Source organism: Capricornis sumatraensis, chromosome 4 (assembly GCF_032405125.1).
Source record: "Capricornis sumatraensis isolate serow.1 chromosome 4, serow.2, whole genome shotgun sequence".
NCBI classification, from domain to species: domain Eukaryota; kingdom Metazoa; phylum Chordata; class Mammalia; order Artiodactyla; family Bovidae; genus Capricornis; species Capricornis sumatraensis.
Genome location: NC_091072.1, coordinates 65,186,995 through 65,331,173, shown reverse-complemented (window position 1 = coordinate 65,331,173; position 144,179 = coordinate 65,186,995).

Sequence of the window (144,179 nt, the reverse complement as noted above, 5' to 3'; positions counted from 1 at the left end):
TCAGCATCAGTCCTTCCAATGAATATTCAGGACTGATTACCTTTAGGATGGACTGGTTGGATCGCCTTGCTGTCCAAGGGACTCTCAAGAGTCTTCTCCAACACCACAGTTCGAAAGCACCAATTCTTCGACACTCAGCTTTCTTTATAGTCCAACTCTCATATCCATGACTTCCTTGGTGGCTCAGACGGTAAAGCGTCTGTCTACAATGCGGGAGACCTGGGTTCGATCCCTGGGTCAGGAAGATTCTCTGGAGAAGGAAATGGCAACTCTCTCCAGTATTCCTGCCTAGAAAATCCCATGGACAGAGGAGCTTGGTGTCCATGGGGTCGCAAGGAGTCAGACATGACTTCACTTACACTTTCAGTTTTCTCATATCCATACCTGACTACTGGAAAAACCATAGCTTTGACTAGATGCATCATTGTTGGTAAAGTAATGTCTGCTTTTAAATACGCTGTCTAGGTCAGTCATAACTTTCCTTCTAAGGAGCAAGCGTCTTTTCATTTCATGACTGCAATCACCATCTGCAGTGATTTTGGAGCCCCCCCAAAATAGTCAGTCAGTGCTTCCACTGTTTTCCCACCTATTTGCCATGAAGTGATGGGACCAGATGCCGTGATCTTAATTTTCTGAATGTTGATTTTTAAGCTCACTTTTTCACTCTCCTCTTTCACTTTCATCAAGAGGCTCTTTAGCTCTTTGTTTTCTGAAATAAAGTTGGTGTCATTTGCATATCTGAGATTGTTCATATTTCTCCTAGGAATCTTGATTCCAGTTTGTGCTTCATTCAGCCTGCATTTTTCATGATGTATTCTGCATATAAGTTAAATCAGCAGGGTGACAATATACAGCCTTGGTGTACTCCTTTCCCTTTTGGAACCAGTTTGTTGTTCCATGTCCATTTCTAACTGTTGCCTCCTGACCTGCAGACAGATTTCTCAAGAGGCAGATCAGGTGGTTTGGTATTCCCATCTCTCTCAGAATTTTCCACAGTCACTGATCTAGACAGTCAACATAGTCAAAGGCTTTGACATAGTCAATAAAGCAGAAGTAGATGTTTCTCTGGAACTCTCTTGCTTTTTTGATGATCCAACAGATGTTGGCAGTTTGACTTCTGGTTCCTCTGCCTTTTCTAAATCTAGCTTGAACATCTGGAAGTTACGGTTCACATACTGTTGAAGCCTGGCTTGGAGAATTTTGAGCATTACTTTGCTAGCATGTGAGATGAATGCAATTGTGTGGTAGTTTGAGCATTCTTTGGCATTGCCTTTATTTGAGATTGGAATGAAAACTAACCTTTTCCAGTCCTGTGGCCCACTCCTGGATTTTCCAGATTCGCTGTTATATTGAGTGCTGCACTTTCACAGCATCATCTTTTAGGATTTGAAATATCTCAACTGGAATTCCATCACCTCCACTAGCTTTGTTTGCAGTGATGCTTCTTAAGGCCCACTTGACTTCACATTCCAGGATGTCTGGCTCTAGGTGAGTGATTATACTATCATGATTATCTGGGTCGTGAAGATTCTTTTTTGTACAGTTCTTCTGTGTATTCTTGCCACCTCTTCTTAATATCTTCTGCTTCTGTTGGATCCACACCATTTCTGCCCTTTATCGAGCCCATCTTTGCATGAAATTTTCCCTTGGTATCTCTAATTTTCTTGAAGAGATCTCTAGTCTTTCCCATTCTGTTGTTTTCCTCTATTTCTTTACATTGATCACTGAGGAAGGCTTTCTTATCTCTCCTTGCTATTCTTTGGAGCTCTGTATTCAGATAGCCATATCTTTCATTTTCTCCTTTGCCTTTCACTTTTCTTTTTTTCACAGCTATTTGTAAGGCCTCCTCATTCAACCATTTTGCCTTTTTGCATTTCTTTTTCTTGGGGATGGTCTTGATCCCTGCCTCCTGTACAATGTCACGAACCTTCATTCATAGTTCTTCAGGCACTCGGTCTATCAGATCTAGTCCCTTGAATCTATTTTTCACTTCCACTGTATAACTGTAAGGGATTTGATTTAGGTCATACCTGAATGGTCTAGTGGTTTTCCCTACATTCTTCAAGTCTGAATGTGGCAATAAGTAGTTCATGATCTGAGCCACAGTCAGCTGCCAGTCTTGTGTTTGCCGACTGTATAGAGCTTCTCCATCTTTGGCTGCCAAAAATATAATCAATCTGATTTCGGTGTTGACCATCTGGTGAGGTCCACGTGCAGAGTCTTCTCTTGTGTTGTTGTTAGTTGCTTAGTCATGGCCAACTCTTTATGACCCTGTGAACTGTAGCCCATCAGGCTCTTCTGTCTATGGGATTCTCCAGGCAAGAATACTAGACTGAGTTGCCATTTCCTTTTGCAGTGGATCTTCCTGTCCCAGGGATAAACCCAGGTCTTCTGCATTTCACACGGCTTCTTTATCATCTAAGCCATCAGAGTTATTAATTAATAAATTTAAATTGTCTGAAATGGCTTAAACTAGGTTGACATTAGGACTTTTACTACACATTTCACTTAGAATAACTATCTTTATGATTTAAAGACAGTTTAACAATAGAAACGGGGATGGCAATGGCAACCCATTCCGGTACTTTTGCCTGGAAACTCCCATGGATGGAGGAGCCTGGTAGGCTGCAGTCCATGGGGTCACAAAGAATCGGATACAACTGAGCGACTTCACTTTCACTTTTCACTTCCATGCATTGGAGAAGGAAATGGCAACCCACTCCACTGTTCTTGCTTGGAGAATCCCAGGGACTGGGGGCCTGGTGTGCTGCCATCTATGGGGTCGCACAGAGTCAGACACAACTGATGTGATTTAGCAGCAACAATAGAAAATTGCTTACAAGTCGTGTTATAGTAGAGTTGCACTACAGAATTTCCTGGTATTATTTGGTAGCAAATTCAGATAAAATGGAAAACTCAATTACTAGGTCTACTTTATAGTAGCACAAGCTTTTTCAAGTTTTGGTAAATTATATATTTGATTTGAGCCTGAAAAGGGGATGGATTTAGATTAAATACAGCTTCTAAGAAGAATTTTATTTTGTTATATTTTCTTCACAGGAAAAAAAGAAATTTATTATAACTCTAAATGTGAAGTTTTTATATCATACAAGGGAAGACTCCTTCAGGAATGTTTCTGATTAATGTTACTTTATTTGCATCGTGCCTGTCTTTGTTTCTGTAGTCCAAATCTTGTTAGGAAATTCCTTTTGGGCATGCCTCATGTCCTGAAGCATTTAACATTCGTAACCTATTTTCTTAGAACTTGCTTTTCATTTCCTGTGCTGAGCAAGCCAGTGAGTTTGACCTTTGATATAAAAAGAATGTACTTCAAAAAAGATTGAGCAAGGAGAATTATGGTGCCTTGTCATCTTTTATACATTGAAAAAAGAAGTTTTTAGAAACATTGTGAGCATGCATACAATTGAACAAAATATATATTTAGGTTCATAGCACATCTTCCCAGCAGATTTATTATGGATTAGATTATAGTCGATGCCTTATGTACTTTTTAGATTATTACAAAGATAAATAGCATTATTTTGCATTGTTACTGTTTTTATATGTTCTTCTAGTCATCTTAGTTATTATTCAGAAGACAGACACAATTAAGTAACTTTGTTGGTACATACTTCTAATATATTTAGGTTATTCTTCAGGTTGAATATATAAGCATTGCATGTATGCATTTAAATCTCACAATTAAAAATATCTTCAAGTCATTTTTAATAATAAATGCTTTTTTTTGTCTGAAATATCGTAAGAAGCATTCACTTGATATACCGCAATGTAACAAAACTGGTTACTTAACTTTGCCACGTTTATTCAATATAAAGAACAAAAAACTGAAGGAAAGCACACTTAAGTGGCTTCCCTCATAGCTCATTCGTTAAAGAATCTGTAATGCAGGAGCTGCTGCTGCTGCTAAGTTGCTTCAGTTGTGTCCGACTCTGTGCGACCCCATAGATGGCAGCCCACCAGGCTCCCCCGTTCCTGGGATTCTCCAGGCAAGAACACTGGAGTGGGTCGCCATTTCCTTCTCCAATGCATGAAAGTGAAAAGTGAAAGTGAATTCACTCAGTTGTGTCCGACTCTTAGCGACCCCATGGAATGCAGGAGACCTGAGTTCAATTCCTGGGTCAGGAAGATCCTTTGGAGATGGAAATGTCAACCCATTCCAGTATTCTTCCCTGGAGAATCCCATGGACAGAGGAGCCTGGCAGGTTACAGTCCATGGAGTTGCAAGAGTCTGACACGACTTACTGACTAAACCACCACCATCATACTTAAATGGCAACATTTACTAGTTTCATTTTACTATACGATAGTAACATTCAAATTCTTGCATTTGGTACAAAATTATTCACTTTATTTGGATTGCACTCGGTACTTATTCTAAAACAGCACTTGTAAAAACTGCTTTAACAAATATATATGTTAATATTTCATTCATTCAACACATTTATTGTGCAATTATTAATGCTGAACATTATGCTAGATTTTGGAGACACAATATGAATAAGATCTGGTCCTATCTTCAAGACAATATATAAGTAAAACTTCCAATGGATGGTTGAGACCAATGGTTCCTGTGGTGGGATTAAGTACGGAAGGTTTTAGGAGTGCATAGGAGGCACACCAACCTCAGCTGGAAGTAATGGAGGAGGCAAAGGGGAGGATACAGAATTTTAGCTAAGACCTGGAGATTCAGAAAGAATTAGCTACTTAAGTGCAATTATCCTTATCCTTATAATTGAAAGTCACTCAGTCAGTTGTGTCTGACTCTTTGCAACCTGATGGACTATACAGTCCATGGAATTCTCCAGGCCAGAATACTAGAGTGGGTAGCCTTTCCCTTCTCCAGGGGATCTTTCCAACCCAGTGATCCAACCGAGGTCTCCTCCATTGCAGGTGGATTCTTTACCCACTGAGACACATGAGAAGTCCAAGTGGAATTATACTGGGTAGAAAAAGCACCCTAATATATTAAGAGTTTCTTCAGATATACAGCAATTTCTCATTCAGATCTCAGTTGATAAATGTCAATCTAGAATGTACCTTCAGTTCAGTTCAGTTCAGTTCAGTCACTGAGTCGTGTCCAGCTCTTTGTGACCCCATGAATCACAGCACGCCAGGCCTCCCTGTCTATCACCAACTCCTGGAGTTCACTCAGACTCACGTCCACCAAGTCAGTGATGCCATCCAGCCATCTCACCCTCTGTCATCCCCTTCTCCTCCTGCCCCTAATCCCTCCCAGCATCAGAGTCTTTTCCAATGAGTCAACTCTCAGCATGAGGTGGCCAAAGTACTGGAGTTTCAGCTTTAGCATCATTCCTTTCAAAGAAATCCCAGGGCTGATCTCCTTTAGAATGGACTGGTTGGATCTCCTTGCAGTCCAAGGGATTCTCAAGAGTCTTCTCCGACACCACAGTTCAAAAGCATCAATTCTTCAGCACTCAGCCTTCTTCACAGTCTATCTCTCACATCCATACATGACTACTGGAAAAACCATAGCCTTGACTAGACGGACCTTAGTTGGCAAAGTAATGTCTCTGCTTTTGAATATGCTATCTAGGTTGGTCATAGCTTTTCTTCCAAGGAGTAAGCATCTTTTAATTTCATGGCTGCAATCACCATCTGCAATGATTTTGGAGCCCCCCCCCCCAAAACATAAAATCTGACACTGTTTCCACTGTTTCCCCATCTATTTGCCATGAAGTGATGGGACCGGATGCCATGATCTTCGTTTTATGAATGTTGAGCTTTAAGCCAGCTTTTTCACTCTCCTCTTTTACTTTCATCAAGAGGCTTTTTAGTTCCTCTTCATTTTCTGCCATAAGGGTGGTGTCATCTGCATATCTGAGGTAATTGAGATTTCTCCCGGCAATCTTGATTCCAGCTTGTGTTTCTTCCAGTCCAGTGTTTCTCATGATGTACTCTGCATATAAGTTAAATAAGCAGGGTGACAATATACAGCCTTGACGCACTCCTTTTCCTGTTTGGAACCAGTCTGTTGTTCCATGTCCTTGTACCTTGGAGAGCATCAAATGCTCACTGTATGGTTGAGACTCAGTCTTGACATGATATGCCTCAAATGATAGAAGAAATCAGTGGCATAATCAGAGCTTTGACCCAAGACTGTTATGAACATTTATTCCCCTGAAATTTCCCAGTAAATTTGTACTGCATGACTCTATTGCAAGTCCTATGGAAACCTAATTTAGCAGTTTAGATGTTGAATAAGGCCAGCTTTTGAACTATGGTGTTGGAGAAGACTCTTGAGAGTCTGTTGGACTGCAAGGAGATCCAACCAGTCCATACTGAAGGAGATCAGTCCTGGAATTTCTTTGGAGGGAATGATGCTGATGTACTTTGGCCACCTCATGTGAAGAGTTGACTCATTGGAAAAGACTCTGATGCTGGGAGGGATTGGGGGCAGGAGGAGAAGGGGATGACAGAGGGTGAGATGGCTGGATGGCATCACTGACTCAATGGAAATGAATCTGAGTGAACTCTGGGAGTTGGTGATGGACAGGGAGGCCTGGTGTGCTGCGATTTATGGGGTCACAAAGATTTGGACACGAGTGAGCGACTGAATTGAACTGAACTGAAGGTCCTAAAATTTTATTTAAAATATGATATTTAAAGTAGCAATTAAAAAAAAAAAAACTGTCTCTAGTCACTGTTCTAGATTGCTGGAAAAAATAGTAATTAACTGATCTTGTGAATTATTTTCCCCATCTTAATAGCTAGACTTCATTGAGAAAAACCAAATGATTAGATGATGATCAGCCAGAATTATTGCCATTTTTACAATACAAAATGCTCAATTATTCACAGCTTAACTGGGACATGTCATAATGAAAGCCATGAAGTGAAAATCATTTTCAAAAATTAAAGGAGGCAGAAGATAATTTATTGGTTTAATTGCTTAAATTAAATTTTAGTAGGGAACATACATGAAGGGAACCAGGTTGAGGGAGTGAGGGTAATAAGCAATGAGTCTGAAAATGTGAATATTGTCTTAATATATTTTGAAGAGTTGTCTAGTTTGGGAATCAAATTTGTTCTTTTTACACAAGACAATATAAGATATGACTATGTTTATTTGTAATATTTTATAATACTGTAAGACCAATTTTTATCAATCTCAAAACATAATAATTCATTATCACTGTAAAAGAATGGCTTTTATTACTAACAAGATTGTTCAGTGCACATGAAAAAAATCATAACTGATAGTTGAGCCATTCAATTAGAAAACAATTATTTTTTGCCACATATCTATTTTACTATACACACTGTTAGATTAAGTAAGATGTCAACAGGTGGTTGGTTATACTGATCTGATCCCACAAGGCAAAGGTACTAGAGATATAGTCAGGGTGTTATATGTATAATTTCCTAAAGGAACATATATGTGTAAAATTGAACACCAAGTATTAAATCAGTGGAAAAGTTACCAGATCGAAGTAGAGACCAAAAATGATTGAATTATACATGAAAGCAGTCTGGTGAACCATTTACCAAGTGGTAAAGGATATTCATTTCTGTAAATTTTAATAGAATAAAACAAGATGGAGTCTATCATCCAATAGAAAAAAATATTATATATTCATCAGAATTCTAATTATCCTACCAACCATCTAGAATTTTTATCTGAATTGAAGATCAATTTACTTATGTGTCTTCATGGACTGATATTGGTCTTTTCAAGTATCTTTTATTTTCTTTCACTCTGATATTGAGCAGAACTGTGAAAGAGTAAAAAATTTGCAGCAATAGCTAAAAATGGGATTGATAGGGACCATTGGAATATATTTTATGTGTAAAACTTCTTATCAAGAAAATTTTGTGCTTTAAGAAATGATTACATGTATTCCCACATAAAAACTTTAAAGAGATCTTAACTTGACATTTAGTGTCCCAGGATCTCATGCACTTTAACATCTGTTCCAGAGTTTTTATTTTTTAATGTCAGGTATTATATTAAGATAAGAAACAAGAAAAGGTGTGTTGTATAGATCAATAACATGTGTCTGCAGCTTTGGTCATAGTCTGATTTAGCGGCATGAGACACATGTATGGTAAGCAGAGTTTTTATTGCAACTAGGTAAATCTGAGGGATCAGAGAAAAATTTCTAAGAGGAAGAAGTGAAGCAGTTAATATCTCACATGTAAGAACAGTGTTCAGGGTGTGAGCAGATAAAAGAAGTGCTCTCAAAATTAAGAAGCCAGATAAAACTAATTCCTTTAATCTAGGTTCAGTGCAGTTCAGTTGCTCAGTCGTGTCCGACTCTTTGAGACCCCATGAATTGCAGCACGCCAGGCCTCCCTGTCCATCACCATCTCCCGGAGTTCACTCAGACTCACGTCCATAGAGTCAGTGATGCCATCCAGCCATCTCATCCTCGGTTGTCCCCTTCTCCTCCTGCCCCCAATCCCTCCCAGCATCAGAGTCTTTTCCAATGAGTCAACTCTCCGCATGAGGTGGCCAAAGTACTGGAGCTTCAGCTTTAGCATCATTCCTTCCAAAGAAATCCCAGGGCTGATCTCCTTCAGATTGGACTGGTTGGATCTCTTTGCAGTCCAAGGGACTCTCAAGAGTCTTCTCCAACACCACAGTTCAAAAGCATCAATTCTTCGGCACTCAGCCTTCTTCACAGTCCAACTCTCACATCCATACATGACCACAGGAAAAATCATAGCCTTGACTAGACGGACCTTAGTCGGCAAAGTCATGTCTCTGCTTTTGAATATACTATCTAGGTTGGTCATAACTTTTCTTCCAAGGAGTAAGCGTCTTTTAATTTCATGGCTGCAGTCACCATCTGCAGTGATTTTGGAGCCCCAAAGAATAAAGTCTGACACTGTTTCCACTGTTTCCCTATCTATTTCCCATGAAGTGATGGGACTGGATGCCAAGATCTTCGTTTTCTGAATGTTGAGCTTTAAGCCAACTTGTTCACTCTCCTCTTTCACTTTAATCTATGTAGGATTAGGAATTCTTGGCTCTTTTACCCCTGCCATGTACCAACCAGTTTAGCCATGGCTTCTCTTGTACCCTATGAGATTCACTAAGTCACTTGGTCACCAGTCAGTGAAGCCAATGGGAAACGGGGGAAAATTATACTTTTGAACCATATATCAAATGTATCTGGAGATTAGACATTGCACGGTCCTGTCCTATAGTCTATAGAGAAAAAGCTTGATGCCTTTACTTCAGTGTTTTTCTCATTTTTTCTTAATTTATAAACATTTATTTTTTGGTTTGGGAACACCTATTTATTTTACAGTAAACTCTTTTGGCAACAATGAATGTGAAGTAAACAAAAGTCAATGTCTAATGAAATGTCTACTGACTTTAATTTCTCTAGAAATTTTCTAATAAACATGTAATTTTCATGAAATGTTTGCTGATGTTTACCATTTATTATGGAACCCACAGTGATACTGCTGAACATATGAAGACCAGAAACTGCTGCAAGGCCTCAGCATTCTACTTCAAAAGTTGGGAGTTATTTTAAGAAGCCAGAAATCTTCAGCAAGTATGTTTAAAATTTATTTTGTCAAGATTGATTTTGCATTGAGATCAAATTACTTGCTTTCAATTCCAAGTATTCTTGTGCACATATGGAAAGTCAAGCAATAGCTGTTATTATGCTAGTTTCATAACCAAAGAGTTTCACAATCACTCAAATAATATGAATTTTATGTGTCATCAGAAAGTTCAAATAAAATATCAAAAAAATAATTCAGATAAATGTGATATTGTTTCATCCAATTCCTGTAATCTAAGTAAAGTTTTGGGGTGTTCATTAACTCAAATGTGAAACATGGCACTATTTTGAATGCTAATATAATCTAAATTATTGCTCAGAACAGAAAAATTTTTTGAGGTGACAGTGTGGATAAAATTTTGGGTGGAGCATATTGTAAAGTAAAATCAGGTTTTTATTAAATAAGGAAATTTTTAAAACAAAAAATGTACTTAAAATTAATGGTGATGAGCATTTAATTTACAATTGTGTAGAGTTCAGTTTGGTTCAGTCGCTCAGTTGTGTTTGACACTTCCCGACCCCATGGACTGCAGTAGGCCAGCTTTCCTGCCCATCACCAACTCCCGGAGCTTATTCAAGCTCATATCCACTGAGTCAGTGATGTTTTCCAACCATCTCACTCTCTGTCGTCCCCTTCTCCTCCTGCATACTATTTTCCCTAGCATGAGGGTCTTTTTTTAACGAGTCGGTTCATTGCATCATGTGGCCAAAGTATTGGAACTTCAGCTTCAGCATCAGTCTTTCCAATGAATTCAGGACTGATTTCCCTTAGGATTGATGGCTTTGATCTTCTTGCAGTCCAATGGACTCTCAAGAGTCTTCTCCAACACCACAGTTCGAAAACATAAAATTTTTGGTGCTCAGCTTTCTTTATGGTTCAATTCACTCACATCCATACATGACTACTGGAAATCCCAGAGTTTAGACTAGATAGAGCTTTGTTGGCAAAGTAATGTCTCTGCTTTTCAATATGCTGTCTAGGTTGGTCATAACTTTCCTTCCAAGGAGTAAGCGTCTTTTAATTTCATGGCTGCAGTCACCATCTGCAGTGATTTTGGAGCCCAAAAAAATAAAGTCTGACACTGTTTCCACTGTTTCCCCATCTATTTCCCATGAAGTGGTGGGACCAGATGCCATGATCTTAGTTTCTTGAATGTTGAGTTTTAAGCCAGCTTTTTCACTCTTCTCTTTCACTTTCATAAGAAGCTCTTTAGTTCCTCTTCACTTTCTGCTATAAGGGTGGTGTCATCTGCATATCTGAGGTTACTGATATTTTTCCTGGCAATCTTGATTCCTGCTTGTGCTTCATCCAGCCTGACATTTAACATGATGTACTCTGCATATAAGTTAAATAAGCATGGAGACAATATACAGCCTTGACATACTCCTTTCCCAATTTGTAACCAGTCTATTGTTCCATGTCTGGTTCTAACTGTTTCTTCTTGACCTGCATACAGATTTCTCAGAAGGCAGGTAAGATGGTCTGGTATTTCCATCTCTTTAGGAATTTTTCACAGTTTGTTATGATCCACACAGTCAGAGGTTTTTGTGTAGTCAATGAAACAGAAGTAGATGTTCTTCTGGAATTCTCTTGCTTTTTCTATGATCCAATGGATGTTGGCAATTTGATCTCTGGTTCCTCTGTCTTTTCTAAATCCAGCTTGAACATCTGGAAGTTCATGGTTCACATACTGTTGAAGCCTAACTTGGAGAATTTTGAGCATTATTTGCAAGTATATGAGATGAGTGCTATTGTGCAACAGTTTGAACATTCTTTGGCATTGCCTTTCTTTGGGATTGGAGTGAAAACTGACCTTTTCCAGTTCTGTGGCCACTGCTGAGTTTTCCAGCTCTGCTGGCATATTGATTGCAGAACTTCACAGCATCATCTTTTAGGATTTGAAATAGCTCAGCGGGAATTCCATGACCTCCACTAGCTGTGTTCATAGTGATGCTTCTTAAGGCCCACTTGACTTTCCATTCTAGGATGTCTGGCTCAAGGTGAATAATCACACCATCATGTTTATCTGGGTCATTAAGATCTTTTTTGTACAGTTCTTGTGTGTCTTCTTGCCATCTCTTCTTAATATCTTCTGCTTCTGTTAGGTCCATACCATTTCTGTCCTTTATTGTGCTCATCTGTGCATGAAATGTTCCCTTGGTATCTCTAATTTTCCTGAAGAGATCTCTACTCTTTCCCATTCTATTGTTTTCCTCTATTTCTTTGCATAAGTGATCAATTGTGTATAAACTAGCTGTACATACCAATCCAAAACGAAATTGTAGTGTCAAAATATACTATTTTTATATGTACATAGTGAAAATAATAAACACAAGTGGATAATTCAGCTTCATGGTGTATACTTTCTGACTGAAGTTCTTTATCCTTTCATCAGGTTGCTTCTAAACATATATGAGCTTTTGAAATCAACCTACAGATACTACAATACGTTTTAATTTTTTGGTATATTAGGCATCTACATTGTGTTTAAAATTTATTTGAAATCTTAATCAAAATACTTAACAAATAGAGTGCTAAAGAACTTTGGCATTGAAAGTTTTTACTAAATCAAAGCTTTATTTAAAATATAATTGGCGAACATTAAAACTTATCCCCACAAACTCATGGGAAGAACTGAATAAATTAGATGCTGAGAGTGTACATGGTTTTTAGGATTTAATTTCATAATTATACTTTATCAGAGTTACATTATAGAACTATTTTGATTACATTCTTATTTTTAATTTGATAAATTTATATATGGTAAAAGGAAGAACTGAAATTAAGAAACCTTACAATTTCACAGCACCCAGGTTTGGCAAACCAATTAAAATAAACATAGAGATATTATCTGATGAATTATATCTTGCTAAAATATTTGTATAAGAAAGGCATTCAGTGAGTCAAAAATACAGTATGTATGAAAACTTGTGGGCTAAAATGTTTACTTATTCAATTGAAAAGAAAATGACTAAGAACTTAAAATCACTTTTATTTCACAGTTTGCTCTGACCTTGTTAGATATCTGAACACCTACGGAGGAAGTGATTTTGTCAATCAAAACATCATGTTTGGAAAAGTCAACTGAAGATGTCAATGTTGTTTAAGAAGTCAACCTGTCCTACTTTAGATGATCTGGTCATCCTACTCTCAGCAGGCTAGATACATAAAAGTCTAGAATCCTTCAGCTTTTCCACAGGCAATAATGCATATTACACTGGTGGGTGTTTCAGTGGGAGGCATTAATAATCCTATACTCCCTTTTATATGTTGAAGTACTTTTTATCACCCAATGCTCAGTTTAAAAGTGTAACAATGTGCATGTTTACAAAGCAGATTCATCCATGTGACCCATATCATAAATAAAACATAAGCAACATCCTGGAAGCCCTGCCTGTCCCCTTGTCAGTTACTATACTTTCACTCTCAGGGCAACCTATAGTGTAACTTTTTAATAAGAGTACAGATTTTCAAAATGCATGTTTTCATGTGCAGGTTTTTGAGCTTTATTTAAATCACACATTATGCTTTTTGCATCATATTTTCTTAAATTTTATTTTCATGACATTGTTTCACATTGTTTTGATTATTAGTAATTTTTTATATTCTCAGTTCTGTATGGTATTCCGCTGTAAACTTCCTTGTTTGGTTTGGGGGGAGAAAAGAAGCTGCTTTTCAAAGGACTTAATTTATTTAAATAAATTTTTAAATTAAAATGAGGTTTTGAAAGTCTATAGTAGGAAAATGCATAAATTCCTAAAAGACAGATAAAAATATTTTCATAATCTTATATACAATGCAAACTAAAATAGACTGATGTCATCAAGAGTAGTATTTTTAAATCTACAACAATTAAAAAAAAGAATAGATAAGTGAATTGTAGTATATTTTTACAATTGAATACCATGCAGAATAAACTATAATTCACCTATATCTATACTACTGTTTTTTAAATTGTTGTAGATTTCAAAATCCCATTTCTTAAAAATACTACTCTTGATGACGTTAGGCTGTTCTACTTTGGGGTCATTGTATACAAGATTATGAAAATATTTGTACCTGTGTTTCTAATGTGGACTTTCAAAACCCAATTTCATGTAAAAAAATTATTTAAATAAATTAAGTCCTTTGAAAGGCAACTTCTTTCTCCCCACTAAACAGTGACTTTAATGCCCTGAGTATACAAATAAACATTTCATACTTTTTATTGTATTGTCTTCTGCCATGAATTTTCCCCCCACATCCATGTATTCATTTACTTTATTTTCTGGCCCTACGTACACGGTATCCAGATCAATCTTTTAATTTATTGCTTTCATAATTTTGTAGAAAAAAATCCATGTATCACTATAAATCTCAATGACAGTATTTTGGTTGCTCCTGATTATAGGCTTTGCTCTTTTGGAACAAGGTGAGTTATAAATAAATAAATTAGTCATACAAATAGGCTTCCTGAAAAATATTGAGTGTACTTTTTTTCTGTAAATGCCAAGAATAGTTCAGGTGGAACAAGTAAGTTGTAGTTTCTAACCTTTTATAGAGCATCTTCAGGAAAAAAAAAAAGTAGTTACTCTTACATAAAAATATATAACAATATAGAATGGATATTGAACACCTGGGATTAATTCATGATTCAGAGTTTTTTCTTTCACCTTCTGAGCAGCAGGGAGTTTTAATTTGAATGGAATCAGCTGTTTTGATATTATACTTTACCATTATTTTAGCATACTTAAAATGAGAAATTACTTGTTTGAAATTACACAAACTTTTTGGAAAATCAAGTCCTAGAAATGAAGTCTGTTTCCTCAAGAAACAGTGTATTTAAGAGTTATGTTAAAATACAATGGAGATTAGGAAGAAACTACAAGTAATTGATTAAATATAGGGAAAGTTCAACCAATTTAATATTGTTTAACTACCATTTTACAGGGGCTTCCCTTGTGGCTCAGTTGGTAAAGAATCCACCCGCAATGCAGGAGACCTGGGTTCAATCCCTGGGTTGGGAAGACCCCCTGGAAAAGGAAAAGGCTACCCACTCCAGTATTCTGGCCTGGAGAATTCTATGGACTGTATAGTCCATGGGGTTGCAAAGAGTCAGACACAACTGAGTGACTTTCACTTTCATCATTTTACATATTGGTAGAATCACTGTAATATTCACTGTAACATTCTGTTTCTACATTTTTAACAAATTATAGACAATTTCAACCTTTGTATTATTGAATTTCAGGTAAACAGAAACATATTTAGCCATTCTGATGTAAATGCAAGTTATGAAGTAAAATAGCACTATATAAAATATTAGTTTCCTGATATTTGAACAAAAAATGATGGAGTTTCTACAAATAATTTTAGAATAAAATGCAAAAACTCTACCAAATCAAATCAAATCGATTTGGATCTGACACACAATAATAATAACAGTGCCAACAACAATAAAAAAATAATTCCCAATGTTTATTGGGGGATTATTATCTATGTGCTGAGCCTGATGCTAACCCTGCTTGCTTTTTACTTTAGTAGCTCAGATGATAAAGAATCTGCATGGAATGCAGGAGACCAGGGTTCTGTCTATCCCTGGGTCAGGAATATCCCCTGGAGAAGGGAATGGCAACCCTCTCCTATATTCTTGCCTGGAGAATTTCATGAACAGAGGAGCCTGGCAGGCTGTCGTACATGGGGTTACAAAGAGTCAGATATGACTAAGCAAATAACACAAACATTTCATTCCAGTAAAACCTGAGATTCAGGGAAGTTAAGTATTGATAACTGCAGGATGGTAGATAGCTGGTAAATAGGACACCTAGAACTGGAGCCACTGTTATCTAATTTCAGTCTTTTTAAAAAAAATTTAATTTAATTTTATATTGAAGAATAGTTGATTTACAATGTTGTTTTAGTTTCAGGTATACAGCAAAGTGATTCAGTCCTACAAATATATATATATATATCCATTCTTTTCAGATTATTTTCCCATATAGGTGAATGTCTATTCTTTTAACCACTCTAATCATCCTCATTAGAATCAAGAGTGATCTTTAATAAGAAACAAAAAAAGATAGCTTTTCTATAGCACTGATATTTTGGCCAGCTGATGCAAAGAGCTGACTGTTCAGAAAAGACCCTGATGCTGGGAAAGACTGAGGGCAAGAGGAGAAGGGGGAAACAGAGGATGAGATGGTTGGATGGCATCATCAGCTGAATAAAATGGATATGAGTCTGAGCAAACTCTGGGAGATAATGGACAGGAAAGCCTGGCACGCTGCAGTCCATGGGGTCACAAAGAGTTGGACACAACTTAGCAACCGAACAACAACAATGGTTTTTTAGTCTTCATCAAGTAATTCTACGTTTCATAAAGTGTCCATCATGGAAGGAGAGGTCCATGAACTCACTGCTCTAAATTACAGTGGCAGACAAATCCTTCATGCCTGCTCTGAGGTGAACAGGTGTGCAGCACCTCACATGGAGCTGGGAGCAAGGCCGAGTGCTGTTTCCATGTACATCTGACATTTCTGGGTCTTTTAGAACTCAGTTTTCTTCCAAGTACCTCTTATTTTTAATTCCCACAACACATCTTACTGCCTACTCCTCACCACCCACATCAAGGTAGAATATCTCTCTTTCCTACTGCTCTGCTTTTGCTCTTTCCTGCGTCACTTCACTCATTCCTCCTACCTGCTTTTCTAATGTCTTCCTTTATTTTAAATAAGTACATCTTCCACCTACCTCCATGAAGATTGGAAGATTCCCTTAGAGAATTCTAACAACTAGTACATTAATAGATATATTTTCCCCAGGCCAACTTGCTCTGAAAAATGGTAAGTTTCCTTTTCCAGACAAGGATAAGTTCAACATTCTTCATATATTCTTCCAAATGCTAGTAATAAATGAATATGCTTCCCATCAATCCTGACTATTCACCAGAAGGACTGATGCTGAAACTCCAGTATTTTGGCCACCTGATGAGAAGAGATGACTCATTATAAAAGCCCCTAATGCTGCAAAAGATTGAAGGCAGAAGGAGAAGGGGATGACAGAAGACGAGATAGTTGGATGGCATCACCGACTCAATGGACATGAGTTGAAGCAAGCTCCAGGAGATGGTGAAGGACAGGGAGGCCTGGTGTGCTGCAGGCCATGAGGTCACAAAGAGTTGGACACAACTGAGCAACTGAACAACAGCAACAATGAATTGTCTTAACAATAAATTATGAAACTTCTTATCATATCATATAATCAGTATTTGTTAGTTTGTTCTTCATCCTTTATCGTTAAGAATTTTACTACCTTATTTTTGAATTGGTAGTTTTATGATAGTTCATGATTTTTGTATTACCCCCTTATTAAGTAGCAATGACAAAACCTTGAATTTTACTTATTAATATTTCATTATATATTATTTCTGAATTTCTAAAAAAGCTTTAATGCAAATAAAAGGACTTTTTTTTATAAAATGGATTTTACAGTCTGATCAATTCAATCATTAATGTATTCAACAAGTAGCTTTTGGCACCTACTAAATGCTAGGCAACATTGTGCAAGAAATACATTGGTAAGAGAGACTGAAAGTCCTTGCTTTAATGAAGCCTATAGTCTAAAAGGGTAGACAGTAAAAACAGTTAACGAAAACATGAAGTAAGATATTTAGTATATTAGAGATAATAATTTTTTTTTTTTTTTTCAGTTAGGATAAGAGGCCCAAGGGGATTAGTGGTGGGATCAGGTAAGAGTACTCTGATGATTAATTTAATAGGTTGCTGCTGCTGCTACTGCTGCTAACTTGCTTCAGTCGTGTCCAACTCTGTGTGACCCCGTAGACAGGAGCCCACCAGGCTCCCCCGTCCCTGGGATTCTCCAGGCAAGAACACTGGAGTGGGTTGCCAATTCCTTTTCCAATGCATGAAAGTGAAAAGTGAAAGTGAAGTTGCTCAGTCAAGTCCGACTCTTAGCGACCCCATGGACTGCAGCCTACCAGGCTCCTCCATCCATTGGATTTTCCAGGCAAGAGTACTGGTAATTAATAGGTAATATTTGCAAATTCTAGCAATGGCACCCCACTCCAGTACTCTTGCCTGGAAAACCCCATGGACGGAAGGGCCTGGTGAGCTGCAGTCCATGTGGTCACTAGGATTCAGACACGACTGAGAGACTTCACTTTCACTTTTCACTTTCATGCATTGGAGAAGGAATTGGCAACCCACTCCAGTGTTCTTGCCTGGAGAATCCCAGGGCCGGGGGAGCCTGGTGGGCTGCCGTCTATGGGGTCGTATAGAGTCGGACACGACTGAAGCGACTTAGCAGCAGCAGCACTGGTATATGTGATGTTGTCCAACAGTATTTTAATGTATAGCCCCTTATGTACCTACTGTGTGACTTTCTTCACAGATTGTGTTTGGCCTTTGAGCACTGGCATAAGGCAGGGGGTGGCGTTGAGTAGGCTCCCTTCCCACCTAACATACATAGATAAATCCATAGGATGTAAAGTGTTTCTATCCACAAAATGAGGGATTTGGACTAGTCAGAGTTTAGAACCAGGGCACCATGTAATCCTACAGTCTTCAGGTAAAATTCATGGACCCCATGAAATTAAATGAGAAAAATTGTTTTTATTTTCAAAAACCACTAACTGAATTCTAGCACATCCTTCAATTGTGATAAACTGATAATAATATTAGCACTACCTTTGAGTTTTTCACTAATAGAAATCTGAGGTATTTTTGTATTATATAGGAGTTGTGACGGATATTTCAAGCTGTCATTTACTCCCATTGCTATTAATAAATTATGATAATTATTAGATCTATTCCACTAAATGCAGTAATAAAGAATCACATATATAACTCCACCAACATTTCTTTCAAATACTGTAATAAAAGCATTTTGATATATTGTTTCCTTTATAATCCCATGTATTTCACTTTTGTGAAATAAAAGAACAAGATGAGAAAGAATGATTATATGAAATAAAATATATCAATATAAATATAAAATAGAATATATATGTATATCACTTTAAAGTGTCAGTCAGAGAGGGGCTGAGAGGAAAGTAGATATTTGAACTGAGTGGTGTCAAATGAGGAGCAGTAAGTAGTAAAACAGGAAGAGATATGATGAAAGTTCTGTGTGGCAGGGAAAGACACTGAGTGTGGCAAGGGCGAGCATTGTGTGTTTGCCTCTGGCCATGCTCATCTGCATGGGTGCACCAGCAGAATTGTGAATACATGAATTTTAACCAAGGTTGTGACTTGGCCAACAGCTTGGCAAATCAAAAGAAGAGATATGCTTTGAGGCGACAACAGTGATCACCATGGAAATTAAGCAAACTAAGAACTATGAATATTGAGACTGTTGAAGGAAATATGTAGGAAGCATACTTCAGTACTATCAGTGAGAGATGACAACTGCTATTGTCTTTATCAGCTTGGGCTGCTATAACAAATAAGACTGGGTGACTTAACAAATGTATTTTCCACTGTTCTGATGCCTAGGATCCCAACATCAGGGTGCCAGCAAGGTTCAGTTTTGGTAAGAGCCATTTTCCGGGGCTTCCTGGTGACTCAGAAGGTAAAGAATATGCCCGCAATGTGGGAGACCCGGGTTTGATCCCTAGGTTGGGAAGATCACCTGGAAAAGGGCATGGCAACCCACTCCAGTATTCTTGCTTGGAGAATTCCATGGACAGAGCACCCTATGGGGTCTCAAGGAGTCAGTCACAACTGAGCCACTAATACTTCTACTTACTATTACCATGACTTTTCCTGGTTGGTAGATGGATTGCTTTTTTGCTTTTTATTCATGAGTCAATAAGAGATCATGTCTGTCTGTCTCTTTATAAGAAGGATAAAGATTTTTTTTAAAAAGTTCCCATATGAATTTGGGGAGGGAGAGGCACAAACATTAAACCCATGGCAGCTATAGAGATGCCAAGAAGTACATAACTCAAGATACTTTTGTGTTATTAGTGATGAAATACTAAAAAGTAAGCTCAGGTGATGCAAGGAGCTTTTCCTTTACACTCTATTCCCAGCTCTTAGATTGTTCCTGACACACAAAAAGTGCTTAATCATTGTTAACAAATCAAATGAACTAACATATGAGTCAATAAGATGTAGGATAATCACTAGGTTTCTGAGGGGATGCAAATTTAAAAATAGGGAGGAGTGGATGGGGAAAAGGTTTGTGGTTATTTCTTAAACCCTGATAAAAAGTCATAAGTATTATTATCATCTTTTTTATCAATAACAGTTCTTTTGGAGCACCTATTCCAACACAAATAGGCAACATAAGAAAAAAAAAAACGTATGAGCTATATTTTAGGCAGGAATAAAACAAATTCTGGATTATAGACTTACTGAAGCCTAGAAGTCTTCCTAATATTGTTCTTTTTAATAAATATATTAAAAAGCAATGGGTCAACTTAGTGATTTGTTGAGGATAATTACTTCTTATTCTATAAAATATTAGGAAACAAAAGAAAACCAAGGGGAATAAAAAGTTCCAGAAAAACACACACACACACACACACACACTCACAACTACTTTAATCCAAATAAGAAATAAAAATTGTATTATATTTTTAGCAAATTGATTAAATATAGGAAAATATATTTGGTTTCAATGGCAAAAGTGCCTAATTTAAGTGAGACAGATACACGAAGGCAGATTTTTTTAACTTCAAATCCACTCCCACTACTTATACAAACTTTCAACATTTAGTTCAGTTCAGTCGCTCAGTCGTGTTCGACTCTTTGTGACCCCATGAATTGCAGCACGCCAGGCTTCCCTGTCCATCACCAACTCCCGGAGTTCACACAGACTCACGTCCATCGAGTCCGTGATGCCATCCAGCCATCTCATCCTCTGTCGTCCTCTTCTCTTCCTGCCCCCAATCCCTCCCAGCATCAAAGTCTTTTCCAATGAGTCAACTCTCCACGTGAGGTGGCCAAAGTACTGGAGTTTCAGCTTTAGCATCATTCCTTCCAAAGAAATCCCAGGGCTGATCTCCTTCAGAATAGATTGGTTGGACCTCCTTGCAGTCCAAGGGATTCTCAAGAGTCTTCTCCAATACCACAGTTCAAAAGCATCAATTCTTCAGCGCTCAGCTTTCTTTGTAGTCCAACTCTCACATCCATACATGACTACTGGAAAAACCATAGCCTTGACTAGACAGACCTTAGTCGGCAAAGTCATGTCTCTGCTTTTGAATATACTATCTAGGTTGGTCATAACTTTTCTTTCAAGAAGTAAGTGTCTTTTAATTTCATGGCTGCAGTCACCATCTGCAGTGATTTTGGAGCCCCCAAAAATAAAGTCTGACACTGTTTCCACTGTTTCCCCATCTATTTCCCATGAAGTGATGGGACTAGATGCCATGATCTTAGTTTTCTGAATACTGAGCTTTAAGCCAACTTTTTCACTCTCTTCTTTCACTTTCATCAAGAGGCTTTTTAGTTCCTCTTCACTTTCTGCCATAAGGGTGGTGTCATCTGCATATCTGAGGTTATTGATATTTCTCCTGGCAACCTTGATTCCAGCTTGTGTTTCTTCCAGTCCAGCATTGCTCATGATTATATATACTTAATATTGCGAAAACTATTTAGTTTCACATTTAATAATTAACCTATCCTCAAGTGAGGAAGACTTAAATTGGAGGTTCTTGGAGAATGGAGATTCTTGTTCACTGCAATCTCAGTATCACCAAGAGCAATGCCTGCCCTGATTGATAATAGGCACTCAATAAATATTTCTTGATCTAATTATAGGACAGAATGTCTGTTTTATTATTTGCTTTGACAGAAGTTCAAGGCACAGTAGATGTAGAAAAGTGGAGGGAAATAATTTGTTGCAAGCATTCCTTGGTTAAAATTATAAATATAACAAGAATATCTATTTTAAAAATTAAACAGGATGTAGCCCTATCCTTAGGGAACTCACAGCCCGAGATGAGATTATATATTAACAGCTGACAAAATAAAACATGACAAGTTCTATGATATTGGCACTAACAAATTAACAAAAAATGGAAAGATTAGTTTACTTGAGAGAGGCTGAGCTGGCTAAGGAAGAGTAGGGATCCTCAAGGAGGTTGAGGATGGAATGTAGTAAAAATTTTCTTAAAAAAAAAAAAAACAAGAGCATCAAGAGGAACATTTGATGTAGAGGAAGGGCTGGATATAAGATTGGGGAGGTAAATGAGGACTAGACAAGCATACAGAAGAAGCTTAAATTTTATGTATTATCCCTCTGCACAAATGTGTTTATTTTTCTAAAAACTTTTAAATTTAATTTAATTTAATTTTTTTTAATTTTTATTTTTACTTTATTTTACTTTACAATACTGTATTGGTTTTGCCATACATTGACATGAATCCACTACAGGTCTACATAAGTTTCCAATCCCCCTCCCACCTCCCACCCCATATCATCTCTCTGGATCATCCCCGTGCACCAGCCCCAAGCATCCTGTATCCTGTATCAAACATAGACTGGTAATTCATTTCTTACATGATAGTATACATGTTTCAATGCCATTCTCTCAAATCATCCCACCCTCTCCCTCTCCCTCAGAGTCCAAAAGTCCGTTCTATACATCTGTGTCTCTTTTGCTGTCTTGCATACAGGGTCATCATTACCATCTTTCTAAATTGCATATATATGTGTTAGCACACTGTATTGGTGTTTTTCTTTCTGGCTTACTTCACTCTGTATAATCGGCTCCAGTTTCATCCATCTCATTAGAACTGATTCAAATGTATTCTTTTTAATGGCTGAGTAATACTCCATTGTGTGTATGTACCACAGCTTTCTTATCCATTCATCCGCTGATGGACATCTAGGTTGTTTCCACATCCTGGCTATTATAAACAGTGCTGCGGTGAACATTGAGGTACATGTGTCTCTTTCAATTCTGGTTTCCTCGGTGTGTATGCCCAGCAGTGGGATCATTAAAAAAGAGAAATGAAGAATGTATTCCCAAAGAAAGGCAACTTAGCAAGTGAAATTAAAGCTCTCATTGAAATAAGAATAAGAATGAAAGAAAGACTCTTAGACAAAAGATCATGATAAGAGGGATCACCTTCCTCAATACAGTGATTCTAAATGATCCTTCTTGGAGTCATGCTCATATACAAAAAACAGCTTTTCTTCTTCCACCAAAACATAAGCAAAACACCACACACATATAACAAGTACAAATTCTTTGAGAAAGTTACTCCTGGGCTCAAGGGTTCCTGAAACTCAATGTATTATATGTGTTTTTCTTAAATTCTCTGTGAATGTATGATTGTATACATCCATGTCTAATATCTATCCCCTTTAACTGCCCTTGTGTTACAAAGGTATAAGTTATCACTAAAGCAAAGAAGCAAACAAGGAAGAAAGAGAGAGAAAAAATAAGAAAGAATAAAAGACACAATGAAAGAAGGAAGAAGAGAAATCAAATTGATGAATACCAGGAATTCCTGCACATTGCTATACTTAAGCATTTATTGGCAGAAAGGCAAATATGAATCTTTCTTGCTTTCATTTCCCCAAAGCACAACTTAATTAACGCTATCATATAGCTCCTGGTAACAGACTCATACTGTTAACAGACCTCCCATGCCACAAGATCAATGGAACCCTGGAAGCTACAACAGAAAGAAATTAGAATGTGCATCAAATTTGTGAAGCTCATAAAGAAAACACATTTGCCCTTCATGTATTTTTAAAGAGATTCTTGCTTCATTATATCTTGTAAATGGTTTCTCTGTTCAGTACAGCAGACAGAATTGAACTTTGGTGGTATCCTATTTTTCAGAAGAACAGAATGCCATTCAATTTTAATAAAGATTTTAGTGGTGATGTTATTATGTTTAGGTGCCCAGTTATTCTATAGGGGTGTCTGAGAAAGAACTTGGCATATGAGCTCATTATTGTGCCTCATTTTCTTCTTTCCTTACTCTTTAGGACTCTAGAATTAAGTCATTTCTAACTTTAAGATTAACTTTATGATCAACTATACTTCATGCTTTGTTTTCAGTAGCATATTGATTTGTATAACAGGGAAAATAAGGCTGATAATTTAGAACAGTAATTAGGAATGTGCATTCACTAAAATCAGTTTGCTTTTATTTTTTTATTTAAATTTTTATTTTTACTTTATTTTGCTTTACAATACTGTATTGGTTTTGCCATACATTGACATGAATCCACTACGGGTGTACATGAGTTCCCAAACATGAACCCCCCTCCCACTTCCCACCCCATATCATCTCTCTGGATCATCCCCGTGCACCAGCCCCAAGCATCCTGTATCCTACATCGAACATAGACTGGTAATTCGTTTCTTACATGATAGTATACATGTTTCAATGCCATTCTCTCAAATCATCCCACCCTCTCCCTCTCCCACAGAGTCCAAAAGTCCGTTCTATACATCTGTGTCTCTTTTGCTGTCTCGCATACAGGGTCATCATTACCATCTTTCTGAATTCCATATATATGTGTTAGTATACTGTATTGGTGTTTTTCTTTCTGGCTTACTTCACTCTGTGTAGTCGGCTCCAGTTTCATCCATCTCATTAGAACTGATTCAAATGTATTCTTTTTAATGGCTGAGTAACACTCCATTGTGTATATGTACCACAGCTTTCTTATCCATTCATCTGCTGATGGACATCTAGGTTGTTTCCATGTCCTGGCTATTATAAACAGTGCTGCGATGAACATTGGGGTACATGTGTCTCTTTCACTTCTGGTTTCCTCGGTGTGTATGCCCCACAGTGGGATTGCTGGGTCATAATGCAGTTCTATTTGCAATTTTTTAAGGAATCTCCACACTGTTCTCCATAGTGGCTCTACTAGTTTGCATTCCCACCAACAGTGCAAGAGAGTTCCCTTTTCTCCACACCCTCTCCAGCATTTATTGCTTGCAGACTTTTAGATCACAGCCATTCTGACTGGCATGAAATGGTACCTCACTGTGGCTTTGATTTGCATTTCTCTGATAATGAGTGATATTGAGGATCTTTTCATGTGTTTGTTAGCCATCTGTATGTCTTCTTTGGAGAAATGTCTATTTAGTTCTTTGGCCCATTTTTTGATTGGGTCGTTTATTTTTCTGGAATTGAGCTGCATAAGTTGCTTGTGTATTTTTGAGATTAGTTGTTTGTCAGTTGCTTCATTTGCTATTATTTTCTCCCATTCAGAAGGCTGTCTTTTCACCTTGCTTGTATTATCCTTTGTGTGCAGAAGCTTTTAATTTTAATTAGATCCTATTTGTTTATTTTTGCTTTTATTTCCAGTATTCTGAGAGGTGGATCATAGAGGATCCTGCTGTGATTTATGTCTGAGAGTGTTTTGCCTATGTTCTCCTCTAGGAGTTTTATAGTTTCTAGTCTTACATTTAGATCTGTAATCCATTTTGAGTTTATTTTTGTGTGTGGTGTTAGAAAGTGATCTAGTTTCATTCTTTTACAGGTGGTTGACCAGTTTTCCCAGCACCATTTGTTAAAGAGATTGTCTTTACTCCCTTGTATATTCTTGCCTCCTTTGTCAAAGATAAGGTGTCCATGGGTGTGTGGATTTATTTCTGGGCTTTCTATTTTGTTCCATTGATCTATATTTCTGTCTTTGTGCCAGTACCATACTGTTTTGATGACTGTGGCTTTGTAGTAGAGCCTGAAGTCAGGCAGGTTGATTTCTCCAGTTCCATTCTTCTTTCTCAAGATTGCTTTGGCTATTCAGGGTTTTTTGTATTTCTATACAACCTGTGAAATTATTTATTCTAGCTCTGTGAAAAATACCACTGGTAGCTTGATAGGGATTGCATTGAATGTGTAGATTGCTTTGGGTAGTATATTCATTTTCACTATATTGAATCTTCCAATCCATGAACATGGTATATTTCTCCATCTATTAGTGTCCTCTTTGATTTCTTTCAGCAGTGTTTTATAGTTTTCTATATATAGGTCTTTAATTTCTTTAGGTAGATATATTCCTAAGTATTTCATTCTTTTCATTGCAATGGTGAATGGAATTGTTTCCTTAATTTCTTTTTCTACTTTCTCATTATTAGTGTTTAGGAATGCAAGGGATTTCTGTTAGATTACATAACTTTTAGATGAAAGTACTAGTTTTGGAGCAGTGACGTCTAAATAATTAGTTTAACCCAAAAACCAAATTCTCAGTACTGATGGATTATATCATAAGTTAAAATACTGTTTCATGCAAACAAACACAAAAATTACATCTTCCTTTTTCCATATGTAGTTTATTTATTGCTTTGACACATTCCTTTTTCCACATGAGGTATTTAACATATGCTTTTGCTACAGAGTCTTTCCAAATCATTAGTTGAAAACCAAATAATTAGTTGTAAAATTCTATTTTTAATTAGGTTATTTAATATTTTATGTTATTGTCAGGAAATGTTATGTGAGAAAAACAGATTTAATTTTTGTTTATATTTTCAAACTTGTTAAAAAATCAATATTCTTAGATTTATTTTAAAAGTTTTTCTTATTTAAATATTTAAAAGTTTATGCTTTGTGATATATAAAAACTGTTTATAGTGGCAATAGCTATTCTAAAGAGATATGATATGCCTACTTCATCAGAATTGATTGGATGGTGTAGCATCCACACATATTTTATTTATTTTGGAGTAATAATAACAATTGCATTATATGCTCATCTTTGTTGTTGTTGACCACTGCCAGATTTGTAAATTTCTTGTTTCCTTGAATGACTAATTTTAGTGAGACATAGGATTTTTATTAATAGATTTGATGACTTTGTATCTCCATATTCTTACAGACTATTAAACTAATTTCAAGTTATCAGTATAATTTAGAAAAGAGGTCCATTAACTTTCTTACTACCAAGTTAAGATTAGGCTGCCTTATTTCCCTTCTGTTCTACATAATAATGCACAGCTTCAAGAAATATAGTCTGCTCAACCAGTCTATTCTGAAGGAGATCAGCCCTGGAATTTCTTTGGAAGGAATGATGCTAAAACTGAAGCTCCAGTACTTTGGCCACCTCATGAGAAGAGTTGACTCATTGGAAAAGACTTTGATGCTGGGAGGGATTGGGGGCAGGAAGAGAAGGGGATGACCGAGGATGAGATGGCTGGGTGGCATCACAGACTCGATGGACGTGAGTCTGAGTGAACTCCGGGAGTTGGAGATGGACAGGGGAGCCTGGCGCACTGTGATTCATGGGGTCACAAAGAGTCGGACACGACTGAGTGACTGAAATGAACTGAACTGAAACTATTTCAGCTATGTCAGAGCAACAAGTTAAGAATTTTAAGTCATTCATTTATAATAGCTCTTACATTTCTACAACATTGCTGAAAATATTGACTTTTTTTTCTGTAGTTAAAAGACTCACCATTAAAAATGATCAGAAAATGTATGTGCTCTTGATTAATATCAGCTACTGCTAATATAATATTTGAAATCAACGTTCTTTTAGAGCAATGAAATTCAAGTTTTTAGGGTCCATTGCAACTAAGAAAAATGATACCAAAAATGTAATGAAAAATTACATTGAGTTAAGACATAGCACAGTTGCATTGTTGTATTACTTCATTACTGTATGCAATTAAAAATTAATACTCAAATATCCTAATGGCTGCATTGCTCTCTTTTCTGAAACTGTGTGAATACAACAGAGAAAATTTTCATTTTCTCTGAGAAATTAATAAGGCACACGAGAAGATAGTTTTTTTTCAGTTATGTCTTTTCACAATCTTTGTGTATAGATATTATATGCATAATACACATATATACATTTATTAAAATATATATAATTTTACACAGAAAGAACATTATTTAATAGTTACACTTAAGAAATATATAATGTCAAAAAACTAACAAATTGCCCATTTTATATTTTCCACCAATCTTTTCATTTACTCTCCTAACATTTGACTAAGAAATGAGCCAGTTTTATGGGTGGCCTAGAAGAACTAGATATATAGCATATAGCTGAAGTTGTGTAGTGAGAACTGGATTGTATGGGAGGGATATTGGTAGGCTATCCAAAATCTTAGCTCTAGGTTAAAATTTTAGCAGGCAAACTTTTTATCTTTTACCAGTATAATTTAGGTGGAGTACACCTGGGCTCTCTGCTGTTATTTTCTGTCAATTTAATTTAGTTTTGTTAAAACTGCTTCCCAAACAAGTAGGTGTATGTGTGTACATGTAGGTGATTTACCTATACATGTCAAGAATTTAGTTTTTAGATATTCCCAAGTATTTCATGTATTCCAAAATATGTTGCCATAACTTAGACTTTTCATGGCAGATACAGTTAAAAAGGAAGTTCCATAAAATAGAGGAGAGTGTTTTACAATGCCACATAAATGACATTTATAACTGATTCATATCTGGTCTTAACTGGAAATTCAGAAAAAAATTTTCCTATGAAAGTTCAAATAAACATGATGAGAAAGCTAAAGATGGTAATGAAGCAAATTGGGAACTGATGAACCTGATGGTCTCTATTTATTTTACTAACGGAGGCAGCACTTGCTAATACCACTCAATAAGTTAACACAACTACATACCAGATATTTTAATAAACTCTTCACATGTAGGTTGTAGTTTTATATTGCATATTCAATATTATGTTCTCATAGTTCCAAAGATGAAGTATGTGAATTAAAACTTGACTACCCTCTACACCAGTTTCAACAGGAAAACCTATTCCAGTAATTATCGATAAAAATAAACATATATCCCACAGAAGAATTATCAGACTCTGGGAGAGGAATCACATTTTCAAATTTATAAAAAGAAGATATAGCTTATAGTACATGGAATCGTTGTTCTAATTGATTTTTAAGGAACTTTTAAAGTTTCATAATTTTGTTATTGATGATCAGGATCAATATCAAAATGCAGTTGGTGATGGAGTTGGAAAGTTCTTGATTTCAAGCTCAAAGTTCCTTTCTCTGTCTACTATATTTATGCATTTAATTATAATAATATAAGCAATTTTTACAGTTGCATTCTGGACATAATGTGAAAATCTGGAAATAATTCCTTGAAAATTTAGATAAGTAATTTGTCTAATTCTCACTGCTTTTTAACTTTTATAGAGATGGAGTAGTATATTTTTGCTTCAGAACCTAGAACTGCTGCTGCTAAGTAGCTTCAGTCAACTAGATGAGTATAAATTTTGAGACCTGGATTCTTTATAGCCATGACTTTACATTTCTCTATGAAAGTGCTTCTTTACGTGTTTTTCAATGTACTCTCAAATTTTTACAGCCCAATCTAACAATTGTCACAGCAAGTCTAGAGGAGATATGGAGATATCTAACGAGGAATCTGGAATAGTGGCTTTGATTTCAGATGAGCTTCAAAAACTCTTCTGTTCCTGTGTTAACATTATGTGGTAGATGATGTACCTTCTCTAAACCTCACAATAAATATTCATGAAATTATACAAAGAGACTAAAATGTCAAGAATGAAAATAAAAGAGTAAACTAAATACAAAAGAAAACAAATTGAAAAGTCTAGGGATCTATTCTTATTTAGTGCATATCAATGGTTATGTGTTGAGCAATATATCCTTGGAATAATCACCACACCTTCACTCTATAAATTAGAACAAAGCAGAGAACCACCTCTCTTCTCACCTCATTGACATCCCCAAACTTAAAAGAGAGATTGAAAAATTTATTGATCTCTCAGCACAGTTTAAAGACATTTGATGTTGACCTCTCTAGTTCTATGACACACAAGATTGTCACTCATACTCCCAAATGGGAGGGGACAAACTGTCAACTTAAAGAAAAATACACTACTTAAGAGCTGTGAGTTTATTTTATTCAACGTCTTACTGAGGACTACAGTCAGGGAGCCAACTTTGAGAAACTGCACTGAAGAGGCTATATATTGCCTCTTAAGTGCAGTTCCACAGAGCCTGAAGAACTATGGATGGAGGATCATGACATTGTATAGGAAGCAGTGATCAAGAACATCATCAAGTAAAAGAAATGAAAAAAGGCAGAATGGTTGTCTGAGGAGGCCTTACAAATAGCTGTGAAAAGAAGAGAAGCTAAAGGCAAAGGAGAAAAGGAAAGATAAACACATTTGAATGCAGAGTTCCAAAGAATAGCAAGGGGAGATAAGAAAGCCTTCCTCAGTGATCAGTGCAAAGAAATAGAGGAAAATAATATAATGGGAAAGACTAGAGATCTCTTCAAGAAAATTAGAGATACAAAGGGAATATTTCATGCAAAGATAAGCCCAATAAAGGACAGAAATGGTATGGACCCAACAGAAGCAGAAGATATTAAGAAGAGGTGGTAAGAATACACAGAAGAATTATACAAAAAAGATCTTTACAACTCAGATAATCACGATGGTGTGATCACCAACCTAGAGCCAGACATCTTGAAATATGAAGTCATGTGGGCCTTAGGAAGCATCACTACGAACAAAGCTAGTGGAGGTGATGAAATTCCAGTTGAGTTATTTTAAACCCTAAAAGATGATACTGTGAAAATGCTGCATTCATTTGGAAAACTTACCAGTGGCCACAGGACTGGAGAAGGTCAGTTTTCATTCCAATCTCAAAGAAAGGAAATGCCAAAGAATGCTCAAGCTATGAAACAATTGCACTCATCTCACACGCTAGCAAAGTAATTCTCAAAATTCTCCAAACCAGGCTTCAACAGAACATGAACTGTGAACTTCCAGATGTTCAAGCTGGATTTAGAAAAGGCAGAGGAACCAGAGATCAAATTGCCAACATCTGTTGGATCATTGAAAAAGCAAGCAAGTTCCCCCAAAACATAAACTTCTGTTTTACTTACTATGCCAAAGCCCTCGACTGTGTGGATCACAGTCAACAGTGACTGTGGAAAATTCTGAAAGAGGTGGGAATACCAGACCACCTGACCTGCCTCCTGATAAATTGTATGCAGATCAAGAAGCAACAGTTAGAACTGGATATAGAACAACAGACTGGTTTCAAATAGGAAAAGGAGTACGTCAAGGCTGTATAATGTCACCCTGTTTATGTAACTTACATGCAGAGTATATCATGAGAAATGCTGGGCTGGATGAAGCACAAGCTAGAATCAAGATTGCCAGGAGAAATATCAATAACCTCAGACATGCAGAAGACAGCACCCTATGGCAGAAAGTGAAGAAGAACTGAAGAGCCTCTTGATGAAAGTGAAAGAGGAAAGTGACAAAGATGGCTTAAAACTCAACATTCAGAAAACAAAGATCATGGCATCTGGTCCCATCACTTCATGGAAATAGATGGGGAAACAGTGGAAACGGTGACAGACTTTATTTTGGGGGGCTCCAAAATCACTGCAGATGGTAACTGCAGCCATGAAATTAAAATACCCTTGCTCCTTGGGAAGAAAAGTTATGACCAACCTAGACAGCATATTAAAAAGCAGAGACCTTACTTTGCCAACAAAGATCCGCCTAATCAAAGCTATGTTTTTCCAGTAGTCATGTATGGATGTGAAAGTTGGACTATAAAGAAAGCTGAGCACTGAAGAATTGATGCTTTTGAACTGTGGTGTTGGAGGAGACTCTTGAGAGTTCCTTGGACAGCAAGGAGATCCAACCAGTCCATCCTAAAGGAAATCAGTTCTGAATATTCATAGGAAGGACTGATGCTGAAGCTAAAGCCCCAAAACTTTGTCCACCTGATGTGAAGAAGTGACTCATTTGAAAAGACCCTGATTCTGGGAAAGATTGAAAGCAGGAGGAGAAGGGGACAACAGAGGATCTTATGATTGGATGGCATCATAAAGTCAGTGGACATGAATTTGAGTAAATTCCGGGAGTTGGCAATGGACAGGGAGGCCTGGAGTGCTGCAGTTCATGGGGTTGCAAAGAGTGAGGCCTGACTGAGGAATTGAATAGACTGAACTGATTATATATATATATGAATTTGGGGGGCTAGGAAATATATGTAGTCAAGTATACATTTTGTTAAAGAATTACGGCTAAACACAGAGAACAGATACTTTAAGATAATGATTTTATTGCTTCTCTATGGATGGAAAGATGTAAGAATCTGAGATTACCAAAATTCTTCCTGAGAAATGCATCTAACTTATCTAAGAAGGCTTTATCAAGAGCATGGAGTACCTTTTTGTTTTTTTCCTCCTGAATTCTCCTTTAGGTACATTGTCATTGGCAATTGCAGTGGGTTGCAACTTAACCCTTGTAGAACTAAATGATGAGCAACCCTCTTTGTTTCTCTTTTGTTCACATATCTTTGCAGACAGTGCCAGTCACCTTCATCCACTTTGCTCCCCTGTTTTCTGCCTAGATTATTTCAATGACATAACACCCAGTAGATGACATGGCAGGAACTAGGATATAAGCCAGAAACACATTGTAATATGTGATGCTAAATTGTCAAAGAAGAAACTGTTGTCAGGAAAGAAAGATAGGAATAGCATCAGAAGCACTGCATGGTTTGAGCTGTAGAGTTTCATATCCTTATTCTTATAGTGTAAGCCCTAACAATTGTTTTTCTTTTATTTTCATAAAAGTGCCTGACAAATTTTGATTGCTGTGGTATCCACTTCCAAGAGACCTCCACTTCAGAAATGTCAATCTTGAATAAATATATTATCAGTTGCATGTCTAGATAGAGTCAGCCACAAATCCACCACCACCCCCTGCAGGCTCCTCTATTTCAGAGATTTTAGTTGATTTAAATAGCTGACCATTTGAACCACTTGCTTTTTGCTCTTCTTGTGCTCTAAATTTCCACTTTCATGTCTTAAATTCATCAATAAAGAGTATGCCTGTGAAAGTCTAGGCCCTCATCCTTGACCTTAATAAAAGCAGAACACCAGGCCCATAGGTATGCTTTCTCTTGCCCCACAATCTCACTATGTGACCCTGGGTGTACCATTTACTTTTCAGGATGTGTGAGTAATAAAACTTGGCTCTCAAAGTTTTCTAATGGTTACTGCTGAGAGTATCGTACAGTCAGAACCACAAGGGCAAGCGCAGGTACAACACTAGCCTATTCAGCTGAGACCAGCATAGAATAATTCAGTAGAAAAGAACAGGAAATCTTCCAGATCAAAAATCAGCGTACAATTGAACCCCAGTCCACTGTGGATAAATCTATACTGGATATCACAAAGTGAGTTAGGATTCTTGTGCATCAACTTGGCCTCCTAGTTTAGGCCTAAGCAGGGACATTTGTAGTACCTAGAATTCAGGAATACATGACCGTGAACTTCCAGATGTTCAAGCAGGTTTTAGAAAAGGCAGAGGAACCAGAGATCAAATTGCCAACATCCGCTGGATCGTTGAAAAGGCTAGAGAGTTCCAGAAAAACATCTACTGCTTGACTGACTATGCCAAAGCCTTTGACTGTGTGGATTACAAAAAACTGTGTAAAATTCTGAAAGAGATGGAATATCAGACCACCTGACCTGCCTCTTGAGAAACCAATATGTAGGTCAGGAAGCAACAGTTAGAACTGGACATGGAACAACAGACTGGTTCCAAATAGGAAAAGGAGTATGTCAAGGCTGTATATTGTCACCCTGCTTATTTAACTTCTATGCAGAGTACATCATGAGAAACACTGGGCTGGAGGAAGCACAAGCTGGAATCAAGATTGCCGGGAGAAATATCAATAACCTCAGATATGAAGATGACACCACCCTTATGACAGAAAGTGAACAGGAACTAAAGAGCCTCTTGATGAAAGTGAAAGCGAAGAGTGAAAAAGTTGGCTTAAAGCTCGACATTCAGAAAACGAAGATCATGGCATCTGGTCCCATCACTTCATGGGAAATAGATGGGGAAACAGTGGAAATGGTGTCAGACTTTATTTTTTTGGCTCCAAAATCACTGCAGATGTTGATTGCAGCCATGAAATTAAAACACGTTTACTCCTTGGAAGGAAAGTTATGACCAACCTAGACAGCATATTCAAAAGCAGAGACATTACTTTGTCAACAAAAGTCTGTCTAGTCAAGGCTATGGTTTTTCCAGTAGTCATATATGGATGTGAGAGTTGGACTGTGAAGAAGGCTGAGCACCGAAGAATTGATGCTTTTGAACTGTGGTGTTGGAGAAGACTCTTGAGAGTCCCTTGGACTGCAAGGAGATCCAACCAGATATGGCAAAACCAATACAATATTCTAAAGTAATTAACCTCCAATTAAAATAAATAAATTTATATTTTAAAAAAAGGAGATCAGTCCTGGGTGTTCATTGGAAGGAGTGATGTTGAAGCTGAAACTCCAGTACTTTGGCCACCTCATGCAAAGAGTTGACTCATTGGAAAAGACCCTGATGCTGGGAAAGATTGGGGGCAGGAGGAGAAGGGGATGACAGAGGATGAGATGGTTGGATGGCATCACCGACTCAATGGACATGGGTTTGGATGGACCCCGGGAGTTGGTGATGGACAGGGAGGCCTGGCATGCTGTGGTTCATCGGGTCGCAAAGAGTCAGACAGGACTGAGCGACTGAACTGAATTGAACTGACAGGAGACTAAGTACACAGTGAATGTGCTGAAAGTTTCAGCTCCACCAAATTCTAGATCCAGACTCATCACAACCCATGCAAAGTATCTGAATATTCAATGAATAAGCAAAGCAAACAAGTAAACCAATGAAATGAGGCCACAGAAAAGGTAAGAACTTTCATGAAGAATCAGAGTGAGAATTTAATTTTGCAATTTTTTTTCTGAAAGAAAGAGGACATTAAGAATGATGATTTAGAACATCAATTGCATATTCTCCTCAAGGTTCAGTAAAGATCAGTATTTGCAGGGAAGAAACACAAATCAGCAAGTAAAGACGGGGCTGGATGTTGGTTATTCAACAAATATTTGTTGCATGTAGGAGATACACACAAACACACAATTTAACTCCATAATTTCAGCCTTATTTCCAAAAATAATGTAAGAAATTAAGATTTGCAATTATTGCTAAAGAGCACGATTGATGCTTGTTGTTCAGTCTCTAAGTCATGTTCAACTCTTTGCAGCCCCATGGAGTGCAGCACACCAGGCATCCTGTCCTTCACAACTGATGCTAAAGAAAGTCAATTCTGAGGAAGTGAAAGGGAAAGGATGACAGTATAAAAGCAAGGAAAGAGAATGGAAGCTAAAAGCAATTTTAACCTAAATATATGCAAAGTATAGTCAGAAAATAAACAAAAATCCTCAGATGAAACAGAAAAACATTAAAAGAAAAAATTTTTTGTAGGTAAATAAGAGTCTATGCAGAGTGACTATAATTTCTAAAAACAGAAACAAGACTCATATACCCTGATAACTTTCTCTTTTAATTTTAAGATATCAAAAAATGTTCTGCTTTAACCCACAAAAGGGCTCTCCAATTGAACTGGCTTTTAATCTAGAAGTTGCATCTCAGCATCCTATTGCCTTGTCCTCATGACTGACAGCACAGCCATGGTTTGCTTTCTTTGTTTTACAGAGAGGAGAACAAAGGGCATACTTAAATGGCAAGTTTAAACAGTCAGTTAGAAGCAGAGCCAAGATTGCAGTCCTATCCGAATGAATGCTCATTCATAAGATTTTCCACAACATGCAATCCTTTCTTACTTGTTTACTACAAATCTGTTGAACAAACAATTTTGGACATAAAATATACTTCTACCCAGCTGCTTTTTCCAAAATAAAAACAGAAATGAAGGAGTAGAATGGAATTTAATAGCCAGCTGATGGACATGAGCTTGAACAAACTCCTGGAAACAGTGATAGACAGGGAAGCCTGGCATGCTACAGTCCATTGGGTTGCAACGAGTTGGACATGACTTAGCAACGGAACAAAAACAAAAACAAAAAGAACAAAAAGACTAATGTTTCCCACCCTTATTATTTTTATTCAGTGGTAATTTTCCATACATTAAACAAATTTAATGTGGTTTTATAGTATTTATAGTATGTCTACTATTATAGTTTGTCTATTTAGAGGAGACATTTTGTAAATACTCAGAAATTTGTAGATAACCTAATTTATTATAACATTTGAATAGTAAGGATCATTGATTGAAAAACTGTATTGGCCAGTGGACTTACTTCCAACTAATAAAGTCAAAATATGAACTATAAGATTTCTGTTATTCTCTTTGAGATAATTAGTTTTAAATAACTATTTCTGTACACTGACTCTGAAAAACAGTGAATGATCTGAAACGTTATACAGGATATGAAGTGCTTACCATAGTTTCTGGTATGTAGTCACCATTCAATAAATCTTTAATTCTCACTTGTGACTTAGAAAATGAAATATCTTGTGACGTAACTAATTCACTGTTGAAAACTGCCCTGATTTGGGAGAAATCTGGGAGGTATTGAGAAGATCTTTGTGGGAAACTATTCATATCTTCCAGAAGAACAGCTTCTACTTATTCATTGTTTCCCAGATGGAGTAAAATAATGCATAACATTGTTTCTGTCTTAAATGTGCAAATAGTAACACATTGTAACTACTGTTAATTTATTTATTTTTCATCTCTCCTATCTAATGAAAATCATAACTCTCCCACATAGGTGAGAGTTGCCACAGAGTTTGTCTTTGTAAAACCAACAGATGTTTGAATCTTAAAAAAACAAACAAAACCAAAAAACAACTTTTATCTCTGGTAGAATGAGTAGAAGCTATCAGCTGTTTCACAATTTCTTTTTTCATAAAAATTTCTGCTCTATTCAAAACATACTTCCTCATTCTAAGAGAATCAGCATGCATTGATATGAACTAGCAGAAATCATAAGAAAGAAGAGCAATTTTATATTTTCCCTATTTGATTACTACTCCCTTTATCCTTAGCTTATTTATTTAATTTTTTTCTTTTAGTTCATTGGTTTCTTAATTTTACAAAGGGAATTAATTTTTGCTAACCAAATAGAAAAGAACAAGTGTTACTTTAAATTTCACAGCCAATATAATATTATCTGGAGAAGGAAATGGCAACCCACTCCAATACTCTCGCCTGGAGAATCCCATGAACAGAGACAACTGGTGGGCTACAGTCCATTGGGTTGCAAGAGCTGGACATGACTGAGTGACTAACACACATACACATAGTATTGTCTTATATGAGTATATGTGTGGTTTTAAAGTTCATCACGACATTATGACATTGATAGTTCAAGGGCTTTCCTGAGAGCTCAGTTGCTAAAGAATCTGCCTGCAGTGCAGGAGACCCCGGTAGAATTCCTGGGTCGGGAAGATCCACTGGAGGAGGGACAGGCTACCCACTCCAGGATTCTTGGGCTTCCCTTGTGGCTCAGCTGGTAAAGAATCCACCTGCAATGCAGGACACCTCGGGTTTGATCCCTGGATTGGGAAGATTCCCTGGAGGAGGGAAAGGCTACCCACTCCAGTATTCTGGTCTGGAGAATTCCATGGACTGTATAGTTCATGGGGTTGCAAACAGTCAGACACGACAGAGTGACTTTCACTTCACTTCATGACACTTTGTTTTAATAATGATGCAAAATCAAAAATTTGAAAATAAAACATCTTTACTCAAGAGATAGAAAAAAATCTTTCCATGATAAAGTAATTTTTAAAAAATCAGATTTTAGATGATTAGGTATAGTATGATCTCATTTTATGAAATAAAAACTGACTCCTATATAAACACATACATATGTATATATGAAACTATATATATATAGTTGACTATACATATATAATATATATAATTAACTCCTGAAATCACTTTTTGAAGAGATCTAGTCTTTCTAATTCTATTGTTTTCCTCTACTTCTTTGCATTGTTCACTTTAAAAAGGCTTCTTATCTCTCCCTGCTATATAAAGATATTAACTCATGCAAGGATGGGTGTGATAAAGGACAGAAACTGTAAGGAACTGACAGAAGCAGAAGAGATTTAAAAGTTGGAAAGAATACACAGAAGAACTATACAAAAGAGGTCTTAATGACCCAGGTGACCACGCTTCTGTGATCACTAACCAAGAGCCAGACATCCTAGAGTGTGAAGTCAAGTGGACCATAGGAAGCATTATTAGAAGCAAAGCTAGCAGAGTTGATGGAATTCCAGCTGAGCTAGTTAAAATCCTAAAAAATTTTGCTGTGAAAATGCTGCATTCAATATGCCAGCAAGTCTGGAAAACTCAGCAGTGGCCACGAGACTAGAAAAGGTCAGTTTTCATTCCAATCCAAAGGAGGGCAGTGCCAAAGAATGTTCAAACTACCAGACAATTGCATGCTAGGACGGTTATGCTCAAAATTCTTCGAGTGAGTCTTCAACAGTACATGAACCGAGAACTTCCACATGTTAAAGCTGGATTTAGAAAAGGCAGAGGTACCAAAGATCAAAATTTCAACATTAGTTGGATCATAGGGAAAGCAAGAGAATTCCAGAAAAAAACATATACTTCTGATTCATTGACTATACCAAAGCCTTTGACTATGTGGATCACACCAAACTGGAAAATTTTTAAAGAAATAAAAATACCAGACCACCTTATTTGCCTCCTGAGAAACTTGTATGCAGGTCAAAAAGCAACAGTGAGAAGCTTACATGGAAAAACTGACTAGTTTATAATTGGGAAAGGAGTATGACAAGGTTATATATTGTCATCCTGTTTATTTAACTCATATGTAGAGTACATCATGCAAAATGCCAGCCTGGATGAAGCACAAGCTGGAATCAAAATTGCCAGGAGAAATGTCCACAGCCTCAGATATGCAGATGGAACCACTTTAACGGCAGAAAGTAAAGAGAAAATAAAGAGCCTCTTGATGAGGGTGAAAGAGGACACTGTAAAAGCTGGTTTAAACTCAACATTCAAAAAAGTAAGATCATGGCATCCCCCTCATCACTTCATGGCAAACAGATGGGGAAAAAAGAAGGAAATAAGGGCAGATTTTATTTTCTTGGGCCCCAAAATCACTGCAGATGGTGACTGCAGCCATGAAATTAAAAGATGCTTGCTTCTTGGCAATGACCTATGACCAATAAAGAGCATATTAAAAAGCAGAGACATCACTTTATTGACAAAATTCCATATAGTCCTAGCTATATGTGCTAAAAAAGGCAAAGGAACCAGAGATCAAATTGCCAACATCAGTTGGATCATTGAAAGGCAAGAGGAGTTCTAGAAAAACATCTACTTTTGATTTATTGACTACACCAAAGCCTTTGCCTGTGTGGATCACAACAAACCATGGAAAATTCTTAAAGAGATGGGAATACCAGACCACCTGAACTGCCTCCTGAGAAATCTGTATGCAGGTCAAGAAGCAACAATTAGAACTGAACATGGAACAACAGACTGCTTCCAAACTGAGAAAGGAGTATGTCAAGACTGTAAATTGTCACCCTGCTTATTTAACTTATATGCAGAACACATCATAAAAACCCTGGGCTAGATGACACACAAGCTGGAATGAAGATTGCAGGGAAAATATCGGTAGCCTCAGATATGCAGATGACATCATCCTTATGGCAGAAAGTGAAGAACTAAAAAGCTGCTTGATGAAAGTCAAAGAGGAGAGTGAAAAATTTGGCTTAAAACTCAGCATTCAGAAAGCTAATATCATGGAATCCAGTCCCATTGCTTCATGGCAAATAAATGGGGAAAAAACAGAAAAAGTGACAGACTTTATTTTAGGGGGCTCTAAAACCACCATTGATGGTGACTGCAGCCATGTAATTAAAAGACGTTTACTTCTTGGAAGAAAAGCTATGACCAACCTCAGTTCAGTTCAGTTCAGTTCAGTTCAGTTCAGTCACTCAGTTGTGTCTGACACCCTGCGACCCCATGAACTGTAGCATGCCAGGCCTCCCTGTTCATCACAAACTCCTGGAGTTTACCCAAACTCATGTCCATCGAGTCGGTGATACCATCCAGCCATGTCATCTTCTGTTGTCCCCTTCTCCTCCTGACCCCTATCCCTTCCAGCATCAGAGTCTTTTCCAATGAGTCAACTCTTCACATGAGGTGGCCAAAGTATTGGAGTTTCAGCTTTAGCATAAGGCCTTCCAAAGAACACCCAGGACTGATCTTCAGAATGGACTGGTTGGATCTCCTTGCAGTCCAAGGGACTCTCAAGAGTCTTCTCCAACATCACAGTTCAAAAGCATCAATTCTTCGGCACTCAGCTTTCTTCACAGTCCAACTCACATCCATGCATGACCATTGGAAAAACCATAGCCTTGACTAGATGGACCTTTGTTGGCAAAGTAATGTCTCTGCTTTTTAATATGCTATCTAGGTTGGTCATAACTTATCTTCCAAGGAGTAAACATGTTTTAATTTCATGGCTGCAATCAACCTAGACAGCATATTCGAAAGCAGAGACATTACCTTGCCAACAAAGGTCTGTCTAGTCAAAGCTATGGTTTTTCCAGTAGTCATGTATGGATGTGAGAATTGGACCATAAATAAAGCTGATCACCAAAGAACTAATGCTTTTGAACTGTGGTGTTGGAGAAGACTCTTGAGAGTCCCTTGAACTGCAAGGAGATCCAACCAGTCCATCCTAAAGGAAATTAGTCCTGAATATTCATTGGAGGGGTGATGCTGAAGCTGAAACTCCAAACGTTGTCCATCTGATGCAAAAAAGTGACTCATTTGAAAAGAGCCTGATTCTGGGAAAGATTGAAGGTGGGAGGAGAAAGGGACAACAGAGGATGAAATGGTTTGATGGTATCACCAACTTGAAGGACATGAGTTTGAGTAAGGTCTGGCAGTTGGTAATGGATAGGGAAACCTGGCATGCTGCAATCCATGGGATTGCAAAGAGTCAGACATGACTAAGTTATTGAACTGAACTGATGGTTTTTCCAGTAGTCATGTAGAGATGTGAGAGGACCATAAAGAAGGCTGAGCACTGAAGAACTGATGCTTTTCAATTGTGGTGCTACAGAAGCCTTGTGAGAGTCCCTTTGACTGCAAGGAGATCAAATTAGTCAATCCTAAAGGAAATCAGGTCTGAATATTCATTGATAGGACTGATGCTGGTGCTGAAGTTCTAATACTTTAGCCACTTCATAGGAAGAACTAACTTCTCAGAAAAGACACTGATGTGGGGAAAGATGAGAGCAGGAGTAGCAGGTGGCAGAGGTTGGGATGGTTAGATATCATCACCAAACCATGGCAATGAATCTGAGCAGACTCCAGATAATAGTGAAGGACAGGGAAGCCTGGCATGCTGCAGTCCATGGGGTCTCAGAGAGTCAGACATGACTTAGCGACTGAACAACAACAACAATAACAAGAAAAAAATCATGCTTACTCTTAAATGCAAATAAATTCACCTCCTATTCCTCTTAAGTCTTTGGTTCCTTATTATTTTTTTCTTTGAAGTGGGTCTAAACCTCAATGTTTGCCAAAGATCTGCTCTTAAATCTTCTCATGTCATATACAGTCACTTCATTGGTGATTGCATTGACTCTTTATCTTTCAGTTCAATTCAATTCAGTTTACATAATATCTAATGGAGTATGTCAAGGCTGTATATTGTCACCCTGCTTATTTAACTTAAATGCAGAGTACATCATGAGAAACGCTGGGCTGGAGGAAGCAGAAGCTGAAATCAAGATTGCTGGGAGAAATATCAATAACCTCAGATGCAGATGACACCACCCTTATGGCAGAAAGTGAAGAACCAAAGAGCCTCTGGGTGAAAGTGAAAGAGGAGTGTGAAACGTTTGGCTTAAAGCTCAACATTCAGAAAACTGAGATCATGGCATCTGGCCCCATCACTTCATGGGAAATAGATGGGGAAACAGTGGAAAGAGTATCAGACTTTATTTTTTGGGGCTCCAAAATCACTGCAGATGGTGATTGCAGCCATAAAATTAAAAGATGCTTACTCCTTGGAAGGAAAGTTATGACCAAACTAGATGGCATATTGAAAAGCAGAGACATTACTTTGCCAACAAAGGTCCATTTAGTCAAGGCTATGGTTTCTCCAGTGGTCATGTATGGATGTGAGAGTTGGACTGTAAAGAAAGCTGAGCGCCAAAGAATTGGTGCTTTTGAACTGTGGTGTTGGAGAAGACTCTTGAGAGTCCCTTGGACTGCAACCATTCCATCCTAAAGGAGATCAGTCCTGGGTGTTTATTGGAAGGCCTGATGTTGAAGCTGAAACTCCAATACTTTGGCCACCTGATGTGAAGAGCTGACTCATTGGAAAAGATCCCGATGCTGGGAACGGTTAAGGGCAAGAGGAGAAGGGGACAACAGAGGATGAGATGGTTGGATGGCATCACCGACCTGATGGACATGGGTTAGGATAGACTCCAGGAGTTGGTGATGGACAGGGAGGCCTGGTATGCTGTGGTTCATGGAGTCACAATGAGTCAGACATGGCTGAGTGACAGAATTGAATTGAAATGCTTATGACCCCCAGAACTGTTGCTCCATTCTGAATCTCTTCCTCTCTGACTCAAAACTCATATTCAACTGCTTAATTACATCTCCACTTGAACAAAGCAAAAGCATCTCAAAGTTCCTGTTTCTAAAATTGAATTTCTGATTCTTTTTTTAATTTTATTTTATTATTATTATTTTACTTTACAATACTGTATTGGTTTTGCCATACATCGACATGAATCTGCCATGGGTGTACATGTGTTCCCAATACTGAACCCCCTCCCACCTCTCTCCCCATATCATCCCTCTAGGTCATCCCAGTGCACCAGGCCCAAGCATCCTGTATCCTGCATCGAACCTAGACTGGCGATTCGTTTCTTACATGATATTATACGTTTCAATGCCATTCTCCCAAATCATCCCACCCTCTCCCTCTCCCACAGAGTCCAAAAGACTGTTCGATATATCTGTGTCTCTTTTGCTGTCTCGCATACAGGGTTATCATTACCATCTTTCTAAATTCCGTATATATGCATTAGTATACTGTATTGGTATTTTACTTTCTGGCTTACTTCACTCCGTATGATCGGCTCCAGTTTCATCCCCCTCATTAGAACTGATTCAAATGTATTCTTTTTAATGGCTGAGTAATACTCCATTGTGTATATGTACCACAGCTTTCTTATCCATTCATCTGGCGATGGACATCTAGGTTGCTTCCATGTCCTGGCTATTATAAACAGTGCTGTGATGAACATTAGGGTTCATGTGTCTCTTTCACTTCTGGTTTCCTCAGTGTGTATGCCCCACAGTGGGATTGCTGGGTCATAATGCAGTTCTATTTGCAATTTTTTAAGGAATCTCCACGCTGTTCTCCGTAGTGGCTGTACTAGTTTGCATTCCCACCAACAGTGTAAGAGTGTTCCCTTTTCTCCACACCCTCTCCAGCATTTATTGCTTGTAGACTTTTGGATTGCAGCCATTTTGCCTGGTGTGAAATGGTACCTCACTGTGGTTTTGATTTGCATTTCTCTGATAATGAGTGATATTGAGGATCTTTTCATGTGTTTGTTAGCCATCTGTATGTCTTCTTTAGAGAAATGTCTATTTAGTTCTTTGGCCCATTTTTTGATTGGGTCGTCTATTTTTCCGGAATTGAGCTGCAGGAGTTGCTGGTATATTTTTGAGATTAGTTGTTTGTCAGTTGCTTCATTTGCTATTACTTTCTCCCATTCCAAAGGCTGTCTTTTAAATCATCTCAAACTTGCTCTAACAGTCGTCCCATCTCACTTTATGATAACTCTCACTTCCCAGTTCTTTAGACTCAAAATTTTGGGGCATTCTTGAATCCCTTATTTGTTTCTTACCCTCATCTAAACCATTAGCAAATCTTGCTTTACCTTCAAATATACTCAAAATTCAATTACTGGGATTCCTAGGACTACAGTAGTCCAGACTCATTTCTGGCCTGAATTACTGAAAATATTTGTTGTCTTTCTGATTCACCCTTTGCCCTCTTTAGTCTTTTTTCAAGACAATGATCATGATCCTTAAAACTAGACTGAGATTATTTTACTCTCCCTCAAAGTCTTCCAAAATATCTTTCATATACCTAAACCAAAAGTCAAAGTACTTTGACATATATCCTTGACCCTCCTCTGCTCCACCCCACTGCCAATGACTAATAATATCACTTTTTCTTTTATCCTTACCCTCCACTCCATCCACACAGGTCTTCTTGCTGTCCTCAATAATTCAAGTCACATGCTCAACTCAAAGACTTTGTTCTTGCTATTTCATTTTTTTAAAATGTTCTTTTCTGGAGATTTGTATGGTTTGACATATCAATTCCTCTGTCAAATTTTCCCAGCTACACAATCTAAAATTTCAATATGGACTCCCTTAACAATTCCTATTCTTCATCCTAATGTTATTTTTCTTTTTACCACTTACTATTTTTTTTCACTTTCCTTTTTATGGTTTCCCAATCAAAATATATTTCATAAAGGCAGTTTTTGTTGTTGTTGTTTACCTCTGTATCCTTAGGGCTTATAACAGTTACTAGCACATGATTCTTTACCACCTGAGCCACCAGGGAAGCCCCTAGCTCATGATAGGTATTTGATAAATACTAAAAATCATTTTATAAGAATAAGATCATGAAAGAAATTTATTTTCCTTTCTTTTTTATTTCAAAAATAGTACATTGCAAAGCTTCTTTGTGGTATAACTGGAAGCTCTAACAACATTTTTCTCACTGGCTGATAATTTCAAATTTTAGCATCTAAATACTTATTACTCTTGTCAGATCATGTTCTCATTAATCCAAAAGTGGAAAGCATTGTTAATTCCTTCCATAGGTGAAACTAATGTTATAATTCAGGACAACTTGGCAGATGTAATGATTTAGTTATACCAGCCAAGCTAGGGAAGTTTTGTGCTGGCTTTCATGTCAGGCCCATCTATAAGTAGAGATTCCATCACAAGAGCAAGCCAGCAGGAAGGCTGTATATGAAGGAACCCCCAAAAGAGCCATGGGACAGAAAAGACAGGTGTGCTGTATCCAGAATTTTTGGTAGATAAGATAACATTAGAAGGAAGAAACTGATGGCCACAGACAACAAGGTCTTGGTTTGAACTGGAATTTAGGTGAAGGGCTTCTATATACAGGTAGAGGCTCTGAAAAAGCTCCTCCTGTCCCCAACTAAAACTGGGGCATGGTGGAAGCTGGCAACTTACTGAAATCAGGATGTATAGCTGTGACCAGGGAAGAAACCTGACTGTCAGTGGTGCTCATAAAAATGGGGAGATAGGAGATCAAGCTCTAAAATAAGGCATTAGAGGGTATTATCAGCAAAAGAGGACAAGCTTTGAGTTAATGTAGAAACCTAGCAGTCTCTACAGGGATTAAATACCCTCACTCAATGACTGGGGATCCAATGTAGGAATGCAGTGGTCCCTGGTCCCTCATGGACACGGTGCCTTGGACTGTTGAGACTTTGAGATAGAGGCTGCATTGGTACATCCACTCTGCCTCATGTCTGCACCCTCAGAGAGTGGAGATGATATGAAAGAAGCTAGGGAAGCATTATATATATATTTATTATATATATAATATATATTTATATATTATTATATAAATTATTTGTTGAATAATGAAGATACAGTGAAATAAGTGTCATAAATTTATAAATAATTCATAAATAATTCATTCAATAATTCATAAATAATTGTTTGATTGCTTCTTATATGTTGCTCTGAGCCAGGCACTAGAAAGACAGCAATAAATAAGATAGACTTAGTTCTTGCCCTCATGAAATTTTATTTTAGTTGCAACATTTGTCTGTAACATATTCTCCTACATGGAATAAAATTTTAAAATATTCCTTGTAGTTTGATGCTTGTTCTATCCTGAAACAGCTTTATATTTCAATCTAACATGAAATTTCTTTAGCGGGATTACGAAACAGAGTGAGAAACTGTTTAAAGGTCAAGGACTCTTTACTTTTGCTGATAGTCTATGGTCATTTCCAACTCTTAAGTGGTCACAGACTCATATGTGGAAGGAACATTAAATATTTTCCAGATGAACCTCCTAATAGTCAAAGCTATGGCTTTTCTAGTAGTCATGTACGGATATGAGAGTTGGAACATAAAGAAGTCTGAGTGCTAAAGAATTAATGCTTTCAAACTGTGGTGTTGGAGAAGACTCTTAACAGCCCTTTGGACTGCAAGGAAATCAAACGAGTCAATCCTAAAGGAAATCAGTCCTGAATAGTATGAGAAGGATTGATGCTAAAGCTGAAGCTCCAATACTTTGGCCACCCAATGAGAAGAGCCGACTCATTGGAAAAGACCCTGATGCTGGGAAAGACTGAAGGCAGGAAGAGAAGGGGACAACAGAGGACAAGATGACTGGATGGCATCACTGACTCAATGGACATGAGTTTGAGTAAGCTCTGGGAGACCACCTAACCTGCCTCTTGAGAAATCTGTATGCAGGTCAGGAAGCAATAGTTAGAACTGGTCATGGAACAACAGACTGGTTCCAAATAGAAAAAGGAGTACGTCAAGGCTGTATATTGTCACCCTGCTTATTTAACTTCTGTGCAGAGTACATCATGAGAAACGCTGAACTGGAAGAAGCACAAGCTGGAATCAAGATTGCCAGGAGAAATATCAATAACCTCAGATATGCAGATGATACCACCCTTATGGCAGAAAGTGAATAGGAGGTAAAAAGCCTCTTAATGAAAGTGGAAAAGGAGAGCGAGAAAGTTGGCTTAAAGCTCAACATTCAGAAAACGAAGATCATGGCATGTGGTCCCATCACTTCATGGGAAATAGATGGGGAAACAGTGGAAACAGTGTCAGACTTTATTTTTGGGGGCTCCAAAATCACTGCAGATGGTGAATGCAGCCATGAAATTAAAAGATGCTTACCCCTTGGAAGAAAAGTTATGACCAATCTAGATAGCATATTCAAAAGCAGAGACATTACTTTGCCGACTAAGGTCCGTCTAGTCAAGGCTATGGTTTTTCCTGTGGTCATGTATGGATGTGAGAGTTGGACTGTAAAGAAGGCTGAGCGCTGAAGAACTAATGCTTTTGAACTGTGGTGTTGGAGAAGACTCTTGAGAGTCCCTTGGACTGCAAGGAGATCCAACCAGTCCATTCTCAAGGAGATCAACCCTGGGATTTCTTTGGAAGGAATGATGCTAAAGCTGAAGCTCCAGTGCTTTGGCCACCTCATGCAAAGAGCTGACTCATTGGAAAAGACTCTGATTCTGGGAGGGAATCGGGGCAGGAGGAGAGGGGGGATGACCAAGGATGAGATGGCTGGATGGCATCGTGGACTCGATGGGCGTGAGTCTGGGTGGACTCCGGGAGATGGTGATGGACAGAGAGTCCTGGCGTGCTGAGATTCATGGGGTTGCAAAGAATTGGATACGACTGAGTGACTGGACTGAACTGAACTGGGAGATGGTGAAGGACAGGGAGGCCTGGCATACTGCAGTCCATGGGGTTGCAAAGAGTTGGACGTGACTGAGCAACTGAACTGAACAGAACTGAGATGAACCTCCTCATTTTATATGTTTAAGGCCCAGAAAAGATATAAAACACATGCCAAAATTTATGTAAAAGATAGTCAGCTCTGCTAGGATTAGAATTAAAATTCCTTACATTATAGATGAATGCATTTTCCTGCATGATGAAGCCTAATACACTATATACTAAAAGTCACATCTTAGCATAGATTCTGTGTTTGTCAATTGCATTAGTACACACCCAGCCATTCCCTTTAAGTTAGAGCCTTCCTGTTACTCCTCTGAGGGAAAAATTGCCTTTCATTTATCTGGCTGTGTATCTATGTAACACATAAAACGGATTGCTGGAAAAAATGAGACCACTGTAAGCTATTATAAATAAAGAAAAAACTATGCTATATATTTCAACCTGAGACATTAAAGTTTGTAGTTCATCTTTATATATTAAGAAAAAGTTGGCACTGTTAAACAGGAGTATTTTTTTTTAATTGAAAGATTTTGGATGGAAAGTTATTTGAGTAAAAGATCAATTGTGTTCACAGATTCATCCCACATCATCTTTCCTCTTTGTTTTCACTAGTTAGAAACATTTCTATGTGACAACAGAAGAATCTGAGGAAAATAAGTGTAAGGAAAGGGGAGGGGAGGACAGGCATCTCTGCATAACTGGCCGCTGTGAATAGTTCTTTGTTGGTTGTTGGTGCTACTGCTGGTAACCAATCAGTGATTAGATATGGGTAGCTCTACACAGCAGATGAATCCTGACTGGCTACTGTAAGCACTCCTGATCCTACTCCAGAGTAGGATCCATTCCATTCCTACTACTCCATCCAGTCCTGCTCTGTTGATGTGACCTTCAGTCCTTATCACTGCCCTTGTCTTCTTTTCCCTCATATTTCCACTAGAGAAGGAAATGGCAAACCACTTCAGTATTCTTCCTTGAGAACCCCATGAACAGTAGGAAGAGGCAAAACGATAAGATACTGAAAGAGGAACTCCCCAGGTCAGTAGGTGCCCAATATGCTACTAGAGATCAGTGGAGAAATAAATGCAGAAAGAATAAAGGGATGGAGCCAAAGCAAAAACAATACCCAGTTGTGGATGTGACTGGTGATAGAAACAAGGTCCGATGCTGTAAAGAACAATACTGCACAGGAACCTGGAATGTCAGGTCCATGAATCAAGGCAAATTGGTAGTGATCAAACAGGAGATGGCAAGAGTGAATGTTGACATTCTAGAAATCAGAGAACTAAAATGGACTGGAATGGGTGAATTTAACTCAGATGACCATTATATCTACTACTGTGGGCAGGAATCCCTTAGAAGAAATGGAGTAGCCATCATGGTCAACAAAAGAATCCAAAATGCAATACTTGGATGCAATCTCAAAAACGACAGAATGATCTCTGTTCATTTCCAAGGCAAACCATTCAATATCACAGTAATCCAAGTCTATGCTCCAACCAGTAATGCTGAAGAAGCTGAAGTTGAACAGTTCTGTGAAGACCTACAAGACCTTTTAGAACTAATACCCCAAAAAGATGTCATTTTCATTATAGGGGACTGGAAAGCAAAAGTAGGAAGTCAAGAAACACCTGGAGTAACAGGGAAACTTGGCCTTGGAACACGGAATGAAGCAGGGCAAAAGCTAATAGAGTTTTCCCAAGAGAACGCACTGGTCATAGCAAACACCCTCTTCCAATAACACAAGAGAAGACTCTACACATGGACATCACCAGATGGTCAACACCGAAATCAGATTGATTATATTCTTTGCAGCCAAAGATGAAGAAGCTCTATACAGTCAGCAAAAACAAGACCGGGATCTGACTGTGGCTCAGATCATGAGCTCCTTATTGCCAAAAACAGACTTAAATGGAAGAAAGTAGGGAAAACCATTAGACCATTCAGGTATGACCTATATCAAATCCCTTATGATTATACAGTGGAAGTGAGAAATAGATTTAAGGGACTAGATCTGATAGATAGAGTGCCTGATGAACTATGGAATGAGGTTTGTGACATTGTATAGGAGACAGGGATCAAGATCATCGCCATGGAAAAGAAATGCAAAAAAGCAAAATGGCTGTCTCGGGAGGCCTTACAAATACCTGTAAAGAAGAGAAGCAAAAAGCAAAGGAGACAAGGAAAGATATAAGCATCTGAATGCAGAGTTCCAAAGAATAGCAAGAAGAGATAAGAAAGCCTTCCTCAGTGATAAATGCAAAGAAATAGAGAAAAACAACAGAATGGGAAAGAAATACTAGAGATCTCTTCAAGAAAATTAGAGATAGTTAGGGAATATTTCATGCAAAGATGGGCTAGATAAAGGACAGAAATGGTCTGGACCTAACAGAAGCAGAAGATATTAAGAAGAGGTGGCAAGAATACACAGAGAACTGTACAAAAAAGATCTTCATGACCAAATAAGTCACAATGGTATGATCACTCACCTAGAGCCAGACACCCTGGAAGGTGAAGTCAAGTTGGCCTTAGAAAGTATCAATATGTACAAAGCTAGTGGAGGTGATGGAATTTCAGTTGAGCTATTTCAAGTCCAGAAAGATGATGCGGTGAAATTGCTGACTCAGTATGCCAGCAAATTTGGAAAACTCAGCAGTGGCCACAGGACTGGAAAAGATCAGTTTTCATTCCAATCCCAAAGAAAGGCAATGCCAAAGAATGCTCAAACTACCACACAATTGCAGTCATCTCACACGCTAGTAAAGTAATGCTCAAAATTCTCCAAGCCAGACTTCAACAGTATGTGAACCGTGCACTTCCAGATGTTCAAGCTGGAAAAGGCAGAGGAACCAGAGATCAAATTGCTGGATCATGGAAAAAGCAAGAGAGCTCCGGAAAAATATATATTTCTGCTTTATTGACTATGCCAAAGCCTTTGACTGTGTGGATCACAATCAACTGTGGAAAATTCTGAAAGAGATGGGAATACCAGACCACCTGACCTGCCTCTTGAGAAACCTAGATGCAGGTCAGGAAGGAACAATTAGAACTGGACATGGAAAATCAGACTGGTTCCAAATAGGAAAAGGAGTACATCAAGGCTGTACATTGTCCCGTGCTTATTTAACTTCTATGCAGAGTACATCATGAGAAATGCTGGACTGGAAGAAGCACAAGCTGGAATCAAGATTGCCAGGAGAAATATCAATAACCTCAGATATGCAGATGACACCACCCTTATGGCAGAAAGTGAAGAGGAACTAAAAAGCTTCTTGCTGAGAGTGAAAGAGGAGAGTGAAAAAGTTGGCTTAAAGCTCAACATTCAGAAAACGAAGATCATGGCATCCAGTCCCATCACTTAATGGGAAATAGATTGGGATACAGTGGAAACAGTGTCAGACTTTATTTTTGGGGGCTCCAAAATCACTGCAGATGGTAATTGCTGCCATGAAAGTAAAAGACGCTTACTCCTTGGAAGAAAAGTTATGACCAACCTAGATAGCATATTCAAAAGAAGAGACATTACTTTGCCAGCAAAGGTCCATCTAGCCAAGGCTATGGTTTTTCCTGTGGTCATTTATGGTTGCAAGAGTTGGACTGTGAAGAAAGCTGAGCACTGAAGAATTGATGCTTTTAAACTGTGGTGTTGGAGAAGACTCTTGAGAGTCCCTTGGACTATAAGGAGATCCAACCAGTCCATTCTAAAGGAGATCAGCCCTGGGATTTCTTTGGAAGGAATGATGCTAAAGCTGAAGCTCCAGTACTTTGGCCACCTGATACGAAGAGTTGACTCATTGGAAAAGACTCGGATGCTGGGAGGGATTGGGGGGCAGGAGGAGAAGGGGACGACAGAGGATAAGATGGCTTGATGGTATCATTGACTCGATGGACGTGATTTTAAGTGCACTCCGAGAGTTGGTGATGGGCAGGGAGGCCTGGCGTGCTCTGATTCATGGGGTCGCAAAGAGTTGGACACGACTCAGCGACTGATCTGATCTGATCTGATCTGATCTCCACCCTGGAGAAATAAGTTCATGCTGCAACTCAATGGCAGTATGGAAGGTAAAGGAGGCACCAAAATGACAATATACTTATATTACTGCCTCACATCTTGTTTGAGAGTTATGTTTCCAGTTGGTCCTTTCTCAATACTTCACTGTCAGTCACTCTGAGGAGGGAGCTCCTTGGTACTGCAGAACTCTCCCTGTAACTCCCTGAGCAGAGGTGTCTCCAAGGCTCATTTATTTCTAATCACAATTCAGTTTTAGCACTGAAGTTCCGAGGCCTCCAAACCAGTAGAGGTCTCTGTCAATTTCACTGGATAGAGCCATCTCAAGGCTATTCAGTTATTTAAGTATTTATGCTAAGAACTCTTGGCCAGGAGAACTTCTCTGGAAACCTCTGTTGGGATGTTGAATGGACTGCTGTATATCATACCGGGTGTCTGAATACTTGAGTTTCAATCTGAATATGCCTATTACATCATGTGTGTGTCTTAGTCTCTCAGTCGTGTCCAACTCTTTGCAGCCCCATGGACTGCATCCCACCAGGCTCCTTGTCCATGGGATTCTCCAGGCCAGAACACTGGAGTTGGTTGCCATTTCTTCTCCAGGGGATCTTCCCAACCCAGTGATCAAACCCAGGTCTCCCGCATTGCAAGCAGATTGCTTACCATTTGAGCCACGAGGGCAGCCCTTATTACATCACAGCTAGCTTCTTTCTCTATTTTTTTCATTTCATTATTCTCAATCAACATTCAAAATGCAACATGCAGACACTGTTCTAAGTATGTGGATACCTATGGTATAAAAATATACATTTTATACATTTTTTTCTCTTATCTACTTTCTTTTTGAATTCATTTTTTGTATGTTAATCCTTTCTTGGGAAGAGTCCATCTTTTTCTGGTAAAATTTTGTTTGTTAAATGTTTGCTTTTTCCAGTTTAAAACTCCAGCCCCATATCTGATCCATAGCCTTACAGCTCTCCTTTCTTTCTGTAGGTAACAGCTCAAATTCTTGGGGGCAGTAAAGAGTGAGGGACAAAGAGACAAGTATCTCTTTTTTTAACTTTTATTTGTTTATTGTCACTTTTTTGACAAGTATTGCTTGGCAGTTGGTGCCTTTTGTATGATAGCTATCCAAATTCTGCCTTTCAGGCTATGTTATGAGATTTTCACATGACATCCTGAGGTCTCTGACCATAGAACCCAGTAATTTGGGAAAATATAATTAGAATACTATCACTTTCATTGCTTCAGCTCCCAGCACCAGTGGTAGACTCCACAGCCTCTCACTGCTGGTATCACTGGGTGGCATGCTATTAAAATAAAGTCCAGCTATATTATGGGGCATCTGCTCATGGGAATTATCTACCTAGCTTCTCCACCCATCAGTATAATTGCAGGTGGGTCCAATGCTGTCTCTCCTTCCCTTTTGCCAAGTCATTTTCCCCATCTTTAGGTAGGGACATTGCCATTACAGCCTGGACAGACATAAGAATGGGATACTGATGCCTCCTTCTTGAAGACACCCTCAATTTCTACATTTTATCATATTTGGCTTTGGGGAAGGGATGAGGAAAAGACATCCCTATCTGTTGCCTATTCATCTTTATAGATTTTTATGGGATGATTTTGTATTGTGGTTTTGAGTATAGGGCCAGTTTTGTTGCCTCTGAATAAATCCTAAAGACAACTGTCTGCCTCTAGTTAGAGACTTTTTAAAAATGTTCTTTAACAAAAATAATATAGGAAGATTTAATATATCTTATTTTCAACCATGAGATCAAGTTACCAGTTCTAGAATAGTGGTAAATCCCAATGAACCTTCTATACCAACCAAATAATATACACACAAATATCAGATAACACTAGATATATGAAGAAAAAAGTCAAGGCTTTGTGACAGAGCAATTAGTTTCAGAGATTATCAATGTTCTCATGGAGAAGACATTTAGCTGAGACCCAAATGGCCAGAAAGGTCAGCAGTAAAGAGAACTAGAGGGAAGAAGGCAAAGATGATTGTAGGCAGAAGAAATAACTAGTGAGCAAGTGAAAACTTGAAAGTGAATCTAATATATATGGGTAGCAGAGGATGAGATGGTCAGACAGCATCAGTGACTCAATGGACATGAATTTGAGCAAACTCCAGGAGATAGTGGAGGACAGAGAAGCCTGGCGTGCTATAGACCATGGGGTCAAAAAGAGTTGAACACAACTTAGCAACTGAACAATATATATGAAGAAGGGAAAAAGTCGCTGTGGCAGTAGCAAGGTTCCAAAGTAGACTGAGATCAAGAGTGGTTGAAACAGTGGACAGAGACAGATGACAGTATCTTCAAACAGAATGTAGGGTCCACTTAACTGAAGTGGGAAATATTTCAAAGTATATTTAAGAGAGTTTGCTGATCTATTAGATGTAGACACAAGCAGCAAGAGTAAAGGGAAATTATTGTTTTAAATGTTTGTTTGTTACTTCGACAGCTGTAAAGATGAGCATACCATTTACTGAAATGACAAAGACTATGCCGAAGAATTGATGCTTTTGCACTGTGGTGTTGGAGAAGACTCTTGAGAGTCCCTTGGACTGCAAGGAGATCCAACCAGTCCATTCTCAAGGAGATCAGCCCTGGGATTTCTTTGGAAGGAATGACGCTAAAGCTGAAACTCCAGTACTTTGGTCACCTCATGAGAAGAATTGACTCATTGGAAAAGACTCTGATGATGGGAGGGATTGGGGGCAGGAGGAGAAGGGGACGACAGAGGATGAGATGCCTGGATGGCATCACGGACTCGATGGACGTGAGTCTGAGTGAACTCCTGGAGTTGGTGATGGACAGGGAGGCCTGGAGTGCTGCGATTCATGGGGTCGCAAAGAGTCAGACACGCCTGAGCGACTGAACTGAACTGATGGGAGGAACACATTGGTTTTGCTGTTTGTTTTAGTTCACTAGGGCTGCCTTGATGAACTACCAATGACTGTGTGGCTTAAATAACAGAAGTTCATTTCTCATAGTTTCAGAGGCTACAAATCTGAGGCCTAGGTGTCAGCAGGGTTAGTGTCCTCTGAGACCTTTCCCCTTGGCTTGTAGATGGTTGTCTTTTCCCTATGTTTTCACATAGTCTTCCTACGGTACCTATGTCCAAATTTCTTTTTCATATAAGAACGTTAGTCACACTGGATTAGAGCCAACCTTAATGGTAATTTTAACTTAATCATCTCTTTAAAGACCCTTCCTTCAAATATCATTCCATTGTGAGGGAACTAGAGGTTGGGATTTCAGTACATGAATTTTTAGGGGATACAGTTTGGCCCATAACCTTGTTGCTGTTAATTTGTATATATTTTGGTGGAAAGAAATGGAGGAAATCAAGAGCTGTGTCTTGAAATTTACTTTAGGAAATTTAAGAAGAGAAAAAGCTTAGGATGACATCTTAAAAGGACACCTCAGACATCACATAAGTACTGTCGGCATTCCTCTACCCCCCAAGTATCAGCAGACAATGCGACTTTGTCTTCATGGAAATGACAGCTTGTGCCGGCTGTCTCAGCTAGTCTACATGCCAGTGTTTTCTTACATTTTGACTCATACTTCTTTCTCTCCTGAGAACTTTGACACCAGACTCGCAACTTCCCTCTTTACTTTAAATACTGCCATCATTATGAGTGTAACTTCAACACTGAAGGGGACAAACCTACTAACATCATAGTCTCACTACTCCTAAAGAATATGAACTCTTTATAATATCAAGCTCTATTTCACTTTACCTTTTCTCTCTAATGACTATAACTTGCATTCATTCAACAAATGGTCATTGTGTGCATGCAATATATTTTCCTCCTGGAAAATGATGGAGTATACAAAGATGAAGAATAATGGCTTTCTGCCTTCCAGGAGTTTCCATCTTGAAGAAGAAAGAGACAAGTTAAAACAAAAATTACAATAAATTTATTATTTTTATTTATTTACTTACTGAAGGAATATTATTAAACAATAATAGCTAATACTGTTGAGTGTTATCATTGCTCTATATGCTTGATATATATTAACTCTTTTTAATCCTCACAAACACACTATGAGGGAGGATTTATTGCCATCCCTGTTTTATGCTTGAAAAAAACTGAGCTATTAAGAGGTCAAATAGATTTTCCAAGGTTGTCCAAGTTCACAAACTGCTTATAAGTATTACAACTGGAATTTGAACTTATGCAGTGTGGCTCCAGAGTCATTCAATCACTACACAATACTGCTTTTTCTGTAAGTACAATTATGTAACAAATCTAAATTATTATCCTTGAAATGATACCTGTATGTCTGATGCTGTCTAGCATATAATAAGGGAAACTGTCCCTTCTGGTCAGGTCAGCCTAGGGTCCAAAGCAGCCTCTCTTCCTGTCAATAGCCTGAAAATTTAGCAGTCATCCATGCCCTGCCAAATAAATACACCAGAGAGACAAAAAGAGCTTTTGGCATCATGAGGTTAGGATTTCGGTAAAGATGTCAGATAACATACAGTAAAAATGGCTAGAGCTGTCTGTAGTGAATTCACCACATTCTCAAGAGCTCTCCTTTGTTATCATGGGCAAGCCAGGATTTGCCCCAACAGTGTGAGTGGACCTGAGTTAAGGGTAAAGAGCTCAGGAACACAAGGTGAAAATCCAGAAGGATGGAGCTGACCATTCCTGATAACAAGTGCAAACTAAGATAGTTCCCTCATTTGCCTCTAAATTAAAATGGATCCCATTTCTCTGCAAGAAATATTCCTTATCCTCCTCTGCATTTCTTGTTTTCAGCAAGAACACTTGAAATTAAAAATTAAATTTGGAAGCTCTTAAAAAAAAAAGTGGACACAGGCCAAGAGCAGTCAGAAAATGAATGAAAATCTTTTTTGAAAATTTTGTTGATGATTGAGAATCTGGACAGGAAATATGCCTGGCAGCAAATCTTTTATAACAAGGAATCAAATGTGCATGACAACCTTCTTTGTCTTATAATGGGTTATTTATGTCTTTGTTATTAATGCTTTCAGAAAATATATTTATTGACAGATAATCACCTTTGTATCTCTATAGTAGGCACAATGGGAATACAAATGAATCTGAGATCTGGGGTATGCACTCGGGGTGGAAGAGCTGTGGAGGAGGAGGCATGTGACCCATGCCTTGAGAGAGGAGAGATATTTGGCTAAATGACAAAGTACACACTTTAAGAGAGGAAGCAGCTTGAACTAAGGCACTGAGAAAAGAATAAGCCAATACTAAATACATGGAAGAGCCTGGTCTGATTCATTTAGAGCCAGTACAGAGGAGGTTTTGAGGAGTGTTGGAATATTGCGACATTTGTAGCATGGTGGAAGATTCTGAATCACATAATCTCGAATTTGACTCAGCTTTGCAGCACAGAAGCAGTTAAGACTCAAACCAAGTTTAGGTAACTTCTCACAGGCTAAGTGTCTTAATATATATTGTTTTTAACCTCTGTGAATTATATGAGATAACATGGCACATTTTTAAACACAATACCTAGGGGAAAATATTAGTGTCTTTTTTTTTTCACCATCATCCTTACTATTGGCCTTGAGAAATGTTTGAGGTTGGATTTGATACTGTGAACAGTGCTAAATTCATGAACAGAATAAAGTGATACATTCTGAGTACCGTGATAAAATTTCATCTTGATAGCACACTGAAGCTAAGTTAAAAAAAAAAAAAAAAAGAATATATTACTGTGATCTCTTGCCAGGGAGAGGAATCATTATAAAAACAGACTCCATAAATAGAAGTTGGAAAAATCAATTTCTTGGTTTTTAAGAAATATTCTATTTAAAATTTCCATTTAAAATTGCTCCCCCCTTTTTTTTTCTGTTTTGGGGCTATTTTATTAAATATACACATCTTCAAAGGTACAGAGTAGAGGCTTGGAAAGGAGGTAGAAGGCAAATTAGATTTTTCTACTTGCCTGGAGAAGTGCAACACTTTTGACCAACTGAAGACTTCTTTGTGGTTCTTATTGTTTCTGAATATTCCCTTTTCTGAATGTAATTTATGGATTACTCTCACATGCTTTGGAGGAAGGGACAGTGAAGGAAATGACCACACAATGGACAATTATGCAATTTTAGAGCACAACATTCTGGTACATATTAAGTTTTTCAAAATTTAATTAGTATCTTAATAAATCAAATTGCATATTACTCCAATTATGCAAAGCTGTATTGAAAATAAATGATGCGTGTATCTCATTCTTTTTATAAGAACACTGCTAATTACTGTATAATGGTTTAATGATTTGCAACTGGGTTAACCACACATGGCATATTGTAATATACCAATTTTATATAAACCTAGGCAGTAAACAATCAAATCTGTTCTTCAAATGCATACATTTAATACAGAACCATGATATCCACTAACTGGAAAGTGGGATTATCTGATTATCTTCACATTTAGTTTTAAAAAAAATCCTATTACTAACAGAATAACTAAATTTTTCTTTAGCCGATTGAAACTTTCTTTGTATATTTCAGGATTTTCTTTCTGTTTTTTGGTCTTAAATGTTTACTTCCTATCTGTAAAATTTGAGGGAAAAAATCATGTCATAAAATGATTTGAGAATACAAACTTATGCGCTTCTGATGATAGTTGTGAAAAAAATTAAGCCTCTAGCCTAACTTAAATGAATTTATTTATCTTTGCTTTGCTATCATGGCATATCAATCAGGCAGGATAGCATCTTAATTAGCAGTTCATTTATTTGTACAAAATTTATATTCAAATCCATGCTGTTGGAGTCAGTCATTGACAGACTTATGGAAGACTTCCTTAAATATTCCTTGCAATCTTATTGGGTCACACTTTGCGTCCACATTCCTGTTCTATCATTCAAAAATTTAATTGCATTTTGATTTGCACAGATGTAACAAAAATAAGTAACTAAGATATTGGTTGAGAAATAAAACATTTCTGCTTCTTCAAAAAATTTTAAAAGATTAGAAGATATAAAGACCTGTAATGATTTTTCTTACCTTTCTCTGCAGAGTGACATTAGGCATTTACACTCCTAGATGACATCAGTATAGAATGTGAGCATCTCTTTGAAATCAGGCATTTCGGTGGTTTGTCAGCATCGAGGAAGGGTGAAAAAAAAAGAGCTGGCTGGGTAGAATGAATGTACTGAAGAATTATGGGAAATGTAGTAGGAAAGAGTAATTCAATACCAGAGGTAAAAGAAAAGAGGAAGGGGCAGTAACGTGTCAAATGTAGAGATCCTAGTATCTAAACTGATGTGGCTGTGCCATTGTGCCCATTCAGTAGAGTCACATACAGGAAAGAGAGCAGAAGATTATAAAATTATTTTATATAAGCTATTGTCACTTTGCTCCTGAATTCAACACCTTGGGAGCTGGATTTGAATATGCTTACATGTTAGCCTGGGCTGCTGAGACTGCCTGGTATGAAGCTAAACTTAATAAAATACTGAGTATTGTCAGTCCTGCAAAGAACACTTAGAGGACATTAAAACTCTGGTGGTCTCTGTTTCAGATTCATAGAGTGTATTTGGTTTGGCTCACACAACATCTTTTTTTTAAAAGCCATCTTGTTAATACGGTGATATATAATATAATAATAAATATAAATACTTAATTTCTGGCTTTTCGTATAAATTGGCACATCTAGCAATACTGAACCCAGATTTCCTTATTGACACAATAGGCTGGAAATGAGAGAGACATATTCTTGAGCCAGGGATTACATTGCCATAGTACACATTATTCCCTATTTTGTCCCTGATACTGGGACTAACTACTGATTGTGGTTTATAGTTTACAGTTTATTTTGTAGTTTATAGTTTATCTTGTAGCTTATAGTTTACTCTGTAGCCTTTTTTAATACTAGAAAAGATTTCCTTCCTTTCTTAAAAAATTTGTTACATTTTTGTCACCTTCTTGGGAACCCAATAAGAACTGGAATTTGTGACAGCTGCTTTTTTTGGCTTCCCATTGTTCACATTCTGTGATTAAACTACTCAGCCTGACATACATTTACTGTTGCTTGTCCTGATGCTACAAACTGGAGTAGTGGTGATGGAACCAGTGAAGGCAATACAAGGGTAAAAAAGGTAGTTTTTGCTCTCAAGGATCCCAGAATCTATGAAGATAGATTTCATAGAATTTTAAATCAGTGAAGTGGTAAGTGTTCTAAAGGAGCATGTTCATAACATATTATTGTTACAGAAATACACAGGAGATCAATGTCAAATTACACTCAGGCTGGGTGATTTAGGACACTTTGACATCTGGACTATATACTCTGAAGAAATTTATGAAGCCTTGTAGGTAAGCATTCTATGTCTGTAAAAATAATAATAATATTCACAATTTTTTGATACTTCCTTTTTTGGAAATACTCCTTTCCTTTTTTTATGGAAGCAACCAGACACTCTGGAATCTCCCTTGAGGATTTCCCTCCCCTTGAGGATAATATCTCTAGAAATTTAGCACCACTCCCACCTGCCTTCCATTTCCTAAGAACTCACAGAACTTAAAGTAGCCCTATGGTTTTCAATTAATTCTTATTTAGTGATTGTATGGATAAAATGATCTTGTGTTGAGTAGTCTAGAAAAATTTGCATGAGTATACATTTCCTGAGTGTTGACCAAATGCCTTGAATGATTTTGGGTGTATTTTGTGTGCGTGTGTCTAGAGGGTACAAAAATAGACATGATGGAACACTTTCTGAACTCTTAGGGGAATCTGAGATTTAAATATACTGACATTGACAAATTATTTCCCAACACCCAGAGTTATTATTAAGTAAGATCTTTTCCTATAGAATCAAACTGCATGCTCTTTCTTATATTCTACTTTCTGAGTTAATTCAAGAATGACTATTTATCTTTAGTAGTTTATAATGTACAAGACAGAATGAATGAATCGGGTTATTTTGGTTTTAAATGATCTGTTTATAACCTCTGGAAGAGATGGTATTTACAAAAGTAATTCACAGAAGATGAATGGCCAGTGTTAGAATTTGTAGCAGGACTGATCAAAGTATGATGCATAGCCTTGGAAATGGATTTGTTAGCCTTTGTTATGAAAGACATACTATTTGTTTGCCCAAGTATAGATTTATCTTAATGAATATTTAATTATCAAATTCACAATTTGAAAAAGAAAAGTTAGTATTTCTATTGATATATGTTCTTAAATAATCAAATAGAATTAAGAAAATAAATTTTTCAAGTCTCCAAAGACATATGAAGTAGTATATATATCAAATATATATAATATTATATATATGTGTATACATACCTATATACACATTCTTCTGTTTTGTTGTCTTTTGGGGAAAACACCTCAAGTGAACTGTTTAAACATTCCTTTAAAAGTGAATCACAAAGTAACAGTTTCCTAAAATATTCCTAAATTTAGATATTTTAATAATTTCTATCTACTGTTACATATCAGGAAAGGTATCAAATTTACTTCAAATTCAAGAATCTAGATACTTAACCTCTAAACAGTATTTGTTTAAACATCTGGACATTTTAAGTCATGTACTTGTATTTCTTTCTTCCCAATAATTCAATGTAATTCAAGAGTATTAATTAATGAAACTTGATGTACTTCCCTGATAGCTCAGTTGGTAAAGAATCCACCTGCAATGCAGGAGACCCTGGTTCAATTCTTGGGTTGGGAAGATCACTGGAGAAGGGATAGGCTACCCACTCCAGTATTCTTGGGGTTCTCTGTGGCTCAGCTGGTAAAGAATCTGCTTGCAATGAGGGAGACCTGGGTTCAGTCCCTGGGTTGGGAAGATCCCCTGCAGAAGGGAAAGACTACTCACTCCAGTATTCTGGCTTGGAGAATTCCATGGACTGTATAGTCCATGGGCTCGCAAAGAGTCAGACACGACTGAGTGACTTGCACTTTTCACTTTCACTTGTGAGGCATAAGTACTACTAATGTACTTGGTCCTGAATCATAATTTGAAAGCTGTCAATCAAGGTATTGGAAGAAGTAGCCTTGGCTCTACCATTTTGAAATGGGCCCAAAACTTAATGGAGGAAGATTGGATGGAGAGCACTCTCCACACAAAGTTTTGGCTACTTTGTAAAATATAATATACAATTAATGCCAATGATTTTAGAATTCAGAGAAAAGGACATTTCATTTAGATTGCTGCCCACATTCTTCTGTGGCTCTAATTAAATTGCTTTGCATTGTTTTGTATTATTATCATGGTTCCACTCTTGATCTCACTGTGTGGTAGAAATGCACATCTTTTAAGTATCTATTGTTAGAACATGAAACAGCCTTGGTTGTAAGACATTACTGGTTACTTGAATGCGCATAGAGTGGTAGCTGGGGTTACAAGCAAGAATCTATTGTACAAGACAATTATGGGCTAAAAGAAATAGATTTGTTTTGAGGGGCCAATTCCAGAATGCTTAGATGGACTTCCCTGGGCTTATTACATATTGCTCATGTCATATGCTTACATAATGGCAGAATATCTAATCATGTAAGCAGAGTAAAAGAGTGGGGAATTTAATAGAGCAATAATTATTATCTTGTATTTTCTGGTCATACAAAACCACACTTGGCAGATTCATGTTGATGTATGGCAAAACCAATACAATATTGTAAAGTAATTAACCTCCAATTAAAATAAATACATTTATATTAAAAAAAACCCCACACTCTAGTCAGTAGACTAGGTAAGATCTGGAACTAGTCTTTTGCAAATGAATGGGAAGAAATAAGCAGGGTTCAAGGGATACAGGAAATGCAACTGAGTTTCAAGGTAAATCTCTCTTACTTCAAGATAAGCAATTTACAAATTTGAGACATATTTATAGATGAATACTGTTAGCCAAGTATCTACTAGAATGAAAAGTGAGACACAGCCCCCTCTGTTTTCAAGGATCTTACAGTTTAATGAATTATTTAGGCACTTGCACAGATGGTTGTGTATAATTTAGTAAATTATTGATTGATAAAGGAACCAGGGATTATACATATTTTGATGACAGGCAGCTACTCCATCCTGAGGGGTTATGGAGTAGCAAGGTGAAAGGTGTTCTGGATTAGGAAACAGAATGAACAAAGACACTGAATGGAGTGTTCAGGGTACCAGAAATGTATCAGTCTTGGCCAAGCACAAGTAAAAGTCAACGAGTATCAGAACTGAAGCTGGTAAAATAGGCAGATTCCAAGGCAAGAGGACTTTATTTTTCTATTCTATGATATTTCTACCCTGTATATAATGGCTTTTATAGGTAAATTTTTATTTTATTATATTAATCCCACAGCTGTGTAGATGATAGACAGAAAGAGTTAAACCAGAAGGCAGTTTGAAGGCTATTGCAGTGGTTCTGAGAAATGATGAGGTCAGACCCAGTAGAATGGGTCTAGTTGGGTTAAAAATAGAAGTGGTAGCACATTTGAAATTTATTCAAGAAGTAAGGGAGAAAAAAAACAACTTGGCAGGCAGCCATTACAGCACAGAAGATGCTGTGTGTTCAGCAGCCCCTTTGCTTTTCCTCCTAGGCTTATGGACACAGTACATTTTCTAGCCTTCATCGCAGTTGAAGTGGCCTTATGACTTGGTTCTGGCCAGTGGACTATAGTTAGAATTGCTGTTTGCTACTTCTGATCCCAACTCATCCAAACCTTTTGCAATCTTATTGTTATTTTTCTCATTCTTTTGGATGCACAGGTTTTTGGAAAAGTATTACAAGACCCCAGAACTTGACAGAGGAAACTACATCCCTGAGTGATTCTAAGAAGCAAAGCTTCATTACTGACCCTGCATTGAACTTCATTGTGTTTAATTAGCTGTTTGTTGCTTATAATAATAATATACCTTACATAACTTACATAAGTAAAAAAAATGAACGTACTTAGATGGAAAAGAATCATTTCAGTTTTGACATGGTAAATTTTAGGTAATTATGAAGTTATTACCCAAAAGATAAAAACTCTAAGAGTAGATAAGGTCATTCGGGAGAGTGGTTGACTGAGGAAAATAGTAAATAAAGGATGAAAGCACCTAAAGTTAGGAATCAAAAATATAAGAAAACAAGATGCTGAAGCTGGAGAGACTGTCCAGGTCAAATCCAGAGGGACTTGACCTTTACCTTTTCAGGTATTCGAATTTTACCCTTTAGGTCATGGGAAGTCTCTGATTGATTTAATCAGGGGAATGATTTGGTTAGCTCTGTATTTCAGTTAGATTAGTCCTGTACCTCAGGAGATGACACGTGTGGGCCTCAAAAATTACAGAAGAGTTGAGAGGCTACTACAGTAGCCTTTATGGTTAATATTTTATGGTAATGGTTTATGGTTTATGTGAAGTTATTTTGGAAACAAAGTAAATAAAGTTTCAAGGACAAAAAATACGATTAATGGTGAGAATGATCAAAGGTGCCAAATTTAAAAGAAAGTTTCATTTTTATAATATTAAGTTTGGCAGTATGACAATCAACAGGGACTTTAGCCATATTGTAGTGGGGTGAGGCATTACCAGAAGTGAGGAAACAGACTACAAAAGAGTAGACAAGCTTTCTGAAGAAGTAATGGGAACAAAAAAAGAAAACAACTGGATCTTAGTCAGAGGCATGTCTCTAGGGTTAAGTGATTTTTATTGTCGATTTTTGTTAGGATAAAAAAGATGGTTCATATGCTAAAGGGAAAAAGTCAAAAGCAAAAAAAAAAAAAAAGATAGCTTAAGGCTTTTGCAAGAAGAAGAGATAACTGACACAGTAAAGTCTCAGGAGTAGGAGAGGGAGAGGAATCAACATCCAACCTGGGGTGGATTAACTTGAATAGGACATGAAGGAACCATTATCAGCAGAGACTGGAAGAAAGGAACTCCAGCATTAATGTCTGTATGTGTGGACAGCAGAAACATGAGATGGTTTACACTCAATTTCCTCTATTGTCTCTAGAAGAAATAAGCAAAGATATTGAACAAGGTGCTGGAAAATGAACATATAAAATGATCACTGAGGGCAACATAACACTAGAACCAAGGACAAATAAAAAGGTCTTTGCATGGTATTGAAAATTATCTATTTTCATCTAGAAGTCAAGAACAATAATTGGTATGAACTTTCCAAATGATTATAATGATTAATTCAAGTGTTAGATTTCAGTTTCTAAAAATCAATTATTTGCCAGTGCTTTGGGTGACTTAAATACGATGGTATTTTATGATAATTACTGTCATTACTGAGCTACTTTTTCCACTGACCATGTGTATAAATATATTTACCTTAAAATTTAAAAGAAGACTTGAACTATACAGTCACTTACAAGGGGCTCTCCTTTGCCTTCCCCTGGAAACACAGGAGGTAGATAGGAGTTCATTCTGTTAGTAATTCTACCTCTCAATTCTTGTTTCTCACATATCATCTTAAAGCATGAATATAAGACAAGAAAAAAAATCCTCCTGAAATAGAATTCAAAGGCTATCAGCTCTTTGTTTATAGAAGAATTTCATGAAATGAGATTGCCTATAAAATAAACCTCAGGTGGAGTTGATGTCAAAATCATTACCATTATAAAACTGTCAGACACTACTTTTGAGGGACTTTTCCTAAAACACTCAGGCTAAGTTGGAAAAGTCTCAGTGTCTCTAATCAAACCAAATATGTCTCTGACATGGCACTCTATGTGACAGAATTAGATCCCTTTATCTGCCTCCCATAATAAACTTGGTCTCCTGACAACTGGGGCTGTAAATTGTTCATTTATATTTCTAGCACTTTGAAGGCTGCTTGGTACTTGCAGGCAATCACTAACTGGTGCCTGAATGAAACACTGAAAATAAGTGAATTATTGAATAAATAAGTAAGTGAATATTCTCATATTCAGAAAAGATGCAGATTTATTTGATTTCATGCCAGACCACACAGATAAAGCTACAGTTTGGTTCTTCAAAAACAAAAATGAAATAAAAAAAGAAACTAAATAAACAAAATTTTCTATTATTGATGTCAAGGATACACAGAACATATATGCATAACATTTATGCATACAGTACCTGCTATGATAATTGTTCTTCTTTGTTCATAAATTCTAAAAAAAACCCAACCAACCAAACAAACAAACAAACACTAGGAGAATGCTAAGGAGTGAAATGTGTACTATTGCACTCAAGGGCAGCTCTGCATTACATGATACAAGTATCAAAAGACATCTAGTATAATATAGCTCAGGCAGAGAAACCTCAATTAACAGTTAAAGTCACTGCACTGCAGCATGCATGCAAATCACCAAGGAGAGAGTGCTTTTCTACCGGTTTTCTGGGATTGCTAAGCAAAGAAGAGAAGTTTTCTGCAGATTCTTAACAGTTACCAAATCGTAATATTTATTTTTTAAGTCTATATTTTTAATTTAACTCATTTTGAGAGAAAAGACAAAAAAACGTAAATGAATACTTGGTTGGTTTACAGCAAAGACATTAGGCCTAGGACAAATTAATTTCATAAAATATATTGCTTTTAATATTAAGAAAATACTACTACTAATTGTCATGATTAGACGCACTTGAACTCTGATTAAAATGAGTTCACATTGAATAATTTCTTACAGAATCAAACATTCAGAAGCTATGTTAATATTTGAAACCTACAGATTTTCCCAAAAATGGTGTTTTAGTCCAGTTTTTAAAATAATTTGTAATTTTAAAACATTAGTCAATGCACTGGTGCTAATTTCAAATTGTTTTAGGATTATTTTCTCTCTTCTCAAATGAGTCCATAGTGTTATGAGGTTAAATTTAACCTGTCACAAAAACATGTTATAAGTGCGAAGAACATTAGACATGTAGATATCATGGAAGCTATACAATTCTATAATCTGAGGTAAAACTATTTTCTTTTTTTCCATGTATGAAATTATTTCCCTGTGAACAGTCCTGAATGCTTTTGAAAGTTTTCATATTAATAATAATCAAAAGATAGACTTATAACACTACAGGGAAATTACTTTTAAACACTAGATGATTATATTTGACCATATATTTAAAGTAATTTGGAACTACTGATCAGTTGTTTGCATGTTAGCTACAATGTTTTCTTTCATTATGATTTTGGTATTTTCTTCACTACTGAAAACATTAATAGACAGAAAATGTCTATATTATATATATATACATACATATAAATACATACACACATGTATGTGTATACACACACACACACAACTGCTTTCCTCAAATTTGTTCATTCTATTTTCCTTAAGTACTAATTATATTATGAGAAAAATTAAAAAAAAATGCAGTTAGATAATCTTAACAGTGGTTCCAGGCTGTTCTCAAACTAGACTAGAATATTCCTAATTTCTTATTGGTTCTAAGAGTGGGAACTAAACTTTGTCTTTTAAATATTCTTATTTTATCCTGGTAGAGGCTGATTTATTAGGCCTAAAAATACATACCATCTCACTTCTCTTACTTGAAGAATACCTGGGTAAATAAAATAATCCAAGTATGGCTTTTTGAGATTAGTAAAAAATCGTTGTTCTCCATGATGATGTTGATAGTTCATTTCACTGGTCTGGCTGCAGGACTCAGGGGGCCCAAAGCTGGTATTTGACTTCTGATGAGGGGAAATGGGACCCAGCCAGTCCTAGAGCTGGTGCTGGCCTGCTGGTGGGCGACTTAGGTTCTGCCATGGCAGGCTGCAGGGGTACCGTTGTCCTGGGGCTGGTGTCCGCCTGCTAGTGGGTGACGCTGGTGTCAAGGCTACAGTAGGCTTGCAGATGAGTAGAGTTGTGTCTCAGGGTCTCTGGCTGCAGGGCCTTGGGTAAGGTTTAGGACATGTGCACTGGTGTGTGGGGCCAAGTGCTGGACCCTCTGGTTGACCAGACTGTGTCCAAGGGGCAGCTGTGGGCTCAGATTCTTAAGGCAGCTTGTCTGCTGGTGGGTAGAGCTATATCCCTGCCCGGTCAGTGGTCTGGCCTGAGGCATTCCAGTGCTGGTGCTTATAGACTGGTGGGTTGGGGCAAAGCTGGGTCCTGAGGATAATAATGTAGAAGAAAGATTCCAAAGTGGCATTTTCTAGCATGCGTGTTCATGCCGTGAACTGAGTTTCTCAAAATGGTTTCTGCCAGTGTTATGTCCCCAGGTCAAGCTCCAGGTGCCTCCTGCCTCTGTGGGGTACTCTCTAAGATGAGCCAATAGGCTCCATTCAAATTATGATTTCTGTCCAGGGTCCCAGAATACGTGAGACTTTTCTGTGTGTCCCTTAAGACAGGAGTCCCTTTTTCTCTTAACCTTCTGCAGCTCCCAAAGGTAAGTTCCACTGGCCTTCAAGGCCAGATATTCTGGGGGTTCATCTTTCGGTGAAGACTCCCAGGTGGGGAGCACTTTGTGGAGTGCAGACCCCTCGCTTCTTGGGGGAGCCTCTGCAGTTGCAATTATGCTCCCATTTGTGGGCCATCCACCTGGGAGGAAGGATCTTGAATATGTAGCATGTCTACACCGTCTCATTGCGGCTCCTTCTTTATACCTTCAGTTGTAGAAGATCTTTTCTGGTTGTTTCCAGTCTTTTTCATCAACAGTTGTTCTGTAATTAGTTCTAATTTTGCTGTAGCCTTGAGAGGAGATGAACTCAGAGTCTTTCTACTCTGCCATCTTGGGAACTCCTATCTAACACGTGCGTTAATTTCTATTGTCCAAAAATGTACCCAGGTTGTTACTTGATCTTACTGGAACACTTTGTAAACACTAAAGCTTGTAAATGTTTACCCACTAAGAATCTCATCACCTTATCCAGTCCTAGTTTTTGATACTATGGAATAGAAACCTATGTATTCAATAGAGACATCATGTTCTTTCTTTCTCATCATGTCAGTTTCTTCCTCTAATTTTTGTTTGTGAACAATATATTGATCCTGCTGCTACTGCTGCTAAGTCGTTTCAGTCATGTCTGACTCTGTGTGACCCCAGAGACAGCAGCCCACTAGGCTCCCCTGTCCCTGGGATTCTCCAGGCAAGAACACTGAAGTGGGTTGCCATTTCCTTCTCCAATATTGGTCCTAGAGGTTGTCATTCATTAATTTATTGAGCTGAAGGTATACAGGTAATACTACAGAGGATCTGATACATACAAGGCATTTTAACATATTCTAGAGTTTACCATTAGAAAAAGTATGGCTCTTCCTACTATTTTTGTTTAAAGATATTAGGCTCATAAATAAACCGCTAAAATTCAATTTTATTGCTATATTTGTAATATATAGAGAATTGCTATGGGAGCTCAAAGGAAGAATTTATTTAGCTAAGGTCAATTTTGTCTATTTAGTCATCTAGTCCAAATTAAAAATAGTAGGTAAAGTCCTTCTTACATCTTGCTTCATTTTTTACCTCCATGTGAGCATAGAACAATGGACATACATTCCATGGTTATTCTATGATACAAGTGGGGTTAAAGCCTATCTAGCATGCTTTATGTCATGAAAGAAAGGACCTGTATTCAATTTTCTCTTCTATAAAACTGATAGAAATGTGAAGTTGGCAGAGTTGTGAGCATTAAATAACAGAACTGAAATATGGAGTACAGTCTTGAACCAGAAAACATTGCTTGCAAAACCTATATAGCACTGTGAGTAACCTTCCAGGCTCTGGAACCAGGTACCCTCAGTTCAAATTCATGTTCTATCATTTACTGTCTATGCAATCTTCAACAAGGGGTTTAATCTCTGATCTTAAATTTCCTTTTGTGTGAAATTAGTATAACAATAGCACCCAATGCATAAGGAGTTTTGAATGTTAAGTGTGGTGAAAAGTGAAAGTCACTCAGGCCTGTCCGACTCTTTGCAACCCAATGGACTATAGTCCATGGAGTTTTCTAGGCCACAATACTAGAGTAGATAGCCTTTTCCTTCTCCAGGGGATCTTCCCAACCCAAGGATCAAACCCAGGTCTTCTGCATTGCAGGTAGATTCTTCACCGGTTGAGCCACAAGGGATGCCAAGAAAATCACAAAGAAAAGTGTTTGACACATATTAACTAAGATAATGTCACCTTTTATTATTCATCTCTTTCTTACTTATTTTAAGGAGTATTATGAAATAATGATCAAAGACAATGCCACCTAGAAACACAGTGTAAACAGGCTGCTACTATGTACAAGTATTCTGTTCTTAATCTGCTTTTTGCTTATAAACACCTTAACTCTGACTAATGCTTAATCTTCCCACCTCATCCATATGTGTTTGCCTTTTTATTTTCATTTCACCTCCTGCCATGTAATTTAACTCAGTATTAAACTCATTCTTCTGGAATTTATGCTTTCTTGTCTACTTATTGGGTTATTTGTTAGTAAATATCAATTAGCACTTTCTAATAAAACTTCATGAATGCAAATATTGAAATTGTTTAAAAGCTGAAAAATGTCCTAAATAAAGAGGATAATACTGTAATACATTTTCATTAAGACAAATACATTTTACTTGAAAATTTATTTACAGCATTAAATCATTATTATTTTGTACATTGTTCTATTTCTGTTATCTTCTCAACAACTACATAAGCATAATGCATTTCTGACATCACCTAATATAGACTCTTTCTCAATATTACTGACTTAGCTTAACAACAACACAAGAAACAAACCAATGGCATCCTAACCAACACCCCTTAGATAAATGAAAGATGGCCTTTGGGATGTTTAAACAATCCCACAGTTTTATTGAGGCATAAAATAAAAATGGAAATAGTTTTATGGGCCAGCGCTAAATGTTCAAGCTTGCTAGAAAAGCCCATCTCGAAGTTGTTCAGAATTATCTCACAGGAAAATTCTTGAATTCCCAAAGCATATGCCAAGTGCTGAACTGAACTGAATTGATGCTAAGTGCCTTATATTAATTTTATTTTCTGGTTATCTCTGGCTATCAGGAATCTCAAAAGCAAACAAACCAGAAAGAAAGAAAGAGTAAGTGAAGTCGCTCAGTCATATCCGACTCTTTGTGACCCCATGGACTGTAGCCTACAACACTCCTCCATCCGTGGGATTTTCCAGGCAAGAGTACTGGAGTGGGTTGTCATATCCTTCTCTAGGGGATCTTCCAGATCCAGGGATTGAACCTGGGTCTCCCGCGTTGTAGGCAGATGCTTTACCATCTGAGCCACCATGGAAGTCTTGTGGAAACACACCAGAGAGTGTGCTGACTATACAAAATGTGTTCACATCTATCTACCTCTGATTTTTTAGCATAATTTCTATTTAAAATAACCTTATAGTTATACACTGACTCAATCCTTTGGAGAGGTTAAAAGATTAATATGTTCAGTAAATTAAGAAAAATGTCAAGATCTGAAGAACTTAGTGAGTATCAACTACAAATTGGCACTTTCCAAGGGCATTGCCAATGACTAAACAACAAAGGCATTTGCCACCTGCCTCTACAGAGACCGAACCCCATGCTGCTGCAGCTGCTGACCTTCATCAACCCATGGGAGAGTTCAGGGTGGAGGGAGGCACTCTGTGCTCCAGGGAGTCTGGTGGGACAAGTCTTTAGATAGTTGGATGGTTTTAGGAACAGATTTTATGATCTCAATCCTTGCATCTCCTCACATCTAGAGAAGCACTAAATCCCTTCATGATGACATCAGATCCCCATGACTAACAAAAATGAGTAAAATGAGTATCTCATGGTATTGAACTCCCCCTTCACCAAAACCTTATATATTGGTCTCCCGCTGCTGCTTTGGAGCAGACTCTCAGAGCTATCTGAGATGCTGCCTCCTGGGCTGCAGTCCTCATTTTGCCACAAATAAAACATAAATCACAGCTCTCGAGTTGTACATCTTTTTTAAGTTGACATGAGTGAAGGCATTTAAATCTCTTTCCACATCAATACACTAATAGCTCCTGTTGACACCAGTGAAAATTACAGGTAAGAGAATGAGACAAGAGATACAATACAAATGATACAAAATTTCTTCACAGTCCCATATTATGCTGTTAATTGCATTTTGAAAGAATTAGTCTGAAGTTTCACTTATAGAATAAATTACTCTAGCATTCATGCTTTCAGAGTGAAAAAAAAAAGATATATTAACAATGTTTTTTCCTCCTGACATATATGAAAACTGTGTTTCTTTTTCACTTATTCATGTTAAGAAAACTCCAACATTATTTTTCTAGACATAAGACTACATCACTAAGGAGTTTGAATTGGTGTCATTCACTAATATAACAAAGTTTTATTGCACTCAATAACATAGGCCAGAGTTGGACTAAACCACTGAATGATGGGCTTCCCTAGTAGCTCAGATAGTAAAGCTTCTTCTGCCTGCAATGCAGGTTGGGAAGATCCCCAGGAAAAGGAAATGACAGCCCACTTCAGTATTCTTGCCTGGAGATTTCCAGAAGGTTCCAAAGGAGCCTGGTGGCTACAGTCCATGGAGTTGCAAAGAGTGGGACATGACTGTGTGACTAACACACACACACTTGAAAGATATACACAACTGGAATCTAAGTGATAAAAAAAATCACCTAAAATATTCATAGTAGATGTTCTTGTATTGCTCTATCATACAGTCATCTCCATAAATAAAGGAAAACAATAAACTAAAGAGATAATATGTGCAATTCTTAAGGCAATCAAACTGTGTTGCTATCAATAATATACTTTCACATCCAAGTAAAAATGAAAAAAAATCCACTGTAAAAATGAAAACAGTATCTAGGCAGAATCTTTACAGTAGAAAAATGTACACAGAAGAAGAAATGTGAATAGCCAATAAGCTATGGTCAACATCATATATAGATTTTTTAAATAAATGCCTATAGTCTTTATTTAGATTAGAAAAATTTGACATATCACAAATATATCTAACATTCTCATACATTGCTTATGGAAATATAAATTCCTACATTTGGGAAAGAAACTTGGCATTAAATCTCTAAAAACAGAGAGAAAAAATGTATTTTGACCCCATAACCCTAAGTTTGGAGATCAATCATGCACTATAAGAGTACCAGTACATTGTATTAATCAACAAGAATGCATATGGCACTGTTGTTTGTATTATGAAGAATAAAAAATAAAAGACTGATAGTCATTGTGCCATTTGAATACTAGCCCCTTTCACCAGTTTTTAAATTTGCTCTGTGACCTGTACAAATTGCATTAGAGATTCTCTTGCATTCTGAACCAAATTTCTAGTTGGGTTTAGATAGTGAGGTGAAGGAAAAGGAGCATAAACCCAGAATATTTATTTGAAGATTCATTCCCTTCTAAATTGCCATGGATTGTTTAGCTTTCTTGGCCAAAGACCACAGCTTCTGTCAAGAGCCACTCTTCCTTGTGTTATTTCTCTGAATTCTAATCTCAGCTCCCTTCTCTTGGCCATTCAAGCTTTCTGGTGTTAGTGATTCCCTTCTGTTTCTAGCCCCTTGTTTCTACTAGCACCTTTCTCTCTCTCTCTCTCTCTCTTTTTTTTACTAGCACCTTTAAAAATATTCCTAATATTGAATTAACTTCACAGAGACTATGTACAATCTACTTCCAACTGGCATCTTGACTGATATATCTATCAATTAGAAAATTGTTCAGTGAATTCTAACATAGCTATATTCATAAAGTCTGCTAGAATTGTATGTTCTGGCTTAAATGAGTGCATGTAATATAATGCAGAATAAGAGATTGAATTTAACAGAAAATATGCCATTAACAAAGAGAAAAGACAGTATACTAAGGAAAGATATGTGCATGCGTGCTAAGTCACTTCAGTTGTGTCCAACTCTTTGCAACCCTATGGACAGTAGTCCACCAGGATCCTCTGTCCAAGAATTCTCTATGCAATAACACTGGAGTGTGTTGCTATGCCCTCCTTCAGGGGATCTTCCCAACCCAGGGATTGAACCTGTTTTTCTTATGTCTCCTGCATTGGCAGGTGGGTTCTTTGCCACCACTGCCACCTGGGAAGCCCAAGGCTAGGGTGAGCCCCAAGAATTTGCATTTCTAAAAAGTTCCCAGGTGATATTGATACTGCTGATACGTGGCCCATGCTTTGAGAAGCACTGTTTGGAGAAACTGTTACCTATGTACACAATGAGCTATGTGAAAGGCTGTTCACTGCACCAATATTACAATAGTGAAAAATTGGAGACAGACTTAAAGTTCATTTCTAGAATAGATATACAACTGACAGTATACTTATACAAATAAATACTATAGACTGATTAAAATAAGTGAACAAAATCCACCTGTATAAATGTCTGTAAAATTCATAAACATAATGGTGAATTAAAAATTTATTTTCAAAAGGATAAATTATATTATTTATATATGTTTTATAAAAGGTAAAAATAACACAAACAGCTATTTGTGGAGAAACATTTATCCATGTAATTATTTTTAAAAACATGGCAAGGGCACACTGTAAAACAGTGATAAACTGAGGCAGGATCAAATGGAACAGTATACATGAAGTTCAGCTGAATCTGTAATATCTTATATCTTGAGCTGAATTGAGGTGTTGCACAGGTCATATTTATGCTACTACTATAAGAAGGCGTATGTGTGTGCTTAGTTGCTCAGTCGTGTCCAACTCTTTGTGACCCCATGGACTGTATCCCACCAGGTTCCTCCATCCATGGGGATTCTCCAGGCAAGAATACTGGAGTGGATTGCCATGCCCTCCTCCAGGGGATCTTCCCAACCAAGGGATTGAAACCAGATCTCCCATATTGCAGGTGGATTCTTTACCATCTGAGCCACCAGGGAAGCCCAAGAATACTGGAGTGGGTAGCCTATCCCTTCTCCAGGGGAAGAAGGCATAGGTGTATCAGTTCAGTTCAGTTCAGTTCAGTCGCTCAGTCGTGTCCAACTCTTTGTGATCCCATGGACCACAGCATCCCAGGCCTCTCTATCCATCACCAACTCCCGGAGTCCACCCAAACCCATGTCCATTGAGTCAGTGATGCCATCCAACCATCTCATCCTCTGTTGTCCCCTTCTCCTCCTGCCTCAATCTTTCCTAGCATCAGGATCTTTGCCAATGAGTCAACTCTTCATATCAAGTGGCCAAAGTATTAGAGTTTCAGCTTCAACATCGGTCCTTCCAATGAACACCCAGGACTATCCTTTAGGATGGACTGGTTGGATCTCCTTACAGTCCAAGGGACTCTCAAGAGTATTCCCCAACACCACAGTTCAAAAGCATCAATTCTTTGGCTCTCAGCTTTCTTTATAGTCCAACTCTCACATCCATACATGACCACTGGAAAAACCATAGCCTTGACTAGACGGACCTTTGTTGGCAAAGTAATGTCTCTGCTTTTGAATATGCTATCTAGGTTGGTCATAACTTTCCTTTAATAAGTGTCTTTTAATTTCATGGCTGCAATCACCATCTGCAGCAATCTTGGAGGCAAGAAAAATAAAGCCAACCACTCTTTCCACTGTTTCCCCATCTATCTGCCATGACGTGATGGGACCGGATGCCGTGATCTTAGTTTTCTGAATGTTGAGCTTTAAGCCAACTTTTGGAATATCATTGACTTTTACATATTGAACTTGTATCCCGTAGCTTTGCTACATCTACTTATCAATTCTGGGAGTTTTTTGTAAATTCTTTGGGATTTTCTACATAGACATACTTGCTGTCTGTGAACAGAAATAGTTTTATTTCTTAAAATCAAAACCAGGAAAAAGAACTTATCCTCATGATGATGTTTTATTCATGTCCGTAAGGGAGAAAGATTGATGAGAAATGTAAAAATGAGTTCAGTGCTTGTTCATTCATGCAGTTCTTTTCATGAAGATCTAAAATGTTACCAGGTTAGCAAGGGCAGTAGATTGCATATTACAATCTTCCTATTCCTTTTCTGTGTATTTGTATAAATTAATGAGTCTTGACTCAAAGAGTTCGTTCGGAAAAATAACAATGCAAACTGTTGGAATGCAAAAACAATGTGATGAGGTAATTAATAAACATAAAAATGTACTTGGTGCTTGTTACTTGTAAGTGTACAAATAATTTACTAGTATTTTAATGAAAACTACAAAAGACTTATTTTGAAATCTTCTAATTAAGGAAGGGATAATGATATTTCTTGGCTATATATGTGAATATACTGAATCTAATATGTGAGATTAGAACAAGAAGCTAGGAAAAATTTCCTAGTATTATCAGTCATTTCGTATTTGTTAGGATCTGAGTGTTTATGGAGATGAACAGTCCTTAGGATGAAAACAGTATGAATCTAAAAACAATAATAAATTTTCAATTAAAGTTCATTATTTTTTCAGTCACATTGGCTGAACTGATAAAGTTAAGCACATGAAAGGACTTGGTACAATGTAACTTGCTTTAAAAATACATGAACTTGGGCAAACTTCGGGAGATGATGAGCCCCTGGTGTGCTGCAGTACATGGGGTCTCAAAGAGTCAGAAATGACCGGGTAACTGAACAACAGCATAAAAATAAAAGAGACTGTTTCTTTTTTTTTTTTCTTTTTTCAACCTATTGTACTAAAAAGCTACTGACACACACTATTGCAATGAAAAAATGTACACACAGCAAGATTCATGACATAAATGAAAGGAGGTCCTCAATAATCCACAAATGAGAAACATTTTCCTAAAATGACTGCTTACTAATGAACTGTTTTTTTTTTCTTTTATTTAATTGTTCCTGGTGCTTTTCTTCCATATAGTTTTAGGTTTTTTCCCCCCACTTCTGTTGCTTACTTCCTTCATTGTTTTCTGTTGAATTCATTTCAGTTAGCAATTTTTCCATTTCAGTGTATGACATATGTGTTCTGAATCCTACTAATAAGGCAGAGAATACTAATTTTCGGTCTCAAATCAACTTTTAATTTTGTTTAATGAATAGTTCTTACCAACACATCTCCATGAAATGTAAAGCATTCAGAAAACAAACAAACAAACAAACAAACAAACTACTGATGGGTTGACTGGTGTCTTGTGTTTTATCTTTTGATGCAATGTACCATCATAGACAATCTAGCAGTACACTTTCAAGAATTGTTTTATGATTTAATGATGCCCATCTGGTTTTACAGAGAACTTAGACTTAAGTAAAATACCAGATACTAAAACAGGAAGGAAAGCTGGCTCTTTGAGTATTAAGATGCAGAAGGATTTGAGTTTTTCATTAGTGAAATTTTGAAGCACTTTACAATTTTTTTTCAGATACACAAGACATCTAGAATACAGTGAGTACAAAAAACCATGTCTCTTGGACATTGGAGAATACCTGGTTCCAAATTTAATGTTGTGACGAAAAGTTACCTAGAATGGATAGTAGTAACTTTCCAAAGTACGAAGGTCTTCCCACTGAGCTTTATCTCATCTAAGTTAAGAAGGCCACCTTGTCCATTTGCTTATGTGTGTGTGATGTACTCAGTCACTTCAGTTGTGTCTGACTCTCTGTGACCCCCCTGGACTATCACCCGCCAGGCTCCTCTGTCCGTGGAATTCTCCAGGCAAGAATACTGCGGTGGGTTGCCATGCCCTCTTCCAGGGGAATCTGTCAAAACTGAATCTACCAGATTGCAGGCTGATTCCTTACCCACTGAGTCACCTATAGATGTCTGAAAAGAAAATATAGGATTTCTTTGCAAACACTTCCCTGGAGCACTGTTTCCTCAAGTTGGCCTTGGAAAACATATACTGATTTTGTTTTTTTCTGTTTCAAAGCGAGTCACGCTTAAAGGAAGATCTTTAGCCTTTATTCTCTTAAAGTCTTGCTCTAATTTTGTCTTTGACAATTATCAAACACATGGCAGGTTCAAATTCCATGATCAAAATGTTTGTCTTCAGTAGTGAGGAGTGGAGATATTTCAGGAGATTTTTAATAATTATACTGGGTATTTAGTGCAGCTAGTTCTACATAAATGTGGTTTTAATTAATGTAATTATATAAATCATAGCAGAACATATTAGAACTCCTTGGATTAACAAGCTGATTGTAATTTATTACTTCTCAAGTATTATTTCCTGGCAACCAAGCAAAACAATACACCTTACAATGAACATTCAATAGTTCTTTGTTCAATATAGTTCAACTGTTCATTTTTATTTTAAATGTTCTGAACTCTGTGGCAATGGCCTTTCCCCTTCTGCTTTGAATAAAATATTAATGATAATTACTTTTAAGTGAAAGGTAGTGTGTCTCACTACACTTAGAACATAATAATAAGACAGTATATCCTGAGTCACTGATTAAAAGTGATTAGTACATCATCACGCAAAATGAGGCTAAATTTACCAGGTTGTATGAAATGACCATTAACTATATGAATGATGTGTTCTACCAAATGTTCCAGGAGGAGGGTAATTATTGAACCAAATATAATCTGAACCTGACACTTAATTATCGATGATAATATAATCAGTCCTGTACAGAACTTTCTGATTCAATGACAGGTGAAAGCCTTTTATAAAAAAAGAAAGCATACCTATAATATCTATAGCATTTTGAGATAGTCAAGTAAAAAGTAACAATGTCCAAGAGGGAATATATAAATCTATACGCTCCCAACAGAGATTAGTATTTACCTTTGTAAATACTTTGATGGAATGTCTACCTCACTTTCCGTAGCATAAATTGGTCTTTGTATCCCTGAGAAAAATACCTGGGTTTTGGTCCAAAATATATTTTAGCCAAAGATAAAGAAGAGAGTTGCATTGTTTCCTAGTTGACTACTTCTTATAATTAATAAGTAGTTTTTGGTTTATATCATCAGGCACGCTTGTAACGCCAATCAATGTTAAAAGCAGAAACAGCCTGCTACTCAAAGTCCTGTGGAAAGCAGACATCATTATATATCCTTAGCAATAGCAGGAACATTGCATCATCTGCCTGGATTGACCAATATATATTAACTAAGAGGAGCTTTCCATTTATACAGAAGCAACTTTCAAAATAAGAAAATTATCAGTTGAAAAAAATATAGCTGGATCACTAAGACTTCTAGGTTGCTCTACCTGTTATATCAACTGATCTTCAGAGATTTAGCCTTTTTTTTTTTCTTTTACTCATATATACACCAGATGGGTGCTCCTCATCTATAATCATACTGTGATATCAAGAAGGACATTGTTGACAGAAAATAAGAGATTAGCCATGTTGACCAAAGGCTGAACACCTTTGATCACTAATACATTCCTGTTGTTACAAATGTTTTTGATATAAGTAATATATCACCTCTTGCCAAGATTGAAGATAAGTAAATGTGCTCCTGATTAGAGCAAGGTCTCCTTTATATTATTCAGAAATTCAGGTACTTTCCATAAGGCAACTCTGTCTTCCTTTAGGATTCCACACTCCTCTGCATTCAGCCAACAAGTAGTGCCATGATCCTCAAAATAGTATTTATCAGTATCACTCCAAGGGTAGGTTAGAATAAAATCATTCAGTCTACCCTGGGAGTTGCTGACTCAACAGACCTGGGGTGGAGCCCAAGAATTTGCATTGCCAGCAATATCCTGGTGAAACTGCAGCTCATTCGGGGACCAGATTTGAGTGGAGATTAGCATGGTGATCACACTTAAAAGGATTTCGTGGGGCAGTCCTGGAAATAGTACATAATAATTCTACTCATCTCATTAAATACCACTCAGGCAAGAGATCTCATCTACCTGCACTAGGGGCTGGGAAATATGATCTAATTTTATGTCCTGTGAGAAAAAGAAATGGGTTTTCATAAGCAGCTGATGATCTCTTTTACATGTGGCAATTAGTTCATATTGTCATTTTAGCCTTCCACAGGCTTTTGAGCGGAATAAATCATCTACCTATTCATCCAGCTATCATCTATCTATATATCACCAATTCACTGATTTGGATTCAAATCCATTTTTATACAGGACATAAAGGAAAAAGAAGTATAACACTTAGGAGGAAAATTTAAAACAAACAAAAACAGGCTATCTTAAATACTTTTGAAATGCATTCTCAATTTCTAATAAAACCCAGCAAATTGCAGAAATTTGAAGGAATGGCATACTAAAGATACCTTATGTGTATTCAAGGTAAGTCAATACAGCACTATATGTATAGGAGGAGAAGTCTGAAAACAAACCAAAGCCTATCAGTGAGGGAACTGATTGCACATCCTACTGTCAATGAAGAAATATAGACAAAAAATTTTGCTCTGATATTCTCCTTCAATTAAAGATGCTCTATAGAAGTGAGGAGTAACTGGCTGGTCACACAATAGCATAATGGTGACACACGTACCATAGCTACTTGCAGTTTCCTGAGCAGATACAGAAATGGTGTTTAACTATTTTCCATGTTAGATTTTAGTTGGAAAGGCTGATTAACAGTCGTTAAAATTGAACTATGTCACCAAACTCCCATTAAGTATTTTACAACAATGCATTTTTTTTTAAGGAGACCAGATGTTTGCATCAGCTCAACTATGACATTCTCCTGAGAGCCACAGAATACTGGAATTTTTCTGAATTCAAATGTATGAAAGCAGTGGCTTATAGCATCATTTATTTTTGCTTATTTATATAATGGACTTATTTCCAACATTACAATTTTTCTGTTCAGTTCTTGTATTTCCACTAATTATGGTTTATCTGATTTAAAACCATGTTATTTACACAGGAAAAATCTCTGGTAATTATTTCTCTGTTGGGATTTTTACCCTTTATTATTACAAAATATTAATCAAATCATCTGTATTTTTGCCTTGACTACATTTTGCCTAGTGTATTATAATCATTATCTGATTCTAATTTGCTTACATTTGCCTTAACTCATTTTGCATAATGCTTTACATTTATAATTTGTGTTCTTTCTAACTATGATATTGTTTAGTTATGCTTTAAAAATTGGAACCAAGAGGCTCTAGTTTAATTAGAAAACCTTACTATGTTGGTGCATGCATGCTGGCTTCGTCAGTCATGTCTGACTCTTTGCTACCCTATGGACAGTAGCCCTCCAGACTCCTCTGTCCATAGGATTTTCCAGGCAAGAATACTGAACTGGGTTGCCATTTTATTCTCCAGGGGAAACTTCCTGATCCAGAGATTGAATCTGCACCTGCTGCATTGGCAGGAGAATTCTTTACCACTGAACCACCTGGGAAGCTTTATTATGTTTGTATTTTTCCTATAATCAGTATAAAGTGTTTAAGCCAATGTCCATCATCCATATCAAAATATGAACTTTACCATTTGTAAAGTTGGCCTTTGTAACAACACCTACATCATACAGACACTGTGAGATTTAAATGAATTATTTTTATACAAAGCATTCAAATCAGAAAATATATCTTTTAATAGTTGATTTTTGTTTTTTATTTTATTCTTATTTATAGCATTTAACTTTTTCTATATGGTTTACTTTATCTGATCTTATATTACTTGGTATTTAATATGCATATGTCTTATTTTCAGTTAACCAATGAATACTTACAAGATTTTCAATATTATATTTACTTCCTGAAATCTTATTCTCAAAATTATAGAAGGGAGAATTTTTACTGAGTTTTAGCTAACTGAATGGAAGGAATTCAGAGCATTCAGTCCTCCCCGTATCACTATCCTTACCACAATTAATGTTGTTGATAATTCTGAAACCTCATTTATAGAATTAGTGTTACATTATAATTTCATGATATTGCTCCGCTTTTGTAAGGAATTTGTGTTTCATTGAGTTTCATAACCATATTATTCTAAGACATTTACATTGATTAATCTTAGTGCTCAATGTCACTAATAATCTTAAAATGATTATATATCTGTTATTATACAACTAGGATATTGACATTTGTAGAGTTATGATATGGAAATTCCCATCACCACAAGCATGACTCATGGCCTTTTATGGCCCCATTCACTTTCCTTCCACACCCTTCTCCTGATCCCAAGCAGCCATTAATCTCTCTTCCATTTCTATATTTGTCGTGTCAATATGTCATGTAAATATAATAAAACTATATAATTCTTTGGGGATCGAGTTTTTCCACTCAGCATAATTCTCTCCAGGTTAATCCAGGTTGTCACATGGCTATGGGGGTTTTTATTTGGTGAAGGACATCCAGTTTGTATTGTTTGTGGCTATTATGTATAAAGCGGCTATGAACATTTATGCACAGGTTTTCATGTGAATATCAAGTTTTCAGTTCTCTGGGATTAAATGCCCAGGAGTGCAACTGCTGGGTCATATAGTGGTTGCACTTTTAACTTTTTAAGAAGTTGCCAAAGTGCCTTCCAGGGTAGATCCAGAATTTACATTTCATCAGCAATGTCTGAGTGATCTGTTTCTACCTATTCTGGCTAACATTTGTTGTCGCCGTGTTATTGCAATAACTGTGTAGTGACATCTTACTGCAAATTTAATTTGTATTTTTGGAATGGATAACAATGTTTAATATATTTTATGTGTGTATATTCTCGTACCTGTATAATGAAATCTGTATATTCTCTTTGGTAAAAGGCTTCTTCATGTCTTTTATATATTTTTTAATGGGATTAAAAAAATGATGAATTCTGAGATACTTTATATTTTCTAGATACTAGTTGTTGTTGGATAAGTGGTTTGCAAATATTTTCTTTCACTTTGTAGTTTGTCTTTTTAAATACTGCTAACTGGAGATAGCAATATTGGAGTACTGGAGTGGGTTGCCATTTCCTTCTTCAGGGGATCTTCCCAACCCAGGGATTTAACCCATGTCTCCCTCATTACAGGCAGACTCTTTATCATTTGAATCACCAGGGAATCCTAACACTGCTAACAGGATCTTTCATAGAACAAAATTTTTAATTTTTATCATTTAAATTATCAATTTTTCTTATTGTGGTTGTACTGCTGGTGTCAAGTCTCAGAGCCAAGCATGCTTTCCTAGCCCTAGATCCCAAAGATTTTCTCTTCTGCTTTATTCTAAAAGCTTTATATGAAGGTTTACATTTTATATTTAAGAGTGTGATCCATTTTGAAGTAATCTTTTAATAAAGTGTAAGACCTAAGTTGTGGCCCATTTTTGCCTATGGATGTGTAACTGCTCCATATTTGTGGGAAGACTATCCTTCCTCTACTGTATTTCTTTAGCATCTTTGCCTTTAATAATCAGTTAGGTTCATTTGTGTGGGTATGTTTCTGCTTCTATAGTCTTTTCTATTGATTTATGCTTCTATCCCCATGCTAAAAATATTGATACTATAACAGACTTTGAAATCAGTAGGCTGATTCCTTGAACCTTATTCTTCTTTTTAAAATTGCTTTTAGCTACATTTGTTCCTCTGCCTTTCTATATAAATATATAAATTTGGTAATAAACTTTTTCATGTCTACCAAAAAAAAATCTTCCTAGAATTTGTTATAAATCATGTTAAACCTGTATATTAATTGAGGATAACTGACATCTTTACTGTTAAATCTTCTACGAACACAATATGACTGTTTATTTAGGTCTTATTTGACTTTTCCATCTATTCTACAGTTTTCTGCATCAATGCACTATATATACTTTGTTAGACATATCTAACCCTTTTCCCCTCTCTTCCATCATTTCTTCTTCATCCTCTCCCTCTCTCTCACTCTTTTTCATCTTCTGGGTGATGGTTTGGTTGCTAAGTTGTGTCCGACTCTCTTGCGACCCCCATGGACTGTAGCCCACCAGGTTCCTCTAACTGTGGGATTTCCCAGGCAAGAATATTAGAGTAGGTTGCCACTCCTTTCTCCAGGGGCTCTTTCTGACCCAGGGACAAACTTGTATCTCCTGCTTGGCAGGCAGATTCATTATCACTGAGGCACCCGGAAGCCCCTCTCATCTTCTAATGATTATAAATAGTACTGCCTTGTAAATTCGGGTTTTTTGTGTTTATGGCTAGTATATAATTGATTTTTGTATGTTTACTTCTTATCCTGTGACCCTATTGAATTCATTAAATAATTAGAAGTACATTTTTATAGATGACTTGGGATTTTCTATGTATATTGTCTCCTGCAGATAAGAGAATTTTATTTCATCTTCATAATTTTTATTTCTTTTATTTGCTTGATTGCACTGGCCAAAATTCCCAGATCTATTGAGTAAGAATGGTGAGAGTGGGCATCCTTGTCTTGTTTGTGATCTAAAATGGAAAGTATTTAGTCTTTTACCCCAATAAAATGCTATGGAAGTTTTTCTGTAAAATGTTCTTTATTGAGAATGGATCTTATCTTCTATTTCTACTTTTTTCTGAGGATTTTTATTATGAATTAGTGTCAAAATTTATCAAATACTTTATCTGCATTGTGTTGTAAATATATAATTTTCTTTTTTGACCTGTTAATATAGTAGGTTATACTGATTAATTTTCAAATATTGAGCCACCAGTGTTTGTATCAAAGAGTAAACTAAATTTGGTCATGATGTATAAGTTCTTTTATATATTGCTGAATTCTATTTGCTATTTTCTTAAAAGATTTTTGTGTCTATGTTCGTGAGAAATATTGGTCTGTATTTTATTTGTTTGTTTTGGTGCTAGCTTTGGTATGAGGGAAATATCTGCTTCATAGAATGAACTAGGAAGGGTTTCTTCCAATAAATTTTCTACAAGAGTTTATGTAAATCTAGTGTTAATTATTTTTGGAAACTTTGGTGGTTTCTCCACTGAAATCATCTGGACCTGGATATTTTCCTTATTTATTTTTTTTGAGTTTATAAATTATAAATTTAGTAGTGACCTTAATTATCATGGTACTATTCAAATTATCAATTTCAGTTCAATGAGTTGTACTTAGTGATTTTTACATTGTTTATCTCTTTTCAATTTCATTGCTTTCAACTCTTATATTTATTATTTTCTTCCTTTTCCTAGGAGGGAGTGATTATTTTGAGCTTGTTTCTCTAGGTTTGTGCAATGGGGGTTCAGATTATTGATTTTAGACTTTCTCCTTTTTTCCAATGTATGCATTTAGTTCTATAAATTTCCTTCTAAGTAACTTTTACTGTCTGACACAAACTTTGTTATGATGTATTTCCATTTAAAGCTTGCTTCAATTTAATGTATTGTTTTTTAATTATCCTTGAGACTTTCTCTTTGGCCCACAGATTATTCAAAAGTGAACTGGTCAGACTCCCAAGTATTTATTTATTTAATGTAATGATACGGGCTTTTTCTGCTTTTCTGAGATGATCATTTATACTTTTTGCTCTTTTCAAAGAAGTAACTCCTTTAAATTTATCAATCGACTTTATTTTGTCTTATGGAATTAATTTCTGATTTCAACTTTATATTTTTCCCTGATAATCTCACATGTGCTAACATTTTTATTGTACTGTTCCAGTTACATTAAAATACAGTTTTTTAAAATTATTTTAATAATTATATTTAGAATTATGTATTTCTATCTGATTAGCTTTTGACTACTATCTTCAGACTTTTAAACAGATATTTCTTACATTATAATTCTGTTATTAAGACAGCAATTTTTCAGTAGCCAAATAATTACTTAGTTTTTAAAAAATTATCAATTACATAAAATAATTCTAACTTTTTGAAGTTAGTTTCTAATTTTATGGTATTTTGATTGATAAATGTCACTTTTTTGAAACTCATTTAGGAGAATTGCTTACACATTCTTGATATTTGACTTTTATTAGTTCCTTTTGATAAAAACTTCTTAGATTTAAAGATGGTAAATATCTTTTCCTGTATTTGGACAGCAAATATCAAGCTATAAAGCACGACATTAGTAAATCTTATAACTTGTGACATTACCATAGTCAGGATAATTGCTTGTTGCACCATCTCACAAGCAAGTATACGACTGCAAATGATAATGTTTAAGTGCCTTAAATTCTAGAATAAATCTCTGCCTATAAGCCGAGTAAGGTAAAAGCCCTGTACTTCACCTAATCTAGATATCTACCAGAGTCTACCTCACATGGTCAAGAGTACTTGCTGATGTGTCCTGTACACAATGTATACTGCAGGGTAGGAGACACGATACTCCCAAGAAAGAATCGAGCTGTGACAGTTCAGTGTGGGTACCTTCCTAAATTCTCCAGGTGTCTCCAGAACCGCTGCTAACAAGACCCCTGACCAGATAAAGTATTTACCCTAAACATGTTCACCATGTGTAGAGTTGTGCTGGGAAGCATAATCAAAGAAGGCTTTTTCATCATAGTAATGTTTTAACTTTTTAAAGTGAAAGTGAAAGTCGCTCAGTCGTGTCCGACTCTTTGCGACCCCATGGACTGTAGCCCGCCAGGCTCTTCTGTCCATGGAATTCTCCAGGCAAGAATACTGGAGTGGGTTGCCATTTCCTTCTCCAGGGGATCTTCCCAACCCAGGGATCAAACCCGGGTCTCCTGCATCGCAGGCAGACGCTTTATCCTCTGAGCTACCAGGGAAGCCCTGAAGGAAAATATATAGTGTGTTATAAAGTACATAATACAAAGGTAAAATAATACCTCTATTATTTAGCAGCTCTCTTGCAATTTGATAATTTTTATTTAATAATTGTATGATTTTATCACCCTCTAAAAAAGTTACTATAAAATTCTTCATAAGGCTGATCAATATAATGAATAATTAAGAGTTTGAATTCTGGAAACAGACTGCCTCCTTTGAATCAAGACCTCTTTATGTAATAATTGTGTGATGTTATGTGAAAACTAAACTATAGATGGCCATCATAATAGTATCTACTTCACTAGGCGATTTTGTGCATCAAGTAAAATCTTGTACACTAAATCCTTAGTATATATACTGGCACAAAGGAAACACTCAATAAAGCTTAGGACTATCAGATAATAAATGAGGGAAGATAAATCAAGCAAAAATTAAAAATAAAATTTTAATGTCATAATTATTCATGTTCAACAAGGGCAAATTTATTTTTATGTCTAATGCTGTTTGATCCATTTGGCAACTTTTTATTCATGTGTCAGAATTATGTTTTTATTTTAAATTGCTAATAGTCATAAAGATTATAATAGCTTGGTGCTCTGTGATGACCTAGATGGGTGAGATGAGGTGGGCGGTGGGAGGGAGGTGCAAGAGGGAGGGGATATATGTACACATATAGTTGAATGACTTCGTTCTACAAAAGAAATTAACACAGCATTACAAGGTGTATACACACACACACACACACACACACATATAATTGTGAATATATATATACATAGAAAGAAAAATGAAGTCGCTTAGTCGTGTCCAACTCTTTGCAACCTCATGGACTGTAGCCTACCAGGCTCCTCCATCCAAGGGATTTTCCAAACAAGAATACTGGAGAGGATTGCCATTTGCTTCTCCAGCAGATCTTCCTGACCCAGGGATTGAACCCAGGTCTTCCGAATTATAGGCAGACTCTTTACCATCTGAGCCACCAGGGAAGTCCATATATATATACATATACACACATATATACAACTGAATCACTTTGCTGTACAGCAGAAATTAAGACAACATTGTAAATCAATTATACTTCAATAAATAAATAAATAAAGTGAAAGAAAAGATTGTAACTGACCAACACTTTACTTAATTTGGTAGCTTAAGAAAAACTGAATGTCTCTTAGCAACCGGGGCTGATGATATCCCTGAGAAGAAACATTTCATCTGTTCTCAAATCTCTTTCTCATTACTGAAACAATATAGATATAATTAAGGCCGTTGCCTGGGATTCAAAATGATATAAGAAAATAGAATGACTGCAAATTGTCCTTGGATGAGATGATTTGCTCTTGGTGAGCACATTGTCTATACATCTGAGCAGCAACATGATAGTCTAATTTTTTCCCCTGTAATCTGGCATATCAAAGGCTGAAAATTTGTACTGTGCTTGGTTCTTAAAGTAATCAAAAAAAGAAAATGACTGAAGTTTTCTTGGAGGAGGCTTAGTTAGGTACATAACGCAAAACTTTTTTCTCAGAATACTTGATCTTTAAAAAAAAGATTGGGGGACTTGGAATATAAGAATGCAATTTTCTGGGACTACAAAAATCACATGTTAAATAAATCAAGGAAATTGAATTGAAGTGCTCCTTTTTAATTCAGTGTGAAAACTCATCATGAGAAAGGAAAGCTAATATTCCAAAAACAATAATGACTCAGTTTTGCAATAAAAAGCATTATGTTCAACCATCTCATTCTCTGTGTGTTTTTGAAAATAGTGATGAGGAAATGAAAGCTAGGATGCTTTTTGTTCTTTTCATTTGAAAATTCCAAACAGGCACTCATCAAATAGACCTATATTTATTTTACTTCCAGTACCCATTAAAATATGTGAGGAGCCTGATATCACAATGGGAACTAAAGGAAGCAGTTACTACGGTAGGCTTCTGAATAAGAGCCAGCTGAGCACTCTGCATTTTCTAAGGGAAACTACTCTTTGAATTAAATTATTTCCATAGTAATTTAGCGGCATGAGCAGTTAGAAAAACTGGTCCCTAAAATAACTGTTATTATGTACATCCATAGAAATGGTGAGTCAAGATAAGGCAACAAGGCTTTACTGAAGTTTGAGGTTTGAAATATTGATTAAGGTTTAGAAGACTCATGGAGGAAATAACAATTAAACTTAAAAACTACAAAAAGGCCTTTATTTTTCTGGATGATTACCTATTGGTAATGCCAAACAATCTTGAGCCTGTGGAATTCCGTCAATTTCTAGAAATATTTTTGATAGCAGTAGTCCCAAACTTGGGAAAAATATCAGTGGGCTTCTTACTGTTTTCTTCTCGGCTTCAGTCTATAATGAAAATTGTAACTGATTCTTTCTACTCACATCCTTTCTTCTTTAAATATTTGTTGAGAGCACACTTTAGTTTCCTGATTCTTGGAAAAATATTGTCACTTGGATATTATACTAAATATCAAGGTTTAGATATTCTTCACAGCTATCTTTCTCATCTTTAAAAGCTCAGATCTAAGATAAAAATAAATATTTTAAGAAGTCCATGGAGCTGTGACAAAAGCTATTAATAGGCTTCAGATGATTTTAAATATCACTAAGTTTTGGGAAACTGATGACAGGGGGTCCCTGAAGTATTCAAATATTCCTATCTGCATCACTTGTCACTCTGATTTTCAACAAATAGGTCAAACACAAAAAAAATGGTATAACATTTAAAAATTCACAAATATGTGTATACATAGATATATAGAGAGATGGATGGACGGATAAGGTGGTTACAATATGATTTTAAAATATTATCTCTTTCCACTTATAATTATTTTTCTGGATTTCACTATTTCTTTCCATGGAACTACCATTCTTTCACATGACAAGTCTCTACAAATTTCCATTTTCATTAAGCTTACATTTTAATTGAGATATAAAAAATCAAAAATAGTTTAAAATATTAAATAAGCCCAATATGCAGAATATCAATGATGAGGCTAATGAAGCATGAGAGAAAATGTTCGAATAAGTTTGAGCCCTTAAGTAAAATGATCAAGAAAGGAGAAAATTACTCTTGAGAAAGTGATTCTTAAGCAAAAACTGGAAAAAAAAGAAAGTTAATGATGCAAAAGGCTAAGCAAGTGAAAAGGCCCTGAGGGAGAAGCATACTTAATGTTCTTGGAACGTAAGAAGGCCAGTGCGGGTGGCTACAGTACAGAAATGAGGGGGAAGGTTTTTTAAATAACTCCTTAGCCTGGCATTTAAAGGTATCCCTAGTCTAATCTCCCTCTAATAACGCCCTGTCAATTAACACTCTCCCCATGCCCAAAGACTGCATAGCACTCTCATCGTCAAGATTTTATTCTTTCCATTCTCCTTGTCTATTTTATACTCCTTTCTTTACACCTAGGTTACCGATCTGTACTTTGTCAAGTAAAATATCATCCCTGAGGAAACGTGCAGTTTTCCCAACCTCGAGGGATTCTCTCTTTTCTCTAAATCTCTTAGAGTGCAATTTCTCTGTCTCTCTTTCACACATACACTCATATACACACATACATGCCTTTATATGAGCATAATGTATTTATATTTTTCTATCTCCAGATCTAAAATTATAAGCTGAGAAATGGGGAACTCTTAATAGCTTTTTGTATCCTATAGCAACCAGAGTGCCTTGCAGCAAGTCAATTTTTTAAAAGGATTTAGTCATATTTGTCTGTAGGATTGAAAGCTCAGTAAAGGGAGTGACTTAACCTTTCATTTGACAAACACATATTGAATCCTTACTAAATATTGCACTGAGGATTGAGAAAAAGAAGGCCCAATCTCCAGTGACAAGAAGATGACAAGCTAGTGTAGAAGACCACCTGGTAAATGTGCAAGTGCAGTACAGCCTAATTGTTGCCTAGTTAGAGATATACACAGGGGTGTGGACGTGTTACTCTGGGTCCTCCAAGAAGCAGATGCTAAGACAAGATTAAATGTGCAAAGCTTTTCCCAAGGGAAATGCTTGTGAGTGAAAACAGGGAGGAAATGGAGAAATTTGAGAAGCAGCTGCATCATGATGCAAGCCTGACAAAGAGAAGGAGGAACAAGTGGGTGAAAGTTTCCTGGACTTCTGTGCAGTCTCAGGAAGGTTGATCCAAACACAAGAGTCAGTGAGGCAGAGCCAGGCTTTGCAGAGTCCTGAGTCTGCCAGGATGGACTTGCCTTTGTCTTCCACATTCAGTCATTGACTAGACATGGCCTATGAGAAGTGTGACCTTGGCACAGATGCAGCCCTGAATTACAGAGCACAGCAGCTGGATTTCAGATCAAGGATGAACCCTGCTGTGGGAGGTCAGCGAGACACAGACTCAGGGCTGCCACCTGTAGGAGCCCGCTGATCCAGAGTTAAACCGAAGCAAGGGAGGACTCTCCAGAGTAGCCTACACTTGTGTTGTGCCATGAATCCATATTGAGTTAGTTCCATGAAGGAAAAAGGGGGAGAGTCAAACTGGGAAGGCACTGAGGCATGAGGTGCACTGGTGGTTCAGGGTGTCACATAAATAAGTCGCTCGAGAATATGGAAAGTAAAGGAAGTGAGAATGAATAGAAATGTAGCAAACAGTGGGCACGTCATTAAGAGCTCCATGAATGGCATATGGGTTTGATCTTCAGAGAAGAATTGCCAGAGAAGAATTTTCAGCCAGAGTAATTGCATGACTGACTGCTCAAACACTACTAAAAAAACAGAAGGTAATCCTGCTACCATTATAGCACTCTCCTGGTTTTCAACTTATATTAAACATTCAGTTCAGTTCAGTTCAGTCGCTCAGTCGTGTCTGACTCTTTGTGACCCCATGAATCACAGCATGCCAGGCCTCCCTGTCCATCACCAACTCCCGGAGTTCACTCAAACTCACGTCCATCGAGTCGGTGATGCCATCCAGGCATCTCATCCTCTGTCATCGCTTTCTCCTCCTGGCCCCAATCCTTCCCAGCATCAAAGTCTTTTCCAATGAGTCAACTTTTCGCATGAGGTGGCCAAAGTACTGGAGTTTCAGCTTTAGCATCATTCCTTCCAAAGAACACCCACTGCCCCTGGCCTCGGACGTGGGGTAGCTCCTCTCGGCCACACTTCGGCGAGGTCTGTCGCAGCCGGCGCGCTTCTCTAATATTAACGTTAGCTTTTGAAGAGGGTAAGTTGATTTTTTTAAATTATCTTCTCTTTAGCTTTTGGTGGGTTTTAACTAATTTTGAAATAATTAATATCTAATGTCTGTAAGAATCTAGACTTTATAATTCAGGGCTTCTAAATGAAGGCACTTAGAATTAAGAAGTTGAGGTTCTCTGTGTTTGATGTTATTTTGTTAAAAAATATTTATAAAAATCTCTCAAGAGTTTTTGGAGGGTATAGAGAAGCTGATAGGCTTGGACAAGGGTTAAATCCAGGAAGGATATAAGCTGAGTATTATGAACCTATTGAGTATCATTTGCCATTTTGTTAAAGGACTTTGAACACCTTCAGCATCATTAAACACATTAGGATATGTTTGGTCTTACCATAGTCCGAGATTCCCTAAGAAAAAAAAAATTTCCTCTTATTCTGGCAACAACCATTAGATGGTAATACAAATGATTCAGGAAATGCTACTCAAGGATTATTTAGTGAGTATAGTTATTGGAGACACAAGAGATTTCCACACAATTGCAATTCTTAATTTGTTCTTTCTAATGGAATGCTTTACTAAAATAAAGATGGTTTACCATGATCTCCACCACTAGCTATTAGTGGACTGATATTCTTAGTAACTAGCCAGACCTATCAATGAGAAAGACACAGATAATTTTGAATAAAGCAAAGGCAAAATGCTTTCTACTGGCAATATACATATATATATATATATATAAACATCCATAAAATGACACCACAAAAAAGATAGTTTGGCACTGCATTTGAGTGGTGGTAGTTGCTCAGTCACTAAGTTGTGTCTCATTCTTTGGGACCTCATGGACTGTGACCCGTCAGGCTCCTCTGTTCATGAGATTTCCCAGGCAGGAATACTGGAGTGGGTTGCCATTTCCTTCTCCAAGGGATCTTCCTGACCCAGGGATTGAATCTGCATCTCCTGTATTGGCAGGTAGATTCTTCACTCCTGAGCCACCAGGGAAGTCCATTTGAGTGGTTACTGGGCAGTGGTTCTGAACTGAGAGAGAGGAGAGATTTTATACTTATCCCAGGAACTTCCCTGGCTGCTTAGATGGTAAAGAATCTGCTTACAATGCACAAGATCTGGGTTTGATCCCTGCGTTGGGAAGAATCCCTGTAGAAGGGAATGCCTACCCATTCCAGTATTCTTGCCTAGAGAATCCCACGGACAGAGGAGCCTGGTGGGAGACAGCCTGTGGGGCCGCAGAGTCAGAAAACAATCGAGCACACACACACACACACACACACACACATACACACACACAGGGGATATTTGGCCATGTCTAGAGACATTTTAGTTTGTCACATTAAACGGGATTGTTACTTACATCTTGTTAGTAGAGGCAGATATGCTGGTAAATAATGTACCGAATGGCCTCCCCACCACCCAAGAAAGAATTACCTAATACAAAATGTCAACAGTTTCCAAAATGAGATGTTCATTCAGTGTGATCCTAACTATAAATCATCAAGCCCTGATCTGAGAAACAAACATGTACCAGCCCCAGTTGGTATGTAGAAAACTGATACAAGCATAGTAGTCTGGATGAGAGAAGATACTACCTTTACTCCACATGTGCTTTGCTTAGTCACTCAGTTGTGTGTGACCTACTGTTTGTGACCCCATGGACTGTAGCCTGCCAAACTCCTCTGTCCATGGGGATTCTCCAGGCAAGAATAGTAGAGTGGGTTGCCATGCCCTCCTCCAGGAGATCTTCCCAACCCAGGGACTGAACCCAATTCTGCACTGTAGGTGGATTCCTTACCATCTGAGCCATCAGGGAAGCCCAAGAATACTAGAATGGGTATCCTAGCCCTTCTTCAGGAGATTTTCCCAAGCCAGGAGTTGAACCAGGGTCTCCTGTTTTGCAGGCAGATTCTTTACCTGCTGAGCTACCAGGGAAGCCCTCACCCCACATAATAACACAGATGCTCTTCACCTGATATATATCTCAATGACTAGTAAAACAGTTGGCAGCTGTTTTTAGCTTCAGTGACAAAGAGAACAGGGACAGTGTGAAGAAAGTTCATTTGTATCTCTGGTGAGAAAATTATTGCATAGGAGATTCCATTACTCCAAAAGGCCAATACTAGGTAGTCCAACTATATATCAAACAATCGATGGATCCTATTTTATAAAATATTTACTATAATCCTTTAATATGTATTTATACTAAATACCTACTTTAATATTATATATACATACATATATATGTAGACATACATGTGTATATATATTATGACCAACCTAGACAGCGTATTGAAAAGCAGAGACATTACTTTGCCAACAAAGGTCCATCAAGTCAAAGCTATGGTTTTTCCAGTAGTCATGTATGGATGTGAGAGTTGGACTATAAAGAAAGCTGAGTGCAGAAGAATTGATGCTTTTGAACTGTGGTGTTTGAGAAGACTCTTGAGAGTCCCTTGGACTACAAGGAGATCCAACCAGTCCATCCTAAAGGAAATTAGTCCTGAATATTCATTGAAAGTACTGATGTTGAAGCTGAAACTCGAATACTTTGGCCACCTGATGCGAAGAAGTGACTCATTTGAAAAGACCCTGATGCTGGGAAAGATTGAAGGCGGGAGGAGAAGGGGGCGACAAAAGATGAGATTGTTGGATGTCATCACTGACTCAATGGGTATGAGTTTGGATACAAACTCCTGAAGTTGGTGATGGACAGGGAGGCCTGGTGTGCTGCAGTCCATGGGGTCACAAAGAGTCAGGCATGACTGAGGAGCTGAATTGACTGAACTGAGTGTATATATGCTGCTGCTACTGCTGCTAAGTCACTTCAGTCGTGTTCGACTCTGTGTAACCCCATAGACAGCAGCCCACCAGGCTCCCTTGTCCCTGGGATTCTCCAGGCAAGAACACTGGAGTGAGTTGCCATTTCCTTCTCCAATGGATGAAGGTGAAAAGTGAAAGTGAAGTCACTCAGTCATTTCCGACTCTTAGCAACCCCATGGACTGCAGCCTACCAGGCTCCTCCGTTATATATATTCCATTTTACTGAAAAAGAAATTGAAGAAGAGTCACTTGTCAGTTTGCTCAAGTTCTTGCAGATCATAAGCAGATGGTTTTAACAACTTGTATGTCATCCAAGCACAATAATTTTAGAGGTTTTCCATCCTTGCAACTATTGTTAAAGGTTTCTTTGTTTTTAAATATTGAAGTCATTTTCTGCTATACATCTTTATGTCAATGAACCCATGCCTCCCTCCAATAAAATCTCCAATTATCTTCTAGTCATCAAATCTGACTACCTTTGTCTCACTTTTCATCTTCTCTGAGTTTCCTGATTCATTTGTAACTATTGACACTATCCCCAGTGACACAGAAGCTGGCTCCTTTTATTTTTCTCACCACTGGACACATCAGGCTTTATTCTGTTTTATTCTTGTCTGTTATAGCTCCTTTTATCCTCTTTATCTCTAAATTTGCCTCTCTTCTACAATTTTGTTTCTGAATCTCTTTACTTCTCTGTATTTGTATTATTGATATCTTATGACACACACATATACACCCATATCTCTTCAATGCAGATAACACAGAAATCAACTTTAAAATAGCAGATATGTGATTATACAAGCAGTTGCTGGTTAAAAGGGTATATATACAATTGATTTCTAAATAAAAGGTATAATATTATTTAGGTAGCAAAGAGAATTAAAGAGTAAAAAACTAGAAAAGACTTACTTTGATAGGTGGGCAAAAGCATATTTATTGAGGAAGTCTATAATGGTTAATGTTTTATATCAACTTGGCTAGGCTATGATAACCAGATATTTGGTCAAACACCAACCAAATATCTCTGTGAAGACTTTTTAAAGATGAGATTAACACTTAATTAGTAAACTTTGAATGAGGCAGTTTATCCTTTATAATATGGGTGGGCCTCATCCAATCAGTTGGCCTTACAAGAAACTGGATTGAGGTTTCCTGAGAACAAGGCAATTCTATCTCTAGGCTGCCTTCAGACTCAAGCTGTAATATACACATACATTCACACATGCACACACACAGACACACAGACACACACTCACACTGCACACACACATATCCTACTGATTTTCTAGAGAACCTTAACAGAGTCTGATTAAAAATATCTGAAAAAGGTAGTGTGAAACCCGGGAAAGATTACCTTCCAAGCCACTGATGGAGTTTCAAGACGTGTTAGGTGTTCAGCAATGTCAAATGCTACAGAAAGCCCTACATTTTGCAACAGAGAAGAGACCAATGAATAATAATTTTTCATCAACAGTAACTTGAACAAGAGGAGTTTCAGTGGCATGCAGGAACAAAACTGTAATGGGCTAAAGACTGGGTGATCTTGAGGACTGGAAATATTAGCTTAGACAACCCTGTTAATACATTTGATAATGTCAGATATCATTATATATCTTCTCTTTCCACTCTCACTGCCAATCTCCAAGTTAAAGCCCTTCTCCCACGTTGTAGTCTACCCCCTTAACTCTTTTGCTTTAAATAACAGCTTCATTAATATATTATTCACATACCATAAAATTCACTCTTTTAAAATATACAAGTCAGTTGAGTTAGTATATTTACTGAGTTGTGCAACAACCCCTCAATTGTTTATCACTTTTCTGCTGAGTTTCCCTTTCTACTTTCCTCCATTCACAGTTTCCATATTGATCTTCTTAAAGCATGGAATAATTAGGTCTCTCCTGGTGCAGAAACCTGCAGCAGTCTCTGCTTACTCAATTATCTATTATTTTTCAGTCTGGATTCAAGGCCTTCCAGACCTGAACTCTCTTCACATATTTTCCACTCCCACAAAGCTAGATGATTTTTTTTTTTTCAATTTCTGAAAAGCCACTTAGCTCTCTAGCACACGCTGTTCCCTTAAACTGGAACACTCTTCTCCCACCAGTTTAGCATCACATATTATTCCTACTCATTGTTCATAATCTCATATGTCATCAATCTCAAAATGTGCCTAACAGAAATCATAGTAATGGTGCTTTGCAAAGACAAACATTTAAACCTTTCTCATAAAAGGCCCAATCTGAGCAGTTTCTAGGTTGGGAATGGTGACTTTCTACCTTCAAGTTTCACTAAGAGTAGGGTGTGACCCACATCCTCAGAGACCAAAATAGACTCATTGACAGAAGGAACATCCTAAGCAGTAAGAAGGAGAAAAGAGGCGAGACAAAAGAGACATTCTGGCTCTCTTTTAAATTAATCACCTATATAAATTCTATATAATATTGAAACTTCCAATTCATTGATCAGCATGTATTTAGGGAAATGGCACCATCTAGCTGAAAGGATGTTGGTAAATGTGAACTTCCTTCTTGACCACAAACATTCTAAAAGAAGAGATTGGACACTGAAGCAGGCAGCTTGTAGTCTCTGTCACAACCCATGTTCTATGCTTTTAGACATTTTTTGTCCTGATATTGCAGCTATTTGGGTAATAACTCTGGATAACAGTATTATCCCTATTCAGATCACGAAGTCTGTGAAGGCAGAGATTGAATTAACCTTTGTATATACTTCAGTGTTTAACTTTTTTTTAACATCAAAGTGTGTGGATGTTTAGATGACAAATCATAACTTACTCTCCTGAATTTAGGACCAACTATGGCAGAGACACAGGAGTAATATAAAAATAACTGGGAGAGTTGGACAAGAGTATGAAAACCTAGCTTGGACTGAAGGCCACAGTTGTTTTCCTATAAATACTTCATAATTTTACCTCAGGCATGAAGAATATACTTCCAATGCTGAAAGTTCATAGCTTCCATCTATCTACTTGTCTATTTGTAAATAAGAATGACAAGTACAGAAAAGAGAAAATAAGCCTGTTTCCATTTTAAATTTTAAATTTATTTCTGCTTTTACAACTACAGCTTTACACAATTAGCTCTTTTTTTAAAATTTTTTTTAATTTAATTTTAAAATCTTTAATTCTTACATGTGTTCCCAAACATGAACCCCCCTCCCACCTCCCTCCCCATAACATCTCTGTGGGTCATCCCCATGCACCAGCCCCAAGCATGCTGTATCCTGCGTCAGACATAGACTGGCGATTCAATTCTTACATGATAGTATACATGATAGAATGCCATTCTCCCAAATCATCCCACCCTCTCCCTCTCCCTCTGAGTCCAAAAGTTCATTATACAAAGCTGTGTCTTTTTTCCTGCCTTGCATACAGGGTCGTCATTGCTATCTTTCTAAATTCCATATATATGTGTTAGTATACTGTATTGGTGTTTTTCTTTCTGGCTTACTTCACTCTGTATAATCGGCTCCAGTTTCATCTATCTCATCAGAACTGATTCAAATGAATTCTTTTTAACGGCTGAGTAATACTCCATTGTGTACATGTACCAAAGCTTTCTTATCCATTCATCTGCTGATGGACATCTAGGTTGTTTCCATGTCCTGGCTATTATAAACAGTGCTGTGATGAACATTGGGGTACATGTGTCTCTTTCAATTCTGGTTTCCTCGGTGTGTATGCCTAGCAGTGGGATTGCTGGGTCATAAGGTAGTTCTATTTGCAATTTTTTAAGGAATCTCCACACTGTTCTCCATAGTGGCTCTACTAGTTTGCATTCCCACCAACAGTGTAGGAGGGTTCCCTTTTCTCCACACCCTCTCCAGCATTTGTTGCTTGCAGATTTTTGGATCGCAGCCATTCTGACTGGTGTGAAGTGGTACCTCATTGTGGTTTTGATTTGCATTTCTCTGATAATGAGTGATGTTGAGCATCTTTTCATGTGTTTGTTAGCCATCCGTATGTCTTCTTTGGAGAAATGTCTATTTAGTTCTTTGGCCCATTTTTTGATTGGGTCGTTTATTTTTCTGGAATTGAGCTGCATAAGTTGCTTATATATTTTTGAGATTAGTTGTTTGTCAGTTGCTTCATTTGCTATTATTTTCTCCCATTCAGAGGCTGTCTTTTCACCTTGCTTGTATTTTCCTTTGTTGTGCAGAAGCTTTTAATTTTAATTAGATCCCATTTGTTTATTTTTGCTTTTATTTCCAGAATTCTGGGAGGTGGATCATAGAGGATCCTGCTGTGATTTATGTCTGAGAGTGTTTTGCCTATGTTCTCCTCTAGGAGTTTTATAGTTTCTGGTCTTACATTTAGATCTTTAATCCATTTTGAGCTAATTTTTGTGTGCGGTGTTAGAAAGTGATCTAGTTTCATTCTTTTACAAGTGGTTGACCAGTTTTCCCAGCACCACTTGTTAAAGAGATTGTCTTTACTCCATTGTATATTCTTGCCTCATTTGTCAAAGATAAGGTGTCCATATGTGTGTGGATTTATCTCTGGGCTTTCTATTTTGTTCCATTGATCTATATGTCTGTCTTTGTGCCAGTACCATACTGTTTTGATGACTGTGGCTTTGTAGTAGAGCCTGAAGTCAGGCAGGTTGATTCTTCCAGTTCCATTCTTCTTTCTCAAGATTGCTTTGGCAATTCGAGGTTTTTTGTATTTCCATACAAATCTTGAAATTATTTGTTCTAGTTCTGTGAAAAATATGGCTGGGAGCTTGATAGGGATTGCATTGAATTTGTAAATTGCTTTGGGTAGTATACTCATTTTTACTATATTGATTCTTCCGATCCATGAACATGGTATATTTCTCCATCTATTAGTGTCCTCTTTGATTTCTTTCATCAGTGTTTTATAGTTTTCTATATATAGGTCTTTAGTTTCTTTAGGTAGATATATTCCTAAGTATTTTATTCTTTTCGTTGCAATGGTGAATGGAATTGTTTCCTTAATTTCTTTTTCTACTTTCTCATTATTAGTGTATAGGAATGCAAGGGATTTCTGTGTGTTGATTTTATATCCTGCAACTTTACTATATTCATTGATGAGCTCTAGTAATTTTCTGGTGGAGTCTTCAGGGTTTTCCATGTAGAGGATCATGTCATCTGCAAACAGTGAGAGTTTTACTTCTTCTTTTCCAATTTGGATTCCTTTTATTTCTTTTTCTGCTCTGATTGCTGTGGCCAAAACTTCCAGAACTATGTTGAATAGTAGCAGTGAAAGTGGACACCCTTGTCTTGTTCCTGACTTTAGGGGAAATGCTTTCAATTATTCACCATTGAGGATAATGTTTGCTGTGGGTTTGTCATATATAGCTTTTATTATGTTGAGGTATGTTCCTTCCATTCCTGCTTTCTGGAGAGTTTTTATCATAAATGGATGTTGAATTTTGTCAAAGGCCTTCTCTGCATCTATTGAGATAATCATATGGTTTTTATTTTCCAATTTGTTAATGTGGTGAATTACATTGATTGATTTGTGGATATTGAAGAATCCTTGCATCCCTGGGATAAAGCCCACTTGGTCATGGTGTATGATCTTTTTAATGTGTTGTTGGATTCTGATTGCTAGAATTTTGTTAAGGATTTTTGCATCTATGTTCATCAGTGATATTGGCCTGTAGTTTTCTTTTTTTGTGACATCTTTGTCAGGTTTTGGTATTAGGGTGATGGTGGCCTCATAGAATGAGTTTGGAAGTTTACTTTCCTCTGCAATTTTCTGGAAGAGTTTGAGTAGGATAGGTGTTAGCTCTTCTCGAAATTTTTGGTAGAATTCAGCTGTGAAGCCGTCTGGACCTGGGCTTTTGTTTGCTGAAAGATTTCTGATTACAGTTTCAATTTCCGTGCTTGTGATGGGTCTGTTAAGATTTTCTATTTCTTCCTGGTTCAGTTTTGGAAAATTGTACTTTTCTAAGAATTTGTCCATTTCTTCCACGTTGTCCATTTTATTGGCATACAACTGCTGATAATAGTCTCTTATGATCCTTTGTATTTCTGTGTTGTCTGTTGTGATCTCTCCATTTTCATTTCTAATTTTATTGATTTGATTTTTCTCTCTTTGCTTCTTGAAGAGTCTGGCTAGTGGTTTGTCAATTTTATTTATCCTTTCAAAGAACCAGCTTTTGGCCTTGTTGATTTTTGCTATGGTCTCTTTTGTTTCTTTTGCATTTATTTCTGCCCTAATTTTTAAGATTTCTTTCCTTCTACTAACTCTGGGGTTCTCCAATTCTTCCTTTTCTAGTTGCTTTAGTTGTAGAGTTAGGTTATTTATTTGACTTTTTTCTTGTTTCTTGAGGTATGCCTGTATTGGTATGAACTTTCCTCTTAGCACTGCTTTTATAGTGTCCCACAGGTTTTGGGTTGTCGTGTTTTCATTTTCATTAGTTTCTATGCATATTTTGATTTCTTTTTTGATTTCTTCTGTGATTTGTTGGTTATTCAGAAGTGTGTTGTTCAACCTCCATATGTTGGAATTTTTAGTAGTTTTTCTCCTGTAATTGAGATCTAATCTTAATGCATTATGGTCAGAAAAGATGCTTGGAATGATTTCGATTTTTTTGAATTTATCAAGTTTAGATTTATGGCCCAGGATGTGATCTATCCTGGAGAAGGTTCCATGAGCACTTGAAAAAAAGGTGAAATTCATTGTTTTGGGGTGAAATGTCCTTTAGATATCAATTAAGTCTAATTGATCTAATGTATCATTTAAAGTTTGCATTTCTTTGTTAATTTTCTGTTTAGTTGATCTGTCCATAGGTGTGAGTGGGGTATTAAAGTCTCCCACTATTATTGTGTTATTGTTGATTTCCCCTTTCATACTTGTTAGCATTTGTCTTACATATTGCGGTGCTCCTATATTGGGTGCATATATATTTATAATTGTTATATCTTCTTCTTGGATTGATCCTTTGATCATTATGTAATGGCCTTCTTTGTCTCTTTTCACAGCCTTTGTTTTAAAGTCTATTTTATCAGATATGAGTATTGTGACTCCTGCTTTCTTTTGGTCTCTATTTGCGTGGAATATCTTTTTCCAGCCCTTCACTTTCAGTCTGTATGTGTCCCTTATTTTGAGGTGGGTCTCTTGTAAGCAGCATATAGAGGGGTCTTGTTTTTGTATCCATTCGGCCAGTCTTTGCCTTTTGGTTGGGGCGTTCAACCCATTTACGTTTAAGGTAATTATTGATAAGTGTGATCCCGTTACCATTTACTTTATTGTTTTGGGTTCGGGTTTATACACCCTTTTCGTGTTTCCTGTCTAGAGAATATCCTTTAGAATTTGTTGGAGAGCTGGTTTGGTGGTGCTGAATTCTCTCAGCTTTTGCTTGTCTGTAAAGCTTTTGATTTCTCCTTCATATTTGAATGAGATCCTTGCTGGGTACAGTAATCTGGGCTGTAGGTTATTGTCTTTCATCACTTTAAGTATGTCTTGCCATTCCCTCCTGGCCTGAAGAGTTTCTATTGAAAGATCAGCTGTTATCCTTATGGGAATCCCCTTGTGTGTTATTTGTTGTTTTTCCCTTGCTGCTTTTAATATTTGTTCTTTGTGTTTGATCTTTGTTAATTTAATTAATATGTGTCTTGGGGTGTCTCACCTTGGGTTTATCCTATTTGGAACTCTCTGTGTTTCTTGGACTTGGGTGATTATTTCCTTCCCCATTTTAGGGAAGTTTTCAACTATTATCTCCTCAAGGATTTTCTCATGATCTTTCTTTCTGTCTTCTTCTTCTGGGACTCCTATGATTCGAATGTTGGAGCGTTTCATATTGTCCTGGAGGTCTCTGAGATTGTCCTCGTTTCTTTTAATTCGTTTTTCTTGTTTCCTCTCTGATTCATTTATTTCTACCATTCTATCTTCTATTTCACTAATCCTATCTTCTGCCTCCGTTATTCTACTATTTGTTGCCTCCAGAGTGTTTCTGATCTCATTTATTGCGTTATTCATTATATTTTGACTCTTTTTTATTTCTTCTAGGTCCTTGTTAAACCTTTCTTGCATCTTCTCAATCCTTGTCTCTAGGCTATTTATCTGTGATTCCATTTTGATTTCAAGATTTTGGATCATTTTCACTATCAATATTCGGAATTCCTTCTCAGGTAGATTCCCTACTTCTTCCTCTTTTGTTTGGTTTGGTGGGCAACTCTCCTGTTCCTTTACTTGCTGAGAATTCCTCTGTCTCTTCATCTTGGTTATATTGCTGCGTTTGGGGTGGTCCTTTTATATTCTGGTAATTTGTGGAGTTCTCTTTATTATGGAGATTCCTCACTGTGGGTGGGGTTCTATCAGTGGTTTGTCAAGGTTTCCTGGTTAGGGAGGCTTGTGTTGGAGTTCTGGTGGGTGGAGCTGGGTTTCTTCTCTCTGAGTGCAGTGGACTGACCAGTAATGGGTTATGAGACATCAAAGGTTTTGGAATAATTTTGAGCTGCCTGTATATTGAAGCTCAGGGGAGTGTTCCTGTGTTGCTGGAGAATTTGAGTGGTATGTCTTGTTTTGGAACTTGTTGGCCCTTGGGTGGAGCTTGGTTTCAGTGTAGGTATGAAGGCATTTGATGAGCTCCTATTGCTTAATGTTCGCTGAATTCAAGAGTTCTCTAATGTTTTCAGGCTTTGGATTTAAGCCTCCTGCTTCTGGTCTTCAGTTTTGTTTTTACAGTAGCCTCTAGACTTCTCCATCTATACAGCACCGATGATAAAACATCTAGGTTAAAGATGAAAAGTTTCTCCACATTGAGGGACACTCAGAGAGGTTCACTGGGTTACAAGGAGAAGAGAAGATGGAGGGGGTAGTTAGAGGTAACTGGAATGAGATGCGGTGAGATCAAAAGAGGAGAGAGCAAGCTAGCCAGTAGTCACTTCCTTATGTGCGCTCTATAGTCTGGACCGCTCAGAGGTATTTACGGAGTTATACAGGGAAGAGGAGAGGGAGGAATTAGACAGAGGTGACCAGGAGGATAAGAGAGAGGAATGAGAAGGAGAGAGACAAATCCTGCCAGTAACCAGTTCCTTAGGTGTTCTCCACCATCTGGAACACACAGAGATTCACAGAGTTGGATAGAGAAGAGATGGGGGAGAAAAGAGACAGAGGCCACCTGGTGGAGAAAAAGGAGAGTCCAAAGGAGGAGAGAGTGATCAAGCCAGTAATCTCACTCTCAGGTAAACTTGGGTAGTGAAGTTTGGGTTTTTAAATGAACAAAACTGACAACAAAAACCTAAGAGCAAAGGTTAAAAATCTGTTTTTGAAGACAATGGTCTGCTTTTCTGGTTGCCTGATGTCCTCTGCCAGCCTACAGAAGTTGTTTTGTGGAGTTTGCTCAGCGTTGAAATGTTCTTTTGAGGAATTTGTGAGGGAGAAAGTGGTCTTCCCATCCTATTCCTCTGCCATCTTTATGCTCCTTCTCCTGCAATCCACAATTAGCTCTTGTTTCATTACTTTTTGTGCGGGGAATAGGAAGAGAGAGGTCTTATGTTCCTTAAGGAAGACTTGTTGAAGAGATGGGTTTAGATAATGAAAGAGAGACACGGAGAGCAAGTGAGATAAGACTTTACTCATTCTACAAGCTAGGTATGTTACTGATTTGTATGTGGTATGGTCAAGTAAGGGCTGGAAGAAAGATGCAAAGGTGTTGTTTGTCAGTATTTGTATATCTGGGCAATGGAATGACCTCTATTGAAGCAACAGTGGGTAATTAGTGCTTCTCTTAACGAAGTGTGTATTACGTACACATTTATTATAGTCACTGACCTGGGAACTTCAATAACTTTATCTAATGACTTCTCACATGCTGTGCAGTAATTACAACAAGAGCTTATCATCATATGAATAATCAACTCTCCAAATTCAGGTCTGATGATCATTTCTACTGATTTCTTAAAGAAACTGGAAAAAGGGAGCATTAATTGCTTTTATTTAGAAGTGTTATAGCTTATCGACAACTTGTCAAAGAAAGTCAAACAAATAACAGCATTTGCATAGTAAATACACTTTTTCTTTTGAATTTCATTGTTACTAATAGGGAGTGTTTGACTATGAATGACCAGATAGCAAAATAGAAATTTATGGAAACTGTAGTAGAACTATGGAATATCAGATGATATAATCAGTTCTTTCTTAACACTTTTTAAATGTTTAAGCATGTTACTTAATGTAAGACTAATGAATTCTCTGTGTATGTGTGAGATGAAGAATATACTTCCAATGATGAAAGTTCATAGCTTCCATCTATCTACTTGTCTGTTTATAAATAAGAATGACAAGTACAGAAAAGAGAAAATAAGCCTGTTTTCATTTTAAATTTAAATTTATTTCTGCTTTAGAGCATGTAAGTAAGGAAAGGAGTGAAGAAGTTTGAATGAAAACCATAAAATTTTAATGCCTTGAGAAATACTATTTACAGTGATAAAGAAACTTTAAGTACCATACTAAAAATATGGAGGCCAGGAGAGGCAGATACCTATGCATACTCAAGCGAGTATTGCAACCATAAATTTTAACATAGATGCTAACATTTGATGAGTGCCTAAAAGTCCTATTATTCTAGGTTACCCCAAGCATGTTAATGGGATGTTGTTGATTTAACACATATTGCTTGAGTCTTTTTCTCTGAGCCAGTCCTTGGTTTTGAGTTGAAAAAGACAGGCTTTCATGGAGACTGTCATTAGTGATGGCATGTACAAATATGGAAAGTTACCAAGAATTGATAGATACTAAAAAAAGACAAAACAAAAACACAAAAAAAGAAAGCAATACTTTCTAGCAAAGCTTTATTCCTTACAGAATCTACTTTAAAATTTTTTATTTTATATTAAAGTATAGTTGATTTACAAGGTTGTGTTAGTTTCAGGTGCATAGCGAAGTGATTCAGTTACACATATACATATATTTGTGTGTGTGTGTGTTAGTCACTAAGTCGTGTCTGACTCTTTGCAATCCCATGGACTATAGCCCGCCAGTCTCCTCTGTCCATGGAATTCTCCAGGCAAGAATACTGGTGAGGGGTGCCATTTCCTTCTCCAGGGGATCTTCTCCACCCAGGGATCGAACCCTGGTCTCCTGCATTACAGACAGATTCTTTACCCTCTGAGCCACCAGGGAAGCCCGTAGTAGTAGTAGTAGTAAGTAGTAGTGTTAGTCACTCAGTCATGACCGATTCTTTGTGACCCCATGGACTGTAGCCCACCAGGCTCCTCTGTCCATGGAATTCTTCAGGCAAGAATACTGAAGTGGATTGACATTCCCATTCAAAGGGGATCTTCCTGACCTAGGGATAGAACCCAGGTCTGTTGCATTGTTGGCAGATTCTCTACCGTCTGAGCCACCAGGGAAGGAAGCACATACATATATTTATTCTTTCTCAAATTCTTTTCCCATATATATTATTACAGAATATTGAGCAGAATTTATTTTTTTATATCAGAGTTTAAAGGCAAACTGGAAAATTATCTCATAATTCATTAAACCCTACCAAACCAACATATACATTGCCTATAAAATAGATTTAGCTGTTTTATAAATCATAACTCATCATGTTCCCACTCTTAATGAGATAATTCAAGAGTGTATAAGATATTTTTTATTGATTTTTCCCCTGACTTTCTAGGTTCATCATAGTGGAACTGCTCAAATCAGCCCTTACCCAGTTAGACTTTCTTAATTCTTGAGTCAATTCTGAACAAGATAAAAGGAAATTAGCAACCAGATGATATAGTCTGGGATTGGTCTTTCTTCAGTAAAACCGATATCTTGGGTAAATTCTAGTTACCTACAGAGTTTCTTATTTAGCTTTGCAAATACTGAAGGAGCTTCTCTTTGTCCTCTTCTCTCTCATTCCTTCCTTCACCAATCTGTTGGACACATCTATTTGACTATTACTTTTTCTTCAGTGTTTCTACCTGATCCTTCAGTGATATGCTAGGAATAGAACTCTGTCCTAAAACCATGTAACCAGAAGAAGCTGTCACTCCCAGGAACTCAGTCATATTTCCATTATCTAGTGCCTGACTAGGGTCCTCCTTGAAAAAATCACCAGTGATTTTGAGTGTTAGCTCTAATATGAAAAGTCAACTTTAACTGATTGATTAATCTTTCTTTCATGCACCAAATCCTGCCTAGACTAGATCTGAACTTTCATCCCTTTGGACCTTGCTCACCATCATAATAACTTGCCCTTAGGTAAGCCAGCTAAGGGAGGACACATTTATTCTAGATAGTAAACAAACCCAATAATCTTTCCCTTTCACCCTACTGCTCACGTTACTGGGACTTGACATATCTAAATGTGCTCACAACTATGATCATAACTAAAGAAATCTTCCACTTTATATTGCATACCCTCTCTAAAAATACAGAATTAATGTACACAAGGAAGAATAAAAATAGTCACGCTGGTACAAAATATGTTTACTGACATTGAGCAGCAAATAGCACGACTCAGAGTTGTTATTCTTTTCAGACACACTGCGTGAGTTAAGCAAATTTCATCTAGTTCTGCAGCATTAGTCAGACCTCCAAGCTTAAAATGTTGCATTGTTTAATATTTTCCATTACTGTGATGGTAAACACAGTCATTAATCCAATATCATGGCAACAGTAATGTTTTGTTGTAAAGAAGTTGATCACCAAGACTGTCATAAATACACTAGTGCATAGGAAATTTTGATATACAGTGTTTGGGAGAATGGATAATTAATGTTCTTGAAGCATATTTGACTAGATGTTTATTTTGTAAACCACCATAACCATTTAAATAAGAAGCTTAGAATGGTGTCAAAATATTTTTGAAATAGTCCCAAAACCTTTAAATATAATTCAAACTTATATTCCAGCAATCATAAGAATAAAATCATTTTCTCCAATAAAACAATATTTTATCCAGCAAAGAAAATAGTGTTATAGACTCATTTTTTAAGAGGGACATATTTAAGTATAAGCCAAATATATAAGCCAATTCTTCTTTTTAAAAGTAAAAGAAAGCAAAAAATGGTTGCTTTCTCATAAACTTCTCATAAGCTGGGTACTCTAGAAACAGTAATTATTATTAATTCTTTACGTGATTTTATGTGGCATAAGTTCAGTTCTTAATATGGTTATTTGCACTTTTGATGATTCCTAGGTTTTCCTGTTCAGTCTCTAAGTCATGTCGAATTCTTTGCAACCCCATGGACTACAACATGCCAGGCTTCCCTGTCCTTCACCATCTCCTGGAGCTTGCTCAAACTCATGTCCATTGAGACAGTGATGCCATCCAACCATCTCATCCTCCGTCACCCCCTTCTCTACCTTCCCTCAATCTTTCTTAGCATTTATTAAAGAATAAAAAATAAAACCAAATGATACATAATTCTACATACTAAATTTTTATCATCGTCATTTAAAAATATATTTTGGAGGAAACACAAACATGCAACATGCCATATATATATATATATATATATATATATATATATATGTATATATAATATATATTTGAAATAGTATAGAGAGATAGATGTTAAATTATGAAAGATTTGCTCTATCTGTACAAAATTTCCTTTTTTCTTGCTGTGTTGCAAAGACTTATTCACTAAAGTGAGCCAGTAGAGAATTATCTGATGAACACAGGAAGAACAAACAATTTCAGGATAACTGTTTAATGTCTCAGTTTGTCTGACTCCATAAACTGAAGAAAGAAAACAAGTTCTCAGTCCCACTTACAACTGAAATGTTTAAAAAATGTTGAATCATCCTAATGGAAACTATGAGACTGAATTGGTACACACATGACTAAAATTCTTCAATATGAAAGAAGTATTTTCTTAAGCTACATCCTTTTAATAAATATCTTATTAATAAATATCAAAGTTAGACTAGAGAGCTGATTGTTTAGAATATGCAGCAGAAATTGTGGCTTAAGTCTGAGTCATCTAAGTTTCTTGGCTTTTTGATATAACTTAGATGATATGTCTCATTGTGATAGATGATTAATTTGGAGAAGCTCTTAACAATATTTACTTAAGATAACTTGTATTTAAAGCCTTAAGGCTTTGAGGAAATAAAATTTGCTATATTCATTATATAAAATTCACTTGGATTTTTGATGCACAATGTATATATGAAAAGGCCATGCTTCCCAATCAATTATAATTGTGATAAATATTGACAATTGAAGGCAAGGAACAAACTCAAGGTAATGACAAGGAACCACTCTCTTTTCCTCACTGAATGATTTCTGGTTTGTGTCTTTGTCTCAACCCAGCTCAGAGGTCACAGACTGTGTAGCCATATGTAAATAACTTCATCCCAAACTCCTCCTAGTCCTAAAGTAAAGATTTTGTCTATGTAGCATCTAAGATCCCTTTCAATATAACACTGAATTACTATGTTATATCCTTGTGGTACCCAAAGAAATATGTCATGGGTTCCATCCTTAGGAACCATACCTATGGAATAGGTTCCATACCTATTTGGGGACTTACCTGGTGTCTCAGACAGTAAAGAATCTGTCTGTAACGTGGGAGACCGGGGTTGTATCCATGAGTTGGAAAGATCCCCTGGAGAATGAAATGACAACCCACTCCAGTATTCTTGCCTGGGAAATCCCAGGGACAGAGGAGCCTGATGGGCTACTGACCATGGGGTCACAAAGAGTTGGACACAGCTGAGCAACAAACACTTTCACTTTCACATTGAATTAGCAGCAGCAAAGAAGATTAATTTTTCAAACATGTTGTGAAATTGTGCTAGAATGAAAATGTGCTGAAAAGAGGAAAAGTAGATATAAAGGGAGAATCAAATGGGAGATATCCCTATCAAAGCAACTAGAATAAACAGAATAGAAAGCCTACAATGAGCAACTTGTTGCAAAGCAAATTTTGGTTATGTGAATGGAAAGTTTATCATCTGTCAAAAAAAGAGAAAAGAAATATAGAATCCCTGAGAATAAGACATAAACTTGTATATGTTTTAAACATAAAATAATATGTAATTATCACTGGGCATCCAGCCTGTTCCAGCTCATTAAAGTACTTAGAACAAAAATCAACATCTAAAAAATGTTCAGGGGAAAAATATTAAATACATTCTTAACAAGGGTAGCTTTCACATTAAAAGAAAACAAAAAGACATTTTGAAATATAAAAGAATTTAACATATACAGTATTACTTATAAAAATCTACCTGCAAATGCAATGCAGTCAAATAAATAATGAATCAAAATTAAAAACAATGGGTCAATAAATCAAGGAGTGAAAGGATTAGAAGAGAATTCTGAATCTAGGTAAATATATCATTAAATCTTAACATTTATAAAAACTGACTGCAAATGGAATGTTTTAATTATAGAAACAAAAGTTAATACATTTGAAAAAGAGCAGGCAAAAATATGCCAGAGTGTGCCAAAAATTGGGAAACTTGGACAGACAGGGAAGGTTATTGTTGTTTGACTCTTTGCAACCCCATGGACTGCAGCCCGCCAGGCTCCTCTGTCTGTGGGATTTCCCAAGCAAGAATACTGGAATGGGTTGCCATTTCCTCCTCCAGGGGTTCTTCTCTACCTAGGGATCAAACTTACATCCCCCGAATTGGCAGTTGGATTTCTTTACCACATGGCCACCTGGGTTGGGGAAGGATATAATAGTCCTTAATCTTCCACAGCAGAGAGTAAAAGGATATTTACTTTCTGTAGCTAATAACTAGAAAAGCTTAGGCAATATAATTTAAAGATATAGAGATAATCACATTTAAAAAAGAACAATTCTGCTTTATTGACTATGTCAAAGCCTTTGTGTGGATCATAATAAACTGTGGAAAATTCTGAAAGATGGGAATACCAGACCACCTAACCTGCCTCTTGAGAAACCTGTATGCAGGTCAGGAAGCAACAATAGAATTGACATGGAACAACAGACTGGTTCCAAATAGGAAAAGGAGGACGTCAAGGCTGTATATTGTCACCCTGCTTATATAACTTCTATGCAGAGTACATCTTGAAAAACTCTGGGCTGGAAGAAGCACAAGCTGGAATCAAGATTGCTGGGAGAAATATCAAGAACCTCAGATATGCAGATGACACCACCCTTATGGCAGAAAGTGAAGAAGAACTAAAGAGCCTCTTGATGAAAGTGAAAGTGGAGAGTGAAAAGTTGCCTTAAAGCTCAGCATTCAGAAAACGAAGATCATGGCATCCGGTCCCATCACTTCATGGGAAATAGAATGGGAAACAGTGGGAAAAGTGTCAGACTTTAGTTTTTGGGCTCCAAAATCACTGCAGATGGTGACTGCAGCCATGAAATTAAAAGACGCTTACTCCATGGAAGAAAAGTTATGACCAACCTAGATAGTATATTGAAAAGCAGAGATGTTACTTTGGCAACAAAGGTCTGTCTAGTCAAAGCTATGGTTTTTCCAGTGGTCATATATGGATGTGAGATTTGGACTGTGAAGAAAGCTTCGGTTTGGTTCGGTTCAGTCGCTCAGTCATGTCCAACTCTTTGCGACCCCATGAATCGCAGCATGCCAGGCCACCCTGTCCATCACCATCTCCCGGAGTTCACTCAGACTCACGTCCATTGAGTCCTTGATGCCATCCAGCCATCTCATCCTCGGTCATCCCCTTCTCCTCCTGCCCCCAATTCCTCCCAGCATCAGAGTCTTTTCCAATGAGTCAACTCTTCTCAAGAGGTGGCCAAAGTACTAGAGTTTCAGCTTTAGCATCATTCCTTCCAAAGAAATCCCAGGGTTGATATCCTTCAGAATGGATTGGTTGGATCTCTTTGCAGTCCAAGGGACTCTCAAGAGTCTTCTCCAACACCACAGTTCAACAGCATCAATTCTTCTGTGCTCAGCCTTCTTTACAGTCCAACTCTCACATCCATACATGACCACAGGAAAAACCATAGCCTTGACTAGACGGACCTTAGTCAGCAAAGCAATGTCTCTGCTTTTGAATATACTATCTAGGTTGGTCATAACTTTTCTTCCAAGGGGTAAGCGTCTTTTAATTTCATGGCTGCAATCACCATCTGCAGTAATTATGGAGCCCCCCAAAATAAAGTCTGACACTGTTTCCACTGTTTCCCCATCTATTTCCCATGAAGTGATGGGACCGGATGCCAAGATCTTCGTTTTCTGAATGTTGAGCTTTAAGCCAACTTTTTCGCTCTCCTCTTTCACTTTCATCATGCGGAATTTTAGGTCCTCTTCACTTTCTGCCATAAGGGTGGTGTCGTCTGCATATCTGAGGTTATTGAGATTTCTCCCAGCAATCTTGATTCCCGCTTGTGTTTCTTCCAGTCCAGCGTTTCTCATGATGTACTCTGCATAGAAGTTAAATAAGCAGGGTGACAATATATAGCCTTGACGGACTCCTTTTCCTATTTGGAACCAGTCTGTTGTTCCATGTCCAGTTCTAACTGTTGCTTCCTGTCCTGCATACAGATTTCTCAAGAGGCAGGTTAGGTGGTCTGGTATTCCCATCTCTTTCAGAATTTTCCATAGTTTATTGTGATCCACACACTCAAAGGCTTTGACATAGTCAATAAAGCAGAAATAGATGTTTTTCTGGAACTCTCTTGCTTTTTCCATGATCCAGCAGATGTTGGCAATTTGATCTCTGCCTTTGCTAAAACCAGCATGAACATCAAGGAGTTCACGATTCATGTATTGCTGAAGCCTAGCTTGGAGAATTTTGAGCATTACTTTACTAGCATGTGAGATGACTGCCATTGTGCAGTAGTTTGAGCATTCTATTGTATTGCCTTTCTTTGGGATTGGAATGAAAACTGACCTTTTCCAGTCCTGTGGCCACTGCTGAGTTTTCCAAATTTGCTGGCATATTGAGTGCAGCTGTTTCACAGCCTCATCTTTCAGCATTTGAAACTGCTCAACTGGAATTTCTTCACCTCCACTAGCTTTTTTCATAGTGATGCTTTCTAAGGCCCACTTGACTTCACACTCCAAGATGTCTGGCTCTAGATTATTGATCACATCATCATGATTATCTAAGTCATGAAGATCTTTTTTGTACAGTTCTTCCGTGTATTCTTGCCTAGTGCTGAAGAATTGATGCTTTTGAACTGCGGTGTTGGAGAAAATTCTTGAGAGTCCTTTGGACTGCAAGGAGATCCAACCAGTCCATTCTGAAGGAGATCAGCCCTGGGATATCTTTGGAAGGAATGATGCTAAAGCTGAAACTCCAGTACTTTGGCCACCTCATGCGAAGAGTTGACTCATTGGAAAAGATTCTGATGCTGGGAGGAATTGGGGGCAGGAGAAGAAGGGGACGACAGAGGATGAGATGGCTAGATGACATCACTGACTCGATGGACGTGATTCTGAGTGAACTCCGGGAGATGGTGATGGATAGGGAGGCCTGGCGTGCTGCGATCCATGGGGTCGCAAAGAGTTGGACATGACTGAGTGACTGAACTGAGCTGAACTGACACTGTGGTATGGTATCTTACTGTGGACACTAAGGACACTGTGAGGCAGCTAGAACTCTTACAATCTGGATGAGAATGCAAAGTACTGCAAACATCTTAAACAGTTTGATAGTTTCTTAAAAAGTTAAACACATACCTGCCCTATAAGATCACTATAACCCAGTCATTCCACTTTTAGATATTTACCCAAGGGGATGAAAAAGTATATGCCCACACAAAAGACTTGTGTAATAATGTACTTACAACTTTATATGTAATAGTCAAAAACTGAAACAGGACTTCCAGAATGACAGACTTGTGAACCTGTTCCTTGGCGAAATAACTGAGATGATAAAAATGATAAAGGCCCCAAACCCTTAATCATTTAAACTCACTGGAAACTGTCCTAAGGATATACAGCAAATATATAATTATTTATGCAATGAGCATTTGTGACACTTGAGTCATGCCCTGTTTCCTCTTTCTCCACTCCCACCTCAGCGTAACAGAAAATTCACTCCATCAGGTGCAGCCAAGATGAGGTGGCTAAGCTTGCTCCAGATCTTCATCAAAAACTATGGTGTCTCCCCAGGAAGAGAAGGCTGCAAGCATTTCTCATCCTTCTAAGTTCTGTCTTGCATCTGGCAGAAGCTGAATTCCGAACAAATGCAACCAAGAAACAGAGGGCTCCCTTCCCTTATTCAGCCCTCACTCTCAGCATTGAGGCTCTACCAAGGAAGGCATACTGAGAATAATGGGACCCCATGTGTTAATAAATCTAGTCCTTTCCCCAGCTTGCTCATGGGGCAGAGATTCCATGCTGGTAAGAGGAAAGCTGAGAAACCAGAGGCTACCATCCTTACTCAGCACCCTACTTATAAAGTAAAGGAGTCACCGCATGAGAATAGTCCACCATCATCTCTCACAGTTCTGGGAAAATGACTCAGAGACTTTGCCCATGGTCACAGGCAGACCATAAAACCAGAAGACTCCAAAGCCCTCTTCAGGTGAGCTGACTTGACTGGGAGTAGAGTAAGAGAAAGTTCAAGTCTAATGACACCTGTGAAATTAATGGGAATTTGGAGTTCTAGTATGTACAGGAGATTGGAGACTGTAAGAGAGCAACCAAGTAAAACGTAGGGCAGTTGATTTATCAGGAAAAGAAACAGCTAAAATGACCTCTTCTCATTTCAGAACAAACCTCAAAACTGCCTTGAAAAACTACTCCTGAAAAGGGGCCTGTTCTTGATTGGGTCAGACCATGGAGCAATTTATACTGCAAGGCAATGTCAAAAAGTTAGAACAATCAGCTGGCAATTAGGAAGCCTAGCCAACTGAGTGTAATATCAAAAGAGGCAGATAGCTTAACACCAAGAACGGGAGAAGACTCAAAGAGAGCTCTGTTAAGACACTGTCATTTTTGACTTTGCACACATCCAAGGCAGCACTCTTTAAGAGGTGATATCAGAGGTATCACATTGCAGGGAAATGGACTTCACTAAAACAATCCAGTCCAAACACTAATCAAATGAACAAGCAAGCAAAGCAACAAGACGTCCTGAACAAGGGAGATTAGCATCCAGAGTTACTACAACATATTATCTGAACAGCCATTTTTCAACAAAATAGTATGAGGCACACAAAGAAACAGGAAAATGAGATCCATACACAGGAGAAAAACAAGCAAGTAACAGAAAATGTCTATAAGAGGACCAGGTGTGTGACTTAGCGGATAGTCTTCAAGGCAACTATAAACATATTTTAAAAAACTAAAGGAAATCAGTCCTTAAGAAGTGAAGGAAAGGGTTCCATTTCTGGTTGACAGTCTCTGAGGACATACTTCCCAGTGAAACTGATGGGAAACATGAAAGGACAATCACTTAAAGAGATTATGTTGAATGAAAAATGCCAGACAAAATTAAGTACATGCTATAACAGAAAATGTAAACATTATATTGAGAAAGTCAGATGAGTGGTTGCCTGGCTATGCAGGGGGGTGGTGGAGGAAGGGTGCTGAAACTTTTGGGGGTGATTAATGTGTACATTCTTTTTATGGTGGTGATCCTTTCATAAATATATATATATATATATATAAAAGTTTACAGTTTAAATATTTATAGTGTTTTTCATGTAAATTCTTCATAAAGCTCTCTAAAATTGTTGCATGAAAGTATAATAGGAAAAAACTAACAGAAAGAATGTGGGGAATCACAATTCCATGGAGGTTTATCCTTTAACTCAGGAGATATCTTTAAATGCTTCCTTCCCCAAAAATGCACTTCAATGTCTCATTATAAAGACTATTAATTTTTTTCAAATTATATAGAATTAACACCAAAACAACACAGAATTCACCCTGCAGGCAGACAGAAACAGTTTGAAGTCCTCTACCCATCCTCATACTCCTTTGCAATTTAAAGGTTATTCTAAATGCAGAATGGTTTGATTACTTGAACATCTGCAAAGAGATAGCTTGTTCCTTTCTCAGATTACTGTTTATCAAACTTCAGTGTGTATATGAATTACTATGCTTACTTTATATACAAAATACAATGACGTATATGAAATATATTGACAATCTCGGGGAGGTTGCAAGTGCAATTTGGTTAAGGTGTGATTTTTGCCTTCCAAGTATGAATGCAATCAAATCAAAATCAAAGCCAAAGGCATTCAATCAAAGCATTACTGTATCACAATGGATATATCATCAGAATTACAAGGGTACATAGTAAGGAAGCTTTATTCCCTCAGTTAGTCATTTATATGAAAAATAATAGCAGGAAATACAAAGAAGTAGCAGATAAATACAGAAGCGGAAGGCGTTTTTTAGTCCTTCATGACTATTTAAATTTTGAGGCACGGTCAGAGAAATTCAACGTGTAGTAAAGTAAGCGATATAACTCCTATTTTCAAAATTTTTTGTTGTAGTACCTTTAGTAATATGAAATATACCTTATGTTAATCACTTAAACATATAATTTGTCATTAAACACCTTAATTTGGGAGACATGTTTGACTATACTCGTGAACTAGTCACCAGCAAAACCCATTAAAAATTTTCGGTAAATACAAACAGAATATGGGTAATAAAATAAAGTCTAACCTTTTGTTTCCTTTGTGCTCCATCTAGTTTCACATGCTCACAGGTTGCCATGGGCAGAGGTCCTGAACCAACCCTTCAGACTCGAGTTTCTGGTGAGAAATGGCTGCACTGATGCTTCATCTCCTGCCATGTGGAAAAATGCTGGGCACAGCACCCAATTCTGCAGACAGTGGAGCCAAGTGGGCTGTGCACAGTGGTGGTATAAACAGCAGGTCTGAGCCTTCCCCCTGACCCCAGAACACCCCTTCCCTGCCCTGCCCATCAGGAGAGTGTGTTCTAGAGCTCAGCTCAGACCTCTTACTTCTTTGACTGAAGAATATAGCTTTCCTTTGCATCCAAGCCTAACTTGGTCTTATTTTACTTGCTCCAAAAACACAGGGCAGGAAAGCCCTTGTTGGGGCCTGACCCAGTGTCAGTAACTCTACTACTTGTATTAACTTATGGCGTGTGTGCATGCTCAGTCGTGTTCAACTCTTTGTCATCCCATGGACTGTAACCCACCAGGCTCCTCTGTCCATGGGATTTCCCAGGCAAGATACTGGAATGCATTGCCATTTTTTTCTCCAAGGGATCTTCCCAACCCAGGGACTGAGCCTGTGTCTCCTGCATCAGCAGGTAGATTTTTTGCCACTGTAGCATTTGCAGTCATTAACATTGATTTTTGGAACGAAGATCATATCAGACTATTAACGATCAACTACTGCTCTATAAAAAGCTCCTGTAAGCCTCAGTTGTATACCAAAAGCATAGCACTTTATTATTTTGCAGTAATTTGTAAGTTGGCTGGTGGTTCCTTTGATATTTCACCCAGGCTCTCTTAAACAACTGCATTCAGATGGAGGGTTACCTGTGGCTATAAGATGAAAGATGATCTAACAATTTTTAAGCAGTCAGTGATGACTTTTGGATGGGTTACTTTAATTCTTCTGTATGTAGCCTTTCATCCAACAGCATTCTTAACTGGCCCCTAAATGGTGATTCTCAGGGCAGCTGAGAGTGGTAGCTGCAAACACGTTTAAGGGCTAGGTTCGGGAATCATTTTCTATTGGTCAAAGCAGGTCATGAGATTAGCTCATGTTCAAGGGTATGAAACTGCTGAGGGAAATGACTTTAAGATCCTTAGAACAATTTTGGCAGACTGACAAGGTAAATGAGTCATGAATTTAAATCACTAAGAGGTCTTTAAAATTGCATAGGCACAGCCTTGGTGAGATCTTTGTCTGCTGAGGTTATTTTATGTTGAAGATTTTTTACTACTGGGCAGAATGGAAACAGCCACTTCCAACCCAGTATGCTCTCTAGGCCTTCTATATTTTTTCTAAATTTTAATCGCAAATCATTTCCTTTCTTAGCTCCTTTCCTTCCAATATCTTATATGCAGCTAAATACACACAATAAAAACCTATCTGCATTCTCAACTTTCTGTCCATAGATGTCCTCAATCATATCCTGTTCATTATGTTTGTTTTCTACCCTCAGTTCCAGAAGTCAGTATTTTTGTTAACTGTTCTTCCATAACATCATATGGATTACCCATTCTGTAGCCTCCAACAGTACCTTTTCCAGCCATCTTCCCTGTCTTTGCTTATATGTTTCTCATTGCTTTTCCAAGTTCTCTTGTTCCCAGTCCTAAAATCAATGGCACAATTATTTCAAGATTTTTGTCATAGAAGCTCCCAACTTCCAGGTACATAACTATTAACTATTGGTATAAAACAAAGCACACCAAAACTCAGAGGCATAAACTATAAATATTTATCATTTATCATCAATCTCTGGGTTGGCAAGTGACCTCTATGCTGACTTACTTGGGTAACCTCAATGGATGCTGGAAGATAAACTGGCTATGTAGGGGAGAAAAAATAATTTTCCACCTACCCTTCTGAGTTATCACTGAGTCTGTAACAAAAGACAGATTAACAAGAGAAAAAATGGATATGATTATGAAAATGTATACATCATGAATACATGGAGGTACCCAGAAAAAAAATGAATAATTTAAAGAGGTAGCTTAGAATTTAGGCTTACAAATTTCTGCTTTATTGACAATGCCAAAGCCTTTGACTGTGTGGATCACAATAAACTGTGAAAAATTCTGAAACAGATGGGAATACCAGATCACCTGACCTGCCTCTTGAGAAATCTGTATGCAGGTCAGGAAGCAACAGTTAGAACTGGACATGGAACAGCAGACTGGTTCCAAATAGGAAAAGGAGGACGTCAAGGCTGTATATTGTCACCCTGCTTACTTAACTTCTATGCAGAGTACATCATGAGAAACGCTGGACTGGGAGAAACATAAGCTGGAATTAGGATTGCCTGGAGAAATATCAATAACCTCAGATATGCAGATGACACTGCCCTTATGGCAGAAAGTGAAGAAGAGCTAAAGAGCCTCTTGATGAAAGTGAAAGAGGAGAGTGAAAAAGTTGGCTTAAAGCTCAACATTCAGAAAACGAAGATCATGGCATCTGGTCCCATCATTTCATGGGAAATAGATGGGGAAACAGTGTTGAAGCAGTAGTTCTCTTGGGGGAGAGTAAATGACTTTTTGGAAATATAAACAGACCCTTAAAAGAACAGATGGAAGACATGATAGTTTGTGACAGTTTTCCTAGGTGTGGTACAGACTTCTAGTCTCCTCTTGTGTGATAAGGAGTAATCTCTCCCGGTTGATGAAACTCCCAGGGAGGGCATTTATGACAACTGAACTCCTTTTAAAACATGTGTTTAGACAAATAAAATGAGTTTGGAATAAGTCTATCTCTGAGTTTGCTGTTTTTCAAGTGCCTGGATTTCAAATAATCAATACACCAAAGTATGTATTTGCAGGTGGCTTTTTTGGCTACCCTTCATTTGTAAGGTACAAGATGGCCTCACTCAGTCTAAAAGTTGGTGCTGTCTCTCATTGGTGACAACTTACTTCTCCCAGTTGTCTCTTGCTTTTCATTGGGCTAGACCATTGCCCTTACACTATGATCTTAGAACAGCAATTTAATAAAGAAAAGGCAAATACTACAAATCCTCTTGAGGCCATAGCTGCTGAATTCACACAACATAATTTCCAGCACATTTTATTGGTTAAAGGGTGCCACAAGGCCAGCCAATAATCAAGACATGAAAAACTATACTTCACCTCTTGATACAAGTTGCTACATAGAATTTATGGTCTTATTTAATCTATCATACAGATGAATAAAATAAGTGCTTAGAAGCATAGCATTTTCATTGTTTAATTTTTAAATTGTAAGTACTAGAAAAGAAAAGATAAGGATAATTTTGTATTTATCTATGACAAATCTAGGTAGTGTATTAAAAGGAGAAGCATCACTTTCTCAACAAAGGTCCATACAGTCAAAGCTATGGTTTTTCCAGTGGTCATGCATGGATGTGAGAATTGGACCATAAAGAAGGCTAAGCACCAAAGGTTTGATGCTTTTGAACTGTGGTGCTGGAGAAGACTCTTGAGAATCCCATGGACTGCAAGAAGGTCAAGCCAGTCATTCTAAAGGAAATCAACCCTGAATATTCATTGGAAGACTGATGGTGAAGCTGAAGCTCTGATACTTTGACCACCTGATGCAAAGAGCTGACTCCCTGGAAAAGACTCTGATGCTGGGAAAGACTGAAGGCCAAAGGAGAAGGAGGTGGAGGAAGATTAGATGGTTAGATACCATCACCAACTCAGTGGACATGCATTTGAGCAAAATTCATGACAGTGGAAGACAGAGCAGCCTGGTGTGCTACAGTCAATGGAGTTGCAGAGAGTCAGACCCAATTTACTGACTGAACAACAACAGTCTTTTGAAGAAATAAAAATGCGTAGTTATCTTCTGAAAAAGAAGAAAACAGTTTCTGCACACTAATGATGTTTTTCTTTATTTTTTGTGAATTACTTGACAATATTTTGGTTTTAATTTTCTCGAACAACTGGGCATTCCAAAGATAAAAATGAAAATGGTAATTAGAAGTTTCCTGGCTTGGAGTGTTCTGCTTTTCACAATAAACCTAAGAAAGAACCAATATATATATTGATGGAATTCTTCATAAAAGAGCTTCCATTAGTGCTGCTGAAAACACAGTATGGATGGATGAGTTGGAGATGTCACAAAAAATACTTGGCTTATGTACATAAAATTAAATGTGTTATTGTTGTTTAGTATAAGGAGACTTAAAATTCAGTTGACATTCTATTATATATATATGGCTAAAACATGTTTTTATTTTCTTCTCTGCATATAAAGTCATTATAATTTTTACATATTTTATCTTAATGTGAACTTTTTTGCAATTTGGTTTTATTTTGTTCAATATTCTGTTTGTGAAGTTTCAACAAATCAACATGGGTTGACACCAACTTGTGTAACTATTTTAAACTATCCCATCTTATATATTTCAAATGGTTTATACGTTCTTTTACTCATGTTTAGAATTTTACTGTTTTATGCAACTCTGTTCTAAATGGTTTTATATCTCCTTAGGTATACAGGCAAAATTGTGTCTAACAGTGTAAATGGAATTATGAGAGGGGAGTATATTCAAGTATTCTAGAAATTGCCAAATTGTTCCCCCAAATGGTTGTGACATGTTATCTCCCATTCCTCCAAAAAGTAGAGCTGTCTAATGGGATCCACATCATCTCCCAACATATAATATTGCTAAGGATTTTCACTTTAATTTAACAGGGTGAAAATATGTCCAAAAAAGATGTCCTTTTCATTATAGGGAACTGGAATGCCAAAGTAGGAAGTAAAGAAACACCTGGAGTAACAGGCAGATTTAGCCTTGGAGTATAGAATGAAGCAGGGCAAAGGCTAATAGAGTTTTGACAAAAGAATGCACTGGTCATCACAAACACCCTCTTCCAACAACACAAGAGAAGACTCTAAACATGGACATCACCAGATGGTCAACACCGAAATCAAATTGATTATATTCTTTGCAGCCAAAAATGGAGAAGCTCTATACAGTCAGCAAAAACAAGATGGGAGCTGACTGTGGCTCAGATCATGAATGCCTTATTGCAGAATTCAGACTTAAATTGAAGAAAGTGGAGAAAACCACTAGATCATTCAGGTATGACCTAAGTCAAATTCCTTATGTTTATACAGTGGAAGTGAGAGATAGATTTAAGGGACTATATCAGATAGACAAGATGCCTGATGAACTATGTAAGGAGGTTCATGACATTGTACAGGAGACAGGAAGCAAAAACGTCCTCAAGAAAAAGAAATGCAAAAAAGCAAAATGGCTGTCTGAGGAGGCCTTACAAATAACTGTGAAATGAAGAGAAGTGAAAAGCAAAGGAGAAAAGAAAAGATATACCCATTTGAATGCAGAGTTCCAAAGAACAGCAAGGAGAGATAAGAAAGCCTTCCGCAGCAATCAATGCAGAGAAATAGAGGGAAAAAAATAGAATGGGAAGGACTAGAGATCTTTTCAAGAAAATTAGAGATATCAAGGGAACATTTCATGCCAAGATGGGCTCAATAAAGGACAGATTGTATGGACCTAACAGAAGCAGAGAATATTAGGAAGAGGTGGCAAGAATACACAGAAACTCTAAAATAAGATCATTATGACCCAAACAGTCACGATGGTATGATCATCCACCTAGAGCCAGACATCCTGGAATGTGAAGTCAAGTGGGCCTTAGGAAGCATCATTATGAACAAAGCTAGTGGAGGTGATGGAATTCCAGTTGAACTATGTCAAATCCTGAAAGATGATAATGTGAAAGTGCTTCACTCAATGTGTCAGAAAATTTGGAAAACTCAACAGTGGCCATGGGACTGGAAAAGGTCAGTTTTCATTCCAATCCCAAAGAAAGGCAATGCCAAACAATACTCAAACTACCACACAATTGCACTCATCTCACACGTTAGTAAAGTAATGCTCAAAATTCTCCAAGCCAGGCTTCAGCAATACATGAAACATGAACGTCCAGATGTTTAAGCTGGTTTTAGAAAAGGCAGAGGAACTAGAGATCAAATTGCCAACATTTGCTGGATCATCGAAAAAGCTAGAGAGTTCCAGAAAAAAAATCTATTTTTGCTTTATTGACTATGCCAAAGCCTTTGATTGTGTGGATCACAACAAACTGTGGAAAATTCTGAAAGAGATGAGAATACCAGACCACCTGACATGCCTCTTAAGAACCTGCATGCAGGTCAGGAAGCAACAGTTAGAACTGGACATGGAACAACATACTGGTTCCAATAGGAAAAGGAGTATGTCAAGGCTGTATATTGTTACCTTGCTTATTTAACTTATATGGAGAGGAATCATGAGAAATGCTGGGCTGGAAGTAGCACAAGCTAGAATCAAGATTGCTGGGAGAAATGTGAATAACCTCAGATGTATAGATGACACCCTTATGGCAGAAAGTGAAGAAGAACTAAAGAGCCTCTTTCTTGAAAGTGAAAGAGAAGAGTGAAAAAGTTGGCTTAAAGCTCAACATTCAGAAAACTGAGATCATCACATCCTGTCCCATAACTTCATGGCAAATAGATGGGGAAACAGTGGAAACAGTGGCTGACTTTATTTTTTTGGGCTCCAAAATCATTACAGATGGTGATTGCAGCCATGAAATTAAAAGACGCTTGCTCTTTGGAAGGAAAGTTATGACCAATTTAGACAGCATATTAAAAAGTGGAGACATTACTTTTTTAACAAAGGTCTGTCTAGTCAAGGCTGTGGTTTTTCCAGTAATTATGTATGGATGTGAGAGTTGGACTATAAAGAAAGCTGAGCAGCAAAGAATTGATGCTTTTGAACTGTGGTGTTGGAGAAGACTCTTGAGAGTCCCCTGGACTGCAAGTAGATCCAACCAGTCCATCTAAGGGAAATCAGTCCTCGGTGTTCATTGGAAGGTCTGACGTTTAACTTGAAATTCCAATACTTTGGCCACCTGATGCGAAGAGCTGACTCATTGGAAAAGCCCTGATTTTGGGAAAGACTGAGGGCAGGAAGAGAAGGGGACAACAGAGGCTGAGATGGTTGGGTGGCATCACCGACTCAATGGACATGAGTTTAGGTAGGCTCCAGGAGTTGGTGTTGGACAGGGATGCCTGGCGTGTTGCAGCTCATGGGGTCGCAAAGAGTCGGACATGACTGACCAAGTGAACTGAACTGAGAGATCTACTGAATCCAAGTCTTTGAGTTGGATATCTGGAATGTATTTTTTAAATCTTTCATGTGATTTTGAAGACCAAATATGTTGTTGAAACACTGAGCTAGAAAGTTGAGCTGTAAATGGCATTCTTGGTATGAGAATAGGACAGGGAAGATGTGGAAGTGTGACTAGTCTGAGCCTGCTTTGGATATTGCAAGCAGATCAGGATGCCCATCATAAGGAGTGTAAATGGGAACATGGTAGGAGAAAAGACTGAAAGCGAAGTAGAAACCAGATGGGGAGTGCAACTAGTAAAGAGTAAGATACATGAGTTGTTCAATGAATACTTGTTGAATAATGGCTAAATCAATGAATGAATGAGTCATTACAACTTTATATGTCTTGGTTAGAGTTGATATCTATCTTGACATTTATGAAGAACCAATGACAGATTTTGAGCCAGAAAGTGGAAACTGAGATTAAATTAACACAAATGAAATGTTATTTTAAAGTGACAAAGAAGCTCATGCATTTTGAAGATTTTTTGGAGCTGTGATGGTATACTCATAAAAGAGAGTTCTCTTAATTCTTATTAATCTTTTATTTATGGTGCTTAAACTCAGTGCAACTGCTTGTAAAATTTCACTAAACCCATTAATAGAAGAAACAATTCAATCCTGACACAGAAAGAACTGACTGTCCTATTTTCCACTTATTGTGAGAAACATGACATGCACCACAGGGGGAAAATAATCACCTTAATTTTCTGTCATTGTAATGAATAATTTAAACATATAAATGATATTCTGAATATTTTATTTTATAATGGAGCATATCATCTCTTTTGATTTTGACAGCATGCTCTTTTATTTTTTCCCCAATTCAATTTTTGGAGTGCTGTACCTTGGGAGAGCACTTGGCTGATTACAAAAATAGAGTAAAAATCCTTCTAGTCCTCCATGAATAACAAGTAGAATAGAAAATAGGAAGAAAAATAAAGAGAAGGAAAAATGGGAATCCCAGTCACTTTGAGCTTTAATTAATCTTTGTAATGCTCCTCCAGGGCTTTGGTGTGAAGGAGCAGCTTAAAGGCCTGGATATGTGATTTAGTTATTTGGAGTGTCTCCCCTCCCTTGGGATGGATTGCCACTTTAAGGATGCCAAAGAAAGAAGCCCAAGAGAACAGATGCCCAGGAGGAGTATGAAATTAACTCAGGATCAACAAGTAAATGAAGGACTAGGGGAACCTGGCCCTGCAAACCAACTAGGACTGAACCCAGAGGAGTAGATACTGTCATTATCAAACCCTTGATTATCTTCAAGCTAACTACTGCCTGGGAAGATAGGTTACCATTAGTATCCACCCTCTATTTTAAAGATTAGTTCCAAACTTCTTATTAAGGTATGAAAGGGCTTACTTAATCTGGCTTCAGACTCTCTCCTTCAGACTTCACTTCGTTTCTTGACTCTGTTCTCATAAAGCTTTGCTATGTGTCCTGCTGCAGCATTATCTGCCTCTGGCTCCTGTGTCTTTTTATGTGCTCTTCGCTTTGCCTGGGGAACATTTTTCTCTTCATTTTCTTTCTCACTGGGACAGCAGTTACCTGTTTCTCAAAATTTATCTCAGTTTTAATTTATACCAAGATCGCTTGGATGCCCTTCTACAAGTCCCCACAGAACTCTCTGCTCTGTGCAGAACATTTTATTCAATTTGTTTAATTAAACAAGGAATTCTAAAACAAAGACTCTCCAATCTATTCTAAACTTGGAATAATCAGTTCAATGCCTTTAGAGGGAAGACAGTGGGTACACTAGTAGAGGTTTAGGTGTGATAAACAGAAAATAGTATAGAGTTATGGACTTAGATATGGCACATCCCTCAGGAAAAGCTTTGATATTCAGGGTTTTTTATAGCTTTCCTTGACAAACTATATATACACACACACACACACACACACACACACACACACACACATACCTATGGCTGATTTATGTTGATGTTTGACAGAAAACAACACAATTCTGTAAAGCAATTATCCTTAAATTAAAAACTAAATACGTTTTTTAAAAAATGAAAAAAAAGCAAAATATATTTGTAAACCAAATGAGCTTGTTTTACAACTACAATCTTGAGATCACATATCATAGTTTAGTTTGAGTTACTTTTATAACATAAAACTGGCCATAAGAGAGATTTATAAATACTGACTAATTGAAAAAAATGACTTAAAGAATGAATGAATGGAATTATTCCTTATTTCTAGTAGTCCCAACTTTTTTGTCCTTCTGATAGACACTTCAGTTAGCTGACACACTGGGAAGTGATAACAGATGAAGAAAGCAAATGAGGGGTGACTTTTAAGTATTTAGTCCCAGATAGGCATAAGTTTAGGACGTTGGATATACAAGTTACAAATCTTGAAGTTTTTAACTAGACTAAGACTTTAAAAATATTAATTCCTAGCCTGAAAAAATAATATAAGATAATTTCTAGCTAAGAAATAATTAATATTGGTTAATGTAGCTTCTATTTTTAGGATACTATTCATATTTCATATACTGAAAAGTCAACATTTTGGAAAAGTCAACATAGTCTTGACTCTTTGTCCAGTTCGTCTGTATCCAAACTATTTATTTGGAATGTTTTGTATAGTCAATAAAATAAATAGAAAGCTGTAACTAAAATAATTATTTTTTGAAGTATTAAAGTCTAACTGTATCCTGTTGCCTGAAGGACATTCTGAGCTGAGGTCTGCTCTCATTATTATAATGGAAAATTAGTGAATATTAAAGGAGTGTTAACTTTATATTCCAAAAAAAAAAAAAAAATACAAGGCCTACTTCTGAGGCCAACCAAAGGATTAAGAGAATAGAAAATTGAATATTCCTCAATATGTGAGTCATTGTTATTTAATGCCATGTCTTTTGTTGTCAATTTCAGATACAGCCAAGAATATACATCCCACATTTTGAAAATACAAGGGCTAGGTGAAAACCACTGACCTGATTTAGTATAACCAAATTAGGTTCCTAAACCCAATTTCAAAGTGTGTGTGTGTGTGTGTGTGTGTGTGCATGTATGTAGGCTCTCCCAAACCAACATGCAATTCTTAGGCACAAGCTGCATATCCTACAGCTCTAATCAATTCTGACACTATCTCTCAGAGTTAGCATCTGGTTCTACAGGTTGAGGGTTCAGTCCTTTAAGACTGCCCCCCTCACTCCATTAGCTTCAGATGCCAGTTGCAAGACCATGTTGCTACCTGTACTTCTGACCATTGCCTATAAATCAGAGGTCCTCACACCCTCTTCCTTAGGTTTGACTAATTTGCTAGAGTGGCTCATAACTCAGAGAAAGATCACCAGTTTAGAATAAAAATATATTACTCAAGAACAGTCAGGTGAAAGAAAGGCACAGGGCAAGGCATGGGAAAAGACACGGGTCTTCCATGCCCTCTGCAGGAGCCACTCTCCCAGCCCCTCTAAATGTTCACCAACCTGGAAGCTCCCTAAACCCTGTCCTCATGGGGTTTTATGGAGGTTTCATTACATAATCACCACTGATTAAACCATTGCCTATTGACAATTAACCTTCAGACCCTCTCCTTTCTCTAGCTATCTGGGGCTGGAACTGAAAGTTGCTTCTCCTGGGAAGGAGCCCCCTTTCAAAGGTGTTTTTCAAAAGTCACCTGGCTAACATAAAGTGCTACAGAAAAATGTGCCACAAACACCTTTATCAGGTTGACACTTCAGCAACTCCTAGGTTTGGGGAACTGTGAATGAAGACCAAATATATATTTCTTAAAAAATGATATTGCAATGCCATTTACCCTTCTGTAGTTTTATTATCTTGGCTCTAATCTTCCCTTTTCTGAGACAGGGATGTCACTGTTGAGAAAGAAAGTAAGAGCCTGGTATCATCCAGCTGAATCTGGTGTGTTTTCCTAATTCCTTCCTAAGGAGTGTCCATGCACACACAAGAATTGACAGGTTGAAGTAACTGCCAGTAGATGGAGAGGGAGAAGCTCTAGAAAGAGGATTTATACCTCTGTTACCCTTTCTCAATTATTTCATAATGTGGATTTTTAACTTTCAATTTAAAGTTTTTTTCTCATTATTTTCTTTTGAAGCTCTACAGGTGGTCTTCTTTAAACAATCTGCTGAAAGCATGTTTGGCCTGTCCATCAGTCCACGGTCAACTGAAGTTATTTTTAAGGTGAGCAATTGAACTAACTCAAGGACTTAATGAAATAAATAAAGCTGGCAGTTAGCTCTACAGTCAGTAATACTAGAGAACTGTGCTAGGATGCATCAGGTCCAAGGAAATGAGGTAGTTTTACCTGGAACACATTTCCCTCAGACTATTTACTACTTTTTGGTTACTGGATTGTAGTTGACTCTTCATGTTCTTTTTAGCAATGCTTTGGAGGTAAGAATATATTGGCAGCAAAGGTAAAATGGTGTAAATCGGATTAAGCTTGATCAAACACTTGATAGATGCAAGGTCATATAAGCCCCATGAGGGAAAAAAGTAGTCATCAAGAAGTAACATTATTTACTCAGAGCAATTTGCCATTGTTTGTGTGCTAATTGCTCAGTCCTGTGTGACTTTTTGGGACACCATGAACTATAACCCACAAAGCTCTTCTGTCCATGGGATTTTTCAGGCAAGAATACTGGAGTGGGCTGCCATTCCCTTCTCCAGGGGATGGAGAATTCCTGCCATTCCTGGTCAGGATGGAATTCCTGACCCAAGGATCGAACCCAGGTTTCCTGCACTGCAGGCAGATTCTTTATAGTCTGAGCCACGCAGGAAGCCCAAGTTGCCATTAGCTGACAATAATCAATTTTTCATTTTTAGATGTTTGATAGACACAGAGGGTTAGAGCAGATTTTAGCTTTGTCATTTAACCCTTACTCATAAAGCCACCATAAATGCATTGCTATCACTGCACCAGGCACTTAACATCACAGAGGTTTTTTTTTTTTTTTTTTTTTTTCTTGCAAAGCTCTATACACAATGGATTTTTAAAGAAGGTGTGTATCTTTTAGTAACTCAGACTTCATAGCCAAGTGTTGTGAGCTCAGACTTGGAGCTGGATACCTCAACACTGTCATCTACTAATTCTCTCACTATTCTTATAAATATTTTAGAATTTTCAGGTATGTCATAAACGATGTTATTTGTTTGCCACAATTTAGTACATCATTCTCAAAAAGGTTTTTTTTTTTTTTTTTTTTTTTTTTAATTTTCCCCTCAAGTTATTTCAGTGATAAGTGATTAAGAGTTCTTATACTCAGAGAGTTTTAATGCATTCTCATTACCTGAAAGTCTGGGTTAAAGTTCAGGGAGAAATTTCAAATTTGAGTTATAAGATACACTGTTTTCGGAGAAGGCAATGGCACCCCGCTCCAGTACTCTTGCTTGGAGAATCCCAGGGACAGGGTAGCAAGCCTGGTGGGCTGCCATCTATGGGGTCGCACAGAGTCAGACATGATTGAAGCAACTTAGCAGCAGCAGCAGCAAACACTGTTTTTAATGAATTGCATCTTTTTTTTTTCTTTGATATGATTTTTTTTCATTTTGAAAAAACTATACTTTTTGCCAAATATTATTCCAAATACATGTTTTACAGGCCACTATGGGCCAGAACCAATCTATGGAAGAGGCATTTTGACAGACACTGGAAATAATTTTAATAGAAAAAAAAGCTGACATTTATCTAGATGTGGCCATGTTCCACAGGACAATTTCAGCATCCAAAGTTCAAAGACAAAATAACTATGGCTTTTCTTGCCACTCAAAATATTAACAATCTTCCTTTAGAGCCCACTCTTAATTGTTAGTTTGTGTGTCAATAGATGGTACACTGACCTTTAGAAGGACTTCAGTGGACAAGGGAGTATGGGTGTCAAGCATCAGAATTGATTCAACTTAAGAACAAATTGGCTTTGACCCCAACCAAAGCCAAAATCCAGCCAGAGGCCCATTAGAAATAAATATAAATTGTAGTATCGCTTTTACAAGGTTGTGCCACTTAAGACTATTGAACCTAATAACTGAAAAAGAAATAACTGGAATAAAGTGTTTCTTTAAAAATGTATCTCATAAATATAAGCCCACATTGCCTTTTCTTTTTAAGAAGGTGGTTTCATAATCTTCTTAAAAACAATCCTTCACTTTTGCTACATATCAGGTATTCAGTCTAAAGTTATATTTTTGATAGAGAAATTTTCTATACCTAAAGCTAAAATAATTTTATAAATTATATAAGAAATCATTTCAAAGATGCAATTCATTAAGGCGGCTGATAACACACTATCTGATGCAAAAGTCTTTCTTCAAGTCCTTATATTCAAGTTTAAGAATTTTTAAGTCTTTTAAATACTTACTACAAATGTTCAAGAGGCCTAAAATTCCACCTTAATGCTAAAATTTTAAGGTCATACCTTACATTTCTATAATTTAAATTACATTAAAGGAGCTCAAAGTATTATATTTACCCACAATAACTGTTTTAGTACACACTCAAATCTCTCAAAGGTTACCTAGTGATTCCTTTGTGCACAACATATCACGTCTGGATGGTAGAGACAAGCTAAAGTCAGAGACCAAGAATATTTTTTCTCAGTATATCTTTGCTCTCTCTTTACAGACAAAAGCACTGTCCAAATGAATTGCACTTAAAAATGTGTGTGTGTGTGTGCATGCTTGCATGTATGTATTTGAGTACATGCATGGATCTCTATTGTTTCTAAGGGGAAGCATTTCTCCTCTCTTGAGTACTTAGTTGTAGGTGTTCAAAGTATTTTCAGGAATTCTGGCTTCACTAAACTTAATATCCTCTACTGTCAACTCTGGGGAAATAAGGTTTGGCCTTAGGACTCGTAAACATACAGGAAATATGGCAAAACATAATGATTTTTGCAGTAAATGATTACTAGCTCAAGTAGAACTAACATGAATGAAAGCTAATGTTATTTATGGCACTTAAAGTATTTTTCATGTTTCTTTTCAATGTTTTGATATATGCTAAATAAATATTTAATAAATGAATACTCAAAGTCCTTCAGGAAGCATTACAGCTTTCATTATCAAAGATGACATTATAATTCATTATCACTGAGCCTCTTTCCTAAAAGTAACTTTCAGGCAATAGGTGGCTTTTCCTTATGTGTATTATACCACAGAGTAGATGCTTTAAAACCAATATATTCTAAAAACAATCTCTAAAAGTAATTCCAAAAACCAATCTCTCCATATTATTAATGTTTATATTTCACACTGGATTTCAGCACTGAGAATAACTTGAAAATATCTATTTAGAAGCAAGAAAAAAGCCCACATCAACCTCAAAAACTTATATGCCACAGATGTTTACAATGAGCTATTACCAGAGAAATTATTAAGGGTTGATTTTTACCCAAATTTCAAGAGAGCTCAAATTATATAACACTACAGACCACATTGATTTAATGGTTTTGCTTTCAGTGTTCCAGTTATATCCTAAAAGACTGATTTGCCACTATAATTACTGCTGACATTCTGTTCATCATTACTCCATTTCTAGATTTGGCAGTCTTAGCTTGTGTAGGGTTTAAACAAGGTAAGAGTCACCGTTGAACACGGATTCGTGGCTTCAAAAGAATGAATGTGTATAATGGAAGTAAGAAATGAAGTACTTCAGAGACAGAATAATGCAACAGAGCTGAATACGATGCTATATATGTATTTTAGAGGTAATCTGACCATTTATTGTATTAGTGAGAGCAAAGGATCCATAAAAAATATCTGACTTGCTCAAGATCACAAAGTTGGTTGTTCCAGGCAGTGTTAAAACTGAATATCTTTTGCTAATAAGATTCCTTTCCATTAAAACAGTAAGATAACCATCTGTTTATTGTAGTCATCTACCAAAAATTGGGCTTCCCTGGAGGCTCAGTGGTAAAGAATCCACCTGCCAGTGCAGGAGACACCGATCCTATGCCTGGTACAGGAAGAGCCCCTGGAGAAGAAAATGGCAACCCATTCCAACATTCTTGCCTAGACAGACGAGCCTGCCATGCTACAGTCCACGAGGTCATAAGGAGCTAACTAAGCAACTGAACAACAGCAAGGTCACATAAAAGAAAATGCCCAATATTTCTGGTTGGTCTCAGGAAGAGTTTATAAGACTATGAAATTTTAGGGAGAATGTATTATTCACACAGAAGGAGGGCAAATTCATCCAGGAATTTGAAAAGAAGTAAACCTCAAAGAAACCCATCAATTTTAAATAAATAATAATTTCTTCTACTTAAATTCACATTCAATTCAAGTGGACTTATTTTTCTTTCAGAAAGTATTCTTGCATTTTCCTAAATGAAATGATGTGTAGGACATAACATAGCATAATATATTATATAGCTTCAAATCAATATATTATGGGTTATATGGGGAGAGGGCAGGGGATGTAGGGAAAAATTGGTGATGGATACATGTAAACCTGTTATAACATTCTCATTCATAACAACTCAAATGTCTTCAGAATAATAAGTTAAGATATATAGTACTCCATCTATTTTAATGTTATCTGGGCTGTTTCTAACCAAACACTAGAGATGGGGAATCATTTTAGCTTAAGTCATTCCATTGTTGAGCTCATAACACATCTTCCTGACTTTTTTCTCCCATAATGGATCCTTCTGCGTCCATCTCTTAAAAATGCCACCTGACATAGAGACAACATAAATATCTTCTTATTTTTGCTATTGGTGAGAGAGTCAGTTCCTAGGCAGGTTGATAAGAAGTCTGGGGTCCCTGAGGAGGAGAAAGTGGCCCGGGGCTCTTGAGGAGGAGATAGGAGTCTGGAATTCTCAGGGAGGAAAGGACAAATGTCTTTTTTTTCCCTCCTCTGCATTCCTTAGTCTTAGTCACATAAAACCTTTTATTTCTTTAAGCCCAGAGTTGATGATTACACAACAAAACAACTCGGCTTAAACTGTGTACTAAGAATTATGTAACAATTGATCCTGCTTGATGACAGTTTCTCCTTTCTGAAAACCTGTCTTAAAATGTAAATTGTGGGAGTGAGTCTGGTAAGATCTTTACAACCTTGAGACATTCTTTTGATTTATTGTAATAACTAATTAAAAAAGTATATAGCTTCCTTCCTAAGACGAGTAAGGGGGGCACTCTCCATCCTCCTTCTGATGTCTATGTCAAAAGCTTTCTCTGTGCCTTTTCATACTTTAAAATACTCTGCTATGCAAAAGCTTTTGAGTGATTAAGCCTGGTCCCTGGTCCCAAAGCTAAGTCTTCTTCAGAGATCACAAATCTGACACCATTCACCATAAGCTATCACTGTTTTTTTTTGTTTTTTTGTTTTTTCAGAATTTCCAACTCTAGGGAGAATAAATCACACAAGTTCTACCCACTGTAAAGACGACTGTGAGATTTGAGAGGTACTGGAGATGAAAGCACTTCCAATGTGTGAGGAGTTAAAGAAATGTTACTCATCATTATGATAAAAATAACCATAATGATGAAGATGTTGGTAACTGCTCTAATTGTTTTTCTTTTTGTTTTATCTCACGGAGACGATATGCAATTAAAGCTCTTATTAAATCAGTGTGGATGTTGACCAGTTGCTTACAGCAATGTACTAAATCAGTGGAATTCTGATAATGAATTTCATGTAAGTTATATGCAAATCTTCATTTGAACATGCTGTGTTACAGTTGGAACCAAAACTTCTTTTTTAAAAAAGAAAATACCATTTTACTAGATCTCATGACTGAATGTGATTCATTTTTGTTTGAAAAATCTTTTATTTAGTCCTTAAATGTTTTGGGGCTTTCCTGGTAGCTCAGATAGGCTTCTTTGATATCTCAGTTGGTAAAGAATCTGCCTGCAATGCAGGAGACCTGGGTTCGACCCCTGGGTTGGGACGATCCCCTGAAGAAGGGAAAGGTTACCCACTCCAGTTTTCTGACCTAGAGAATTCCATGGACTATACATATCTTAGATAGTATAGAACCTGCCTGCAATACAGGAGACCCAGGTTCAATCCCTGGGTCAGGAGGATCCCCTGGAGAAGGAAATGGCAACCCACTCCAGTATTCTGGCCTGGAGAATTCCATGGACAGAGGAACCTTGTGGGCTTTCAACCCATGGGGTTGCAAAAGAGTCAGACACGACTGAACGGCTAACATTAACTGTTTTTTGCTAATTAGAAGTTGGAGGCTGTCTATAAAGATCATCATTTATATGAATAAAAAATGTAACATTTGTATTAATTCTATTTTCTATTATAATTTTTGTGCTCAGAAGGTAAGGAACCAGTTTTTAATGTGTTCTTCATACTTTAAGATAATTTTTCTAAACTATCAAAGGCCTATTTTCAAGGAAAGAAACTGAAAACCATTTCATGGATTTTTCAGATTTTTTTTCTAAATAACCATAATTCCTTTATGGAATCTAACTGAAATAAGAGCTATTCTACAATGATGCAGAGAGATAATTGTGACATTTCACTTTCATCACCCTCATTGTCATCTTACTTGATATAATGTAACATGAAGAAGAGCCCTAAAATGCATATTTCATAGTGAAGTTATTTATTTCTAAATTTTAAAACTCTGATAAATATTAAAATTAATATTTAAAACATATAAATTTACATGAGTAACAAGTGTAATTCTATTAAGGGAGATGAAGTACAGTCAAAATTGTAAGGCAGTGTCAAAGTTAGGTTACTCAACTCACAATTAGCTCCAAAACATGAATAGGATTTTTTTTTAAGCCTAAATAAAGTAACTGACTGATTCAGTTCACATATAATAGTTACTGCCTAAAAGTTTTTAAAAAGTTAATAGAACTTGTTAGTACTTTGCAGTCTTATATTTTTAAAATATGTTTTTAAAACCATACATTAAATATTTTAGTATACAAAAAAATAAAACAAACACGTTAATGTATTTCATATTTGCATCTCATCTCATCTTTTTTTCTTTTTTGCATCTCACTTTTAAAAACTAAATACAGCTAACAACAAAAGCCTCTCCAAGCATCCCATTCTTTCACCTTCTCAGAAGTAAGTATACCCTGATATCATCATATACCCTTTCTGTGGACATTTTATACTATTACCACACATCTCTATACCATGCATAATCATGTTCTGTTGTTTGTGCTTTAAACTAGTGATTTTTTATCATAAGTAGCACTTCATTTTCTCAGTTTTCCAAAATCATCAGTAAAATCACAATAAAATCAGACAACAGTGCTAGTTAGGCCTAATCATGGTGTACCTTTAGAGAAAAGCTCCTTTTTGTCACCTTTTCATCAAAAACATACTTGAGAATATGAAACAAGAAAGGTTAATGTAAGCATTCACCATTTGTAGTACTTATCCAAGCCAGATTTGTAGATTTCACAATCTAGTAAGCACTCCTTGGCTCTGTCTCCTCTTAAGCAACATAAAGGTGAAAAAGATATGCATTATTGTGAAAAATTATTAAGATCCGATAGGATGCATGTAACCAAGTCAGTGACTTAGCATCATTAAATTCATTTCTTTATTCATTCTCTGAGCTGGTAAAATGACTGTTTGGGGAGATGTGGATCTGACATCTGTTTCATTCAATTTCATTATATAACTGAAAAAAGGAAAGCAGAGAAATGGGCTTACAAATTACAAATTAGTAAATGTTCTTTGGAAGTCAGTTATTTGGAATTTGACAGATATATTCACATAGACACAATATTGTATATAATGTTTATTATCCATTAGGCACAGAAAAATCTATTTAATTTATATCATGAGTCCAAAGTTTAGGACTCTATTCAAATTATTGAAAGTGTTACCAGAAAGAAAATCAATGCCATGTGATAGCCAATTTTAGTTTCGGGGCCCACTAAATTGGTCAAAAACTTATGTCCACAGCCTCTCAGTCGATCAAGCATGAGGTGTAAGAAGTCTCCAGGTACAAACTCTGGTAATGACTGACAATATGTGGGATTAAGAATTCAGCAGATAATTTAAGAATTAGCAGCTGGAGTGGTCAACCCTTTGATGAAAGAGGACCTGAGGAAAACCTCAAATAAGAAAGCTTTAAGAGAAAAGGTCTAAGGAATTAGGAGTCTCAGGGACCCCTGATAACATGTGCGTCCATCTTGACATTGTTTAGCAGTCACCTCCTTTCTCTTATTTCAGTTGCTTTAGGCATTGGCCTAGGACGTTCCCTATTTAATTCTTTCACTCTTCCTTCTGACAAATGTTTCTCAATCAGTCTTTCATTGGAGGAAAGAAATCAGTCTGATTATATAGCTCATTTTCAGGGTTAAATTCAAGGGCCATTTGACAAAGTCTCCATGAATGAAAGATTTCAAATTTAGACTTCCACTTTTATCTCCAAACAAGTTTATGCACATAGTCATGAGAACACATTGAAAGGATTGAAAGATGGTATTCATAGAATTTTGTTAAATTTAAATTTTAAATATATCATTGTATTTATAATATTGTCTTGTACTCCCTTGGTTTTTAATAAACTTGGATCTCAAACGTAGGCTTGAAGACCAGTTCTTTCTTAACTTTGAGAAGACCTGACCACACCTCACCACTCCTGAAAACAAAAAGAATTGCTTCTTTGAGCTTTCTTTTTGCAGTAAAAATGTTCATCCTACTCATTTTATTTTTTTTTTGAAAGAAAAACTCCTGGTATGAATGCCATTGCTTCTCCTTCTGCAACTGGGAAACACATCCCTAACTGATGAGGATGCTCCTTCTTGCTGAGAATTATGCACTGGTCTCAAGTCTTTCTAAACATAGCCTTCCAAGGAGTCACTAACAATTTATCTGATAGCAAGTAAGGTGAACTATACTTGTGGCTTTCAATGTAATTCCTATGGGTACAATCAAATCAAGAAATTCACTAAATTGAATTTTTGAGTATACAAAGGACTGAAGATTAATTACATCAAAGAAGAAAAACAGGAATTCTCTCTTCCTAGGACATCACTGCAGATGGTGATTACAGCCATGATATTAAAAGATGCTTACTCCTTGGAAGGAAAGTTATGACCAACCTAGATAGCATATTCAAAAGCAGAGACATTACTTTGTCAACAAAGGTCCGTCTAGTCAAGGCTATGGTTTTTCCAGTGGTCATGTATAGATGTGAGAGTTGGACTGTAAAGAAAGCTGAGGGCCGAAGAGTTGATGCTTTTGAACTGTGGTGTTGGAGAAGACTCTTGATAGTCCCTTGGACTGCAAGGAGATCCAACCGGTCCATCCTAAAGGAGATCAGTCCTGGGTCTTCATTGGAAGGTCTGATGTTGAAGCTGAAATTCCAATACTTTGGCCACCTGATGTGAAGAAGTAACTCATTTGGAAAGACCCTGATGCTGGGAAAGATTGAGAGCAGGAGAAGGGGACAACAGAGGATGAGATGGTTGGATGGCATCACCGACTCAATGGACATGAGTTTGGGTAAACTCCAAGAGTTGGTGATGGACAGAAAGGCCTGGAGTGCTGCAGCTCGTGGGGTCGCAAAGAGTCAGACATGATTGAGAGACTGAACTGAACTGAACTGAACTGAAGACATCAAATGGGCCAAACATGAAGGAATTCAAGATGCAGAGAAATGTTAAGGGAATATGAGTGAACTGAAAAAAAATAAAAGCTATTATAGGGCACTGAAGATGCTACCCTGAGAACTTGTAAGTGGGTAGGAGAGATGTTGTAGATATACTTTTTAGTTTATTTTTATCCTCTCTTATATACTGTCTTCCAAATCATCCTGTTCTTCCCAAAGTAACATCCTTAAGGACCAGCCCTGTGTAATATTAGGATAGTAGGGTTGGTATAAAGGTAGGGGCCACTTAGAAGTAGCAGCAGAGGAGAAGGAAAAAAAATCCCAAAGAGCAAAGGCAAGGAGAGAAGTGTAATCACTGTGGTCTTGGGAACAATTTTTCATAGTCATTCATACATAAATGGCACATGTTGTTGTTCAGTCACCAAGTCATGTCCAATTCTTCATGACCCCATGAATGAAAGCACTCCAGGATTCCCTGTCCCTCAGCATCTCCCAGAATTTGCCCAAGTTCATGTCCATTGCATCAGTGATGCCACCCAATTATCTCATCCTCTGTCATCCCCTTCTCCTTCTGCCTTCAATCTTTCCCAGCATCAGGGTCATTCTCAATAAGTCAGCTGTTTGTATCAGGGGGCCAAAGTACTGGATCTTTGGCTTCAGCATCAGTCCTTCCAAAATGTATTCAGGGTTGATTTTGCTTAATATTGCCTGGTTTGATTGCCTTGCTTTGACACATAGATGATGTGTCACTTAGATAACATGCAGTGGAGGATGAATGCTTGTAGTGCCTTGGAATCCAAATAAGTATAGTATTCTTTATTGATTTTAATAAATTTCCTAAACATAATAAACTATGTGTATTTTTCTTGCTTTTTCTGAAGTTGAGGAGAGATGCCCTGGGATCATGTAGCATGGTCCCTGGTGGCACGTGTTCATCTTTAAAGGACAGGACAATCCCCTGACACAGAGGGTTCTTATGGCTGCTTCAGGAATCTGAAAAGTACTCATCATATCTTATGAGCATTGAAATTCCTGGCAGTTTCCACAATTGATAAATTAGGACAATACCATATAGACAAGTAAGTACAGAGAGAAAAAAAATCTTTAAAATGTTTCTGTTATTTTAAAAAGATAATTAAAAAACTGAACAGCAAACTTGGGATACTAACTGCTGTTAATAGGTAAAACCCAAAGCACAGATGCTTAACACAAATGAAGTTTTATTAGTGGATAGCTTCCTACATGAGTATTCAGGAAACTTGTTTTGTCCATCTTGTGGAACCCCATGTCCATGCTCAACATAGAGTTTCCAAGGTCACTTTGTAGGTCATCTTATTTAGCCTGCCAGAGGGGAAACAATCATTATACATTCACTGGGGAGGTCTTTATGGTCTAAATCTGTAAAGTGGTTCACATTTCTTTTGAGGCATTCTTGGACTTAGTCATATGAGCACAACTAACCACATGATATGCTGAGAAATGTAAGACAGAAGCATGTCCAGAAATAAGAGGTAATAGACTTTGGTCTCTTCCACAACCTTGAGGCTGATTTCAAAATTTGGTCAATGGATCCCAAAGATCAGTCCATGGACATTGCAATAAAATTATTTAGAGAGCCTGTTTAAATATAACTTGACAGAGACAAACCCTGGAAATTCTTATTCAGTAACTTTGGCTAAAACCCAGTGAAATATATTATTAAAATTCCCTAGGTGGTTCCACTGACAGACCACTGACAGACCACTGACAGAATGTGGTCCACTGGAGAAGGGAATGGCAAACCACTTCAGTATTCTTGCTTTGAGAACCACATGAACAGTGTAAAAAAGCAAAATAATAAGATATTGAAAGAGGAACTCCCCAGGTCAGTAGGTGCCCAATATGCTACTGGATATAAGTGGAGAAATAACTCCAGAAAGAATGAAGCGATGGAGCCAAAGCAAAAACAATACCCAGTTGTAGATGTGACTGGTGATAGAAGCAAAGTCTGATGCTGTAAAGAGCAACATTGCATAGGAACCTGGAATGTCAGGTCCATGAACCAAGGCAAATTGGAAGTGGTCAAACAGGAGATGGCAAGAGTGAACATCGACATTCTAGGAATCAGTGAACTAAAATGGACTGGAATGGGTGAATTTAACTCAGATGACCATTCTTTCTATTACTGTGGGCAGGGATCCCTTAGAAGAAATGGAGTAGTCATCATGGTCAACAGAAGAGTCTGAAATGCAGTACTTGGATGCAATCTAAAAATGACAGACTGATCTCTGTTCGTTTCCAAGACAAACCATTCAATATCACAGTAATCCAAGTCTATGCTCCAACCAGTAATGCTGAAGAAGCTGAAGTTGAATGGTTCTATGAAGACCTACAAGACCTTTTAGAACTAACACTCCAAAAAGATGTCTTTTTCATTCTAGGGGACTGGAATGCAAAAGTAGGAAGTCAAGAAACAACTGGGGTAACAGGCAAATTTGGCCTTGGAACACAGAATGAAGCAGGGCAAAGGCTAATAGAGTTTTGCCAAGAGAACACACTGGTCATAGCAAACATGCTCTTCCAACAAAACAAGAGAAGACTACACATGGACATCACCCGATGGTCAACACCGAAATCAGATTGATTATATTCTTGACAGCCAAAGATGGAGAAGCTCTATACAGTCAGCAAAAACAAGACTGGGAGCAGACTGTGGCTCAGATCATGAGCTCCTTATTGCCAAATTCAGACTTAAATTGAAGAAAGCAGGGAAAACCACTAGACCATTCAGGTATGACCTAAATCAAATCCCTTATGATTATACAGTGGAAGTGAGAGATAGATTTAAGGGACTAGATCTGAGGAGTGCCTGATGATCTATGGACGGAGGTTCATGACATTGTACAGGAGACAGAGATCAAGACCAGAAAGTTGCAGAGGAAGGTAAACTTTCAAACTCATTTTATAAGTCCATTTTATAAGGCCACCATCACCCTAATACCCAAACCTGACAGAGATGTCACAAAAAAAGAAAACTACAAGCCAATATCACTGATGAACATAGATGAAAAAATCCTTAACTAAATTCTAGCAATCAGAATTCAACAATACATTAAAAAGATCATATACCATGACCAAGTGGGCTTTATCACAGGGATGCAAGGATTCTTCAGTATCCACAAATCAATCAATGTAATTCATTACATTAACAAATTGAAAAATAAAAGCCATATGATTATCTCAATAGATGCAGAGAAAGCGTTTGACAAAATTCAACATCCATTTATGATAAAAACTCTCCAGAAAGCAGGAATAGAAAGAACATACCTCAACATAATAAAAGCTATATATGACAAACCCACAGCAAACATTATCCTCGATGGTGAAAAATTGAAAGCATTTCCTCTAAAGTCAGGAACAAGACAAGGGTGCGCACTTTCACCACTGCTATTCAACATAGTTCTGGAAGTTTTTGCCACAGCAATCAAAGCAGAAAAATAAATAAAGGAATCCAAATTGGAAAAGAAGAAGTAAAACTCTCACTGTTTGCAGATGACATAATCCTCTACATAGAAAACCCTAAAGACTCCATCAGAAAATTACTAGAGCTAATCAATGAATATAGTAAAGTTGCAGGATATAAAATCAACACACAGAAATCCCTTGCATTCCTATACACTAATAATGAGAAAGTGGGAAAAGAAATTAAGGAAACAATTCCATACAGCATTGCAACGAAAAGAATAAAATACTTAGGGATATATCTACCTAAAGAAACTAAAGACCTATATATAGAAAACTATCAATCACTGGTGAAAGAAACCAAAGAGGACACTAATAGATGGAGAAATATACCATGTTCATAGATTGGAAGAATCAATATAGTGAACATGAGTATACCACCCAAAGCAATCTATAGATTCAATGCAACCTACGTATTTTTCACAGAGCTGGAACAAATAATTTCACAATTTGTATGGAAATACAAAAAACCTCGAATAGCCAAAGCAATCTTGAGAAAGAAGAATGGAACTGGAAGAATCAACCTGCCTGACTTCAGGCTCTACTACAAAGCCACAGTCATCAAGACAGTATGGTACTGGCACAAAGACAGAAATATAGATCAATGGAACAAAATAGAAAGCCCAGAGATAAATCCACACACATATGAACAACTTATCTTCGACAAAGGAGGCAAGAATATACAATGGAGTAAAGACAATCTCTTTAACAAGTGGTGCTGGGAAAACTGGTCAACCACTTGTAAAAGAATGAAACTAGATCACTTTCTAACACCATACACAAAAATAAACTCAAAATGGATTAAAGATCTAAATGTAAGACCAGAAACTATAAAACTCCTAGAGGAGAACATAGGCAAAACACTCTCAGACGTAAATCACAGCAGGATCCTCTATGACCCACCTCCCAGAATATGGGAAATAAAAGCAAAAATAAACAAATGGGATCTAATTAAAATTAAAAGCTTCTGCACAACAAAGGAAACTAAGCAAGGTGAAAAGACAGCCTTCGGAATGGGAGAAAATAACAGCAAATGATGCAACTGACAAAGAACCAATATCAAAAATACACAAGCAATTTATGCAGCTCAATTCCAGAAAAATAATGACCCAATCAAAAAATGGGCCAAAGAACTAAATAGACATTTCTCCAAAGAAGACATACAGATGGCTAACAAACACATGAAAAGATGCTCAACATTACTCATTATCAGAGAAATGCAAATCAAAGCCACAATGAGGTACCATTTCATCCCAGTCAGAATGGCTGCGATCCAAAAGTCTACAAGCAATAAATGCTGGAGAGGGTGTGGAGAAAAGGGAACCCTCTTGCACTGTTGGTGGGAATGCAAACTAGTACAGCCACTATGGAGAACAGTGTGGAGATTCCTTAAAAACCTGGAAATAGAACTGTGTTATGACCCAGCAATCCCACTGCTGGGCATACACACCAAGGAAACCGGAATTGAAAGAGACACGTGTACCCCAATGTTCATCACAGCACTGTTTATAATAGCCAGGACATGGAAGCAACCTAGATGTCCATCAGCAGATGAGTGGATAAGAAAGCAGTGGTACATATAGACAATGGAGTATTACTCAGCCATTAAAAATAATACATTTGAATCAGTTCTAATGAGGTGGATGAAACTGGAGCCGATTATACAGAGTGAAGTAAGCCAGAAAGAAAAACACCAATACAATATACTAATGCATATATATGGAATTTAGAAAGATGGTAACGATAACCCTGTATGTGAGGCAGCAAAAGAGACACAGATGTATACAACAGTCTTTTGGACTCAGAGGGAGAGGGTGGGATGATTTGGGATAATGGCATTGAAACATGTATAATATCATAAAAATAAAAAAACAAATAAAATAAAACCTGAAAAAAAAACATAAAAAAAAAGAAAATTAGAGATACCAAGGGAACATTTCACACAAAGATGGGCTCGATAAATGATAGAAATGGTATGGACCTAACAGAAGCAGAAGATGTTAAGAAGAGGTGGCAAGAATACACAGAAAAACTGTACAAAAAAGATCTTCAAGACCAAGATAAGCATGATGGTGTGATCACTCACCTAGAGCCAGACATCCTGGAATATGAAGTCAAGTGGGCCTTAGAAAGCATCACTACAAAAAAAGCTAGTGGAGGTAATGGAATTCCAGTTGAGCTATTTCAAATCCTGAGAGATGATGCTGTGAGTGTGCTGCACTCAATATGCCAGCAAATGTGGCAAACTCAGCAGTGGCTACAGGACTGGAAAAGGTCAGTTTTCATTCCAATCCCAAAGAAAGGCAATGCCAAAGAATGCTCAAACTACCACACAATTGCACTCATCTCACACGCTAGTAAAGTAATGCTCAAAATTCTCCAAGCCAGGCTTCAGCAATACGTGAACTGTGCACTTCCAGATGTTCAAGCTGGTTTTAGAAAAGGCAGGGGAACCAGAGATCAAATTGCCAGCATCCGCTGGATCATGGAAAAAGCAAGAGAGTTCCAGAAAAACATCTATTTCTGCTTTATTGGCTATGCCAAAGCCTTTGACTGTGTGGATCACAATAAACTGTGGAAAATTCTGAAAGAGATGGGAATACCAGACCACCTGACCTCCCTCTTGAGAAACCTTATGCAGGTCAGGAAGCAACAGTTAGAACTGGACATGGAACAACAGACTGGTTCCAAATAGGAAAAGGAGTATGTCAAGTTTGTATATTGTCACCCTGCTTATTTAACTTCTATGCAGAGTACATCATGAGAAACACTGGGCTGGAAGAAGCACAAGCTGGAATCAAGATTGCCAGGAGAAATATCAATAACCTCAGATATGCAGATGACACCACCCTTATGGCAGAAAGTGAAGAGGAACTAAAAAGCCTCTTGATGCAAGTGAAAGAGGAGTGAAAAAGTTGGCTTAAAGCTCAACATTCAGAAAATGAAGATCTTGGCATCTGGTCCCATCACTTCATGGCAAATAGATGGGAAAGAGTGGAAACAGTGTCAGACTTTATTTTTGGGGGCCCCAAAATTACTGCAGATGGTGATTGCAGCCATGAAATTAAAAGATGCTTACTCCTTGGAAGAAAAGTTATGACCAACCTAGATAGCATATTGAAAAGCAGAGACATTACTTTGCCAATAAAGGTCTGTCTAGTCAAGGCTATGGTTTTCCAGTGGTCATGTATGGATGTGAGATCTGGACTATAAAGAAAGCTGAGCACAGAAGAATTGATGCTTTTGAACCGTTTTGTTGGAGAAGACTGTTGAGAATCCCTTGGACTGCAAGGAGATCCAACCAGTCCATTCTGAAGGAGATCAGCCCTGGGATTTCTTTGAAAGGAATGATGTTAAAGCTGAAACTCCAGTACTTTGGCCACCTCATGTGAAGAGTTGATTCATTGGAAAAGACTCTGATGCTTGGAGGGATTGGGGGCAGGAAGAGAAGGGGACGACAGAAGATGAGATGGCTGGATGGCATCACTAACTCGATGGACATGAGTCTGAGTGAACTCTGGGGGTTGGTGATGGATAGGGAAGCCTGGCGTGCTGCAATTAATGGGGTCACAAGGAGTCGGACATGACTGAGCAACTGAACTAACTAACTGACTGAGGTGGTTCCAGATTTGGGCCAGAGTTGAGATCAGCTGTTCTAGGTTTTCCTGAAATCAACCACTAAATGGACACTCTGGGGGCATGAAAATTAGCAATAATCAGTTGCTCTCATAGGGCATAAACAAACCCTTTCTTTCAATCTTTCATTCAACATGAAGGGAACATTGAAGTATTTAACAGCTTTTCAGGACAAACTGTTAGCTTCCTGATGATGTTTGAATGGTGGCAGTTGTCCATATGGGAGTGAACTGAAGGATATAGTAATTTCAAGTGACATTATTCACTGAGCAGCCCTGAAATAATAAGTTTGGTAACAACAAACAGATAATTACTCAGCTGGGTGGCATTTGAATTAGTATCCTAAAAACTCCCAGTGTTTTGTTTCCAAAGCTGAGTCTCTTTCTTAAAACACCATGAAAATTAGCATGACTAGAATGGTTAGACATTTTCCTAATTTCTCCAAACTCAAAGTATACACTATACGTAGCCATCTTCCTCTAGATTTGAATGGGAGTGTTACTCATGCAGTTGTGTCTGACTCTTTGCAATCCCATGGATTGTATTGTAACCCACCAGGCTTCTCTGTCCTTGGAATTCTCCAGACAAGAATACTGGAGTGGGTAGCCATATCCTTCTCTAGGGGATCTTTCCAACCCAGGAATTGAACCTTGGTCTCCTGCATTGAACCTGGCTTCTCTGGTGGCTCAGAGGTTAAAGCGTCTGCCTGCAATGCAGGAGACCAAGGTTCAATCCCTGGGTTGGGAAGATCCCCTAGAGAAGGATATGGCTACCCACTCCAGTATTCTTGGCTGGAGAACGCCATGGACGGAGAAGCCTGGTTGGCTACAGTCCACGGGGTCGCAAAGAGTCGGACACGACTAAGCGACTTCACTTACTTACTCCTGCATTGTAGGCAGATTCTTTACTATCTGAGCCACAAGGTAAGCTCTATTTTTTAGTTATACTAAAAATCCTGGAGAAATGCAGAAACTTTGCTAAAGAATATTTCCTGTTTTGAGCTCTTTGATGTTAGTGTAATCTCCCACTGTTAATCTTCACAGTATATCTGAACTCTTAATCTCAGATTGTTCTGTGGGAATTAAAACAGAAAATAATTCATTAGGATGAATTCTGTGAGTCTTTGTGAGACCGCAGCTCTAGCAGTAAGCATAAAAATGCACCCTACAGCTTGAAATTAGGGATTAACAAGGCTGAGTGCCAAAGATTTGATGTTTTCAAATGTGATGCCAGAGAAAACTCCTGAGTGTCCCTTGGGCTGCAAGGAGACCAGAACAGTCAATGTTAAGAGAAATCAACCCTGAATATTCATTGGAAGGACTGATGCTGATGCTGAAGCTGAAGTTCCAATACTCTGGCCACCTGATGCAAAGAGCTGACCTATTGGAAAAGACCTTGATGCTGGGAAAGATGGAGAGTAAGAGAAGAAGTGGCTGGCAGAGGATGAGATGGTTAGATAGCCTCACCAACTCTGTGGTCATGAATTTGAGCAAACTGCAAAAGGTAGTAAAGGATATGGAAGCCTGGTGTGCTGTAGTTCATGGGGTCACAAAGAGTTGGACACGACTGAGTAACTGAAC